Consider the following 144,179-nt stretch of genomic DNA (forward strand, 5'->3'; position numbering starts at 1 on the left):
AGAAAAACTTTTTAATCAAGAACTGGAAGTAAAAGAGAACATAATAATCATAGAAAATGGAGTTTGACATAAACCATGACTCCAGCTTGAGTTGGGATTTTGTAACAGAGAGATTCTAGTGCATGGTAACATATGATTATAGGTTCATTTAAGGTAAACCTTATTACTAATTGGGTGGCCATGGCATGCTATGCTAGGTGTTAACCATGGTCTATGAAGTTCATAAAATAATTTAGAGAAATCATTTATGGTAAGAAAGAATTCTGATGATATTAAGAGTTGATATCATGTCTCATTGCCAATTAGTGATGAGCCTAGTAAGTCACACACATACACAAGTTATCACCTATTTAAATATGATTTAATTAATTAATTAATTAAAGAGTTTAATTGATTAATTAAATAGGTTTGGTTTGCAATTAAATTGCAAAGTCCCTAGCATGACTTGAAACCAAATATAGATTATTGGATGTATAGTATAAGTTAAATTTATATTTAAAGTGTTTAAATATGAATTTAATTAATGAGAAATTAATTAATAGAGATTAATTAATTAATTTATATTTGATATAAATTAATTAGAAGAAGAAAAATAATTATTTTGGGTTAAGAACTCAAAATTAAGACAAAGGGGCATTTTGGTCATTTCACAGTGTGACACGTGGCACCATGAGATGGTGACACATAAGATTACACATAAGCTTGCCAAATGTTTTTTAATCATGTAAGATGATTAAAATCAAGATTAAATATAGGTTTGACACTTAGCACAATGTGATTGGGTCACTTAAACCTACAGCAAATCAAAGGGTGACATGTGGCAAGGGTTTAATGTGTTAACCTAGCTATATAAGTGTTGTTATGAAAAAGAAAAGAACCAGCAGCCACTCCTCTCCTTTGTCACGCCATTTTGAGGTTCTCCATCTATTCTTCTTCATCTCTCATCAATTCAAAGAGATTAGCCATCAATCTCTTGAATTAAGAACACTAGAAATTGTTTCCAGTATCCTGTTTACATCTCTAATCTCTTAAAAGGCAAAACTTGAATTTCTAATTAATAGAAAAAGCTTTAGAAGTTGTTCAAGGGCTGCCATAGGTGTTCTTGGTGTGGACAAGCTAGAGGGGCAACATCTAGTGTCCTAAAGACGAATCTCAAAGGCATAGACACGCTGCAGTGCATCAAGAGGTTAGTGTAATCGTTCTTGATTTAATATATGGTTCTAAAATTAATCTGATTAATTTTAAAATCTTAAATGGCAAATACAGATCCAAAAACATATTAAAAGAGTTTTAATATGTTATTTATCATTGAAATCAAATAGATAAAAATAAATCTTACATGATGCATGTGACCCTAGGTGAAAATTTTTGAATTCAATGGTATAAACTTGTATTTTTCACGCTTCCTTTCCTTCACATGCACATGTCCCTTAATGAGTTTAAATACCCCTTAGTGCTCCACTATAGTTTAATTAAACAATATTATGTGTTAAAGTTTTAATTATTCAAATTACAGCTCATTTCTTGTAGTATTATTATAATGTACCACAATTTTAATTTTTATGATATTTTCAAAGTGTGTTATCACTCATTTTTAATGGACATTGAGGTCAAAAGGCAACTCAGGATGTCAATTGACCATAATGTCCCTATTCGGGTTGCATTCTCGACTTTTCGGTAACACCGAGTTTTATCGTTTTCTCGATTTCTTGTATTTCTTTATACTAATTAATTAATTTTTCTTTGATATTTCTAATGAAATTTATACTTTAATAAGTCTTGAATTATGTCTCGAAACTAAATTCCGAGGGTTCCCTACAGTCCTGGGGTCAGCTATTGCCTGCGCCGTAACTTCCCCGCGTGGTTACCCATCGCTGCGGTGCTGGCTCGTTTAACTTAGTTACATTTCATTGCTATTATTTTTCTTTTGTTTTTCTTGTATTTTCTTTTTCTTTTATTTCATTATTTTATGTCTCCTCACTAACATTTAAATGTAGTTCTAGGCATCCTAGTTGTCTAGACTGACACTGGTCACCGGAACAGTAGAACGCACTACCGAACATAGGGGTGTTACACACCAAGTTTGAAAATCTATAACTCTAGCAGGTCGAAATCCAACAGATTGGTAAGCCCTGCCCTGCGCTATATGGATTGATTTACTGCCCACACCATCATGGGATGAGGTGATAGTTTAGGCGTGGTCAATGCCAATGAACTCTTTTTCCTCTACTGCATGGTGACTGGATAGCGTTGCAGCACTGGGTACTTCCTTCGTAACCACTTTCGTCGAATATCCCACCAAGCAACAGGCAATATTGCTGTAGGAGGCTGATCACTACCGTTGCCTTCCACTTCGGATTTGTGTCTGCCAATGTCCATCTGTGCACCAGGTGCCTCCAGGATTGACTGGACTATCTGCATCTCTATGGGGATATGTAGGATAGTAGGGGGCCAGTGCCTTTTGATTGACGTTGAGGGGATTCTGATTCCCCAAGCCATACCAGGTGGAAGGGAAAGAGGCGAATCTTCCAGCGCAGCACAGTAGCAATAGCAACAGAAGGACCCAGACCCCATTTTGTGTGGATCCCCAGCCCGAGTCCCTCCCTACACACCAGCCCCTACTGACCCCGTGCTAGCATTCTTGCAGAGGATGGAAACCAATATTGACGCTTGGATGTGGGCATTAGTGACCACTTTTGAGGACTGACTGCGCTTAGTGAAAAAAGTCTCTAAGAGGCCTACAACAAATTGGACACTATATTAGAGCGCCACAATACAGACGACCCTTCTTCGCCATTCGAGACTTTTTAGTCACTAGGACCATAGACTGCCTTTTTCTTTTTTATATACTATACTTAGTTTTGGCACCTAGGTCCATGACTATTAAATTTTTTGTTCTATTTTGCTCTCTTTACTGCTAAATGAATGATCTTTTCTGCATATTTTGCCTACTCCGTTTGCCATTGGGGACAATGTCAATTCTGAGTTTCGGGGTGCAGTCATGCATTAATACACTTACACATTACATATTATTGCTTAATTATATCCATATTATACTTGTGTATCAAAAAAATAAAGAAAGTTTTTGCAAATTTTCAAAATTTTAAAATTTTCAAAAAGTCTTTTAACTTAGAGTTATAATCAAAATTTTGATGAGCTAATGATTGAACTCCCTGGGATAGAGGAATGAATGTATCCGGATAGGTAAAAGGCTTTAATATGTTAATTGTGAAAGGCCAATTCACCTAAGTGGAGTGAGACTAGTTAAACCCCTTCATAGCCATTAATCTATCACATTGAACTTGCAAAAATTAGAAGAAAATTTTTAAAATACAAGGAAAACCCAAAAATGCCTCACCAACTCTAAAACATGTCTCTTGGACCTATCGAGGCGAAATCCTAGCATACGCTTGATGAAGAGATGATTAAGGCATTCTTTGATATAGCCTCACTAAGCCATAGCCACCCCTAATTAAAATATATATCTCTTATAGCCGACTTGAAGACTATAATTATCCCTTAAAATTTATTGCTTACCCTTATTATTTACCTAGCCTAAGCCTAAACACCTACCTTACCCCTTTTAAGGGAGCTAAATGCATAAGTAAAATATATATGAGGTATGAGAAGGGGGTGTAAAACTCAAGAAAGAGTGCAAGTGTGCAACTGAAATCAAATAAAAATTTGCCTTTCCAACCAAGCAAAAGCAATGAGTTTGGGGGAGAGGACAAAGGGGACTAAAAAAAAAAGGGGGTCCCAAGATAAGAATCATAAAAACATGCGTGGCACTATAAAAACTAAAGAACCCCTCTTCTCTGTCTAAAACTAGTGCAATAAACTCAGTATACTTAGTACTTTGTGCATAGATGCTACCCTCGTATTTGCACTCCTTAAAACTGTCACACGTTACCCCTCTGTAAGACATAACATGATCCTGTAGTATACCTAATGAATTACCGAACTTCGCCTTATTAAAAGCCTTTAGTTGTAAGGTTTTGTTGAATACTTATTAAAAGCCTTTAGTCAAGGTTAATGTCACAAGCCAAATTTTTAATTTATTTGTGATTTCAAAAATTTTATAAAAATTTCGGCAGAGTGCCGTCTATAATTTAAGCAAATAGTTCTTCAAAAACCTGTTAAAACACTCCCAATATATGTGTCTTAACCACAACTCCAATATTTTAAATACAATTCAATCTCAACAACACAGTTTCAAGCAATTCATTATTTGAAAAATTCAAAAAGAAACTTAAGTATTTCATTAACAAGAAAGAACAAGTTTATATTACAAATATTTAAACTGATCAAAAATAAAATTCCAAAATCTTTATACAACTGCTCAAGTAATGCACATACACACAGATACATATACATTAAAAGAAAATTGACAAGGGTATAATCTATATACTCAGTAATGACTCTAAAATGTTGATCACTCCACATCACAAGCAGTCTACTCTATTGCTTTATCTGCCTCTTTACCTGCGACAGCATAAACAAGCTATCGCTGAGCCAAAGACTCAGTGGTGAACAACTTAAAGAAAATAATAATTTACACGTTAACTGATGTGAACCATCAAGTAATTGGTAACTTGAAAACCCACATTCAAGAATTAAAGGAACAATATGGAAAGCAGCAAATCAAGATGTGTCAATTTGATTCTTTGAACTAGCACAATCAGATTGCTGTGTAATTTAAAGAAAATATCAGAAATGAGATTCTTGACCTAATTCATATGGAGAATGAATAAACCAAGAATATTATACACATTAAACCTTGCAAGATAAAAATCTCAGTAAGTTAATGAGCTTCACAAGAACAAAGGCAACAACCAATTTACTTACTAATGGAGCAGAAACAATCTTTCATTAATATTCAAAGTGTGTCCTCCACTCTCTAATTACACTTGTATTTATAGTCTCTTAGCTTCAAAGCTAAAGACAAAAATATCCCTACTTTAGTAACAGCTGTAAGGAGCTTTAAGTCCAAAGAAAAATTAATCTATCAAAATACTAAAAACTTCCAACAAAAAGCAAATTTAATACAGCAACAAATAAGGGCATTTAAGTCCAAAAGAGAGGTGGTTATAACAGCAAGGAATATTCCTTCAAAAAGGTGCCAGCAGATGCATGTACATGAGTTGGATCTAGTGCATGCATGTCCACAGGTTATTCCATGTAACTTAAAGCTCCACATGACACCTGGTCACTTCCAAGCTTCATTTTCATCAAATTTAATCCTTTATAATTTTATTCATGCCATTCTAGCTTATAATCCTTGCTCCTTAAGATTTCACAAATTAAATTCTGAAGTGATTTAGCTCTAACTCTAGTAATTGGACCTTGGATGAAATCCTTTGGCGTGGATGTAGCTTGATTCTCATCATTAACATAATCACAATTTTGTAAATTAAATCAATTGAAATATTAACACATATAAAATCATGCTTTATTTTTAAAGCTAGAAAATTTCTTAAATAAACCAAATTTTATTCCATAAATCATAGAACAAGAATTTCAAAAAGTCACACAATTTTGATTATGACACGATTATCTAATTCATCCCAATAACCAAAGGCTAATGGGAAATGCAAAGGCTAGCTAGCACGTATATATGAGTACTTATTCAATTCGTCCTCAATTGGCACACACCTCAACACTTCAACCAGAGAGGGAATACAAATCCAATTCGTCTCACTAGGCAAGTTAGTGAGGAATTCAAACAAACAGTCATGACAACTGTGATTTCAAAAATATTTCAATAATTTTCCAAGCATCAAAATGTTCATCAATTCACATTCTTATTTCATATAGTCATGACAACTGTGTAGTGATACACAGACCCGTGTAAAATGTTGTAGATTGCACACTTAAGAGGTGGGAAAGTGATTCGAATGCCACCTTTACCCTTTTAAATGCCCTTTAACGATTACCTACCCCTTCAACTCCTACAAATACCTCTCTTTCCAAAGGTTTCCTCACAAGTCTCCCTCTAATCTTGATTCCCCTCTCCAAACCCTAGAAATCTCTTCATCCCTTCATCTTGAAGGAGCAGAAGCATGAAAAACATAAGTTTAGATCATTGAAATCAAAAAATTTTCATCTAAGGTCACATGCATCATGCAAGATTCATTTTTTATTTATTTAATTACAATGATAAACAGCATATTCAAACTTTTTTAATATGTTTTTGGATCTATATTTTCCATTTAAGAGTTTGGAATTAATCAGATTAATTTTAGAACCCTAGATTAGATCAAGAACAAGTGTACTAACCTCTTGATGCACTGCAGTGTGTTTGGCACCTTTGGGATGCATCTTTAGGACACCAGATGTTGTCCCTCTAGCTTGTCCACACCAATATCACCTATGGCAGCCCTTGAATAGCTTCTAAAGCTTTTTCTATTAATTAGAAAATCAAGTTTTGCCTTTTAAGAGATTAAAGATGTAAACAAGACACTAGAAACAATTTTAAGTATTTTTAATTCAAGAGATTGTTTGCTAATCTCTTGGAATTGATGAGAGATGAAGAAGAGAGAATGGCAGCCTTAAGGGTGGCGGCATAAAGGGAGGCAGCAGCTGGTTGTGTTTTGTTCTTTCATCCTTACACTTATATAGCTAGGTCACCACTTAAAACCCTTGCCACATGTCACCTTTTGATTGGCTCTAGGTTTAATTGACCCAATCACATTGTGCCAAGTGTCAAACCTATATTTAATCTTAATTTTAATCATCTTACATGATTAAAAGACATTTGGCAAGCTTATGTGTAGTGCCATGTGTCACCATCTCATGGTGCCACATGTCATCCTGTGAAATGACCAAAATGCCCTTGTGTCTTAATTTTGAGTTCTCAACCCAAAATAATTAGTTCTCTTCTTCTAATCAATTTATATCAAGTATAAATCAATTAATTAGTCTTTATTAATTAATTTTTCATTAATTAAATTCATATTTAAACACTTTAAATATAAATTTAACTTATACTATACATCCAATAATCTAGATTTGGTTTCAAGTCATGCTAGGGACTTTGCAATCTAATTGCAAACCAAACCTATTTAATTAATCAATTAAACTCTTTAATTAATTAATTAAATCATATTTAATTTAGTAATTACTTGTGTATGTGTGTGACTTACTAGGCTCATCACTAATTGGCAATGAGATATGATATCAACTCTTAAATCATCAGAACTCTTTCTGACCATAAATGATTTCTCTAAACCATTTTATGCACCTCATAGACCATGGTTAACACCTAGCATAGCATGCCATGGCCACCCAATTAGTAATACGGTTTACCTTAAATGAACCTATAATCATATGTTACCATGCACTAGAGTCTCTCTGTTATAAAATCCCAATTCAAGCTGGAGTCATGGTTTATGTCAAACCCCATTTGCTGTGAATATTATATTCTCTTTTAATTCCAGTTCTTGATTAAAAGATTTTCTCATCAGAAACTCTTTTCTGATTAAATCTATCTGTCCTGGCCAGGAACTTAAAACATGAAGAATAATTAAATGAATATAGGATTTTATCCCTATTTACTTAGAGGAACAAATTCCATCTTAATCAACACCTACCTCCATATATAACTAGTAGGAGCCAACACATCCCCATATACCCATACACAGTATAAGTATGAAAGCAGTATCAAACTCAAACCACCTACATACAACATAATTGTGGTATCTCAGGTCTAAAGATTATATGCACTGATATGATTTATAACAATACATTGACAAGAGTAAACTCCATGTGCTTGTCATAAGTGTCACTGGTTCGACCTACTTATCATGTATAAGTGCCTATCATGTTTGTCATATGGCGTGAGACTCACCATTCCATCTTATTTATATCTCATATAAATAACTTGGGAACAAACATGAATACAATCTTTCTGGATAAGTCATGTTCTTACTGTGAAGTATCCTCGATTATAAACCTATTTATGATACTTTGTGCTAGAAATACTGTCACTCATATTCTTAACAACTTAAGAATAGAATTTCTAACAAAATATCAATGGACCTTTTCTATTACACATAAATATATTATGTAAACGGAAGAGTGGAAATGCCTTTTATTAATAAAAGATGCACAAGATACATACTAAATGATATGCTTTAGGGCATACTACTCACAATCTCCCACTAGCACTAGAGCCATTCATTACAATATCTTAGATCCATCTTCTCAAGATGTCAGTCTAGCTGAGTCTGTGACATAGGCTTAGTGAATGGATCAGCCGGATTTTCAGCTGATGCTATATTTTGCATGGTTACATCGCCTCGTCCAACTATTTCTCTGATAATGTGGTAGTGCCTTTCTATGTGTTTGGATTTCTGGTGAGACCAGGGTTCCTTAGCCTGTATGACTGCTACATTGTTGTCATAGTGAAGTGGAACTGCTGACTCAATGGAAGGAACGACTACAAGTTCTGTCATGAACTTATTTATCCAAATAGCTTCCTTTGTAGCATCTGATGCAGCAATATACTCAGCCTCGGTAGTGGAATCTACAGTCGTGCTCTATTTAGAACTCTTCCAACTGACTGCACCTCCATTATAAATGAACACATACCCAGAGGTAGACTTTCTATCATCGATATCTGATTGGAAATTAGAATCAGTATAACCATCCAATTGCAAGTCTCCACCTCCATAGATCAAGAATAAATCCTTAGTTCTTCTCAAGTACTTAAGGATATTCTTGACAGCTATCCAGTGTTCCAAACCTGGATTGGATTGATACTTGCTAGTCAAACTAATAGCATATGCGATATCCGACCTAATACACAACATTGCATACATTAAACTTCCAATAGCCGAAGCATATGGAATCCTGGCCATTTTATCTCTTTCTTCAAGTGTCTTTAGAGACATCTCTTTATAAAGGTGGATACCATGTCTCACTGGCAACAATCCTCTCTTGGAATCAAGCATGTTAAACCTCTTTAACACCTTTTTCAAGTATAGACTTTGGGATAAACCAATTATTCTTTTTGCTCTATCTCTATAGATGCGAATCCCAAGAATATAGGTTGCCTCTCCTAAGTCTTTCATGGAGAATGTATTTGACAACCATACCTTTACAGTTGTCAACATACCTGTTTCATTACCCATCAACAGTATGTCATCCACATATAAGACAAGGAAGGTGATAGCACTATCACTAACCTTCTTATATACACATGGCTCATCCTCATTTTTAATAAAATCAAATGATTTAATGGCTTAATCAAAATGGATGTTTCAACTCCTCGAAGCTTGTTTCAACCCATAAATGGATCGCTTTAGCTTGCATACCTTGAAACCATCTTGGGATTCAAAACTCCTAGGTTGTTCCATGAAAATGTTTTCTTCAATGTATCCATTGAGAAAGCTGTTTTGACATCCATCTGCCAAATCTCATAATCATAGTATGCAGCTATTGCTAATAGAACCCTAATTGATTTAAGCATGGCAACAAGCGAGAAAGTCTCCTCATAGTCGAAACCCTTTCGCTACTAGCCTTGCCTTATAGGTCTCTACCTTTCCATCAGAACCAATTTTCTTCTTGAAAACCCATTTGTTCCCTATAGGTACAATACCTTCAGGTGGGTCAACAAGATCCCAAACTTGATTCTTATACATGGAATCAATCTCGGATTTCATAGCATCAATCCATTTCGAAGAGTCTATATCTAATATAGCTTCTTCATAGGTAAGTGGATCATCTCCATGATCTACTTCTTCATGAGTAGACAACTCTTGTTCTTCTTCATGAAGGAAACCATATCTCACTGGTGGGTGAGATACTCGGGTTGTTCTATGAGGAACAGCTGTAGATGTTTCATCAATGGGTGTAGGTTGACTAGATGGATCTATATCTATCTGATCTATTGGTTGGTTAGAATTCTCCAATTCTAACTCTATTTGCCTTCCTTTGCCTCCTTCTTGAACAAACTGTTGTTCAAGAAATGTGGCATCTCTACTTACCACAACCTTTTGTGAAGTAGGCAAATAAAAATAATATCCAAAACTATCGTTTGGATATCCAACAAATCGACCCTTTTCTGATCTGGTTTCCAATTTATCAGTGTTCAGCTTTTTGATATAAGCTAGACAACCCCAAATCTTAACATGCTTAAGACTTAGTTTTCTTCCATGCCATATCTCAGAAGGTGTGGAAGAAACTGATTTTGATGGAATCCTATTTAGAATATACAAAGCTGATTCTAATGCAAATCCCCAAAAGGAGATTGGCATATCAATATAGCTCATCATACTACGTACCAAATCCAATAAGGTACGATTTCTCCTTTCAGATACACCATTCAGCTATGGTTTTCCTAAAGGAGTCAGCTGGGAAATAATGCGGTGCTCTCTCAAGTATTGATCAAATTCAGTACTCAAATATTCACCTCCACGATCTGATCGAAGAGCTTTAATACTCTTTCCTATTTGATTTTCTACTTCAGATTTAAATTCTTTGAACTTTTCAAAGGATTCATGTTTGTATTTCATCAAATACAAATACCCAAACCTTGATTTATCATCAGTGAAGGTAATAAAGTAATGAAAACTACCTCTAGCCATTTCCTTAAATGGACCACATATATCACTATGTATTAGCTCCAAAATATTTTCAGCCTTTAGCCCTTGTCCAACAAAGGGTGATCTAGTCATTTTGCCCTGAAGGCAAGATTCACAAGTTGGAGTAGGCTCAGAGCCTATTGAGGAAAGAATCCCCATTTTCTCCAGTTTTGCAATCCTATCTTCTGCAACATGACATAACCTTAAGTGCCAAATATATTTTGAACTTGAGTTGATTTTCACCATGGCATTGCATTCATTCAGATCACTTGCATTCATTTTGTGTTTATCATTATTATCCAAATAATAAAGACCATCATTCATATAACCCGAACCAACATATTTATTTCTAAAATAAATATTGCAAACATCATCTGTGAACTGAAATTCATAGCCATTTCAAGTCAAACTAGATATAGAAATGATGTTCTTAAAAGCATCAGGTACATATAAAATATTATTCAAACAAAAAACATGTCCTGACATGTAAAAAGATTTAGAACCTATGGCTAAAGCTTCAACAGTTGAGCCATTGCCAATCCGGACTCTAACATCTCGAGAATGCAAGCTGCTACTATTTGCTAGTTCCTGCATATCATAAGAATGTGAGAACTATTAGTAGTATGCCCTAGAGCATATCATTTAGTATGTATCTTGTACATATTTTTATTAATAAAAGGCATTTCCACTTTTCCGTTTACATAATATATTTATGTGTAATAGAAAAGGTCCATTGATATTTTGTTAGAAATATTATTCTTAAGTTGTTAAGAATATGAGTGACAATATTTCTAGCACGAAGTATCATAAATAGGTTCACAATCGAGGATACTTCATAATAAGGACATGACTTATCCAGAAAGATTATATTCATGTTTGTTCCCAAGTTATTTATATGAGATATAAATAAGATGGAATGGTGAGTCTCATGCTATATAACAAACATGATAGGCACTTATAAATGATAAGTAGGCCGAACCAGTGAAACTTATGACAAGCACATGGAGTTTACTCTTGTCCATGGGTATATGGGCATGTGTTGGCTCCTACTAGTTATATATGGAGGTAGGTGTTGATCAAGATGGAATCTGTTCCTCTAAGTAAATAGAGATAAAATCCTATGTTCATTTAATTGTTCTTGATGTTTCATGTTCCTGGCCAGGACAGATAGATTTATTCAGAAAAGAGTTTCTGATGAGAAAATCCTTTTAATCAAGAACTGGAATTAAAAGAGAACATAATATTCATAGCAAATGGAGTTTGACATAAACCATGACTCCAGCTTGAGTTGGGATTTTATAACAGAGAGATTCTAGTGCATGGTAACATATGATTATAGGTTCATTTAAGGTAAACCTTATTACTAATTGGGTGGCCATGGCATGCTATGCTAGGTGTTAACCATGGTCTATGAGGTTCATAAAATGATTTAGAGAAATCATTTATGGTAAGAAAGAGTTCTGATGATATTAAGAGTTGATATCATGTCTCATTGCCAATTAGTGATGAGCCTAGTAAGTCACACACATACACAAGTTATCACCTAATTAAATATGATTTAATTAATTAATTAAAGAGTTTAATTGATTAATTAAATAGGTTTGGTTTGCAATTAGATTGCAAAGTCCCTAGCATGACTTGAAACCAAATCTAGATTATTGGATGTATAATATAAGTTAAATTTATATTTAAAGTGTTTAAATATGAATTTAATTAATGAGAAATTAATTAATAGAGATTAATTAATTAATTTATATTTGATATAAATTAATTAGAAGAAGAAAATAATTATTTTGGGTTAAGAACTCAAAATAAAGACACAGGGACATTCTGGTCATTTTACAGTGTGACACGTGGCACCATGAGATGGTGACACATGGCATAACACATAAGCTAGCCAAATATTTTTTAATCATGTAAGATGATTAAAATCAAGATTAAATATAGGTTAGACACTTGGCACAATGTGATTGGGTCACTTAAAGCTAGAGCTAATCAAAGGGTGACATGTGGCAAGGGTTTAATGTGTTAACCTAGCTATTTAAGTGTTGTTATGAGAAAATAAAACACAACCAGCAGCCACACTCCTTTGTCACGCCACTTTGAGGGTTTTTATCTCTTCTTCTTCATCTCTTATCAATTCAAAGAGATTAGCCATCAATCTCTTGAATTAAGAACACTAGAAATTGTTTCTAGTGTCCTGTTTACATCTTTAATCTCTTAAAAGGCAGAACTTGATTTTCTAATTAATAGAAAAAGCTTTAGAAGCTATTCAAGGGCTGCCATAGGTGTTCTTGGTGTGGACAAGCTAGAGGGACAACATCTGGTGTCCTGAAGATGAATCTCAAAGGCGCAGACACGCTGCAGTGAATCAAGAGGTTAGTGTAATCGTTCTTGATTTAATCTAGGTTTATAAAATTAATCTGATTAATTTTAAAATCTTAAATGGCAAATACAGATCCAAAAACATATTAAAAGAGTTTTAATATGTTGTTTATCATTGAAATCAAATAGATAAAAATAAATCTTGCATGATGCATGTGACCCTAGATGAAAATTTTTGAATTCAATGGTATAAACTTGTGTTTTTCACGCCTGCCTTCAATTGGTATCAGAGCCACTATATTTGCCATTTAGATTGTTGATTATATGATTTAATTGGGTGTTTGATCATGAGATCAAAAGTTCATTGCTGGTTGCAAAGCAAGTTGGCGGCATACTTGAAAAAACACCATCAATGGTGCGCATGGTTTGGCTTCCATGGGTGGTTTAATGTTTGGCTTTTAATTCTGCAATTGTTGTATGATCTAAGGCCTATTCTTTGACTAATTAAAGTGTTTAATTAGTAGTTTTTATCACACAATTAAATTATGATTCAAATCAGAGTTTTAAAAATTGTTTGAATGTGATTCAAATCTGAATTTTAAAAGTTGTTTGAATGTGATTCAAATCTGAATTTTTAAAGTTGTTTGAATCATATTTAAATCTGATTTTTTTAAATTGATTGAATAAAATTCAGATCTGATTTTTTAAAAAATGTTTGAATGTGATTCAAATCTGATTTTTTAAAAAATGTTTGAATGTGATTCAAATCTGAATTTTTGAAGTTGTTTGAATGTGATTCAAATATGAATTTTTAAATTTGTTTGAATGAGATTCAAATCTGAATTTTTAAATTTATTTGAATCATATTCAAATCTGGATTTTTAAGTTGAATATGAGATATTCAATTTAATTTAAGTATGTATGTTTTATTTAATTGTTAAATAGTGATATGCATGATGGATGATCATGGACTATAAAAGACCAATGTGATTGGATTTATTTCTTTTATGTTTCTTTGGGATTGTAAACTAATTAATTTATTTTAATTTATTTTGGGCATGTATTATTAAGTTTGTAATAATTTTTGGGTTGTAATTTCATTTATTTAAGTTCTTGTAAATTCGCCTTGGTATGCCAAGGATTACTATGTAATATTGGATTGCAAGAAGTTCAAGGAGGTCAAGAGCATTGGTGGGACCAGTGGGAGGAATTCAAGATCAAGTGTTGATTATGTACTCCTTCAGCAACTCTTGTAAAATGAGTGAATGAAATGCACCTAGGAATGCCCTGATTCAATTCTTGGTGGCTTAGAATTGAATCCTTTAGAAAGTCCATGATCATACCATATTTACTGCTTATCCATGAATGCATGAGATGTATGGGAATGTATGCAATTATATGATATATGCATGCTAAATGGATAATGTGCAAAGTGAAACCTTAATAGTAAATAGAATGACCATAAAATCTTCCAAACAAATGATTAAGTTGGAAATGCTATAATTAAAGTAATTATAACATAGGCCCTCCATTGGGGCAATTATTTTAAGAAATTTTAAATAGTTGCATAAGATGCAATTTATTTAAGAGATTTTCTTAAGAATAATTATTAAGCATGAGATGTTGTAAATATGTAAAAGGTTTAGTGGCCAATATTGGATGTACCTGAGGACATTAAAATTATTTGCATAATTACTGGCTCAATGGGATCAACTTAACTAATGCAAGATAAGTCAATAATGGATGTACCTGAGATTTTGAGCATTAGGGGCTAGGTAAAGGATTGAACCTCACATGAGATGTGATAGGCAAAGAGTTGCTTACTTATAGTTTATTGTAATTCCAATAATTGATGCACCTGAGGATGATAAATAGAATTATAAGAATTCAATCACCCACTAGAAATCCATCCAACTAGGATTTCCGTTTTCTACTTTGGAAGTGTAGGATTCGCTAAGTTAGTGGGAGGACCAATTTGATTAAAAGACCATAATCATTTTGGTTAATTACATGATACATTTACTAATTAATCTGGTTATTTTCTGCAATTAATTTTCTGATAAAAATGAGCACAAAACAACCACCACCATCCAATATCCTTGCAAGCATACTTGATCACAATAGGTTGACAGGACCTAATCTGTCTGATTGGCTAAGAAATTTGAAACTTGTCCTGAACCTTGAACATATAGGATATGTTCTAGATTCAAATGTTCCTGGTCCCTTACCTCCAGAGGCCACACAAGAGGAACATGAAACTTTGGACAAGTGGAAGGAGCATGATATGAGAGCTAAGTGTTACATGCTTGCTTCCATGAGTAATGAGTTACAGAAGCAACATGAGAACATGCAGAGTGCGAGTGAGATCATCCTTCACCTACAAGAGTTGTATGGTGAGCACAAAGAGAATGCTAGGTATGAGATATCTAGACAGCTATTCCATATGAGGATGTCTGAGGGACAGAATGTTGGGGATCATGTCCACAAGATGATTCAGATGATTGAGCAGTTGGAACATCTTGACTTCAACATGGATTTCCAACTACAGACGGATTTGATCCTTCAGTCCCTTCCTGAGTCTTTTGGGAATTTTGTGACAAATTTCCATATGACTAAACAGGAATGCACCTTAGCTGGTTTACTCAACATGCTGGTTATTGCCCAAAAGAATATGCCAGGCAATAAAGGAAAAGAGGTAGCTTTGGTTGCATCTTCTTCTGCTGGAAAGTCCAACAAAAAGAAGGGCAATAAGAAAAAGAAACCTCAGATTCCTGGTCCTTCCAAGAAAATAGCTAAACAGAAAAGGAAGACTAAAGCTGACAAAGGCAAAGGAAAGTGTTTCCACTGCCAACAGGAAAGTGTTTCCATTACCAACAGGAAAGTGTTTCCATTGCCGAAGAAAGTGTTTCCATCGCCGAGTATAGCAATCTAAATGAATGCAATGCCATGGTGAAAACCAACTCAAGTTCAAAATATATTTGGCACTTAAGGTTATGTCATGTTGCAGAAGATAGGATTGCAAAACTGGAGAAAATGGGGATTTTATCCTCATTGGGCTCTGAGCCTACTCCAACTTTTGAATCTTGCCTTCAGGGCAAAATGACTAGATCACCCTTTGTTGGACAGGCTAAGAGTGAAAATATTTTAGAGCTAATACATAGTGATGTATGTGGTCCATTTAAAGAAATGGCTAGGGGGTTTTCATTATTTTATTACCTTTATGATGATAAATCAAGGTTTGGGTATTTGTATTTGATGAAATACAAACATGAATCTTTTGAAAAGTTCAAAGAATTTAAATCAAGTAGAAAATCAAACAGAAAGAATATTAAAGCTCTTCGATCGATCGTGGAGGTGAATATTTGAGTATCGAATTTGATGAATACTTGAGAGAGCATGGCATTGTTTCTCACCGACTCCTCCAGAACGCCACAATTTGAATGGTGTTTCGAAGGAGAAATCGTACCCTATTGGATATGGTACGTAGTATGATGAGCTATACTAATATGCCAATCTCCTTTGGGGATTTGCATTAGAATCACTTTGTATATTATGAATAGGATTCCATCAAAATCGCTTTCTTCCACACCTTATGAGATATGGCATGGAAGAAAACCAAGTCTTAAGCATGTTAAGATTTGGGGTTGTCCAGCTTATATCAAAAAGCTGAACACTGATAAATTGGAGACCAGATCAGAAAAAGGTCGATTTGTTGGAAGTCCAAAAGATAGTTTTGGATATTATTTTTATTTGCCTACTTCACAAAAGGTTGTGATAAGTAGAGATGCCACATTTCTTGAACAACAGTTTGTTCAAGAAGGAGGCAAAGGAAGGCAAATAGAGTTAGAATTGGAGAATTCTAACCAACAAATGCATCGATGGATATAGATCCATCTAGTCAACCAATACCCGTTGATGAAACATCTACACTGTTCCTCGTAGAACAACCGTGGTATCTCACCCACCAGTGAGATATGGTTTTCTTCATGAAGAAGAACAAGAGTTGTCTACTCATGAAGAATTAGATCATGGAGATGATCCACTTACCTATGAAGAAGCTATATCAGATATAGACTCTTCAAAATGGATTGATGCTATGAAATCCGAGATTGATTCCATGTATAAGAATCAAGTTTGGGATCTTGTTGACCCACCTGAAGGTATTATACCTATAGGGAACAAATGGGTTTTCAAGAAGAAAATTGGTTCTGATGGAAAGGTAAAGACCTATAAGGCAAGGCTAGTAGCGAAAGGGTTTCGCCAAAGGCAAGGAATCGACTCTGAGGAGACATTCTCTCCTGTTTCCATGCTTAAATCAATTAGGATTTTATTAGCAATAGCTGCGTACTCTGATTATGAGATTTGGCAGATGGATGTCAAAACAGCTTTTCTCAATGGATACATTGAAGAAAACATTTTCATGGAACAACCTAAGGGATTTGAATCCCAAGATGGTTCCAAGGTATGCAAGCTAAAGCGATCCATTTATGGGTTGAAACAAGCTTCGAGGAGTTGGAACATTCATTTTGATGAAGCCATTAAATCCTTTGGTTTTATCAAAAATGAGGATGAGCCATGTGTATATAAGAAGGTTAGTGACAGTGCTATCACTTTCCTTGTCTTATATGTGGATGACATACTGTTGATGGGTAATGACACAGGTATGTTGACGACTATAAAGGTATGGTTGTCAAATACATTCTCCATGAAAGACTTAGGGGAGGCAACCTATATTCTTGGGATTCGCATCTATAGAGATAGAGCGAAACGAATAATTGGTTTATCCCAAAGTCTATACTTGGAAAAGGTGTTAAAGAGGTTTAACATGCTTGATTCCAAGAGAGGATTGTTACCAGTGAGACATGGTATCCATCTTTTTAAACAGATGTCTCCAAAGACACCTGAAGAAAGATATAAGATGGCCAGGATTCCGTATGCTTCGGCTATTGGAAGTTTAATGTATGCAATGTTGTGTGCTAGGCCGGATATCGCATATGCTGTTAGTTTGACTAGCAGGTATCAATCCAATCCAGTTTGGAACATCGATAGTCACAAGAATATCCTTAAGTACTTGAGAAGAACTAAGGATTTATTCTTGATTTATGGAGGTGGAGACTTGCAATTGGATGGTTATATCGATTCTCGATTTCCAATCGATATCGATGATAGAAAGTCTACCTCTGGATATGTGTTCATTTGTAACGGAGGTGCGATCGGTTGGAAGAGTTCCAAACAGAGCACGATCAGTAGATTCCACTACGTAAGCCGAGTATATTGTTGCATCGATGTCGCAAAGGAAGTCGTTTGGATAAAGAAATTCGTGATAGAACTTACAAGAGTTCCTTCCATTGAGTCAATAGCCCACTACACCGTGACAATAATGGAGCATCATACAAAGCTAAGGAACTAAGGTCTCACCAAAATCCAAACACATAGAAAGGCACTACCACATTATCAGAGATATAGTTGGGCAAGGCGATATAGCCATGCAGAAAAATAACATCAGCTAAAAAAATTCAGCTGATCCATTCACTAAGCTTTTCTCACAAGTTCAGTTAGACCGACATCTTGAGAAGATGGGTCTAAGATATTGTAATGAATGGCTCTAGTGCTAGTGGGAGATTGTTAGTAGTATGCCCTGGAGCATATCATTTAGTATGTATCTTGTACATATTTTTATTAATAAAAGGCATTTCCATTTTTCCGTTTACATAATATATTTATGTGTAATAGAAAATGTCCATTGATATTTTGTTAGAAATATTATTCTTAAGTTGTTAAGAATATGAGTGAAAATATTTCTAGCACGAAGTATCATAAATAGGTTCACAATCGAGGATACTTCATAATAAGGACATGACTTATCCAGAAAGATTGTATTAATGTTTGTTCCCAAGTTATTTATATGAGATATAAATAAGATGGAATGGTGAGTCTCATGCTATATAACAAACATGATAGGCACTTATAAATGATAAGTAGGCCGAACCAGTGACACTTATGACAAGCACATGGAGTTTACTCTTGTCAATGTTTTGTCATAAATCATATCAGTGCATATAATCTTTAGACCTGAGGTAGCACAGATATCTTGTATATAGGTAGTTTGAGTTTGATACTGCTTTCATACTTGTACTGTGTATGGGTATATGGGCATGTGTTGGCTCCTACTAGTTATATATGGAGGTAGGTGTTGATCAAGATGGAATATGTTCCTCTAAGTAAATAGAGATAAAATCCTATGTTCATTTAATTGTTCTTGATGTTTCATGTTCCTGGCCAGGACAGATAGATTTATTCAGAAAAGAGTTTCTGATGAGAAAATCTTTTTAATCAAGAACTGGAATTAAAAGAGAACATAATATTCATAGCAAATGGAGTTTGACATAAACCATGACTCCAGCTTGAGTTGGGATTTTGTAACAGAGAGATTCTAGTGCATGGTAACATATGATTATAGGTTCATTTAAGGTAAACCTTATTACTAATTGGGTGGCCATGGCATGCTATGCTAGGTGTTAACCATGGTCTATGAGGTTCATAAAATGATTTAGAGAAATCATTTATGGTAAGAAAGAGTTCTGATGATATTAAGAGTTGATATCATGTCTCATTGCCAATTAGTGATGAGCCTAGTAAGTCACACACATACACAAGTTATCACCTAATTAAATATGATTTAATTAATTAATTAAAGAGTTTAATTGATTAATTAAATAGGTTTGGTTTGCAATTAGATTGCAAAGTCCATAGCATGACTTGAAACCAAATCTAGATTATTGGATGTATAATATAAGTTAAATTTATATTTAAAGTGTTTAAATATGAATTTAATTAATGAGAAATTAATTAATAGAGATTAATTAATTAATTTATATTTGATATAAATTAATTAGAAGAAGAAAATAATTATTTTGGGTTAAGAACTCAAAATAAAGACACAGGGGCATTCTGGTCATTTTACAGTGTGACACGTGGCACCATGAGATGGTGACACATGGCATAACACATAAGCTTGCCAAATATTTTTTAATCATGTAAGATGATTAAAATCAAGATTAAATATAGGTTTGACACTTGGCACAATGTGATTGGGTCACTTAAACCTAGAGCTAATCAAAGGGTGACATGTGGCAAGGGTTTAATGTGTTAACCTAGCTATTTAAGTGTTGTTATGAGAAAATAAAACACAACCAGCAGCCACACTCCTTTGTCACGCCACTTTGAGGGTTTTTATCTCTTCTTCTTCATCTCTTATCAATTCAAAGAGATTAGCCATCAATCTCTTGAATTAAGAACACTAGAAATTGTTTCTAGTGTCCTGTTTACATCTTTAATCTCTTAAAAGGCAGAACTTGATTTTCTAATTAATAGAAAAAGCTTTAGAAGCTATTCAAGGGCTGCCATAGGTGTTCTTGGTGTGGACAAGCTAGAGGGACAACATCCGTGTCCTCAAGATGAATCTCAAAGCGCAGACACGCGATTGCATCAAGAGGTTAGTGTAATCGTTCTTGATTTAATCTAGGGTTCTAAAATTAATCTGATTAATTTTAAAATCTTAAATGGCAAATACAGATCCAAAAACATATTAAAAGAGTTTTAATATGTTGTTTATCATTGAAATCAAATAGATAAAAATAAATCTTGCATGATGCATGTGACCCTAGATGAAAATTTTTGAATTCAATGGTATAAACTTGTGTTTTTCACGCTTCCGTTCCTTCAAGAACTGGCACCAGTATCTAAAACCCAAGCTGTAGATGAACTATGAGTATCATCAGAATCTAAATAATAAGATATGGACATACCTTCCGAAGGTCTATCCTTATTGTCCTTCAGAGAAGCAAGATACTTGTAACACCCCTCACCCATCTACAGAGTAGCAGAGCAAAGCATGTCACACGGAGTGCCGGAGCACCTGATCTTATCTGATTTCATTATAGTTCTAGATTTACTTGTTCAAAAACTTTATCTGAAGTTTAGGCTATTTTTACTGTTTATCAAAATCTGACTAATTTGGAAAATTCAAAAACTTTAATGACAATCCAGTAGAGTGCCGGCAGTAATTTGGACTAACAGTTCTTCTGAACCTGCTAAAAATAATTTTAATATATACTCAAATTCATAACTCAGATTGTCTCAAAGCATTCTCAACAGTTTCTCAAACTCAGATTCAGTCTCAAAATTTCTCAAACTCAATCTCATTCAGAATCATTATGATTATATAATCAACTCAGATATCAGAATTTTTATATTTCATTAACGTATATAATTTGCCAATTAAGTACATAAATTTGTCAAGTATAGGATATACAAATGAAATTACAGTTACTAATTCACATTCCAATGGAAGCAGTAATTATAATGTACAGATTAGAAAACATGCTTAAAATGAGCCCTATCTACATGCATTGCTGAGGAGGTGACAATCTTGAACTCTTTTGACACTTCTGCAGATCTGGACTCTAAAAATCTCAGTCGACAGTCTATTGTTTTTACCTTCAATACCTGCGCGAGGAAGCAATTCCATCGCGCTAAGCATTTCTACTTAGTGGTGCAATAGTATAACAAGAAATAATATATACAAATAAAAAAAGAAATAAATCATAATTCGGATACTCAGGAATCAATTTAATTTGGTATGGTATTTCTAATATCGACGATCTTATATACTAGTTTGTTCCTCTTTGGAAGTGCTTAGTTTATAACTTTTAGTAATACTACTCATATACAAATTATTCTAACTGTATTGTATTTCAAGTCTCTACAGTTCTGCAATTTATATTTTTGTTATGTTTATTTTGCTAATCTCTTTTACTCATTCATTTAATACATAATTTAATTGTACTGAAATTTCATTATACTTAACTTAACTTAGCTGCCTGAATTGAATAATGTTTTAATTGACTGCCCATGTAGCCTATACACTGACCAGACTGGATAAACAGATATACTAGCACTAGGTACCTAGTACCTCGGGCCGTCACACCATCGGTCAAAAAGTATCTCCTGGTGTGCAAACAATGTGGCTAAAAAGTCATATAATCAATCAGGCATTAAGCCGAGTATAATAACACAATCTGTATAGCCATAGGCTATTAAAATCATAGTATGGCATAATAAGCCATAAAACACAATATGACGTAAAGTCAATTACAGAATACCTATCAGAATCCTATTGGCATGCCAACCTAACCAAACTAGTCAACTAGGCAAATTAGGGCATAATACAAGATTAAATATTTATTTTTAGGGTTTACTGGTCATTATACAATTCACTGGTCAATGAAAATGTTGACCTTGTTATACATCATGCATAAGTTGATTCTAGTATCAACATGTCACAATTCGTAATTCAATATGCTACAAATATAGTGCAATTTACTATTTTTACAAATTGGCTTTCATTGCCAAATTACTTCAAGCATCATTGTATGTAAATGTCAAATTCTCAATTTTAGTGTGCTAGATTGGTCTAGGTTAAAGTCCTATTTCTCTTGGCTTTTAGCTTCTGGTCAAAGAAGCAAAATTGTAGTTCTATGTCTTATTGCACTCTAGGAAAAATTTCAAGTCATTCTGAGTTGTATAGACCAAGATATGGTCAATTTACTAAAGCTGGACAGATTACACCTTTAGTGCAAAATTTGGGCAATTTTAGGTCAATTTTAGTTTTGGCAGTTTTGGTACCCGAACTTATGCAAGATATTTGACTTGGTTCTGGTCATTTATGGGCTTTGGTGTCTTCATAAGAATTGTAGCTCTATGTCTTATTGCAATCTGGGAAAAATTTCAAGTCATTCTGAGTTGTATAGATCAAGATATGGTCAATTTACTAAAGCTAGACAGATTGCACCATTAGTGTAAAATTTGGTCAATTTTAGGTCACTTTTAGTTCTGGCAGTTTTGCTACCCGAACTTGTGCAAGCTATTTGACTTGGTTCTCGTCATTTGTAGGCTTTGGTGTCTTCATAAGAATTGTAGCTCTATGTCTTATTGCACTCTGGGCAAAATTTCACGTCATTCTGAGCTGTATAAACCAAGATATGGTCAAATTACTAAAGCTGGACAGATTGCACCTTTAGTGCAAAATTTGGTAAATTTTAGGTCACTTTAGTTCTGGCAGTTTTGGTACCCGAACTTGTGCAAGCTATTTGACTTGGTTCTGGTCATTTCTGGGCTTTGGTGTCTTCATAAGAATTGTAGCTCTATGTCTTATTGCACTGTGGGCAAAATTTCAGGTTATTCTTAGTTGTATAGACTAAGATATGGTCAATTTACTAAAGCTGGACATATTGCACCATTAGTGCAAAATTTGGTCAATTTTATGTCACTTTTAGTTCTGGCAGTTTTGGTACCCGAACTTATGCAAGCTATTTGACTTGGTTCAGGCCATTTCTGGGCTTTGGTGTCTTCATAAGAATTGTAGCTCTTTGTCTTATTGCACTCTGGGTGAAATTTCAGGTCATTCTGAGTTGTATAGACCAAGATATGGTCAATTTACTAAAGATGGACAGATTGCACCTTTAGTGCAAAATTTGGTCAATTTTAGGTCACTTTTAGTTCTGGCAGTTTTGATTCCCGAACTTGTGCAAGCTATTTGACTTGGTGCTGGCCATTTTTGGGCCTTGGTGTGCTCATAAGAATTGTAGCTCTATGTCTAACCTATCCATGGAAAAAATTTCAGGTCAATTGGACCTATTTTGAGTGAGTTATGGTCATCCTAATGATTACTGTTCATATGGTCAAAAATCTGGGTTGCAAGGTTGCCATTCCGGATTTGGTCATTTTTAAGGTCAGTTTCTAGGCAGAATTTTGGCAACATTTCTACATGAAAGTTGGCCTATTTGGTGTCTAGTTTCACCCCCCATTGGCCTTATACCAATTGGGTTCACAGATTTACACTTATGACCTACTTTAGGTGCTACCAACATACACAACCTGCATTTGAACATCACACTTCCAATTTTGACAATGCTCCTCCTCCCAATACTTCAACATTTAATCATGGCACTTCTATATATATTGTACACAATTATAGCAGGCATTTTGGGCAGAACACTCAAGTGCTCAATGCACACAATGCACCATTAATGTTAAACATTTACTTCAACCCAAATTCAATGTACAACAACACATATATCACACATACACTTCCATGGCAATTACACAAACTGCCCACCATTCAACACCATCATATTTCATTGATAAATTTCATAAACTCACACACAATTTCATGATATTTAAGGCTGCCTAACATGGCAGTTTACTAGTCCCACTATTAAACCCTTAATTCAAGCACTAACATATACATACTTGGATATTAACTTACCACAACTTCCATTTTAGTTAATCAACCTTAATTCCGATCCATTAAATGTAAGAATAAGTCACTAACCATCCATTTTCATAGCTGCCAAAACTAAGGTTCACCAATACTCAATCATTTCCTCAAATTTTCTTAGCAATTCAACTTGCCCAAAGCTCAATACAAGGATTAGTGAAGGAAATTGGAAAGATTAAGCACTAACCTTTATTTGGAGTTTGCTAAACCTCACCAAAACTTCTTCTTTTTGCTGCCTATGTGTTACCCATGATGTGTAGACTAACTTTAATGAAGAACTCTTGAAGAAACTAGGGCTTAATCATGGAGGATTGGAGCTTCATGCATGAATGGCCATGGGGTTTTATGGGAGAGCATTTTCGGCCATGGATGAAGAATTTAAGGAAATGAAATGAGTTAGTGGAGAAATCTGCCTACTTTAGCCCTTTTATACCCCATTATCTTTAGGTTAATTAATATATATTATGCTCCACTAACCTTAGGTTAATTAGTTTAATAATCCACTTTTAATTATTCCAAATTATACCACTCATTTTTCCTTAATTGCAAATATCATGTATAATTTCATTTTTCATGAAATTTTCAAAATTTAATACCACTTATTTTTAATAGACATTGAGGTTAAAAGTCCACTCTAGGTGTCAAATGACCAAAATGCCCTTCTTTAGGTTAATTTCGAATTTTTTCGGTAACACCGATTTACTCCTTGTACCACTGATTTCTTTAATTTTCATTTTTCGTTTATACTAACTTATTAATTTTTCTTTGACATTTCCAATGTCAATTATACCTTAGTAGACCTTTAATTATGTCTCAAAAATACTTCCCCGAGTTCCCCGTGATCCAGGGCTAGTCAACGGTCCTCGCCGTAACTTGCCGGTGCGGTCACCCATCGCTACGGGTTCGGCTCGTTTAACTTAGTCACACTTTATCTCTTTTATTTTTTTTTATTTTTCTTATCACATATTTCATTATTTTATACTTCCTCACTGTCATTACAGTGTAGTTCCAGACATTCCAACTTTCCGGGGCAGACATTAGCTGTCGGAACAGTAGGATGTACGAACTATGAAAATGAGGGTCTTACAATACTCTGGGTAGTTCCTCTTCCAATGCTCATCCTTTTGGCAGTGGAAACACTTTCCTTTGCCTCCATCAGCTTTAGTCTTCCCCTTCTGTTTAGCTATTTTCTTGGAAGGACTAGGAATCTGAGGTTTCTTTTTCTTATTGCCCTCTTTCTTGTTGGACTTTCCAGCATAAGAAGATGTAATCAAAGCTACCTCTTTTCCTTTATTGCCTAGTATATTCTTTTGGGCAATAACCAGCATGTTGAGTAAACCAGCTAAGGTGCATTCCTGTTTAGTCATATGGAAATTTGTCACAAAATTCCCAAACGACTCAGGAAGGAACTGAAGGTTCAAATCCGTCTGCAGTTGGAAATCCATGTTAAAGTCAAGATGTTCCAGCTGCTCAATTAGTCGAATAATCTTGTGGACATGATCCCCAACATTCTATTCCTCAGACATCCTCATGTGGAACAGTTGCCTAGATATCTCATACCTAGCATTCCTGCTGTGCTCACCATACAACTCTTGTAGGTGAAGGAGGATCTCACTTGCACTCTGCATGGCAAGCATGTAACACTTAGCTCTCATATCATGCTCCTTCCACTTGTCCAAAGTTTCATGTTCCTCTTGGGTGGCCTTTGGAGGTAAGGGACCAGGAAGATTTGAGTCTAGAACATATCCTATATGTTCAAGGTTTAGGACAAGTTTCAAATTTCTTAGCCAATCAGACAGATTAGGTCATGTCAACCTATTGCGATCAAGTATGCTTGCAAGGATATTGGATGGTGGTGGTTGTTCTGTACTCATTATTATTAGAAAATTAACTGCAGAAAATAACTAGATTAATTAGTAAATGTATCATGTAATTAACCAAAATGATTATGGTCTTTTAATCAAATTGGTCCTCCCACTAATTTAGCGAATCCTACACTTCCAAAGTAGAAAACGAAAATCCTAGTTGGATGGATTTCTAGTGGGTGATTGAATTCTTATAATTCTATTGATCATCCTCAAGTACATCCATTATTGGAATTACAATAAACTATAAGTGAGCAACTCCTTGCCCATCACATCTCATGTGAGGTTCAATCCTTTACCTAGCCCCTAATGCTCAAAATCTCAGGCACATCCATTATTGACTTATCTTGCATTAGTTAAGTTGATCCCATTGAGTCGGTAATTATGCAAATTGTAACACCCCTAAGTTCGGTAGTGCGTTCTGCTGTTCCGATGACCAGTGCTGTCCGGACAGCTAGGATGCCTAGAACCACACTTCAATATGAGTGAGGAGACATAAAATAATGAAATACAAGAAAAACAAAGGAAAAATCATAGCAAAGAAATGTAACCAAATTAAGCGAGCCGAGAACCCTAGCGATGGGTGACCGCACCGGGAAATCCCGGTGTGGATCGTTGACTAGCCCTGGACTGCGAAGAATCCTGGAAAATATTTTTTGGGCTTAAATAGACCCTTATTGAAGTATAAATATCATTATAAATATCAAAGAAAAATTAAATAGTTAGTACAAAGAAAAGTGAGAAATCGAGAAACGGACAAAACCCGGTGTTACCGAAAAATCGGGAATGCAACCCGAACAGGGGCATTATGGTCATTTGACATCCCGAATTGTCTTTTGACCTAAATGTCCATTAAAAATAAATAATATTACACTTAGAAAATAAAATGAAAAATTAATTTGGTGGTACCTAAAGTAAATAGCAAAAATTATGGGTTAATATGGAATAAATGGAAGTTAAACTTATTATATGATTTAATTTAAGTTAGTGGACCACTAAAGAATTAATTAAAGGCTAAATGGGGCAGGTGTACACCCATTATACCATCAGCTATTTAATCTTCCTCACTTGGAATCACCATGCCGTACCAAATTCTCCAAAGAAAACTCCCATGGCTGCCCACCTTCAAAGCTTAATAATCCCATGATCAAGCCTCCTTTTCCCACACCTTTCTTCATTAAAGATTGTCTACACATCATAAGGAAGAGCTTGATACCAAAATCAAGAAGTTTAATCAAGGTTTGGCAAGTCCCAACCATAGGTAAGTTAACATTTTTGAAGATTGCTTTGTTAAACTTTGTGTACAAGTTATGGGTGTTGGATTTGTGAAGAAAATTTTCAAGTTTGAGAAGTTATTGATATGTTCATTTTGGAAATCCATGGAGTTATGTATTTAATGAAATATTTGTACATATATTTGATGAGAAATGATGTTGATTAAGGGATTTAATATCCTAGTAAATTATTCCATATGTATATGGTGATTTGGCACTTGGAATGGAAATTGATGAATTGTAGGACACTTGGGTATTGAGGAACATTTTCGGCAGCCTTGGGACTCTTGGATAAATGTATGTGTTTATGAAGGTATTGGCAGAATATTGACATTGAGGATTGATGGATATGTATATAGAGTGATTGTGTAAAGTGTATGTAAGAATTAGTAATGTTTAGGTGTATATGTGATTGTACTTAGACTTTGTAAATTTGAGTTTTAATTGGTGTATTGAGGATAATTGTAATCTGCCCAAAGTGACTTTAAAGTGAAGTGGTATATGGTTTTGGTAAGTACCAAAACAGAATTGGTAAGGGAAGTGAACATATAGTAAGGTAAATGTGTCATTGATGTATGTTTAGGCAAGGTAATTAAGGGCAGTATGCATTTTAGCCTATAAATTTAAATGTGTAACCTCAATTGGTATGAGACCAAATGGAGGTGAAACTAGGCACAAAATGTGCCAACTTTCATTGAGAAAGCATACCAAAATTCTGCTTGCAAGGTGACATGAAAAATGACCAATTCGGATTGAGTACACTTGAGGCCTGAAAATTTACCAATTGGGCAGCAGTTAGTATTTAGGCCATAACTCACTCAAAACAGGTCCAATTGACCTGAAATTTTAACCATGAATAGTTAAGACCCATACCTACAAGTCTTATGAAGACACCAAAGCCCAGAAATGACCAGAAGCAAGTCAAAAAGCTTGCACAAGTTCGGGTCCAAAAAATGGCCGAACCAAAGTTGACCAAATTGACCTAAAATTGACCTAATTTGATGCCATTTGACCAGCAATAGTATAATGACCATAACTTGGTCTACTTAACTCGGAATGACCTAAAATTTTGCCCTGCATTCCATAAGACATAGATCTACAAGTTTGTAGTTTTGACCGAAACCCGAAAATCGAAGAAACTAGGTCGTCCGGCTAGGTTAAACTAGTATCCCAGAATCCAGCAAGTTGCATTAAAATGCACTAAACAAGGAAATGAGTTTGGTAAAACGTACCAACCCTAAGATACTATCGAATATGACATATTAATAACGTTAAGACCTAATTTACCTAGAAAACATCGAGGGTTGATATATGGGTTGATTAAGCAAATAAAGGTATTCAGTGAATTGTTTATCGAACATTATCGATAGAGACAGTTTAATTTAGCACTGAAACACTTCAAATTGTGTTTCTCAGTTACTAAAGACTCAGGAAAAGGGAAAGAAACACTGAGTCCGGACCAGGAGACAGTCATCAGAGGTTTGTGTACAACAACTATTTCTTTTGAATTATTTTCAATTGAAATAAATTATGACTATTTGCATATTATTGTTTTAAGTTGTGAAATTGTGAAAAATGGTTTGAATGGTATTTGATGGATACTTATTGATTGAAAAGCACTGTAATTGGTTTGAAACCACAGCTATCATGTACATTGATTGTATTCCTCGCTAGCTTGTCTAGTGGGATGAATTGAATTCCCTCTCTGGCTGAAGTGTTGAGGTGTGTGCCTGTTGAGGACGAATAGAATGAGTACTCATATTTTTGCTAGCTAGCTATGTTATTCCTCATTAGTCATTGACTTTTGGGATGAATTGAATACCTCATTAGCCATCGGCTTTTGGGATGAATTGAACTTGAGAACATGATTAAAGCTGTGTGTGATTTATTGATGCATACTGTAAGATTGTGAAATGAGTTTAAATTCTTATTGACATTCACTGTCTTTTGAATTTAACTATGTTTTGATTATTGAGATTTATTGTAATATTGTGTTAAATTCCTTATGACATTATTGTCTTGAATTTAACTATGGTTTTAAGTATCCACTATTTACATGATTTATGAATTGTGATTTAAATTTGTATTTGGTTAATGTTGTGCACCACTGAGACATTGTCTCAGAGATAGCTTTTTATTGCTGTCGCAGGTAGACAGATGCATGTAAAGCAGACTAGGCTGCTAGTACCGCCAGCAAGAGATTTTTGGGTATAGTGAGTATACCACATTTGGCATTTTGTACTGTAATGTATGACCACTGTATGTACATATTGTTTTGGTTTTGAGCAGTTGTAAATTCAAATTGTACCTTAAAGTTGTAAAATAATTATGAGTTGTTTTGGCTTGTAAAAGTTGTATTATATTTCCTTTATCTCAGTCTTTGCAAAATTACTATGGATTTGAGTTGAGAAACCTGTTGTGTTGAAAAAATGTTGGAGTTGAGATTTGGAAATATATTGAAGTTTTTTTTACAGGTTTTCTGAAGAACTGTTTTAATCAAAATACAGATGGCACTCTGCCAAAATTTTTACAGAAATTCCAAATAATACAAATGAGTTAGTTCTATCACTTCAGTTCACAGAAGTTTTTAACACCTGTAAATAGTGCTCACCACTGTAAAAGATGTAAGAAAAGTTTTTAAAATCCCTTATAGTGTATTTAATGGGTTATCAGTAGATGGAGTTGGTAATTCATTAGATATACTACGGGATCATATTATGCCTTACAGAGGGGTAGGGTGTGACATGTTTTGGTGGTATCAGAGCAAAGTTTTTAAATTCTGTTTTTACCTGTTATTTGAATGTTCTTTCTTCATAGTACAACTGCTCAATATCATTATTTGATACATATAGTACATTACATTATGAATATGCACTAACGGGAGGAAATCTCCTTGTGTTATTTGTTCAGGAGATCTAAAATCCTCGCATTGAATATGGAAGAGGGTGATCGTTCAGTCGATCAATCTATTGAGGCTGAGGTGCAAGGGGATGCCCCAGGCCTACATAATGTTAGTGGTTTAGCAGCACCAGCCCCTATAGTACCGCAGTTTCCTGCTCAGTTTGCTCAGCAGATGGCTGCAATGTTCCAACAAATGGCTGGTAATGTGCCTACTCAAGTCCCAATACAGACACCAATGGTACAACCACAGTCTCCTACTAGGCAGTATGATAAATTGATGAAGTATGGGGCTACAGAGTTCAAGGGGATAGTAGATCCTCTAGAGGCTGAACAATGGTTAGAAAGGATGGATAGGGTATTCAAGAAACTGCATTGCACAGAGGAGCTCAGATTTGAATACTCAGTGTCTTTGTTATAGGGGTTTGCTTATGATTGGTGGAAAACCATTCCCCATAGTCTAGTAGAACCTGCAGTGCTAACATGGAATGACTTTCTCAGGGAATTCAGACAGAAATATGTCCCTGATGCTTATGTAGACCAGAAGCTACAAGAATTCCTAAGTCTGAAACAGGGGGGCAGATCAGTGGCTAAGTATGAAAGAGAATTTTCCCGCCTGAGCCATTATGCAGTGAGTCTACTCTCTACTAGCAGGGAGAGATGCAAGAGGTTTGAAACTGGTTTGAAGCCCAGTATCAGAGTACAAGTGATCGGCTTCAAACACACTAACTTCTCTGAACTTGTTTCTCAAGCTCTAGAGTTAGAAAGAATTGAGTTTGAGACTGCTCCTGAGAAAAAGAAATCAGAGAAGACAGAGAAAGAGGGAAAATCAGTAGAACAAAGTTCCAGTGGTCCTACTGGAAAGAGGAAGAACTATGGGGGACATGGCAGAGGTGGCAAGAAGTCGGGTAGGGGAAGATATTCTGGACAGAGACCTCCCCTATCTGGTCAGCAGAGTTCCAGAAGTTCCTACCCTCCCCGCCAATGTGAAACTTGTGGAAGAAATCATGGTGGGATATGCTACAAAGCCATTGGAGCCTGTTATAACTGTGGAGGCACAGGACACTTTGCCAAGGACTGCACCAGTAGTCGCAGAGTTGGACCACCTCCTACTACTGCAGAAGGGTCAGTTCAGAGCCCTGTCACCAGAAGTTCACAACCACCTAGCAGAGGTAGAGGCAGGGGTAGAGGTAACCCAGCAGGCAGCCAAGGCACAGTGAAGCATTCAGAGCAAGATAGTGCTCCAGTCAGAGTCTATGCAATGAGGCAGAGGGAAGAGGCCGAGACATCTGATGTTGTGGCTGGTACCTTCTCAACTTTTAACCAAAATGTGTTTGTGTTATTTGATCCGTGCTCTACCCATTCTTATGTGAGTGCTAGCATCATTGATTGCATTGCTGTTCCATGTACAAAAATGGACTTTGAGGTGCTAGTAACAAGTCCGTTAGGACAGGAGGTCAGGGTTAATAGAATGTATAGAGATTGTCCTTTGGTGATCCAAGGACACACTTTCCTGTCTGATTTCATTGAAATGCCCTTCAGAGATTATGATATCATCTTGGGCATGGATTGGTTAGCTAGGCATCATGCCATGATTGACTGTAGATTGAAGACAATCACTTTTGGCCTTCCTCAGTACAGTGATGTGGTAATACATGGGGAGAGGCAGTTATTGCCATCAAACCTCATTTCGGCTGCACTAGCCAGAAAAATGATCAGAAAGGGGTGTGAAGCATACTTGGCACATGTGGTAGACACCCAAGTGGGGAGTCCAGCATTGAAGGACATTCCTACAGTACATGACTTTCCAGATGTGTTTCCTGATGAATTGCCAGGATTACCTCCGGAAAGAGAAGTGCAGTTTGAAATTAATGTTATGCCTGGTGTGGATCCAATCTCCATAACGCCATACAGAATGGCACTAGCAGAGTTGAAGGAGTTGAAGATACAGTTGCAAGAACTACTTGAAAAGGGCTTCATCCGCCCTAGTGTGTCACCTTGGGGAGCACCAGTGTTGTTTGTTAAGAAGAAGGATGGTACTCTCCGCTTATGCATTGACTACCGGCAGTTGAATAAGGTGACAATAAAGAACATATATCCATTGCCTCGCATTGATGATCTGTTTGATCAATTGAAGGGTGCAGCTGTATTCTCCAAAATTGATTTGCGATCCGGTTACTATCAGTTGAAGGTGCAAGAGCAGAGTATTCCAAAAACTGTTTTCAGAACTCGGTATGGCCACTATGAGTTTCTAGTAATGCCATTCGGGTTGACAAATGCTCCAGCTGCTTTTATGGATCTCATGAACACTATCTTCAGACCATATCTTGATCAATTTGTGGTAGTGTTTATTGATGACATTTTGATATACTCGAGGAATGCAGAGGAGCATGACAGACATCTGCGGATTGTACTGCAAACCTTAAGGGAGAAACAGCTATACGCCAAATTGTCGAAGTGTGAATTTTGGCTGAAAGAAATCTCCTTTTTGGGACATGTTGTGTCAGCTAAAGGGATCAAGGTAGATTCCAGCAAGATAGAAGCTATCCTTAATTGGAAGCCGCCCAGGAACATCACAGAATTTCGCAGTTTTCTGGGTTTAGCTGGATATTACCGTCGGTTTGTGAAGGGGTTTTCTATGTTATCTTCTCCGCTGACTAAACTGCTTCGGAAAGATGTGAAATTTCAGTGGATAGATAAATGCCAGCAAAGTTTTGATGAGTTGAAGAGGTGTTTAACTGAAGCTACAGTTCTCACTTTACCTACTCCGGGTAAAGAATACACAGTTTATAGTGATGCTTCTCACAATGGGTTAGGCTGTGTACTGATGCAAGATCGGAATGTCATTGCTTATGCATCACGCAAGCTGAAACCGCATGAGAAGAACTACCCAACACATGATCTGGAGCTAGCAGCTATTGTATTTGCTCTGAAGATCTGGAGACACTATTTGTATGGGGAGAAATGCTATATTTACATAGATCATAAGAGCTTGAAGTACTTAGGCACCCAGAAGGAATTAAATTTGAGGCAGAGGAGATGGTTAGAACTCATTAAAGACTATGATTGCTTAATAGACTATCAGCCAGGGAAAGCAAATGTAGTGGCTGACGCCTTAAGTCACAAGACTATGGCAAGTATCAGAGTTTCTCCTTTGTCCATGGTATATGAATTGAAAGCATAACATGCCAGTTTAGAGATTGATGATGAGGGACAGACAGTAGTTGCATGGCATGCACAGCCAGTGTTGATTGATCAGAGCAGAATGGCTGCTCAGAGTGATGAAAAGAATCAGAAGTTACTGAAAAAGTCCAGCAGGGCAAAAAACCTGAATTCTCTGTGAGAGATGATGGTTTATTACTACATCAGGGTAGAATGTGCGTTCCTAGTGATGTGGAATTAAGACAAGTCATTATGAAGGAAGCACATAAGTCTCCATTTGCTATGCACCCTGGTGGAACTAAAATGTACAAAGGGCTGAAGGAACATTACTGGTGGATAGGTATGAAGAGAGACATAGCTGAATTTGTTTCCAAATGCCTAACTTGTCAGCAAGTAAAGGCAGAACATCAAGTTCCAGCTGGTTTGTTACATCCTTTGTCGATGCAGTGGAAATGGGAACGAATAACTATGGATTTTGTTACAGGACTTCTAAGGACACAGAGTAGTCATGATGCAGTATGGGTTATAGTTGACAGATTGACCAAGTCTGCTCACTTTTTGCCAGTTCGGATGGACTATAGCCTGGAAAGATTGGCCAGATTGTACATATATGAGATTGTAAAATTGCATGGAGTGCCAGTATCAATTGTGTCTGACAGAGATCCTAGGTTCACTTCTAGATTCTGGGGTAGTCTTCAGAGAGCCCTAGGAACTAGATTGAACTTCAAAGACAAGATTCCACCCACGCATGCATGGCCACCCGAGAGGGTTATTCAGAATCGGAGGATATGCTACGGGCTTGTGTGATTGAATTTGAAGGTAGTTGGGATACACACTTGCCTTTGATTGAGTTTGCTTATAACAACAGCTACCAATCAAGCATTGGGATGCCTCCATATGAAGCTTTGTATGGCAGAAAGTGCAGAACTCCCTTATGTTGGGATGAAGTAGGTAAAAGGAAGATGATTGGGCCAGAAATTGTCCAGCAGACAGAGGAAAAGATTAGATTGATTAGAGATAGACTCAAGGCTGCATCAGACCGTCAGAAGTCCTATGTTGATCTGAAGAGAAGAGATATTGAGTATGCAGTGGGTGATAAAGTATTCCTCAAAGTTTCCCCTTGGAAGAGGATTATGAGATTTGGCAGAAAGGGGAAACTGAGTCCTCGTTTCATCGGACCTTATGAGGTTCTGGAAAGAGTGGGTCCTTTGGCATACCGGTTGGCATTACCTCCAGAGCTAGCAAGGATACACAGTGTCTTCCATGTGTCCATGTTAAGGAGGTACAGATCTAACCCATCTCATGTACTATCAGTTGAAGAGATTGAGGTAAACCCAGACCTCTCATATGAGGAAGAACCCATAGAAATTTTGGCTTATGATGTCAAGCAGCTGAGGAACAAACAGATACACCTGGTTAAAGTGCTGTGGAACCATCATTCAAGCCAGGAAGCTACTTGGGAACGTGAAGAGGATATGAGGAGACAGCACCCACAGCTGTTCAGAGACTAATGCCAGGTAAAATTTCGAGACGATATTTAGTTAAGGGGGGGAGAATTGTAACACCCCTAAGTTCGGTAGTGCATTCTACTGTTCCGGTGACCAGTGCTGTCCGGACAGTTAGGATGCCTAGAACCACACTTCAATGTGAGTGAGGAGACATAAAATAATGAAATACAAGAAAAGAAAAAAACAAGAAAAACAAAGGAAAAATCATAGCAAAGAAATGTAACCAAGTTAAGCGAGCCGAGAACCCTAGCGATGGGTGACCGCACCGGGAAATCCCGGCGTGGACCGTTGACTAGCCCTGGACTGCGGGGACCTGGAAAATATTTTTTGGACTTAAATAGACCCTTATTGAAGTATAAATATCATTAGAAATATCAAAGAAAAATTAAATAGTTAGTACAAAGAAAAGTGAGAAATCGAGAAACGGACAAAACCCGGTGTTACCGAAAAATCGGGAATGCAACCCGAATAGGGGCATTATGGTCATTTGACATCCCGAATTGTCTTTTGACCTAAATTTCCATTAAAACTAAATAATATTACACTTAGAAAATAAAATGAAAAATTAATTTGGTGGTACCTAAAGTAAATAGCAAAAATTATGGGTTAATGTGGAATAAATGGAAGTTAAACTTATTATATGATTTAATCTAAGTAAGTGGACCACTAAAGAATTAATTAAAGGCTAAATGGGGCAGGTGTACACCCATTATACCATCAGCAATTTCATCTTCCTCACTTGGAATCACCATGCCGTACCAAATTCTCCAAAGAAAACTCCCATGGCCACCCACCTTCAAAACTTAATAATCCCATGATCAAGCCTCCTTTTCCCACACCTTTCTTCATTAAAGATTGTCTACACATCATAAGAAAGAGCTTGATACCAAAATCAAGAAGTTTAATCAAGGTTTGGCAAGTCCCAACCATAGGTAAGTTAACATTTTTGAAGATTGCTTTGTTAAACTTTGTGTACATGTTATGGGTGTTGGATTTGTGAAGAAAATTTTCAAGTTTGAGAAGTTATTGATATGTTCATTTTGGACAGCCATGGAGTTATGTATTTAATGAAATATTTGTACATATATTTGATGAGAAATGATGTTGATTAAGGGATTTAAATCCTAGTAAATTATTCCATATGTATATGGTGATTTTGCACTTGGAATGGAAATTGATGAATTGTAGGACACTTGGGTATTGAGGAACATTTTCGGCAGCCTTGGGACTCTTGGATAAATGTATGTGTTTATGAAGGTATTGGCAGAATATTGACATTGAGGATTGATGGATATGTATATAGAGTGATTGTGTAAAGTGTATGTAAGAATTAGTAATGTTTAGGTGTATATGTGATTGTACTTAGACTTTGTAAATTTGAGTTTTAATTGGTGTATTGAGGATAATTGTAATCTGCCCAAAGTGACTTTAAAGTGAAGTGGTATATGGTTTTGGTAATGTACCAAAACAGAATTGGTAAGGGAAGTGAACATATAGTAAGGTAAATGTGTCATTGATGTATGTTTAGGCAAGGTAATTAAGAGCAGTATGCATTCTAGCCTATAAATTTAAATGTGTAACCTCAATTGTTATGAGACCAAATGGAGGTGAAACTAGGCACAAAATGTGCCAACTTTCATTGAGAAAGCATACCAAAATTCTGCTTGCAAGGTGACATGAAAAATGACCAATTCGGATTGAGTACACTTGAGGCCTGAAAATTTACCAATTGGGCAGCAGTTAGTATTTAGGCCATAACTCACTCAAAACAGGTCCAATTGACCTGAAATTTTAACCATGAATAGTTAAGACCCATATCTACAAGTCTTATGAAGACACCAAAGCCCAGAAATGACCAAAAGCAAGTCAAAAAGCTTGCACAAGTTCGGGTCCAAAAACTGGCCGAACCAAAGTTGACCAAATTGACCTAAAATTGACCTAATTTGATGCCATTTGACCAGCAATAGTATAATGACCATAACTTGGTCTACTTAACTCGGAATGACCTAAAATTTTGCCCCGCATTCCATAAGACATAGATCTACAAGTTTGTAGTTTTGACCGAAACCCGAAAATCGAAGAAACTAGGTCGTCTGGCTAGGTCAAACTAGTATCCCGGAATCCAGCAAGTTGCATTAAAATGCACTAAACAAGGAAATGAGTTTGGTAAAACGTACCAACCCTAAAATACTATCGAATATGACATATTAATAACGTTAAGACCTAATTTACCTAGAAAACATCGAGGGTCGATATATGGGTTGATTAAGCAAATAAAGGTATTCAGTGAATTGTTTATCGAACATTATCGATAGAGACAGTTTAATTTAGCACTGAAACACTTCAAATTGTGTTTCTCAGTTACTAAAGACTCAGGAAAAAGGAAAGAAACACTGAGTCCAGACCAAGAGACAGTCATCAGAGGTTTGTGCACAACAACTATTTCTTTTGAATTATTTTCAATTGAAATAAATTATGACTATTTGCATATTATTGTTTTAAGTTGTGAAATTGTGAAAAATGGTTTGAATGGTATTTGATGGATACTTATTGATTGAAAAGCACTGTAATTGGTTTGAAACCACAGCTATCATGTACATTGATTGTATTCCTCACTAGCTTGTATAGTGGGATGAATTGAATTCCTTCTCTGGCTGAAGTGTTGAGGTGTGTGCCTGTTGAAGACGAATAGAATGAGTACTCATATTTTTGCTAGCTAGCTATGTTATTCCTCATTAGTCATTGACTTTTGGGATGAATTGAATACCTCATTAGCCATCGGCTTTTGGGATGAATTGAACTTGAGAACATGATTAAAGTTGTGTGTTATTTATTGATGCATACTGTAAGATTGTGAAATGAGTTTAAATTCTTATTGACATTCACTGTCTTTTGAATTTAACTATGTTTTGATTATTGAGATTTATTGTAATATTGTGTTAAATTCCTTATGACATTATTGTCTTGAATTTAACTATGGTTTTAAGTATCCACTATTTACATGATTTATGAATTGTGATTTAAATTTGTATTTGGTTAATGTTGTGCACCACTGAGACATTGTCTCAGCGATAGCTTTTTATTGCTGTCGCAGGTAGACAGACAGACAGGGCAGCAGACTAGGCTGCTAGTACCGCCAGCGAGAGATTTTTGGGTATAGTGAGTATACCACATTTGGCATTTTGTACTGTAATGTATGACCACTGTATGTACATATTGTTTTGGTTTGAGCAGTTGTAAATTCAAATTGTACCTTGAAGTTGTAAAATAATTATGAGTTGTTTTGGCTTGTAAAAATTGTATTATATTTCCTTTATCTCAGTCTTTGCAAAATTACTACGGATTTGAGTTGAGAAACCTGTTGTGTTGAGAAAATGTTGGAGTTGAGATTTGGAAATATATTGAAGTGCTTTTTACAAGTTTTCTGAAGAACTGTTTTATCCAAAATACAGATGGCACTCTGCCAAAATTTTTACAGAAATTCCAAAAAATACAAATGAGTTAGTTCTATCACTTCAGTTCACAGAAGTTTTTAACACCTGTAAATAGTGCTTACCACTGTAAAAGATGTAAGAAAAGTTTTTAAAATCCCTTGTAGTGTATTTAATGGGTTATCAGTAGACGGAGTTGGTAATTCATTAGATATACTACGGGATCATGTTATGCCTTACAGAGGGGTAGGGTGTGACACAAATAATTTTAATGTCCTCAATTGGCCACAAAACCATTTACATATTTACAACATCTCATGCTTAACAATTATTCTTAAGAAAATCTCTTAAATTAATTACATCTTATGCAAGTATTTAAAATTTCTTAAAATAATTGCCTCAATGGAGGGCCCATGTTATAATTACTTTAATTATAGAATTTCCAACTTAATCATTTGTTTGAAAGATTTTATGGTCATCCTAATTACTATTAAGGTCTCACTTTGCACATTATCCATTTAGCATGCATATACCATATACTTGCATACATTCACATGCATCTCATGTATTCATGGATAAATAGTAAATATGGTATGATCATGGACTTTCTAAGGGTTTCAATTCTGAGCCACCAAGAATTGAATCAGGGCATTCCTAGGTGCATTTCATTCATTCATTTTACAAGAGTAGCTGAAGAAGTACATAATCAACACTTGATCTTGAATTCCTCCCACTGGTCCCACCAATGCTCTTGACCTCCTTGATCTTTTTGCAATTCAATTACATAGTAATCCTTGGCATACCAAGGCCAATTTACAAGAACTTAAATAAATGAAATTACAACCCAAAATTATTACAACCTTAATAATACATGCCCAAAATAAATTAAAATAAATTAATTAATTTATAATCCCAAAGAAACATAAAAGAAATAAATCCAATCACATTGGTCTTTTATAGTCTATGATTATCCATCATGCATATCACTATTTAACAATTAAATAAAACATACATACTTAAATTAAATTGAATATCTCATATTCAACTTAAAAATCCAGATTTGAATATGATTCAATCAAATTTAAAAATTCAGATTTGAATCACATTCAAACAAATTTAAAAATTCAAATTTGAATCACATTCAAACAACCTTAAAAATTCAGATTTGAACCACATTCAAACAATTTTTAAAAATCATATTTGAATCACATTCAAACAATTTTTAAAAATTCAGATTTGAATATTATTCAAACAACTTTAAAAATTCATATTTGAATATGATTCAACCAACTTTAACAATTCAGATTTGAATCACATTCAAACAACTTTTAAAATTCAAATTTAAATCACATTCAAATAATTTTTAAAATTCTGATTTGAATTAAAATTTAATTGTGTGATTAAAACTCTAATTAAACAATTTAATTAGACATAGGATGAGCTTTTAGATCATACAACAATTGCAAATTAAAAAGCCAAACCTTGCGCACACCATGGGAGGAGCCAAACCATGCGCACCCATGGTGCACTCCACCATGCCGCCACCTTGTTCATTCCAACCAGCAATGAATTGATCAACTTTTGATCAAATCACACAATCAAATCTCATATTGAATAATCTAAATGGCACTTACTCTACCATGCCGCCACCTTGTTCATTCCAACCAGCAATGAATTGATCAACTTTTGATCAAATCACACAATCAAATCTCATATTGAATAATCTAAATGGCAAATATAGTGGCTCTGATACCAAATGAAGGAGCGAAAGCATGAAAAACATAAGTTTAGATCATTGAAATTAAAAAATTTTCATCTAGGGTCACACGCATCATGCAAGATTCATTTTTTATTTATTTGATTACAATGATAAATGGAATATTAAAACTCTTTTAATATGTTTTTGGATCTATATTTGCCATTTAAGATTTTAGAATTAATCAGATTAATTTTAGAACCCTAGATTAGATCAAGAACAAGTGCACTAACCTCTTGATGCACTACAGTGTGTTTGGCACCTTTAGGATGCGTCTTTAGGACACCAGATGTTGTCTCTCTAGCTTGTCCACACCAAGATCACCTATGACAGCCCTTGAACAGCTTCTAAAGCTTTTTCTATTAATTAGAAAATCAAGTTTTGCCTTTTAAGAGATTAAAGATGCAAACAGGACACTAGAAACAATTTCTAGTATTTTTAATTCAAGAGATTGTTTGCTAATCTCTTGGAATTGATGAGAGATGAAGAAGAAGAGAGAATGACAGCCACAAGGGTGGCGGCACAAAGGGAGGCAGCAGCTGTTTGTGTTTTGTTCTTTCATCCTTACACTTATATAGCTAGGTCACCACTTAAAACTCTTGCCACATGTCACCTTCTGATTGGCTCTAGGTTTAATTGACCCAATCACATTGTGCCAAGTGTCAAACCTACATTTAATCTTAATTTTAATCATATGACATGATTAAAAGACATTTGGCAAGTTTATGAGTAGTGCCATGTGTCACCATCTCATGTTGCCACATGTCATCCTGTGAAATGACCAAAATACCCCTGTGTCTTAATTTTGAGTTCTCAACCCAAAATAATTATTTCTCTTCTTCTAATCAATTTATATCAATATAAATCAATTAATTAATGATTATTAATTAATTTCTCATTAATTAAATTCATATTTAAACACTTTAAATATAAATTTAACTTATACTATAGATCCAATAATCTAGATTTGGTTTCAAGTCATGCTAGGGACTTTGCAATCTAATTGTAAACCAAACCTATTTAATTAATCAATTAAACTATTTAATTAATTAATTAAATCATATTTAATTTGGTGATTACTTGTATATGTGTGTGACTTACTAGGCTCATCACTAATCGGCAATGAGATGTGATATCAACTCTTAATATCATCCGAACTCTTTTTTACCATAAATGATTTCTCTAAACCATTTTTGCACCTCATAGACCATGGCTAACACCTAGCATAGCATGCCATGGCCACCCAATTAGTAATAAGGTTTACCTTAAATGAACCTATAATCATATGTTACCATGCACTAAAATCTCTCTGTTACAAAATCCCAATTCAAATTGGAGTCATGGTTTATGTCAAACCCCATTTGCTATGAATATTATGTTCTCTTTTAATTCCAGTTCTTGATTAAAAGATTTTCTCATCAGAAACTCTTTTCTGATTAAATCTATCTGTCCTGGCCAGGAACTTGAAACATCAAGAACAATTAAATGAACATAGGATTTTATCTCTATTTACTTAGAGGAACAGATTCCATATTGATCAACACCTACCTCCTTATATAACTAGTAGGAGCCAACACATGCCCATATACCCCATACACAGTACAAGTATGAAAGCAGTATCAAACTCAAACCACCTATATGCAAGATAACTGTGCTATCTCAGGTCTAAAGATTATATGCACTGATATGATTTATGACAATACATTAACAAGAGTAAACTCCATGTGCTTGTCATAAGTGTCAGTGGCTCGACCTACTTATTAGGTATATGTAACACCCCTATGTTTGGTAGTGCGTTCTACTGTTCCGGTGATCAGTGTTGTCCGGACAACTAGGATGCCTAGAACTACACTTCATTATGATTGAGGAGACATAAAATAATGAAATACAAGAAAAGAAAACACAAGAAAAACAAAAGAAAAATAATAGCAAAGAAATGTAACCAAGTTAAGTGAGCCGAGAACCCTAGCGATGGGTGACCGCACCGGGAAGTCACGGCGTAGACCGTTGACTAGCCCTGGACTGCGGGGAACCCTGAAAAATATTTTTAGGACTTAAATAGACCTCTATTGAAGTATAAATACCATTAGAAATATCAAAGGAAAATTAATTAATTAGTACAAAGAAAAGTGAGAAATCGAAAAATGAACAAAATCCGGTGTTGCCAAAAAATCAGAAATGCAACCCGAACAGGGGCATTGTGGTCATTTGACACCCTGAGTTGTCTTTTGACTTAAATGTCCATTAAAAATACATGATATTACACTTAGAAAATGTCATGAAAAATTAAATTGGTGGTGCATAAATTAAATAGCAAAAATTAGGAGTTAAATGTGGAAATTGAAAACTTAGGATTATTTTAATGTTAATTTAGATTGGTGGAGCACTAAGTGGAGTATAAAATGGTGCTAATGGACAAGAAAGTGCCACTTTCACTTCTTCTTCCTCATTTCCATCTTCAAACCGAATTCATTCTCAAGCAAAAACCTCCATTGTCGTCCATAAGGGAACCTCCATGCATCCATGATCTAAGCTCCCAATGGTTAAGGTTTCTTTATTAAACTTGACCACCACACCATGGGCAGTAGATAGGCAGCAAGAAGACCAAGTTTTGGAGAGGTTTTGAAGAGTTTCCAAAGTGGTAAGTTTGTATTTTTGGGTTATTGCTTCATTAAAGTTGGTAGGAATGTTATGGGTACTTGAATTGTGGAAAGAATTTTGAGGTTTGATGTATAAAGGGAGAGCTGTATTTTTGGCAGCCATGGAAACTCCTTGAGGACAGTTTATTCTTGCTTGTAAATGGTAAATTAAAGGGTTGATTAAATGTTTATGTGTGTAGGAATTAATTTGGGTGATGTATGTGAATGTGTACTTGAATTTGGAAGCTTGGAAATTAATGGACTGTAATGTATGAATAGGTAGCTTGGTTTGGTGCACCATAAAGATGTTATTTCATGTTTGGTTTATGGAATATTAATGTTGAATTGTCATAGTTGTTATGGCAGCTTGCGTATATGTATTATGGTGTGAAGTTGGACATGTAAATGAGCATGAATAGGTGATTAAATTGTTGTAAATGAGTTTGACAAATTTTGCACTTTACAGTGTATGTTGAATGTGATTGTAAGCTGCCAAAATGATCAACAATATGTGGTAAAATATGTTTAGGTTATGGTACAAATCAGATTGGGTAAGAATGTGTGAATTGGTAAATGCTAAAAGTGATCTTTGACGAGTAATAAAGGAAGTGCAATAGGGCAGTATGCATTTTAGCCTAGAACTTTAAGTGTGTGGCTCCAATTGGTATGAGACCAATTGGAGGTGAAACTAGGCACAAAATGTGCCAACTTTCATGAAGGAAGCTTGCCAAAATTCTGCCTGTAAGGTAACTTGAAAAGTGACCAAATCCGGATTAGTGCAATTAACGCCTAAAAATTGACCATTTGGGCAGCAGTTAGTGTTTAGGCCATAACTCACTCAAAACAGGTCCAATTGACCTGAAATTTTGACCATGAATAGTTAAGACCTATATCTACAAGTCTTATGAAGACACCAAAGCCCATAAATGAATATAAGCAAGTCAAACAGCTTGCACAAGTTCGGGTCCAAAAACTGGCCGAACCAAAATTGACCTAAAATGACCTAAAGTGACCAATTTTGATGCAATTTGACCAGCAATAGTAAAATGACCATAACTTGGTCTACATAACTCAGAATGACCTGAAATTTTGCCCCGCGTGCAATAAGACATAGATCTACAAGTTTGTAGCTTTGACCGAAACCCGAAAAATGAGGGAACTAGGTCGTCCGGCTAGGTCAAACTAGTATCCCGGAATCCAGCAAATTGCAAGAAAATGTAAGATACATGGAAATGAATTGGGTAACATGTACCAACCCTAAAAGACTATTGAATGTGACATATTGGTAACATTAAAACCTAATTCACCTAGAATGCATCGAGGGTCGACATCTTAGGTTGACTAAGGAAATAATAGAATTCAGTGAATTAATTATCAAGCATTATCGTTATAGACAGTTTAAATGAGTACTGAAACATTTCAAATTGTGTTTCTCAGTTAGCAAAGACTCAGGGAAAGGAAAGGAAACACTGAGTTAAGGCCAGGAGACAGTTATCAAAGGTTTGTGCACAATGGCTATTTCTTTTGAATTTTTCAATTGAAATGAATTATGACAATTGTACATTATTGTTTTAAATTGTGTTTGTGCACAACAGTTATTTCTTTTGAGTTTTTCAATTGAAATAAATTATGACTATTTGTATATTATTGTTTTCAATAATGGAAATGTGTTTGAATGGATATTTATTGCTTGAAAAGCATTGTAAATGGTTTGAAACTGTGGAAAAAATTATTTAGTGTGATTTGTGAAAATTGAAGTTACTTATGAATTGTGTTGCCATTTTGTGAATGAAATTATGACTTTGGAAATTTATTGGATTCTCACAAATCATTTGAATAAAATGTTTGGAATTGATTTTGTGTTCACACTTAGCATGATAGTATCATATCTTTCCTTCTCTATTTATGGGGTTGTGATCGTTTATTTTCCTTCTCCATTTATGGAGTCGTGATCGTTTATTTTTCTCCTTCTCTGGTTTACCAGTTGGGGTGATCGGATGAGTACTCATTATATAGCTTGCTCCGTTCCTCTTTGATTTTGATTAGTGGGGTTGTGATTGCTTTGTCGTGGTGTACAACGCGGCATTGATCGGAAATTTTGTGACATGGCTTAAGTTGTGAATTAATTGGCAACACTGTTTTTTTAAATTATTCGACTAAATTGTGTTATTATGAGATTTGATAATTTGTGAAATGGAGTTTAAATTCTTATTGACATTCACTGTCTTTTGAATTTAACCATGTTTTGATTATTGAGATTTATTGTGATATTGTGAAATGGAGTTTAAATTCTTATTGACATTCACTGTCTTTTGAATTTAACTACGTTTTGATTACTGAGATTTATTGTGATATTGTGTTAAATTCCTTATGACATTCATTGTCTTGAATTTAACTATGGTTTTACGTATCCATCATTTATATGATTTATGAATTGTGATTTAAAGTTGTATTTGGTTAATGTTGTGCACCACTGAGACATTGTCTCAACGATAGCTTTTCATTGCTGTCGCAGGTAGACAGATTGACAGGGCAGCAGACTAGGCTGCTAGGGCAACACTGAGAGATCATCGGGTATATTGAGTGTACCACATTTTGCATTTTTTACTGTAATGTATGTTCACTGTATATATATATTGTTCTTGGTTTTGAGCAGTTGTAAATTAAAATTGTACATTGAAGTTGTAAAATAAATTATGAGTTATTTTGGCTTGTAAAATTTGTACTGTATTTCTTTTATCTCAGTATTTTGAAAAATTATTGTGGATTTGAGTGGAAAAACATATCGTGTTGAATTATGTTGGAGTTTGAGATTGAGAAATATATTTGAAGTGCTTTTTACAGGTTTTCTGAAGAACTGTTTTATTAAAAATACAGAGGGCACTCTGAGAAAATTTTTATAAAAATTACTAATAGTCCAAATGTGTTAGCTGTTTCACTTAAGTTCAAAAAAAAAAAAATTAACATCTATAAATAGTGCTCACCACTGTAAAAAGAAGTAAGAAAAGTTTTAAAATCCCTTGTAGTGTATTTAATGGGTTATCAATAGACGAAGTTGGTAATTCAATAGGTATACTACGGGATCATGTTATGCCTTACAGAGGGGTAGGGTGTGACAGTATAAGTGCCTATCATGTTTGTCATATGGCATGAGACTCACCATTTCATCTTATTTATATCTCATATAAATAACTTAGGAACAAACATGAATACAATCTTTCTAGATAAGTCATGTCCTTATTGTGAAGTATCGTCGATTGTAAACCTATTTGTGATACTTTGTATTAGAAATACTGTCACTCATATTCTTAACAACTTAAGAATAGAATTTTTAACAAAATATCAATGGACCTTTTCTATTACACATAAATATATTATGTAAACGGAAAAGTGGTAATGCCTTTTATTAATAAAAGATGTACAAGATACATACTAAAAGATATGCTCTAAGGCATACTACCAACACATTTCCCATGGCACCAACTAAGAGAGCAGCAGGACGAGTTAGCTCCTGTCACACCCTCCTCCTCCGTAAGATGTAACATGATCCCATAGTACACCTAATAAATTACCATACTTCCCCTACTGGTAACCCATTAAATAAACTACAAGGGATTTTAAATCAATTTTCGTGAAATTTAAATCATCGATTAAAATCTGGTGTTATAAAAAATTTTCAAAATTTCGGCAGAGTGCCGGCTGTATTTTGAGAAAATAGTTCTTCAAATCTGAAAAAGAAAACACTCTCAATATGTTTTCTCAAATACAACTCCAATAAACTTCATTTCATCTCACAATTCAATCTCAATAATCAAATCATTTCATTTTTAAACCAACCTCATCATAAAAGAAACATTTCATTGATTACAAGACTCAAAAATTAATATTACAAAACTATTTAGGTAAATAAAATCTCAAATTTATATTTACAATAATTTACATTTAATTACATACCAAAATATTTTACTAGAGTTTTTATACAACTACTCAAATAATTTACATACATATTATTGCATGCATACATCAAAACCTATGTACATGGGTATACCTATGATATACCTGGAGCTGATCTGAATGTGCCTTCAAAGAAGCTTACTTAACTACTCTATGCTCTTTACACCTGCGACAGCATACAAAGCTATCGCTGAGTGGTGAATTCAGTGGTGCATAACTATAATTTAAAACATAGTACAATATACATTGATAAAATTATTACAATTAATTTTAAAGTCTCGAAATTCAACAAAATTCCAAAAGTCAAAATCTTCGTTGCCAATAATATAAATCATTAGTTAAAATGACTTTGAGCAAGAAATTCAATTTATCAAATCAGAACTGGACATTTAAAGTACTTCCAGCAATCATGGAAATAAAGATTAATTCCAACAAAATCAATTATGCATAAATCCCATTTGAAATCGAAATTCTGTACTATTCAAAAACCATTATTTATCTCACTAACTATGCAAGACTAATCCGCAAGGGCCATCTTTGGGGTGATTCTAACTCCCTATGGTCGGGTAGGTCGAATCATCGTACACAGTATACATCACAATAATGAAACTTCCGAAAGGGCCATAACATAAAAAATTAGATCTAACCTCTAATAAGAGGAGAATCTAAGCCTGGGCACGTACCATGGTAATCAAAACAAAGCTAACTCCATTGTCTCCTCAACAAATGAGAGAGACAGGTAATAACCTAGTCAAGCATCTATAGTGAGATACAAAACAATATCATCAATCTCTTTGTCCTTTTTGTTAGCATAAATTACAACACAATTCGATTCAAAGTCAATTCCAATATCCAATAATTTTGTTATGCTCATCACAATTCAAAACATAAATTTGTATTTTTCCATGCAAAGTGCCCATCACAATTCAAAACATATTCTATCACAATTTTCCAAAACATAATTTATTCAATCCATAATAATGCTTAATACTTGTTAAACACCATTTCACAAAGCTAAATTCATACATACTATAACAATTTCAATAATCATTGAATTAAATTCAATACTTGATAAACATAATACATAAGGAAAATAACGTCATTTAATCATATGAAATATTTAGAACAAAATCAATAAAAAACTAGTTGTGTACAAACCTCTGATGAGTCACCTCTTGGCCTTGACTCAATGTTCCTTATGCTTTTCAATATCCTTTGCAACTGAAACACACAATTTAAAGTGTTTCAGTACTCAGTTAAATCGTTTCTAACAATAAAATCCAATATCTAAATTTTCTTGGTACTATTCCCTTTAATTCATTTCATTAGTCAACCTATAACGTTGACCTTTGATGCACTCTAAGTGAGTCAATTTTAATGTTCCCAATTGTCACATTTTATAGTCTCTAAGTGTTGGTATATGTTACCAATTTCATTTTAAAGCTTATTGCATTTTATTGTAATTATTCAGGTTTCATGGCCAATGTTTACTGTCTATTGGACCAAGCTACAGTGTAAATTTAACAGATTTCTCTTCATTAAATTGTTTCTCATTGTGTCTTCTTTAATTTCCTTTTTGAATCATGTCATTTGGATTTGTATAACTCAAGTTATGGTCAATTGACCATAACTAGGTCAATTCTGAATTTTGGTTCCCTTACTAGGCAGTTTTAGTATTACACTTTGCCAATTTTATTTGAGTAGGTTGCTGCCATATTTAGGTCCATTACTCTTCATAGGATATGTTACCCTATGTCTTATGGTCACCAAGAATTTTTTATTGTAATTTTTCAAGTCTTGTAGAGTTACTTATGGTCAAGTAATTGGACTAGACTCAATGGTCTTGTAGTGACAGGATGTTCAACTAGGGCAGTAGTTTTGACACAATATTTTAGCTTCTTACATTCACAAGGTGAGGGAGAGGTCTAAAACAAAGTTAAAGGTCTATTTCTTAGCTTTCTAGAATAATATGGCTCATTTTGTTTGAAGACTTCCAGTGGGAGTTATACTTAAAACACTTTGCTGGAGTTAATGGTCATTTGAACCATTTTCAGATTTGGTATGCCAAATTAATCAAGTTAATTGACCTAGTTCCCTAAGTTTCATGGTTTTGGTCAAATACCATTATTGTAGGCCTATGTCTTACAGAAACTTTGGCACTGGTTTCAAGGCATTTGGAGTTATATGGACCAAGTTATGATCATTTTACTATTGCTGGTCAAGTTGCACTTATATTGCAAAGTTTAGGTCATTTTTAGGTCAAAGTCAATTCGGCCAGTTTTTGTAACCCAAATTTTGCAAGCATTTTGGCTTGGTTCTGGTCATTTCTGGGCTTTGGTGTCTTCATAAGAGTTGTATCTCTATGTCTAAGCTTTCCATGGTATAAATTTCAGGTCATTTGGACCTATTTTGTGTGAGTTATGGCCAAAATACTGACTACTGTTCATATAGTCAAAAATCTGGGTTTTCATGTCATGCAATTCCAGATTTAGTCATTCTTTTATGTCACTTCTAGGTAGAATTTGGACAACACTTCTACATGAAAGTTGGCCTATTTTATGTCTAGTTTCACCTCCAATTAGCCTCAAACCAATTGGAGTCACAACTTTACACTTATAACCTAATTTATGCACTACCAACAATCACAACCTGCATAAGAGAATTTACACTCCCAATTTGGCAATCCTCCTCCTCCCAATACTTCAATATTCATTCTTGGTACTGTTAGTAGTATGCCCTAGAGCATATCATTTAGTATGTATCTTGTACATATTTTTAATAATAAAAGGCATTTCCACTTTTCCGTTTACATAATATATTTATGTGTAATAGAAAAGGTCCATTGATATTTTGTTAGAAATATTATTCTTAAGTTGTTAAGAATATGAGTGACAATATTTCTAGCACAAAGTATCATAAATAGGTTCACAATCGAGGATACTTCATAATAAGGACATGACTTATCCAGAAAGATTGTATTCATGTTTGTTCCCAAGTTATTTATATGAGATATAAATAAGATGGAATGGTGAGTCTCATGCCATATAACAAACATGATAGGCACTTATACATGATAAGTAGGTCGAACCAGTGACACTTATGACAAGCACATGGAGTTTACTCTTGTCAATGTTTTGTCATAAATCATATCAGTGCATATAATCTTTAGACCTGAGATAGCACAGTTATCTTGTATATAGGTAGTTTGAGTTTGATACTGCTTTCATACTTGTACTGTGTATGGGTATATGGGCATCTGTTGGCTCCTACTAGTTATATATGGAGGTAGGTGTTGATCAAGATGGAATCTGTTCCTCTAAGTAAATAGAGATAAAATCCTATGTTCATTTAATTGTTCTTGATGTTTCAAGTTCTGGCAGACAGATAGATTTATTGAGAAAGAGTTTACGATGAGAAAAATCTTTTAATCAAGAACTGGAATTAAAAGAGAACATAATATTCATAGCAAATGGAGTTTGACATAAACCATGACTCCAGCTTGAGTTGGGATTTTGTAACAGAGAGATTCTAGTGCATGGTAACATATGATTATAGGTTCATTTAAGGTAAATCTTATTACTAATTGGGTGGCCATGGCATGCTATGCTAGGTGTTAACCATGGTCTATGAGGTTCATAAAATGATTTAGAGAAATCATTTATGGTAAGAAAGAGTTCGATGATATTAAGAGTTGATATCATGTCTCATTGCCAATTAGTGATGAGCCTAGTAAGTCACACACATACACAAGTTATCACCTATTTAAATATGATTTAATTAATTAATTAAAGAGTTTAATTGATTAATTAAATAGATTTGGTTTGCAATAAAATTGCAAAGTCCCTAGCATGACTTGAAACCAAATCTAGATTATTGGATGTGTAGTATAAATTAAATTTATATTTAAAGTGTTTAAATAAGAATTTAATTGATGAGAAATTAATTAATAGAGATTAATTAATTAATTTATATTTGATATAAATTAATTAGAAGAAGAAAATAATTATTTTGGGTTAAGAACTCAAAATTAAGACACAGTGGCATTTTGGTCATTTCACAGTGTGACACGTGGCACCATGAGATGGTGACACATGGCTTAACACATAAGCTTGCCAAATATTTTTTTAATCATGTAAGATGATTAAAATCAAGATTAAATATAGGTTTGACACTTGGCACAATGTGATTGGGTCACTTAAACCTAGAGCTAATCAAAAGGTGACATGTGGCTAGGGTTTAATGTGTTAACCTAGCTATTTAAGTGTGGTTATGAATGGAAAACATAACCAGCAGCCTCTCCTCTCATATGTCACGCCACTTTGAGCCTCTCCAGCTATTTCTCTTCATCTCTCATCAATTCAAAGAGATTAGCCATCAATCTCTTGAATTAAGAACACTAGAAATTGTTTCTAGTGTCCTGTTTACATCTCTAATCTCTTAAAAGGCAGAACTTGAATTTCTAATTAATAGAAAAGGCTTTAGAAGCTGTTCAAGGGCTGCCATAGGTGTTCTTGGTGTGGACAAGCTAGAGGGACAACATCCGTGTCTCAAGACGAATCTCAAAGCGCGAACATTTGCAGCACATCAAGAGGTTAGTGTAATCGTTCTTGATTTAATCTAGGGTTCTAAAATTAATCTGATTAATTTTAAAATCTTAAATAGCAAATACAGATCCAAAAACATATTAAAAGAGTTTTAATATGTTGTTTATCATTGAAATCAAATAGATAAAAATAAATCTTGCATGGTGCTTGTGACCCTAGGTGAAAATTTTTGAATTCAATGGTATAATCTTGTGTTTTTCACGCTTCCGTTCCTTCAGGTACTTCTATATTTATTCAACACAATTTCAACAAAGTAAATTGGGCAGAATACTCAAATAATATAGGCTCCCATGGCTGCCTAAAATTGAGCAGTCCAATAACTCAACAATTCCATCAATTTTCATCACCAATCAACTCATCTCAAGCTAAACATAAACTTTACTTAAGAAAGGAAGTGAATTGGACCCTTACCTCTTTTTAGAGCTTGGTCAAACCTTAACAAAACTCCTTCTTTTTGCTCCCAATATGCTGCCCAAGGTATGAGGATAAAGTTTAATGAAAGAACCTTGAAGATTTCATGGCTTGATCTTGGTGGATGAGAGCTTGAAGCTTTGGCCATCCATGGAGTTTTTGGGAGGATTGGATTATGCTTGAAGGTGAAATGAAGAAGAAGAAGTGGCTGAAGTGGGATATGTTGTCCACTTAATCAATATACAAATCCATAGTGCTCCACTAAGGTGGATTAAATGTTTAATAATCCAAATTTTCTCTTAATTGTAATTATGCCCTAAACTTTCATCATTTATTTTATGTACCACATTTTTAATTTTCATGAAATTTTTAAAGTGTGCTATCACTCATTTTTAATGGACATTGAGGTCAAAAGGCAAATCTAGGTGTTAATTGACCAAAATGCCCCTATTCGGTTTGTATTCCCGATTTTTCGGTAACACCGATTTTTGTTTGTTTCTTGATTTTTCATTTTTCTTTGTACTAATATATTAATTTTAATTTGACATTTCTAATGTCATTTATACCTCAATAGATGTTTAATTAGGTCCCAAAAATATTTTATAGGGTTCTCCACAGTCCAGGCTAGTCAACGGTCCTCGCCGCAACTTCTCGGTGCGGTCACCCATCGCTACGATTTTTTGCTCGTTTAACTTAATCACATTTCATTGTTCTTATTTTTTCTTTGTTTTTCTTGTATTTTCCTCTATTGTATTTTCATTATTTTATGTCTCATCACTAACATTTAAGTATAATTCTAAGCATCCTAACTGTCCAGACAGACACTGGTCACCGGAATAGTAAAACGCACTACCGAATATAGGGGTATTACAGCTCCTCATCATGAAGAGGGTAAGATTCACCATCCCCACCCTATCAACCTTAGCCCTAGTGCCCAACAACTCGCCAAGCACCGCTATAAGAGCCACAACCATGACCTCCATAACCCCAATGACCTCCAGCACTAGTACTCTCTATTGCCTGGCCCTTTTGAAACAGCGAGCACTGAGATTTATGCGCCATGCTTGATAATCGTAAGATTTGATCCACAAAGTACATGGATACTGCCCTATTAGAGAAATTGGGGCTAAAAGTGGAGGTTGACATCCTCCTTGACAATACTGTGCGGGTGCGCTTTGCCCAAATTCATTACCCCCCCTATAGGCACACCACCTTGGAGTTCTTGGGCAGTTTCCAAGCCAACCTTTAAGCAACTGATAGAGGTGACAGGGGAAGGATCACCTTTCGCCACCTAGGAGTCGACTGTGTCTTGAACATGGATGAATTCAATGCCATATTTGGTTTTGACAGTTCGAAACACCAGGAAATCCCACAAAACTGAATGATATACAACAGTGTGGTTCTAGAGAACCATCGCACCAAGTTTGAAAATCTACAACTCTAGTAGGTCGAAATCCAATGGATTGGCAAGCCCTGCCCTGCGCTATATGGATCGATTTACCGCCCACACCATTATGGGATAAGGTGACAGTTTAGGCGTGGTCAACGCTAATGTTGCATGGTGACTGGACAGTGTTACAGCACTGGGTACTTCCTTCGTAACCTCTTTCGTTGAATATCCCACCAAGCAACAGGCAATATTATTGTAGGAGGCCTGATCACTGCCGTTGCCTTCCACTTCGGATTTATGCCTGCCAATGTCCATCTGTGCCCCATTACTGGTGCCTCCAGGATTGATTGGACTATCTATGTCTCTATGGGGATATGTAGGATAGTAGGGGGCCAGTGCCTTTTGATTGACGTTGAGCGGATTCTGATTCCCCAAGCCATACCAGGTGGAAGAGAAAGAGGCGAATCTTCCAGCGCAGCACAGTAGCAATAGCAACAGGAGGACCCAGACCCCATTTTGCATGGATCCCCAGCCCAAGTTACATGTCAACCCCTATTGACCCTGTACTAGCATTCTTGCAGAGGATGGAAACCAATATTGACGTTTGGATGTGGGCATTAGAGACCACTTTTGAGGACTGAATGCGCTTAATGAAAAAAGTCTCTAAGAGGCCTACAACAAATTGGACATGATATTGGAGCGCCACAACACAGACGACCCTTCTTCGCCATTCAAGACTTTTTAGTCACTAAGACCATAGACTGCCTTTTCCTTTTTGATATATTATACTTAGTTTTGGCACTTAGGTCCATGACTATTAAATTTTTTGTTCTATTTTGCTCTCTTTACTGCTAAATGAATGATCTTTTCTGCATATTTTGCTTACTCCGTTTGCCATTGGAGACAATGTCAATTCTGAGTTTCGGGGTGCAGTCATGCGTTAATACACTTACACATTACATATTATTACTTAATTATATCCATATTATACTTGTGTATCAAAAAAATACAGAAAGTTTTTGCAAATTTTCAAAATTTTAAAATTTTCAAACAGACTTTTAACTTAGAGTTATAATTAAAATTTTGATGAGTTAATGATTGAACTCCCTGGGATAGAGGAATGAATGTATCCGAATAGGTAAAAGGCTTTAATATGTTATTTGTGAAAGGCCAATTCACCTAAGTGGAGTGAGACTAGTTAAACCACATCATAGCCATTAATCTATCACATTGAACTTGCAAAAATTAGAAGAAAATTTTTAAAATACAAGGAAAACCCAAAAATGCCTCACCAACTCTAAAACATGTCTCTTGGACCTATCGAGGCGAAATCCTAGCATACACTTGATGAAGAGATGATTAAGGTATTCTTTGATATAGCCTCACTAAGCCATAGCCACCCCTAATTAGAATATATATCTCTTGTAGTCGACTTGAAGACTATAATTATCTCTTAAAATTTATTGCTTACCCTCATTATTTACCTAGCCCTAGCCTAAACACCTACCTTACCCCTTTTGAGGGAGCTAAATGCATAAGTAAAATATATATGAGGTATGAGAAGGGGGTATAAAACTCAAGAAAGAGTGCAAGTATGCAACTGAAATCAAATAAAAATTTGCCTTTCCAACCTAGCAAAAGCAATGAGTTTGGGGGAGAGGACAAAGGGGACCAAAAAAAAAAAGGGGGTCCCAAGATAAGATCATAAAAACATGCTTGGCACTATAAAAACTGAAGAACCCCTCTTCTCTATATAAAACTAGTACAACAAACTCAGTATACTTAGTACTTTGTGCATAGATGCTACCCTCGTATTTGCACTCCTTAAAACTATCACACGTTGCCCCTCTATAAGACATAACATGATCCCGTAGTATACCTAATGAATTACCGAACTTCACCTTATTAAAAGCCTTTAGTTGTAAGATAATGTTGAATACTTATTAAAAGCCTTTAGTTAAGGTTTATGTCACAAGCCAAATTTTTTATTTATTTGGGATTTCGAAAATTTTATAAAAATTTCGGCAGAGTGCTGTTTATAATTTGAGAAAATAGTTCTTCAAAAACCTGTTAAAACACTCCCAATATATGTGTCTTAACAATAACTCCAATATTTTCAATACAATTCAATCTCAACAACACAATTTTAAGCAATTCATTATTTGAAAAATTCAAAAAGAAACTTAAGTATTTCATTAACAAGAAAGAACAAGTTTATATTACAAATATTTACACTGATCAAAAATAAAATTCCAAAATCTTATACAACTGCTCAAGTCTATTATGCACATACACACAGATACATATACATTAAAAGAAAATTTTCAAGGGTATAATCTATATACTCAGTAATGACTCCAAAATATTGATCACTCCACGTCACAAGCAGTCTACTCTATTACTTTATCTACCTCTTTACCTGCGACAGCATAAACAAGCTATCGCTTAGCCAAAGACACAGTGGTGCACAACTTAAAGAAAATAATAATTTACACATTAACATAATCACAATTTTCTAAATTAAATCAATTGAAATATTAACACATATAAAATCATGCTTTATTTTTAAAGCTAGAAAATTTCTTAATTAAACAAAATTTTATTCCATAAATCATAGAATAGGAATTTTGAAACGTCACTCAATTTTGATCATGACACGATTATCCAATTCATTCCAATAACCAAAGGCTAATGGGGAATGCAAGGGCTAGCTAGCACATATATATGAGTACTCATTCAATTTGTCCTTAACTGGCACACACCTCAACACTTCAGTTGGAGAGGGAATACAAATCTAATTCGTCTCACTAGGTAACTTAGTAAGGAATTCAAACATATTGTCATGACAACTGTGGTTTCAAAGCATTTCAATAATTTTCTAAGTATCAAAATATTCATCAATTCACATTCTTATTTCTTTCAAATAATTTCCCGAAATTGGGCTAGTAACACATAATTTTTGTCAATCAAAGTATTCAATAATATAATAAAGACCATAAACTATTTTCACAACTCAATAAATACCAAATTCAATTTGAAAAACAAAAGAGAGTTAGTTGTTGTGCACAAAACTCTTTAATTAGTCTTGACTTTATCCAACCTTTCCTTATTCCTTGGATAGCTCCTTACTAACTGAAACACATAGTTAAAGTGTTTCAATATCCACCCAAGTTATTTCTACTAATTAATCCAATAAATTGAATTTTACATACTTAATTTTACTTACGAATTCTTCTAAGGGTTGAGTTCTTTGTATTTGATAATATTATGGTCACTATTCATATTGCTACTCACTCAAAATGTTGACTTTTTCATAATTAATAGGTATACCATTTCTAAACACATGCTCATACCACATTTTGGGTCACAATTTTGTTGGCATTGGTTGCCAATTACAATTCAAGGCCTATTAGATGAAATTCTAAAATTTCAGATTTGGTCACATAGGTTTACTGTTCCATTGGACTAATTTACAATGGAAATTTGGCTAAACTTTCTACATAAAAGTTGTTTCTTAATGTGTCTAGTTTAATTTTCTTTTTGAATAACTCCATTTAGAGTTTTGTAGCTCAAGTTATGGCATTTTTACCATAACTGGCCGGATTGGTCATTTCCAGATTTTTTGGGCAAGTTTTTAGTTCTGGCAGTTTTGATGACCTAATTTTGGTTAGCAATTTGATTAGGTTATGGTCAGAATTTAGATTTCTGGTCTTCATGAAAGTTGTTCTACTATGTCTAAACTTTCTAATGGTTTAAAACTCAGGTCATTTAGACCTCTCTACACAAAGTTATGACCATTTGAACATGTACTGTTTGCCGCAAGGGTTTTTGCAATCGCCTGGACGAGTTCTCACCGAAGTGGGAAAAGTGAGGAGTCGCCACTTTAATTTTGAGGGAAATTAAAGAAAACCATTTATAAAGGTAAATTAAAAAGAAACCACTTCGAAAAGACAGAGATTCTAGGTTCGGGGTCCATATACGGGTGGGGAAGGTGTTAGGCACCTCACCTCGTCCCTCAACGAGGGTAAGTAGATTTAACATTGTGCTCTTCATTAATTAAAATTGGTAATTAGGGGGGTTGGAGTGACGATCTTAATCCTTCATATGGATAGAAGGAATATTTGATATTTCACTATTCAGGGCTGCCCAAGAACATGAGTACATGAGATGACCCTTAGTGAGTAGGTGTCGTGTAGCGGATTTTTGTTTAGGGGTTACTTTGTATATTGAAGTTGTGATATTTTAATTTGGATTTTAGTTAAGAGAATTCGGGTAAGAAATTTCTCTCGATCTCCACTTATTTTATTAAGATTTTGGCTGAGAATCGGGTAAGAACTCTCCCCTGATCTCTTAAAGTATTCTATTTAAAGTTTGAGTGAAGGATCTCGGATAAGAACTCTCCTCTGATCTCCACATATTTTTTAAGATTTTTTGCTTAGAATTTGGGTAAGAACTCTCCCCCGATCTCGTAGTGTATTCTGCTTAAAATTTAAGCGGGAGATTTTGGATAAGAACTCTCCTCTGATCTTCGCATATTTTATTAAGATTTTTTATCGAGAATTCGGGTAAGAACTCTCCCTCGATCTCGTAGTGTATTCTGCTTAAAATTTAAGCGGGAGACTTCGGATAAGAACTCTCCTCCGATCTCTGCATATTTTATTAGGATTTTAGAACCAGGATTCGGGTAAGAACTCTCCCCCGATCTCTTAGTCTTGAGAATCTTAATTGAGAACTCGGGTAAGAACTCTCCCCCGATCTCTTTAATTTATCACGTTTAAACTGAGCTCGAGTAAGAACTCTCCCCCGAACTCTTAATATGTTTATTAGAATGGAGCTTTGTAAGAACTTAAAACAAAGGATTTTGGTGAAGGGTCCTTCTTGACCCCTTTTGTGGGAATAAGGTACCGGGGACACAAGAGACCCGTGTATAATTTTTCCTAGCCTACAAGACCTTATAACTAGATAGTGGTCGAAAGACCAAACCCTTTGCCGATCTTCCGCCTTATCGCTTTATTTGAACTTTTCAATTAACGATATCTGATCCCCTTTTATTTGCTAGTCCGAGATTCGACCTCATCTTGATTCCCAATCTATTATATCATCACCTGGGCTCGTTCCATGGCCCGACCTCATGACTTATTTGTTTGACCTATTCTCGTTTCCAACCTATCCAACCTATGCTACTTCTATCTTCCTTTGTCATTTTTATCTTTTAAAACAAAACCTCTCATGTTCGAAATATCCCTGCCTATATTCTTTTGAGTATTTACAAGTTACCTGTGATTTGAACATCTACTCTCGAAGGAAATGAAAACTAAATGACGATAAATAGAATTTGCTAATGAAATAAGAGAAGACACTAGAAATAACTATTGGCCTAAATAATCTATCTTGAGATGTAGTGCGACTGGATATAAAAGAAATTTTAAAAGAAAGCTACAGAAAACTAAACGAGGCTATTTGACAAAATAACAGTTTAGATGCTTACCTATAGGAAGTTGAGGAGACAAATGAGTTAACTCCGGTATCCACAAGTCTTGCAGAAGTGAAAGTTGATGGCAGAAGGGCTCAAACTTGCCTGACGTAATGGGAATAGGTCGGAATGAATTTAAGCTTGGAGAGTAATATACTGATGCTAGGGCGATGAGAATGAAACTGAGCGAAAATGGCTTTACAGAGTAATGAACAGGCACTGAAAATGAAAATTTCAGGGTTCTGAGCTCCTTTGATGAAGATACTTAAGAAAACTAGTTTCTAAAGTTTCTTAAAGCTACGAAAGCTCAGAATGGCAAGTAGCAAGACTAAATCAAATTTCAGAGTCTTTCCACCATAATCACCACCACCCTTTTTTTTTTCGTCCCTTCTACAGTATTGCATGTGGGTATTTATAAGGAACGGGTGCCCATAATGAAGGGTCAATATCTCACCAGGGGAAACAGAGGGTTTAGATTCAAAAGGACATAATCTAATGTCTCAGAATTAAAGAAAATCAAAATGGAGGGTCGGGATTCCGTTTAGAATATCCGTCCTTTCTTCTCTTAATCCAACGGCTCAGGGTCTTGCCTTACAAGATGGATCCAAAGGTTGGGAATAAAAAGCACCAAACCTGTCATCTATTTTTTGATCCAAGGGCTCCGGATCCATCCTTACGATTGTGATCAATGGTGGAGATCAAGATGTACAGGACTGCCTTAACTGTTTTGGCATCTGGCGACTAGGCTGGCGTTTCTGCAGATGAGGCGTGTGATGAGGATCTGATCACGCCTGCAATGCATTAACTAGCTCGGATCTGACGATGAAAAAAAGTTAATTGAAAGTTATTTAATTCCTCTGTGCTTTTCGATCTCTATTTTCTTCAGATCTCCCTATTATGACCTTCTCCTTTTCCAATCTCTCTCTCGTATTGGGTCCCTTCTCATTTCCCGATCTCTCCCATTCTAGATCTTTCCTCTTTATCTGACTTGCCTTAGTCAAAGCAATAAATTCTTCAGTTACTGATGCGTCCGCTTCGAGTTTTGTATGCAATAAATGCCAAGGCCTTATATATAGGCAGCGATAGAAAATTATCTTCACACCTCACTTTTCCTTTCTTAGTTTATTTTCAATGCACCCCTTCTCCAATTCTAGCTTTTCCGGTGAGAATTCTAATTATGAAGGCCCTTTTGATCTTATTTTGGCTGTTTCCTTTGTTCCTTGCCTAAAAATTTATGATCCCGGTGATCGGAGAGCTATGAGGACATTATCTAATGACAGTGAGGGAACCGGACTAATTTTCCGATCAAGATCGAAAGTGATGATCGTGCCGATCTCGAATCGGTCTACCGGTACAATCGGTAGACCGATTTCAGGCAAGAGGATTCCTAATTTCAATCTTAATGTCAGTGACCGCCTCTTGAAGTTCATTTGGCTTCTGACCACATCGGGCATTCCGACTGTAGCTCGGTTCTGGTCGATGACATTGGCGATGACTCCGCTCAATATCATGAGAGTCATAATCACCCCATCTGAGCTGTACATTTATCCAATACTTGTGGCTGGCTTTCTGATCAAACACATCATTTGATTCAGCCACAAGACTAGGCTTTGACATAGGCCAGCATCTAGAGTAGGCCTAAACTAGGTAGAATGTAGTGCTGATCTTTAGAGATCGCCTAAATGATGTAATCAGATCTTTAGAGATCGCTCCAATGATGTAATCCGACCTTTTGAGATTGCCCAAATGATGTAATCCGATCTTTTGGAAATGAAATGAAACTTTTCATTTAAATGTTTTTGTTTTATTATTACATTAGTTATTTTCCAATCTCTAATATGTGTATCCAATCTAATCCCTAAACGAATCGTCATTAGCCGATCCATGGTTTTGGAAGTTTGTTAAATCCGAAAATCTTGGCTAACTGATCTCATTTATTCAATTTTTTATTATGTTTCTAGAACCTTCTTACGACGTGTCGAGGAAGCTGCCAGTTCTGCCAACCGATGCGTCATTTGGGACTTCACGAGCATTTAATGCTCAGATGGGTATAAATAGGGGAGAGGTGAGTCAGTTGTTTCCTTATGTCATTTCAGAACTTCCCTAACAATCTCAGCATTTTCTCTCATTTTCTCAAGTTTTCAGGCACCGATCACACCATGGTAAGGGTTTTGATTCTTTTCTTAGTTAATTTCTTTTTGTTTTTCTAAAAATGAGCAGTGCCGAAGGTCAGAGAGTTGCAAGCCCGCCTTCCGTCCATATTTCATGGACCTCGGACGTCCCAATACAGCCATCATTCCAGTTACGAATCCGGCCACCAGACTGAGGCAAGGAGCGTCTTTGAGAAGAGAAAACCTGCCAGTTGATGAGTTGCCTTCAGTCCTAAGAGAAACTGATCTCCAATCTATAAGCCAAGAGTACAATTTGTGGATCAACTCTTTTGAGCTAATCAAATGCCATGGCGATCTTCAGGCCGATCACTTCTTTAATGAAGGCGATCTCATCATGGTATACGAAGAGCAGCTGAAGGTCGGACTCCGTTTTCCTTTGGATAAATTTTACAAGGTCGTCCTAAAGTTCCACCATGTTTCGGTAGCTCAAGTGTGACACCCCTTACCCGACTACAGTGTAGCCGAGCAAGTTATGCCACTCAGTGTGCCGAGCATTCTATTTTATCTTAATTCATTTTTATTCTTCCTTTTGAATATAACTTGTGAAATATAATTTATTTAAGCCATTTATCGAAATTATAATTTATTTGAGGTTCCGAGAATTTTAAAGAAAATCCGGCGGAGTACCGGCTAAAAATGGAGAAAACAGTTCTTCGGAACCTGTGAGTTAGTGCTCCGAAGTTGCACTGTTTCATTGGTCGACTTACTATTGGAATTTGACAAAACTTCCTTCATAGAAAATGTTCCTTATTTTGTCTAGTTGAATTTCTTTCTTTGAATCACTCCATTTGGAGTTTTGTAGCTCAAGTTATGGCCAAAATAAGTTTACTGTTCACGTGTACTGTTCCTGCTGAAATTTTGGGTTTTGGCAGATTTTGGTCCAACTTTGGTCAGTAATTTGACCAAGTTAAGTTCATAATTTGGTCTAACTTTCTTCATAAGAAATGTTCTACCATGCCTTAGGTTTCCATCGGTTCAAGAATTGCCTAAATCCGAGTTTTCTAGAGAGAGTTACAGCCATCCAAACATTACTGCTCAAATGAAAATTCTGGAAATCTCAGTACAGTAAACTTCACTTTGCTCAATGATTTGATTAGGTTCTGGTCATAATTTGGGGTAGGTTTCTTCATGAAAGTTGTTTGTCTATGTCTTAACTTGTTGCTGTAAAACTTTCAGATCAACTGACCATTTCTACAGTGAGTTACTGTTCATTTGGTCATTCTGCAGGGGCTGTTTGCAGGGTATCCAGATTGGGGCCAACTTTTGGTCCTCTTGCTTTGGTCTTTTGGGCATGGTTTCTTCAGAAAAAATGTGCCATTATAAGCCTAGTTTCATGTCCAATTGGCCAAACACCAATTGGACCAACACAGCCCAAGCTATTGCAGTCCAAGTGGACTGAAATTTCAGTCACCCTGCTGCACTCACAAGGCAGCATGCTCCTTCACTTTGCCATGCTACATTTCAGTCCAATTTATGGCCAACTTACCTAAAATGGTCACTAATTGACCATTAAAATGTTCTCTAAAAATTTCCTAAGCCAAGTCAAATTTTCACTTCTCAAACCCTAATTTCAAATTTCAAAACTTAATAAATTAAATTTCTATCACTTCTCATGCATATAACCTCATCAATCATCATCACTAATCATGTATATATGCAGGAATTCATCAAACCCCATAAGGTTCCCAAGGTTGCTGAATTAGAGATGTTTAATTCCTTAACTAATTCTTTGAATTTCTTGAATTTCTCACTTAATTTGGCATGTATACTACACCTAAAATTGAAAGAAAAGGTTTTAGTGCACTAACCTTGAATGGAGCCACTTCTAAGACTTCAAAACTTCACTTTCTTCCTTTCTTTTTGCTGTCCAAAGCTTGCTCTAGGTGTGAGGACCAAGTTTTATGAAGGCATATAGGGGTTTTATGGTGTAATTGGCTAGGTTTTGGAGCTTGGGTGAGTGCATCAATGGAGGGAGATGGGGAGAGGTCACCTTTGAGGAAGAAGAAGAAGAAGATGACCAGAATTTTTGGTCTTCTTTGACTCTTTTAAGTGTTTTAAAAATGCTTATTTGAATGCAATTGGTGGAGACATGTAAGTGACATCATAAAGATGTCATAAATTGCTTTTTATGGATTTTTCTTTCCTTTTCTTTTCTAATCATTTTCAATTCAATTTTCAATAATATTTATTCACATTTTATGTCATATTAATTATTTACTCGACTGGACAAGTCGGCCAAAAATCACCTCTGAAGGCGAAATGACCAAAATGCCCTCCGTTTGACTTAACGGGTCAAAATTGTCTGTACCGATTGAAAAATTTTTCTAGGTATTTTCTTGGCATTCTAATGCCATAGGAACCTCAGTAATCCTTCTCTGGAGTCCCAAAAATTATTTTATAATTTTTCCCCTGGGTCTAGGGCTCCTCGTTGCGAGAACCGCAACTTCCCTCTAGTTACCCATCGCTTGGGAACCGGCTCATTTGATTTAGTTATATTTTATTTCTAACATTTTTACTAAAATTTTCTTATTAATATTTGAGTTAATTATGGTTCCTCGCTTTAGTTTAAACATTTTTCCGGACGTTCTAGCTGTCCGGACCGACACCGGTCACCTAAGAGATCGTATGCGGAATTGCTACCGGGAGGATGTTACAACTCTTCCCCTCTTATTTAAATTTCGTCCTCGAAATTTACTCAATGTAAATAGCCAAGGAGCTAATACCTCTTTATTTCTTCACCTTTTCGTGTTATCCTACTTCACTTTCTCCTTAGTCTCAATCCTATCCTCAAACAGTTATGTACTCATCCTTTTTCATCTTAAATATAGTCTCCTTCTCATCTCCATTCGCTATCTCATTGTCTCTTCACTCTCTTATTCCATACCTTAACCTAAAATAAACAGGAAATACAGATCTGCAATAGTGTCACCTCGACTCTTATGAATGCAATGCATGATATGCAATCTATCTAGGTCCAGAAACGCCTAAACCGCGCTCTGATACCACTAAATGTGACACCCCTTACCCGACTACAGTGTAGCCGAGCAAGTTATGCCACTCAGTGTGCCAAGCACTCTATTTTATCTTAATTCATTTTTATTCTTCCTTTTGAATATAACCTGTGAAATATAATTTATTTAAGCCATTTATCAAAATTAAAATTTATTTCAGGTTCCGAGAATTTTAAAGAAAATCCGGCGGAGTACCGGCTAAAAATGGAGAAACCAGTTCTTCAGAACCTGTGAAAATACTTCCAATATTCATATATTCGTATTCAATAACTCTCAAACTCTAATAATCATCATCTCAACATTTGTCAACCATTCATTTCTCAATTTCAATTCTCAATCATTCATCTCATTTGATAGTCATGTAACAATCACAGATCAATATTCACTTTTCCATTTACAAACACAAATTTGCATTATTTACATGAAAATCAAAATACATTACATAAGTTTCATTACATATGAGAAAATCAAAATTTATTACAGAATGCCAAAATGGCACCTAGTGTCCTACCAATGCACTGTAGAAGTTGTGATGACACGGACACTATGCAGAACTGTGAACGGCCTTACTCAATCTGTAGTCTACTGAGCCCTCTGTCCAAATCTTCAGTACCTACGCATTGCAAAAGCGACGCGCTAAGCATAAAGCTTAGTGGTGCCAATAATACAAGAAAATATAATATGCAAATAAAAATCATAATTTCTTAGCCATTGTGTTCATAAGAACTGAATAATTACTAACTTAATGTTTAGTCGAGGGCTAATTACGTTTTTTGATATTAACTTCTTCATGCCTTTTGTTAATTATTTTCTTCATGATCTTGAGTTTCTTTGTATTCTATCATAATCATTCCTAATATTTAATTTTCGCATTTTCTTTAACAATCAGTTCAATTACAGTTATACTTTTCCATGCCCAAGTAACCTATACTGAACGACTGGACTGGATAACGGGTCGTTTGCGCTAGACACCGCGGTGCCTCGGGCCGTCATACCATGGGACGCAGAACGTCAACCACGTATGCAGTCAGTATGGCTAAAAAGCCATGATATCACATGATCGGGCATGAAAGCCATGAAAACTGGCATAAAAGCCATGAATACGGGCATAAAGCCATGAATACAGGCATAAAGCCTTTCGCAGTACTGCTAAAACAATACCCTATTGGCATGCCAAACTATCCAAACCAATCTTGTTAGGAATACTAGGGCATTTAATACTTTAAAATGTTAATATATTGTGCTTTATGACTTCATTATTTCATGATAAATTTCAATCATAATTCATACATTCATTTGATTATTTATATGACCACAATTCACATCAACTATTCTTTTATACCATTGTACTCAAAATACTTCTCCTCTTTACAATAATGAGAACTAATGTCTCATTCATACATTAATATAGTTTATTTATCCATTCATTATGTTATTCATATTGATCACAATTCTAAACAATGGTTCACATGTACCATTGTATTCAAAACATTTTTCCTTTCTCATTTATACATTCAAGAATCTACTTATGTAATTACAAATTTTATATTTCAAGTTGAGTTACTAATATTTTATGAATTCCATTTGTGATGGGCATATATGCCCTAACTATCTATTCACATCAATTAGGTGACTTATTTTTCATGTTTCAAGTAATCCATGAATATTTCATGGATTTCAAATTTATGGCCTAAATTTCTTTTTAACAATTTTGACTAGGATGCATAGTCCATATTTGTCATACAATTCTAAGCATTTAAGCTTAGAATTGGTTCTAGGTTTTCATCTTAATTCACTAATCATTTTGATTACTATTCACCATACTAGTCAACCAAAATGTTGACCTTTTTATACTTAATGGATATATTAATTCTAATTACACCAAGATCCCACATTTTGAGTTTTACATTTACTAGTATTAATTGCCAATTGCAATTTAAAGTCCCCTAGATGCATTTCTAATTTCAAATTTTGAATTTCAAGTTTTGGTGTCACTATTTACCTCATTGGTCAACAAAAATGTTGACTTTTGCATAGACAATAGGTACATTGGTTTTAACACTCCCGATGTACCACATTTTGCATTTAAAACTTGTTGGAATCAATAACCAAATCCATTTCCAAGCTTATTTCAAGTTTTCATGTCACTATTCACTTCATTAATCAACTAAAATGTTGACTTTTGCATAGAAAATATGTACATTGACTTTGGCACTTCCAACATACTACATTTTTCATTTAAAACTTGTTGGTTTTGGTCACTTTCTCAAAGCTTAGGTCATTTTGGCAAAATTGCCAATTTTTAGTTTTAGTGCTCCGAAGTTGCACTGTTTCATTGGTCGATTTACTGTTGGAATTTGACAAAACTTCCTTCATAGAAAATGTTCCTTATTTTGTCTAGTTGAATTTCTTTTTTTGAATCACTCCATTTGGAGTTTTTTAGCTCAAGTTATGGCCAAAATAAGTTTCTTCGTTCACGTGTCTTCGTTCTGCTGAAATTTTGGGTTTTGGCAGATTTTGGTCCAACTTTGGTCAGTAATTTGACCAAGTTAAGTTCATAATTTGCTCTAACTTTCTTCATATGAAATGTTCTACCATGCCTTAGGTTTCCATCGGTTCAAGAATCGCCTAAATCCGAGTTTTCTAGAGAGAGTTACAGCCATCCAAACATTACTGCTCAAATGAAAATTCTGGAAATCTCGATCTGATAAACTTTACTTTGCTCAATGATTTGATTAGGTTCTGGTCATAATTTGGGGTAGGTTTCTTCATGAAGTTGTTTGTCCATGTCTTAAATCAATTGACCATTTCTCTGATGAGTTATGGCATGGCTTCACTGTTCATTTGGTCATTCTGCAGTTTGCGGGAGTATCCGGATTGGGGCCAACTTTTGGTCCTCTTGCTTTGTTCTTTTGGGCATGGTATCTTCAGCAAAAATGTGCCATTATAAGCCTAATTTCATGTCCAATTGGCCAAACACCAATTGGACCAACACAGCCCAAGCTATGGCAGTCCAAGTGGACTGAAATTTCAATCACCCTGTTGCACTCACAAGGCAGCATGCTTCTTCACTTTGCCATGCTACATTTCAGTCCAATTTATGGCCAACTTACCTAAAATGGTCACTAATTGACCATTAAAATGTTCTCTAACAATTTCCTAAGCCAAGTCAAATTTTCACTTCTCAAACCCTAATTTCAAATTTCAAAACTTAATCAATTAAATTTCTATCACTTCTCATGCATATAACCTCATCAATCATCATCACTAATCATGTATATATGCAGGAATTCATCAAACCCCATAAGGTTCCCAAGGTTGCTGAATTAGAGATGTTTAATTCCTTAACTAATTCTTTGAATTTCTTGAATTTCTCACTTAATTTGGCATGTATACTACACCTAAAATTGAAAGAAAAGGTTTTAGTACACTAACCTTGAATGGAGCCACTTCTAAGACTTCAAAACTTCACTTTCTTCCTTTCTTTTTGCTGTCCAAAGCTTGCTCTAGGTGTGAGGACCAAGTTTTATGAAGGCATATAGGGGTTTTATGGTGTAATTGGCTAGGTTTTGGAGCTTGGGTGAGTGCATCAATGGAGGGAGATGGGGAGAGGTCACGTTTGAGGAAGAAGAAGAAGAAGATGACCAGAATTTTTGGTCCTCTTTGACTCTTTTAAGTGTTTTAAAAATGCTTATTTGAATGCAATTGGTGGAGACATGTAAGTGACATCATAAAGATGTCATAAATTGCTTTTTATGGATTTTTCTTTCCTTTTCTTTTCTAATCATTTTCAATTCAATTTTCAACAATATTTATTCACATTTTATGTCATATTAATTATTTACTTGACTGGACAAGTCGGCCAAAAATCACCTCTGAAGGCGAAATGACCAAAATGCCCTCCGTTTGACTTAACGGGTCAAAATTGTCTGTACCGATTGAAAAATTTTTCTAGGTATTTTCTTGGCATTCTAATGCCATAGGAACCTCAGTAATCCTTCTCTGGAGTCCCAAAAATTATTTTATAATTTTTCCCCCGGGTCTAGGGCTCCTCGTTGCGAGAACCGCAACTTCCCTCTGGTTACCCATCGCTTGGGAACCGGCTCATTTGATTTAGTTATATTTTATTTCTAACATTTTTACTAAATTTTTCTTATTAATATTTGAGTTAATTATGGTTCCTGACTTTAGTTTAAATATTTTTTCGGACGTTCTAGCTGTCCGGACCGACACCGGTGAGGGTGTTACAACTCTTCCCCTCTTATTTAAATTTCGTCCTCGAAATTTACTCAATGTAAATAGCCAAGGAGCTAATACCTCTTTATTTCTTCACCTTTTCGTGTTATCCTACTTCACTTTCTCCTTAGTCTCAATCCTATCCTCAAACAGTTATGTACTCATCCTTTTTCATCTTAAATATAGTCTCCTTCTCATCTCCATTCGCTATCTCATTGTCTCTTCACTCTCTTATTCCATACCTTAACCTAAAATAAACAGGAAATACAGATCTGCAATAGTGTCACCTCGACTCTTATGAATGCAATGCATGATATGCAATCTATCTAGGTCCAGAAACGCCTAAACCGCGCTCTGATACCACTAAATGTGACACCCCTTACCCGACTACAGTGTAGCCGAGCAAGTTATGCCACTCAGTGTGCCAAGCACTCTATTTTATCTTAATTCATTTTTATTCTTCCTTTTGAATATAACCTGTGAAATATAATTTATTTAAGCCATTTATCGAAATTAAAATTTATTTCAGGTTCCGAGAATTTTAAAGAAAATCCGGCGGAGTACCGACTAAAAATGGAGAAACCAGTTCTTCGGAACCTGTGAAAATACTTCCAATATTCATATATTCGTATTCAATAACTCTCAAACTCCAATAATCATCATCTCAACATTTGTCAACCATTCATTTCTCAATTTCAATTCTCAATCATTCATCTCATTTGATAGTCATGTAACAATCACAGATCAATATTCACTTTTCCATTTACAAACACAAATTTGCATTATTTACATGAAAATCAAAATACATTACATAAGTTTCATTACATATGAGAAAATCAAAATTTATTACAGAATGCCAAAATGACACCTAGTGTCCTACCAATGCACTGTAGAAGTTGAGGTGACACGGACACTATGCAGAACTGTGAACGGCCTTACTCAATCTGTAGTCTACTGAGCCCTCTGTCCAAATCTTCAGTACCTACGCATTGCAAAAGCGACGCGCTAAGCATAAAGCTTAGTGGTGCCAATAATACAAGAAAATATAATATGCAAATAAAAATCATAATTTCTTAGCCATTGTGTTCATAAGAACTGAATAATTACTAACTTAATGTTTAGTCGAGGGCTAATTACGTTTTTTGATATTAACTTCTTCATGCCTTTTGTTAATTATTTTCTTCATGATCTTGAGTTTCTTTGTATTCTATCATAATCATTCCTAATATTTAATTTTCGCATTTTCTTTAACAATCAGTTCAATTACAGTTATACTTTTCCATGCCCAAGTAACCTATCTTGAGCAGTGGATGGATAACGGTCGTTCTGCTGGACACGCGGTGCCTCGGGCCGTCATACCATGGGACCTTGAGCGTCAACCACGTATGCAGTCAGTATGGCTAAAAAGCCATGATATCACATGATCGGGCATGAAAGCCATGAAAACTGGCATAAAAGCCATGAATACGGGCATAAAGCCATGAATACAGGCATAAAGCCTTTCGCAGTACTGCTAAAACAATACCCTATTGGCATGCCAAACTATCCAAACCAATCTTGTTAGGAATACTAGGGCATTTAATACTTTAAAATGTTAATATATTGTGCTTTATGACTTCATTATTTCATGATAAATTTCAATCATAATTCATACATTCATTTGATCATTTATATGACCACAATTCACATCAACTATTCTTTTATACCATTGTACTCAAAATACTTCTCCTCTTTACAATAATGAGAACTAATGTCTCATTCATACATTAATATAGTTTATTTATCCATTCATTATGTTATTCATATTGATCACAATTCTAAACAATGGTTCACATGTACCATTGTATTCAAAACATTTTTCCTTTCTCATTTATACATTCAAGAATCTACTTATGTAATTACAAATTTTATATTTCAAGTTGAGTTACTAATATTTTATGAATTCCATTTGTGATGGGCATATATGCCCTAACTATCTATTCACATCAATTAGGTGACTTATTTTTCATGTTTCAAGTAATCCATGAATATTTCATGGATTTCAAATTTATGGCCTAAATTTCTTTTTAACAATTTTGACTAGGATGCATAGTCCATATTTGTCATACAATTCTAAGCATTTAAGCTTAGAATTGGTTCTAGGTTTTCATCTTAATTCACTAATCATTTTGATTACTATTCACCATACTAGTCAACCAAAATGGTGACCTATTTATACTTAAAGGATATATTAATACTAAATACACCAAGATACCACATTTTGAGTTTTAAATCTACTAGTATTAATTGCCAATTGCAATTTAAAGTCCCTAGATGCATTTCTAATTTCAAATTTTGAATTTCAAGTTTTGGTGTCACTATTTACCTCATTGGTCAACAAAAATGTTGACTTTTGCATAGACAATAGGTACATTGGTTTTAACACTCCCGATGTACCACATTTTGCATTTAAAACTTGTTGGAATCAATAACCAAATCCATTTCCAAGCTTATTTCAAGTTTTCATGTCACTATTCACTTCATTAATCAACTAAAATGTTGACTTTTGCATAGAAAATATGTACATTGACTTTCGCACTTCCAACATACTACATTTTTCATTTAAAACTTGTTGGTTTTGGTCACTTTCTCAAAGCTTAGGTCATTTTGGCAAAATTGCCAATTTTTAGTTTTAGTGCTCAAGTTGCCTTTGTTTCATTGGTTGATTTATGTTGGAATTTGACAAAACTTCCTTCATAGAAAATGTTCCTTATTTTGTCTAGTTGAATTTCTTTTTTGAATCACTCCATTTGGAGTTTTTAGCTCAAGTTATGGCTAAAATAAGTTTCTTTATTCACGTGTACTGTTCCTGCTGAAATTTTGGGTTTTGGCAGATTTTGGTCCAACTTTGGTCAGTAATTTGACCAAGTTAAGTTCATAATTTGCTCTAACTTTCTTCATATGAAATGTTCTACCATGCCTTAGGTTTCCATCGGTTCAAGAATCGCCTAAATCCGAGTTTTCTAGAGAGAGTTACAGCCATCCAAACATTACTGCTCAAATGAAAATTCTGGAAATCTCAGTACAGTAAACTTCACTTTGCTCAATGATTTGATTAGGTTCTGGTCATAATTTGGGGTAGGTTTCTTCATGAAGTTGTTTGTCCATGTCTTAAATCAATTGACCATTTCTACAGTGAGTTATGGCCGAATGAACAGTTACTGTTCATTTGGTCATTCTGCAGGGGCTGTTTGCAGGGTATCCGGATTGGGGCCAACTTTTGGTCCTCTTGCTTTGTTCTTTTGGGCATGGTATCTTCAGCAAAAATGTGCCATTATAAGCCTAATTTCATGTCCAATTGGCCAAACACCAATTGGACCAACACAGCCCAAGCTATGGTAGTCCAAGTGGACTGAAATTTCAATCACCCTGTTGCACTCACAAGGCAGCATGCTTCTTCACTTTGCCATGCTACATTTCAGTCCAATTTATGGCCAACTTACCTAAATTGGTCACTAATTGACCATTAAAATGTTCTCTAACAATTTCCTAAGCCAAGTCAAATTTTCACTTCTCAAACCCTAATTTCAAATTTCAAAACTTAATCAATTAAATTTCTATCACTTCTCATGCATATAACCTCATCAATCATCATCACTAATCATGTATATATGCAGGAATTCATCAAACCCCATAAGGTTCCCAAGGTTGCTGAATTAGAGATGTTTAATTCCTTAACTAATTCTTTGAATTTCTTGAATTTCTCACTTAATTTGGCATGTATACTACACCTAAAATTGAAAGAAAAGGTTTTAGTGCACTAACCTTGAATGGAGCCACTTCTAAGACTTCAAAACTTCACTTTCTTCCTTTCTTTTTGCTGTCCAAAGCTTGCTCTAGGTGTGAGGACCAAGTTTTATGAAGGCATATAGGGGTTTTATGGTCTAATTGGCTAGGTTTTGGAGCTTGGGTGAGTGCATCAATGGAGGGAGATGGGAAGAGGTCATGTTTGAGGAAGAAGAAGAAGAAGATGACCAGAATTTTTGGTCCTCTTTGACTCTTTTAAGTGTTTTAAAAATGCTTATTTGAATGCAATTGGTGGAGACATGTAAGTGACATCATAAAGATGTCATAAATTGCTTTTTATGGATTTTTCTTTCCTTTTCTTTTCTAATCATTTTCAATTCAATTTTCAACAATATTTATTCACATTTTATGTCATATTAATTATTTACTCGACTGGACAAGTCGGCCAAAAATCACCTCTGAAGGCGAAATGACCAAAATGCCCTCCGTTTGACTTAACGGGTCAAAATTGTCTGTACCGATTGAAAAATTTTTCTAGGTATTTTCTTGGAATTATAATGCCATAGGAACCTCAGTAATCCTTCTCTGGAGTCCCAAAAATTATTTTATAATTTTTCCCCCGGGTCTAGGGCTCCTCGTTGCGAGAACCGCAACTTCCCTCTGGTTACCCATCGCTTGGGCACCGGCTCATTTGATTTAGTTGCATTTTATTTCTAACATTTTTACTAAATTTTTCATATTAATATTTGAGTTAATTATGGTTCCTCGCTTTAGTTTAAATATTTTTCCGGACGTTCTAGTCGTGGGACCGACCTGATCACCGAGCAGTGAAGCGTGCGGAATTGCTACTGGGAGGATGTTACAACTCTTCCCCTCTTATTTAAATTTCGTCCTCGAAATTTACTCAATGTAAATAGCCAAGGAGCTAATACCTCTTTATTTCTTCACCTTTTCGTGTTATCCTACTTCACTTTCTCCTTAGTCTCAATCCTATCCTCAAACAGTTATATACTCATCCTTTTTCATCTTAAATATAGTCTCCTTCTCATCTCCATTCGCTATCTCATTGTCTCTTCACTCTCTTATTCCATACCTTAACCTAAAATAAACAGGAAATACAAATCTGCAATAGTGTCACCTCGACTCTTATGAATGCAATGCATGATATGCAATCTATCTAGGTCCAGAAACGCCTAAACCGCGCTCTGATACCACTAAATGTTACACCCCTTACCCGACTACAGTGCAGCCGAGCAAGTTATGCCACTCAGTGTGCCGAGCACTCTATTTTATCTTAATTCATTTTTATTCTTCCTTTTGAATATAACTTGTGAAATATAATTTATTTAAGCCATTTATCGAAATTAAAATTTATTTCAGGTTCCGAGAATTTTAAAGAAAATCCGGCGGAGTACCGACTAAAAATGGAGAAACCAGTTCTTCGGAACCTGTGAAAATACTTCCAATATTCATATATTCGTATTCAATTACTCTCAAACTCCAATAATCATCATCTCAACATTTGTCAACCATTCATTTCTCAATTTCAATTCTCAATCATTCATCTCATTTGATAGTCATGTAACAATCACAGATCAATATTCACTTTTCCATTTACAAACACAAATTTGCATTATTTACATGAAAATCAAAATACATTACATAAGTTTCATTACATATGAGAAAATCAAAATTTATTACAGAATGCCAAAATGACACCTAGTGTCCTACCAATGCACTGTAGAAGTTGAGGTGACACGGACACTATGCAGAACTGTGAACGGCCTTACTCAATCTGTAGTCTACTGAGCCCTCTGTCCAAATCTTCAGTACCTACACGTTGCAAAAACGACGCGCTAAGCATAAAGCTTAGTGGTGCCAATAATACAAGAAAATATAATATGCAAATAAAAATCATAATTTCTTAACCATTGTGTTCATAAGAACTGAATAATTACTAACTTAATGTTTAGTCGAGGGCTAATTACGTTTTATGATATTAACTTCTTCATGCCTTTTGTTAATTATTTTCTTCATGATCTTGAGTTTCTTTGTATTCTATCATAATCATTCCTGATATTTAATTTTCGCATTTTCTTTAACAATCAGTTCAATTACAGTTATACTTTTCCATGCCCAAGTAACATATCTTTGAGCATTGATGGATAACGGGTCGTTGGCACTGGACACCGCGGTGCCTCGGGCCGTCATACCATGGGACGCAGAACGTCAACCACGTATGCAGTCAGTATGGCTAAAAAGCCATGATATCACATGATCGGGCATGAAAGCCATGAAAACTGGCATAAAAGCCATGAATACGGGCATAAAGCCATGAATACAGGCATAAAGCCTTTCGCAGTACTGCTAAAACAATACCCTATTGGCATGCCAAACTATCCAAACCAATCTTGTTAGGAATACTAGGGCATTTAATACTTTAAAATGTTAATATATTGTGCTTTACGACTTCATTATTTCATGATAAATTTCAATCATAATTCATACATTCATTTGATCATTTATATGACCACAATTCACATCAATTATTCTTTTATACCATTGTACTCAAAATACTTCTCCTCTTTACAATAATGAGAACTAATGTCTCATTCATACATTAATATGGTTTATTTATCCATTCATTATGTTATTCATATTGATCACAATTCTAAACAATGGTTCACATGTACCATTGTATTCAAAACATTTTTCCTTTCTCATTTATACATTCAAGAATCTACTTATGTAATTACAAATTTTATATTTCAAGTTAAGTTACTAATATTTTATGAATTCCATTTGTGATGGGCATATATGCCCTAACTATCTATTCACATCGATTAGGTGACTTATTTTTCATGTTTCAAGTAATCCATGAATATTTCATGGATTTCAAATTTATGGCCTAAATTTCTTTTTAACAATTTTGACTAGGATGCATAGTCCATATTTGTCATACAATTCTAAGCATTTAAGCTTAGAATTGGTTCTAGGTTTTCATCTTAATTCACTAATCATTATTATTACTATTCACCATACTAGTCAACCAAAATGTTGACCTTTTTATACTTAATGGATATATTAATTCTAATTACACCAAGATCCCACAATTTGAGTTTTACATTTACTAGTATTAATTGCCAATTGCAATTTAAAGTCCCCTAGATGCATTTCTAATTTCAAATTTTGAATTTCAAGTTTTGGTGTCACTATTTACCTCATTGGTCAACAAAAATGTTGACTTTTGTATAGACAATAGGTAGATTGGTTTTAACACTCCCGATGTACCACATTTTGCATTTAAAACTTGTTGGAATCAATTACCAAATCCATTTCCAAGCTTATTTGAAGTTTTCATGTCACTATTCACTTCATTAATCAACTAAAATGTTGACTTTTGCATAGAAAATATGTACATTGACTTTGGCACTTCCAACATACTACATTTTTCATTTAAAACTTGTTGGTTTTGGTCACTTTCTCAAAGCTTAGGTCATTTTGGCAAAATTGCCAATTTTCGGTTTTAGTGCTCCGAAGTTGCACTGTTTCATTGGTCGATTTACTGTTGGAATTTGACAAAACTTCCTTCATAGAAAATGTTCCTTATTTTGTCTAGTTGAATTTCTTTTTTTGAATCACTCCATTTGGAGTTTTTTAGCTCAAGTTATGGCCAAAATAAGTTTACTGTTCACGTGTCTTTATTCTGCTGAAATTTTGGGTTTTGGCAGATTTTGGTCCAACTTTGGTCAGTAATTTGACCAAGTTAAGTTCATAATTTGGTCTAACGTTCTTCATATGAAATGTTCTACCATGCCTTAGGTTTCCATCGGTTCAAGAATCGCCTAAATCCGAGTTTTCTAGAGAGAGTTACAGCCATCCAAACATTACTGCTCAAATGAAAATTCTGGAAATCTCGATCTGATAAACTTCACTTTGCTCAATGATTTGATTAGGTTCTGGTCATAATTTGGGGTAGGTTTCTTCATGAAGTTGTTTGTCCATGTCTTAAATCAATTGACCATTTCTACAGTGAGTTATGGCCAAATGAACAGTTACTGTTCATTTGGTCATTCTCACATTTGTTGCGGAGTATCCGGATTAGGGCCAACTTTTGGTCCTCTTGCTTTGTTCTTTTGGGCATGGTTTCTTCAGCAAAATGTGCCATTATAAGCCTAGTTTCATGTCCAATTGGCCAAACACCAATTGGACCAACACAGCCCAAGCTATGGCAGTCCAAGTGGATGAAATTTGATCACCTCTTTGCACTCACAAGGCAGCATGCTTCTTCACTTTGCCATGCTACATTTCAGTCCAATTTATGGCCAACTTACCTAAAATGGTCACTAATTGACCATTAAAATGTTCTCTAACAATTTCCTAAGCCAAGTCAAATTTTCACTTCTCAAACCCTAATTTCAAATTTCAAAACTTAATCAATTAAATTTCTATCACTTCTCATGCATATAACCTCATCAATCATCATCACTAATCATGTATATATGCAGGAATTCATCAAACCCCATAAGGTTCCCAAGGTTGCTGAATTAGAGATGTTTAATTCCTTAACTAATTCTTTGAATTTCTTGAATTTCTCACTTAATTTGGCATGTATACTACACCTAAAATTGAAAGAAAAGGTTTTAGTGCACTAACCTTGAATGGAGCCACTTCTAAGACTTCAAAACTTCACTTTCTTCCTTTCTTTTTGCTGTCCAAAGCTTGCTCTAGGTGTGAGGACCAAGTTTTATGAAGGCATATAGGGGTTTTATGGTCTAATTGGCTAGGTTTTGGAGCTTGGGTGAGTGCATCAATGGAGGGAGATGGGGAGAGGTCACGTTTGAGGAAGAAGAAGAAGAAGATGACCAGAATTTTTGGTCCTCTTTGATTCATTTAAGTGTTTTAAAAATGCTTATTTGAATGCAATTGGTGGAGACTTGTAAGTGACATCATAAAGATGTCATAAATTGCTTTTTATGGATTTTTCTTTCCTTTTTTTTTCTAATCATTTTCAATTCAATTTTCAACAATATTTATTCACATTTTATGTCATATTAATTATTTACTCGACTGGACAAGTCGGCCAAAAATCACCTCTGAAGGCGAAATGACCAAAATGCCCTCCGTTTGACTTAACGGGTCAAAATTGTCTGTACCGATTGAAAAATTTTTCTAGGTATTTTCTTGGCATTCTAATGCCATAGGAACCTCAGTAATCCTTCTCTGGAGTCCCAAAAATTATTTTATAATTTTTCCCCCGGGTCTAGGGCTCCTCGTTGCGAGAACCGCAACTTCCCTTTGGTTACCCATCGTTTGGGCACCGGCTCATTTGATTTAGTTGCATTTTATTTCTAACATTTTTACTAAATTTTTCTTATTAATAATTGAGTTAATTATGGTTCCTCGCTTTAGTTTAAATATTTTTCCGGACGTTCTAGCTGTCTGGACCGACACCGGTCACCGGAACAGTAGACTGTGCGGAATTGCTACCGGGAGGATGTTACATCAAGTACATCCGAACTCCTAGCGGACTTTAGTAGCCTTCAGGGGCCTCTATCGAGCTAAGAAGTTGGAGCCCATGGCTAAAGTGTTTGCTGAGCTTCATAAGCTTGCTCGAAGGAAGGATGACAAATTTTGGTTCTTTCAGGCAAAGCCGAACTGCGGGTTATTCACCGATCTCCCTTCTTTGCTGAAGAACTGGAAGAATTAGTTCTTTATATTGAGGAGCAAGATTCCGAATGGCATTGAGGGTATCCCATGGAATTGGCAACAACTGGTCGCTTCGATTCCGAAGAAGATCACCTTAAATAAGGACGAAGACACCATGGTTAAAGAGTTAAAATCTCAGGCGTCCACCCACAAATTCTCTTGCTTAGATGTGGTTATGGCCGAACTGAAGTAGTGGATGATGCGCCTGATCACTGACGAAGACTACAAGCTTCAGCTCTCTGACCTCGGCCCTGGTACTGTCCATATCTCTAGCCTATGAATCTTAGAGAACTCACTAACTTCTTCTCTGCAAAGGTATGGCAGGTGGCGACGCTTCTAAGGAGAACAATAAGCGAAAGAGGGAGGTCTCCCAAAAGGTGCAAGCAATGAAGGAGGCCACTGTTACTGTAACACCCTCATTGTATCCATTCCATACATTCTACTGTTCCTGTGACTGGTGTCGGTCCGGACAGCTAGAACATCTAGAAAAATATTTAGACTAAAGTGAGGAGCCAAAATTAACTCAAATATTAATAAGAAAAATTTAGAAAAAATTTTAGAAATAAAATACAACCAAGTTAAATGAGTCAGTGCCCTAGCGATGGGTAACCCAGTGGGAAGTTGCAGTCCTCGCAACTAGGAGCTCTAGACCTGAGAGAAAATTTATAAAATAATTTTTGAGACTCCAGAGAAGAGTCATTGAGGGTTCTATGGCATTAGAATGCCAAGAAAATGCTTAGAAAAATTTTTCAATCGGTACAGACGATTTTGGCTAAATAAGCCAAACAGAGGGCATTTTGGTTATTTCACCTTCAGAGATTATTTTTTTTCAACTTGTCCAATTAAGTAAATAATTATCATGACACAAAATATGAATAAATATTGCTAAAAATTAAATTAAAAATGAGTAGAGAAGAAAATAAGAGAAAATGACGGAAAATGCCAATTATGACATCATTATGATGTCATTTAAAAAAATTTCCACCAATCAAATTAAAGCACCACTTAAGTAAGTAATAAAAGAAGATAAATAACACAAAAAAAAAAGAAAAACCAATATGCTCTTCCTCACCAAACTAGGCGTCACCCTTCTCCCTAACTCATTTCCTCCGTGAAAGCTTAAGATAAGCTTGGAACCACCCACCAAATCACCTTGAAACCACTACCTTGCTTCACAAAAAAGTGATCTTGCATCTTGAACAACCTCTAGCCAGCAAAAGGAAGAAGAAAGAAGGAAGTTTTGGAGACTTGGAATAGTTAGCAAAAGAGATTAGTGTCCAAATCTTTGATTCTTTCCTTTAAATTTTTGTTAGAATGCAAATTTGAGCTAGGATATGTGTAAGTTTATTGAAGATAAACATGTTAAGGTGTTACCCTATTTTTGGTAGCCATGGATTTTTTGTAGTCTTGATGGTTTCTTTGGATTAAATGAGTGAATGGGCTGCCCTTGATATGATTGTATCACTCAAAACATTAGTTTATGAGTTTAGTGCAAGAAAATGTAACTTTGGAATGTTAGGGTTAGGGTTTGAAACTCAAATATGTGAGTTGATGTAATTGGACATAAAATGATGTTGTAATGGTCAATTAGTGACCATTTGAATGTGTGTGAAGAGGAATTAAAGTGAGTAAGGATAACCAAGTTGACCTTAGGCATGCTGCCCTTGGTGACCTGCAGGACTGGGTGTGAGTCCAGCAGGTTTGGGTAGCTATAAATGGAGTTGTATAGGTTCAATTGGTGCAAGGTCAATTGGACATAAAACTAGACACATAATGCCACAACTTTGGTGAAGAAACCCTGCCCAGAAAACCAAACCAAGTTGACCTAAAAACTACCCTAATCCCGGTGACCAACATGCTGTCCCTGGAAAATGACCAAATAAACAGTGTTTGTTCAAATGGTCATAACTCAGTGTAGAAAAGTTCAATTGATCTGAAATTTTACCATCAGAAATCTGAGACATAGCCCTATAACTTTTATGAAGAACACAAATCCAAATTCTAACCATAACCTAGTCAAATTGCCAACCAAACTTAGGTCACCAAATCTGGCAGAACCAAATTGCCCAGAAATTCTGAGTACAGGTCAATCCGGCCAATTATGGTAAAATGGCCATAACTTGAGCTAAAAAACTCCAAATGGAGTAATTCAAAAAAGGAAATGTAACTAGACACAATAAGAAACAACTTTCATGAAGACAATTTTGTCAAATTCCTATCGTACAAATGACCAATGGAACAGTAAACTTAGTGCTTAAAATCTAAATATTGTGAATAACTAATACTAAGCTTTGAAATTGAATTGGAAACCAATGCCAACAACTTTAGAATACAAAATGTGGTATGTTGGTGATATTTGAACCAATATACCTATTATCTATGAAAAAGTCAACATTTTAGTTGACTAAATGAATAGTAACCTTACACATAAAGTACAAATATTCAAGAAATGACTTTGTAATATGCCCTAGTAGGCCTAATATGATTGGTTTGGATAGGTTGGCATGCTAATAGGGTTTTGATAGCAGTACTGCATATGATGTATGGCTTCATTACCATTCTATGATGATAGCCTATGGCTATACTTATTATGATGTTATACTTGGCTTTATGCCTTATTGCTTTTATGGCTTATTAGCCATTCTGTTTGCACACCAGGAGACACATTGTGACCGATGGTGTGACGGCCCGAGGTACCTGGTACTCAGTGCTAGTTTACCTGTTTATCCACTCTGGTCAATTTGTATAGGTTACTTGGGCATGGAAAAGTATAATTGCAATTGAATTGATTATTAAAGAAATTAAGGAATTTAAAATCAAGATAAAGATCAAGAATGATTACAATAATAAAGCAGCTCAAAATCATCAAGAAATAATTGACAAAATGCATGAAGAAGTTAATATCATAGAATGTAATTAAACTTCGACAAAACAATAAGTTAGTAATTATTCATTTCTTATGAGCACAATAACTAGGAAATTATTATTTTTATTTGCATACTATATTTTCTTGTATTATTGGCACCACTAAGCTTTATGCTTAGCGCGTTGCTTTTGCAACGTGTAGGTACTGAAGATTTGGACAGAGAGCCCAGTAGACCACAGACTGGGTAAGGCCGCTCACAGTTCTGCATATTGTCTGTATCACCTCCCAGACTACAGTGCATTGGTAGGACACTAGGTCCCATTTTGTATTTTGTGATTTTTGTAAGTTTTGTAATTAAACTCTTATTTTATCATGTATATTTGAAACATATGTAATATAATATTGTATTAATGTAAGTATTTGTAACTTGTGATTATAAATAACATATGAGAATTTATTTATGGCTTGAGCCTGATGATGATGTAAAATGAATGAATGACAAGTTTGAGCCTGATGATGATGTGAAATGAATGAATGAAAAATGGAGGAATTGTTAAGAAATTATTGTAAATTGATGTGATACAAATGGAGTTTGAGAATGATTGGAAATTATTGGAAGTGTTTTTCACAGGTTCCGAAGAACTGTTTTATCCATTTTTAGTCGGTACTCCGCCGGATTTTCTATAAAATTTTCGGAACCCCAAATGAATTTATAATTTCAATAAATGACTTAAATGAATTATACTTCACAAAATGTTACTTTATAACTATGAAAGAAATAAATAAGGAAGGATAAAAATAATTAAAATAAAATATAGTGTTCCGGTACACTGTGTGGCATATCTTACTCGGTTGCACTGTAGACGGGTAAGGGGTATCAAAGTTACTGCTGCTTAGACTCCTCAGCGAGATTTGTCACACCTTATCCCTGGTAAGGCATAACATGTTCCCGTAGCATACTTAAGGAATTACCGAACTCCACCTATCGATAACCCATTAGTTATGCTACAAAGGATTTTAAAACAAATCATAACTTTTTATCTTGTCAATTATTTTGCGGAACACTGCATGAGAATAGTTAAAATTTCATTTAAACATTCATTAAAAAATAATGATAGACTAAATATTGCAAAAGTTACATTTTCATAAGTCTCAAAGTAAAATACAAAATAGTTACAAACTCAAAATGTGATAGCAAAGTAATGCTTTTAAATACAAACTGCTCAATGTCCGTACATCCATACATATGGGTACAAAATACATCCAAAGGAATCACAAGGGTATACCTAACGTAAATACCCACAAACAATACCAAAATGCTGCTTTCAAGTCTTTCACTCGGCAGCCTTCTCCTTTCCCTTACCTGCGACAACATAAAGAAGCTATCGCTGAGTATATTACTCAGTGGTGCACAACTAATAACTTTAAAACTTAAGGTAAAACACAATTTGTCAAAGCATAATAAATCACATTTTTCTTAAGCATGAAAACTTCCTAATAGTTCTAAGTCCATAAGAGCCATTTATTGGAATAACATTTCAAATGAGAAATCACACTTCATAAATCACAATTCACAAAGCATTAGTGTTGCCAACATCAACACACAGTTTAGGCCATGACACAAAATTTCACGATCAGTGCTGTGTTGTACACCACGACAAAGCAATCTCAACCTTACTAACCGTTATTAATGAGGGAATGGCTAGCTAGCTAATGAGTACTCATGTATTTTTACCCCACTAACCATTATTAATGGGAGACATAATCAATATCAATTATCAACCCCAAGTAGCCGTTACTACTGGGGAGTTCTGAAAGGGACTGTCATGCTAACTGTGGTTTCAAAACAACTTTTAAGAGTTTCTAAATCAATAATCACGTTTGCAAAACAATAACATATCTAAATCATCATAAAACCCATAAAAGGGGTGGTAACACACAAATTCCTCAAATACAAGAGAAAAACATACCTCATTCAAAATAAACTCATTTCAAATCAAACTCAATCAAATAAACTCATTCAAATCAATTTACGAAGCTAAAACAAAGAAAAAGGTTAGTTGTGCACAAACCTTCAATGCTCTCCTTTCTCTTTACTCACTATTCCTTATCTGTTCCAACTTCTTTTTCTATTGAAAATACACAAATAAAATACCTCAATTCCAATCTCAATTGCTACCAAAAGCTCATTACATGCATGTTTAATGCATCCCAAGTTAGCTTTGCAAATTTTTGAAAATTTTGGTTTTGGACAACTTTGTGCCCTAATTTTTGAACCCAATTTTTACCTAGTTTCAATCATAATTTGGTGAGGTGTTCTTCATGAAAATTGTTCATCTAGGTCTTAACTTTTTTTTCCTTTTTGAATCGCCTAATTTGGAGCTGTGTAGCTCAAGTTATGCCCAAAACACGATTACTGTTCACGTCACTATTAATGCTGCAGATTTAGTTCTAGCAGATTTATTGATCCAATTTCGTTTAGCAATTTGGTAAAGTTAAGTCCATAATTTGGTCTAATGTTCTTTATATGAAATGTTCTACTATGTCTTAGGTTTCGATCGGTTCAAGAATCTCCTAAATCGGAGTTTTCTAGAGAGAGTTATGGCTATGTAAAGTTTACTGTTCATATGGTAAATCTGTAATTCTGCAAATTCGGTGATTCAAATTTGCTCAGCAATTTAATTGCATTATGTCCATAATTTGGCCTCAAGTTCTGCATGTGAAATGTTCTACTATGTCTTAGGTTTCCATTGGTTCAAGAATCGCATAAATCAGAGTTTTCTAGAGAGAGTTATGGTCATGCAAATTTTACTATTCATATGATCAAATTCTGCAGGTTCCAGATTTCTGTCTCCAAGTTCAAAGCTCATTTCGGATAGCTTAAGGTCATTTTCGGGGTAGGGTATATTCACGAAAATTCTAGCCCTATGTCTTAAGTTTCGTTTCCAATTGGTTTCACACCAATTGGAGTTGTGTAGCTCAAGTTATGGGCTTCGAAAAACACTGAATTCAGTGTGCAAAATTCTACCCTAAGTTAAAATTTTCATTTCTTCAATTACTTCCACTAACCAACCTCAATTCACATTTAATTCAACCAAAATGACAATAATTTAGCATTGACACATTAATAGCACTTCCTAACACAAACTCCACAATTTTCAAACACTAAAGTTTCCAATTTTCCCTAATCCTACCATTACATTACCTCCATTCATCAACCCAATGTCAATTCAAACTAAATAAACCTCAAATGACCATAATTTAACACTACACATACCAATTTCACTCTCTAGCACCAAAACTCCAATTTTCCCATGAACCTTAATCTCTCTTAATTAAATTTATACACATTTCATGCAATTTCTTTGCCCCATTCATGTATACTACTTCAACTAAGCTTAATCTCATCATAAATTTCATTCAAAGACATCAAACCCTAACTTTTCTCCAATTTTGGCCAAAACCCTAGTTTAGATTCCATACATATTTTCTTTCATTTTCTTTATGAAATTTCATGCTTTCTCTTGTAAATTCATCACACCCAAACTTGATTCAAAGCATATTTGGTTAATCAAGCATGAAAGAGAGAGCTTACCTCACTTGAATATTTTTTCCCACTTCCAATCTCTTCCAAATCTTGCTCTTCTTGTTTTTAATCTCTCAATCAAAGATCTCTTTGATGTTTTCTTTTAGTGGGCTATGGAATTTATGAAGGGAATTGAAGTGAATCAAAACTTGGAAGGGAAAACAATGGTGGAAGAAGATTGGAGAATAAGATAAAAGAAAAGAGAGGGAGAGGGAAGATGGGTGGTGGCACATAGAGAATAAAAGGGAGGGGTTTGTCTTCTTTCATACTCATTTTATTTCTTTTAATTACTTAATTAAGTTTAATTGTCAAAAGCCCATTGGTCCCTTAACTTTATAATTAGGTCAAAAATGTAATTTAAAATTCTAGATTTTGGCCTCTTTTATTTTCTTTTCACTTTTACTCTAATTTTTCCCTCAATATTTCTTCACAATTTAATATTTTATTTTTATTTAATTAAATTGACATTTTGGTCAAAAATCAACTCTTAAAGTGAATTGACCAAAATGCCCCTTATCGGGTCATAATCCCTTTTTTATAATATACCTGGTGAGTCCATATATTTTTGGGTCACTTCAATTTTTATTGTGTCTATCTCAATTAATTTTCTATTTATTTTTGATCCTCAAGGTGTCTTTGAATAGTATTAGTCATAGACCAAAAATGGTACTATTCATAACTCGGAGGTTCGGGGTGTTATAATTCTCCCCTCTTTAAAAATAAATTTTGTCCTCAAAATTTACCTGGTCTCAGTCTCTAAATAGCTGTGGGTGTTGTCTCCTCATGTCCTCCTCATGCTCCCATGTAGCCTCCTAGCCTAAATAATGGTTCCACAACACTTTGACTAGAGGTATCTGTTTGTTCCTCAACTGTTTTACCTCATATGCCAAGATCTTTATGGGCTCTTCATCATATGTCAGGTCTGGATTCACCTCAATCTCCTCTACTGGCAAAATGTGAGAGGGGTCTGATCTATACCTCCTTAACATGGAGACATGGAAGACATTGTGAATCTTTTCCAACTTCGAAGGCAATGCAAGTCTATATGCTAATGGACCCACTCTTTCCAGAACCTCACACGGCCCAATGAAGCGAGGACTTAGTTTCCCCTTTCTACTAAACCTCATGATCCTCTTCCATGGGGAAACTTTCAAGAACACCTTGTCACCCACACTGTACCGAATATCTCTTCTCTTTAGGTCAATGTAAGACTTCTGTCTATCCGTTGCAACTTTGAGTCTGTCTCTGATGAGCTTAACCTTTTCTTCCGTCTGCTGCACTAATTCTGGGCCAATCAACTTCCTCTCGCCCACTTCATCCTAACACAAGGGAGTTCTACACTTTCTACCATAAAGTGCTTCATATGGAGGCATCCCGATGCTTGACTGATAACTTTTATTGTAGGCAAATTCAATTAAAGGCAAGTGTGTGTCCCAACTCCCTTTAAAATCAATCACACAAGCCCGAAGCATATCCTCTAAAATCTGAATGATCCTTTCAGACTGGCCGTCTGTTTGTGGATGGAATGCTGTACTTAAGTTCAATTTAGTTCCTTGGGCTTTTTGGAGACTACCCCAGAATCTAGAAGTGAACCTAGGATCTCTATCAGACACAATAGACACTGGCACTCCATGCAACCTCACTACTTCATCAATGTACAGTTTGGCCAATTTTTCCAGGCTGTAATACATTCTCAATGGCAAAAAGTGTGCAGACTTAGTCAGTCTATCAACAATAAACCAAATTTCATCATGATTCTTTTGTGTACGTGGAAGTCCTGTCACGAAATCCATAGTGATTCTTTCCCATTTCCACTCAGGAATTGGCAATGGCTGTAGCAACCTTGCAGGCACTTGGTGTTCTGCCTTTACTTGCTGACAAGTTAGGCATTTGGCAACATATTCTGCAATGTCTTTCTTCATTCCTCTCCACCAATAGTGCTCTTTCACACTTCTGTACATTTTGGTTCCACCAGGGTGCATTGCAAAAGGTGAATCATGTGCTTCCTTTAAAATGGTCTGCCTCAATTCAACATTCTCAGGAATGCACATTCTGCCCTTATATAACAACAAGCCCTCATCATATACTAATAATTCTGGTTTCTTGCCATCCCGAGCCTCTTCCATTAACTTGACATACTTATCATCCTTTTGTGCAACTGCTTTAATTTGTTCTGCCAGCATTGGCTTCACTTGCCAAGTAGCTACCATCTGCCCATCTTCATTAATCTCCAAATTAGCATGCAATACCCTTAATTCATGCACCATGGACAAAGGAGAAACCAGCCATAGTCTTGCGACTTAAGGTATCAGCTACAACATTTGCCTTTCTAGGCTGATAGTCTATCAAGCAATCATAATCTTTTATCAGCTCTAACCATCTCCTCTACCTCAAATTTAACTCCTTCTGTGTACCCATGTATTTCAAACTTTTATGATTTGTGTATACATAACATCTCTCTCCATACAAGTAATGTCTCCATATCTTCAAGGCAAAGACAATGGCTGCTAGCTCTAAGTCATGTGTAGGATAATTCCTCTCATGCGATTTAAGCTAGCGTGAAGTATAGGCAATGACGTTTCTATCTTGCATCAACACACAGCCTAATCCGTTATGAGAAGCATCACTGTATATGGTATACTCCTTACCCAAAGTGGGCAAGGTTAAGACTAGAGCTTCAATTAATCGCCTCTTTAACTCATCAAAACTTTCCTGGCATCGATCAGTCCACTGAAATTTTACATCCTTCCTAAGTAGGTTGGTCAGTGGAGATGCTAGCATGGAGAATCCCTTCACAAACCTTCGGTAATACCTGACCAAACCAAGGAAACTCCGAACTTCAGTGACATTTTTAGGTGGTTTCCAATTAAGAATGGCTTTAACTTTGCTAGGATCCACCTGGATACCTTCTGCAGATACAATATGCCCCAAAAATGAAATCTCCTTTAGCCAAAACTCACATTTCGACAGTTTGGCATACAACTGCTTCTCCCTCAAAGTCTGCAATACTATCCTCAAGTGCTTGTCGTGTTCCTCTGCATTATTTGAGTACACCAAAATATCATCAATGAACACCACAACAAACTGGTCCAAATATGGCCTGAAGATAGTGTTCATCAGACCCATAAAAGCAGCTGGAGCATTAGTCAACTCGAATGGCATTACCAAGAACTCATAGTGGCCATACTGAGTCCTAAAGGCAGTTTTAGGAATACTTTGCTCCTACACCCTCAACTGGTAGTAGCTCGATCTCAAGTTAATTTTGTAGAATACAGTTGCATCCTTCAACTGATCAAACAAATCATCTATCCGTGGCAGAGGATATCTATTCTTTATGGTCACCTTATTCAACTGTCTGTAGTCTATGCATAGGCAGAGAGTACCATCCTTTTTCTTCACAAATAATACTGGTGCTCCCCAAGGTGACACGCTAGGGCGATGAAACCCTTATCTAACAATTCCTGCAGTTACACCTTCAACTCTTTCAACTCAACAGGTGCCATCCTATAAGGAGTGATGGAGATTGGCTCCACACTAGGCATAGTCTCAATTTCAAACTGTACCTCTATTTTCGAAGGCAATCCCGGCAATTCTTCTGGAAAGACATCCGAAAAATCCCATATTGTAGGAATATCTTTAAGATCTGGACTCCCCACCTGGGTGTCTATCACATGAGCTAGATAAGCTTCACATCCATTTCTAATCATCTTTCTAGCAAGTGCAGCTGAAATGATGTTGGATGGCAATAACTGCCTCTCCCCGTATATCAGTACGTCTGCATACTCGAGAAGACCAAAAGTGACTGTCTTCAATCTATAGTTGATCATGGTGTGATGCCTGGCTAACCAATCCATGCCCAAGATGATATCATAATCTCGAAAGGGCATTTCAATTCAGTCTGACACGAATGTATGTCCTTGGATCACCAGAGGACACTCCTTATACAATTTGTTCACCCTAACCTCTTACCCTAAGGGACTAGTCACTAGCACATCATAATCCATTTTCAAGCAAGGAATGGCAACAGAACATGTAATGCTGACATTAGCATAAGAATGTGTAAAACCAGGGTCAAACAGCACATAGACATCTCTATCAAAGATGGAAAAAGTACTAGCCACAACATCTGATGTCTCAGCTTCCTCCCTCTGAAGCATGATGTACACCCTGGCTGATGCACCACTCTGCTCTGGTTGGCTCGCTGTGCCCTGGCTGCCATGTCACACCCTATTCCTCGTAAGATGTAACATGCTCCCGTAGTACACCTAATGAATTACCGTACTTCGCCTACCGGTAACCCATTAAATATACTACAAGGGATTTTAAAACAATTTTCGTTCATTTTTCAATTGGTGGGTAAAATTTTCTCAGATATTAAAAACCTTTTATTTAAAGTCCAAACATAAATCAAATTTTTAGATATTTAAAATCTCCGCAATTTTTACAAAAACTTCGGTAGAGTGCAGTCTGTATTTTGAGAAAACAGTTCTTCAAAACCTGAAAATAAAAACACTCCCAATATTTTTCTCAATCACAACTCCATTATTCAATCTCATTTCACAAATCAACACAAGCAACTCAATATGCAATTTAAATTAAATCAAACATTGAAATATCTCATTAAGATAACAAAATGAATATTTACATTCATGGGAGTATTAAAAATGTTGTAGTGCAAACTTTATAAATACATAAAATCTCAAGATAACCTTATAATCATTTTTATTTTATTACAATCCAAAAATATATCACAAAAGAGTTGGTACAACTGCTCAAAGGAAATTTCATACATACAATGACAGAATTACATCAAAATCTAAAGTACAAGGGTATACCTATGATATACCCAACAATAGTCTTACAATGTCTTTTCAGAAATCTTGCTCAGCTGCTTTATTATTCCTTTCACCTGCGACAGCATACAAAGCTATCGCTGAATGGTGAACTCAGTGGTGCACAAACTAATAATTGAAAACGTAATACAAGTTATGCTTGACAATTCGTAATAAATAAAAATTTAAAATTTCTAAATTCTTCGAAATTCATAATGTTCAGAACTCAATATTTTCATTCATGCAAATTATTCATTTGAATAACATTTTGATCAAATAGTAGCTATTTATCTATATTTCTTTTAAATCCCGAAACAATACAAAAATAATTTGAATCACTGACAAATTATTATTTCAACCACAATTTATCAAACTATGCAAAATTTAAAGGGCGTTGCCAACAATTCACACAGTTGAACCCATGACCCAAAATTCAAATAGATGCCGTGTTGTACACCACGACATTTCACATTCTCCCAATAACCGAGGCTAAAAGGGAGAAACAAAGACTAGCTAGTATATATGAGTACTAATTCAAATTCTTCCCCAACTGGCAAGCCAGAGAGGAAGGAACTCACCCCATCTAGTGGAGGAGATATCTCACTAGACATGCTAATGAGAATTCATAACAAATTTTGCCATGTCAACTGTGGTTTCAAATTATATTCAAAACAGTTTCTAATCACAAAGTGTTTACAAATCATCAACATATTTAATCATCATAAATTCATGCTCAAGGTTGGCAACACATCAAACTTAAAATTTACGCTTCTCAAAACCATGCGATAAATCCTTAAATGCATAAGAAAATTTACATTTAATTATTACAATTTCATTCAACAAATTAAAATCCTCAACACAACAAAATTATAAATCATAAAATAAACTTTTTCAAATGAATTTAGAAGTGAAAAGTAACAAAAAAGTTAGTTGTGCACAAACCTTAAGCGAGTCGCCTCTTGGCCTTGACTCGATGTCTTGGGTTCTTTCCCGGTATTCTTTTCCACTGAAACACAGAGTTTTAGAGTGTTTCAGTAACATAACTTAGCATAAATCCAAAAATAAATTTAAATTCACTTTTACCTAACTCTAATGTGCTAAACTTGACGTTTTTTAAATTTTCTGTTTTGGGGTTACTATTCACTACACTATTCAAGTCAATTTGTTGACTTTCTAAGACTTAATAGGTATGGGAATTCCAACTTCACCCACATACCACATTTTGGTTACTAAATTTGTTGGTTTTGGTTGTTTACTCAAATTCTAAGTCTTTTAGGCAAATTTGCAAATTTTCAGTTTTGGTGTCCTAAGTTGCACTGTTCCTTTGGTCATTTTTCTGTTAGAATTTGGCAAAACTTCCTTCATAGAAAATGTTCCCTATTGTCTTAACTTTATTCTCCTTTTTGAATCACTCCAATTGGAGTTTTGTAGCTCAAGTTATAGCCATTTGAACCATGGCTGCCGGATTGGACTTAACCCAGATTTCTGGACAAATTTTGGTTCTGGCAGTTTTAGGTCACCAAATTTGGGTGGCCAAATGACTTGGTTAATGGAATAATTTGGATTTGTGTTCGTCATGAAAGTTTTAGGTCTATATCTCAACTGTCCACTGGTAAAATTTTAGGTCATTTAGACCTGCCTAGCTCAAGTTATGGCCAAATGAACAAACATTGTTCATTTGGTCAGTTTGTACAGGGCAGACTAAGAATTTCGGGATTTGGTCAATTTGTTCACTAGGTTTTGGTCACTTTTTAGGCATACTTCCTAAATGAAAATTGTGTCATTTAGTGTCTATTTTCATTCCCAATTGGTCTCATATCAATTGGACTTGTAAATTTTCAGTTTTGGTCCGTCAAAGGGACCTTGGTCATGCTGCCAGCAACATGACTACATTGAATCCGAATTTAGTCCTAACTGCAATACTTCCAACACACTTCATTTGGTCAAAAATGACCATTTCTCACTTCAAATTAGATCAAAGACATCATTTACCAAATTCTCACATTTTTGTCTCTAAACCCTAAGTGTCCAAAACCCTAACTCACTAAATTCTTGTATTTAACCACATTTCAGCATACCAATCTCACTACCACATTCCTATAAGCTTGCCTAACATATTTGTCACACCTTACCTGTAACACCCCTATGTTCGGTAATGCGTTCTACTGTTCCGGTGACCAGTGTTGTTCAGACAGCTAGAATGCCTAGAACTACACTTCAATATAAGTGAGGAGACATAAAAAAATGAAATACAAGAAAAGAAAATACAAGAAAAACAAAGGAAAAATAATAGCAAAGAAATGTAACCAAGTTAAGCGAGCCGAGAACCCTAGTGATGGGTGACCGCACCGGGAAGTTGCGGCTTGGACCGTTGATTAGTCCTGGACTGCGGGGAACCCTAGAAAATATTTTTAAGACTTAAAGAGACATCAATTGAAGTATAAATACCATTAGAAATATTAAATAAAAATTAATTAATTAGAACAAAGAAGAGTGAGAAATCAAAAAACGGACAAAATCCGGTGTTATCGAAAAATCGGGAATGCAACCCGAACAGGGGCATTGTGGTCATTTGACACTCCGAGTTGTCTTTTGACCTAAATTTCCATTAAAAAAACATGATATTACACTTGGAAAATATAATGAAAAATTGAATTAGTGGTACTTAATGTAAATAGCCAAAAATGGGGTATAAATGGAGTAATTAACACTTAAAACATATTAAATCATTAAACTATGGTGAGTGGAGCACTATGGGATTAAACAATCCTTAAGTTGGCAGGTGCAAACCCACTCACACTTCATCTTCTTCATTCATCCCTTCCATGCCGAAATGAAACCCTTAAAAATCCTCCATAGCTGAATTGGGTGAAGCTTCCTAAACCTCCACCATTTCCATCCTAAACACCGAAGTTACTTCATTAAAGTTTATCCTCACCTTGCAAGGAAGAGTTTGATAGCAATTTTAAGAAGTTTTGGTGAGGTTTTGAAGAATTTCCAAAGTGGTAAGTTTGTGTTTTTTATTATTATTTTATTAAAGTTTGTAAGGATGTTATGGGTACTTGACTTATGGAGAGATTTTTGAGGTTTGATGTTTAAATGGGGATGTGTACTTTTGGCAACCCTGGAAACAGTTTGAGGACAGCTTATTCTTGCTTGTAAATGGTAGATTAAAGGGTTAATTAAATGTTTATGTGTGTAGAAATTTATTTGGGAGATGTATACTTAGTATATGTGAATGTGTATTTGAAATTGGAAGCTTGGAAATTAATAGAATGTAAATGCATGAATCGGCAGCTTGGTTTGGCGAACCATAAGGATGTTATTTCATGTTTGGTTTATGGAATATTAATGTTAAATTGTAGTAGTTGTTATGGCAGCTTGGGTATATGTATGATGGTGTGAGGTTGGACATGTAAATGAGCATGATTAGGTGATTAAATTGTTGTAATTGAGTTTGACAAATTCTGCACTATATGGTGTATGTTGAGTGTGAATATAAACTGCCAAAATGATCAACAATATGTTGTAAATTGTGTTTAGGTTATGGTACAAACTAGATTGGGCATGAATGCATAAATTGGTAAATGCTAAAAGTGATCTTTGATGAGTAATAAAGGAAATGCAATAGGGCAGTTAGGTTTTGGGCTTAGAACATTTGTGGCTCCAATTGGTATGAGACCAATTGGAGGTGAAACTAGGCACAAAATGTGCCAACTTTCATACAGGAAGCTTACCAAAATTTTTCTTGTAAGGTAACTTGAAAAATGACCAAATTCGGATTAGTGCAATTAAGGCATAAAAATTGACCATTTGGGCAGCAGTTAGTGTTTTGGCCATAACTCACTCAAAACAGGTCCAATTGACCTAAAATTTTGACCATGAATAGTTAAGACCTATATCTACAAGTCTTATGAAGGCACCAAAGCCCAGAAATGACCATAAACAAGTCAAACAACTTGCACAAATTCGGGTCCAAAAACTGGCCGAACCAAAATTGACCTAAAATGACCTAAAGTGACCAATTTTGATGCATTTTGACCAGCAATAGTAAAATGACCACAACTTGGTCTACATAACTCAGAATGACCTGAAATTTTGTCCCGCGTGCAATAAGACATAGATCTACAAGCTTGTAGTTTTGACCGAAACCTGAAAACCGAGGGAACTAGGTCGTCCGGCTAGGTCAAACTAGTATCCCGGAGTCCAGCAAATTGCAAGAAAACGCAATATACATAGAAATGAATTTGGTAACATGTACCAACCCTAAAAGACTATCAAATGTGACATATTAGTAACAGTAAAACCTAAATTACCTAGAATGCATCGAGGGTCAACATATTAGGTTGACTAAGTAAATAATAGAATTCAGGGAATTAATTATCAAGCATTATCGTTAGAGACAGTTTAAATGAGTACTGAAACACTTCAAATTGTGTTTCTCAGTTAGCAAAGACTCAGGGAAAGGGAAGGAAACACTGAGTCAAGGCTAGGAGACAATTATCAGAGGTTCGTGCACAACAGCTATTTCTTTTGAATTTTTTTCAATTGAAATGAATTATGACTATTTGTACATTATTGTTTTAAATTGTGGAAATGTGTTTGAATGGATACTTACTGCTTGGAAAATATTGTAAATGGTTTGAAACTGTGAAAAATTGTTTGAATGATATTGATGGATACTTATTGACTGAAAAGCATTGAAAATGGTTTGAAACCACAGCTATCATGCATATTGATTGTATTCCTCGCTAGCTTGTCTAGTGGGACGAATTGAATTCCCTCTCTGGCTAAAGTGTTGAGGTGTGTGCCTGTTGAGGATGAATAAAATGAGTACTCATATTTTTGCTAGCTAGCTATGTTATACCTCATTAGCCATCGGCTTTTGGGACGAATTGAATACCTCATTAGCCATCGGCTTTTGGGACGAATTGAACTTTGGAACATGATTAAGCTGTGTGTGATTTATTGATATGTATTATGAGATTGTGAAACGGAGTTTAAATTCTTATTGACATTCACTGTCTTTTGAATTTAACCATGATTTGATTTATTGAGATTTATTGTGATATTATGAAATGGAGTTTAAATTCTTGTTGACATTTACTGTCTTGAATTTAACTATGGTTTTAAATATTCACTATTTATATAACTTATGATTTGTGATTTAAAGTTGTATTTGGTTAATGTTGTGCACCACTGAGACATTGTCTCAGCGATAGCTTTTCATTGCTATCGCAGGTAGACAGACGGACAGGGCAGCAGACTAGGCTGTTACTGCATTCAGCGAGAAATCACCGGGTATGTTGAGTATACCACATATTGCATTTTGTAATGTAATGTATGTTCACTGTATGTATATATTGTTCTTGGTCTTGAGTAGTTGTAAATCAAAATTGTACATTGAAGTTGTAAAATAAATTGTGAGTTATTTTGACTTGTAAAATTTGTACTATATTTCTTTTATCTCATCCTTTGGAAATATTAAAAAGTTATTGTGGATTTGATTTGAGAAATATATTGTGTTGATTAAATTTTCGAGTTGAGATTGAGAAATACATTTGAAGTGCTTTTTATAGGTTTTCTGAAGAACTGTTTTTTCCAAAATACAGATGGCACTCTGCCAAAATTTTTACAGAAATTACTAATAATTCAAATGTGTTAGCTATTTCACTTCAATTCAAAAAGGTTTTGAACACCTGTAAATAGTGCTCACCACTGTAAAAAGAAGAAAGAAAAGTTTTAAAATCCCTTATAGTGTATTTGATGGGTTATCAGTAGACGAAGTTGGTAATTCATTAGGTATACTACGGGATCATGTTATACCTTATAGAGGGGTAGGGTGTGACATATTTTTGTGGTATCAAAGCTAGTTTTTAAATTCTGTTTTCACATGTTATTTGAATATTCTTTCTTCATAGTACAACTACTCAATATCATTGTTTGATACATACAGTACATTACATTATAAATATGCACTAACGGGAGGAAATCTCCTTGTGTTATTTGTTCAGGAGATCTAAGATCCTCGCATTGACCATGGAAGAGGGTGATCATTCAGTCGATCAATCTATAGAGGCTGAGGTGCAAGGGGATGCCCCAGCCCTACACAATGTCAGTGGTTCAAAGAAGACCACCTCGCAGCATCGCAGTTTCTGCTCGCTCGCCGCAGCGGATGGTCGCAATGTTCCAACAAATGGCTTGTAATGTGCCTACTCAAGTCCCAATACAGACACCAGTGGTACAACCACAGTCTTCTGCGAGGCAGTATGACAAATTGATGAAATATGGGGCTACAGAGTTCAAGGGGACAATAGATCCTCTAGAGGCTGAACAGTGGTTAGAGAGGATGGATAGGGTATTCAAGAAACTGCACTGCACAGAGGAGCTCAGATTTGAATAATCAGTATATCTACTACAGGGGGATGCTTATGATTGGTGGAAAACCATTCCCCACAGTCTGGTAGAACCTGCAGTGCTAACATGGAATGACTTTCTCAGGGAATTCAGACAAAAATATGTTCCCGATGCTTATGTAGACCAGAAGTTACAAGAATCCTAAGTCTGAAACAGGGGAGCAGATCAGTGGCTGAGTATGAAAGGGAATTTTCCCGCCTAAGCCATTATGCAGTAAGTCTACTTTCTACCAGTAGGGAGAGATGCAAGAGGTTTGAAACCGGCTTGAAGCCCAGTATCAGATTACATGCAGTCGGATTCAAACACACTAACTTCTCTGAACTTGTTTCTCAAGCTCTAGAATTAGAGAGAATTGAGTCTGAAGTTGCTCTTGAGAAAAAGAAATCAGAGAAGACAGAGAAAGAGGGAAAATCTGTAGAACAGAGTTCCAGTGGTCCTACTGGAAAGAGGAAGAATCATGGGGACACAACAGAGGTGGCAAGAAGTCTGGTAGGGAAAGATATTTAGGACAGAAACCTCCTCTATCTGGTCAGCAGAGTACCAGAGGTTCCTACCCTCCCCGCCAATGTGAAACTTGTGAAAGAAATCATGGTGGGATATGCTACAAGGCTATTGGAGCCTGTTATAACTGTGGAGGCACAAGACACTTTGCTAAGGACTGCACCAGTGCTCGCAGAGTTGGACCACCTCCTACTACTACAGAAGGGTCAGTTCAGAGCCCTGTCACCAGAAGTTCACAACCACCCAGCAGAGGAAGAGGCAGGGGTAGAGGCAGCCCAGTAGGCAGCCAAGGCACAGTGAAACATTCAGAGCAAGACAGTGCCCCAGTCAGAGTCTATGCAATGAGACAGAGAGAAGAAGCCGAGACATCTGATATTGTGGCTGGTACCTTCTCAACTTTTAATCAGGATGTGTTTGTGTTATTTGATCCGGGTTCTACCCATTCTTATGTGAGTGCTAGCATCATTGATTGCATTGCTGTTCCATGTACAAAAATGGACTTTGAGGTGCTAGTAACAAGTCCGCTAGGATAGGAGGTCAGGGTTAATAAAATGTATAGGGATTGTCCTTTGGTGATCCAAGGACACTTTTCTATCTGATTTCATTAAAATGCCCTTCAGAGATTATGATATCATCTTGGGCATGGATTGGTTAGCCAGGCATCATGCCATGATTGGATCAGAGGTCAAGATCACTTTTGGTCTCCTCGATGAGTGGTGTGGTAATACATGGGGAGAGGCAGCTATTACCATCAAACATCATTTCGGCTGAACTAGCCAGGAAAATGATCAGAAAGGGGTGTGAAGCATACTTGGCACATGTGATAGACACCCAAGTTGTGATACCCCTTACCCGTGTACAGTATACCCGAGTAAGTAATGCCACACGGTGTACCGGCACACTCTAATATTCCTCAATTAATTTATATCATGCTTTTGCATATAATTTATGAAATACAATTTATTTAAGCCATTTATCAAAAGTATTATTCATTAAAGGTTCCGAAAATTTTAAAGAAAATCCGGCGGAGTACCGGCTAAAAATGGAGAAAACCGTTCTTCGCAACCTGTGAAAACACTTCCAAATAATTTTCAAACAAACCCAACTTCAATTCATCAACAGAGTCTCAATATCAAAAACTCAACAATATTTCTCAATTTCAGTTCTCAATAGCCTTTTCATTTCCCAAACATCCATTTCTCAGGGTTCTCATATATATAAATAACAATTAAAAGCTCAAATTACTTCCATACATAACCATAAATCTTTATTATTTACATGAACCTCAAAATACAATACATAATCCCAAATACATATGAGAAAATAAAAATTTAATTACAAAATGACAAAATGACACCTAGGGCCCTACCAATGCACTGCAGGTGACGAGGTGACGAGGACACAGTGCAGAACTGTAGAACAGACTCACCCAGTCTGTGGTCTACTGGGCTCACGATCAGGATCTCCAGTACCTACGCGTGGCAAAAGCAACGCTCTAAGCAATAATGCTTAGTGGTGCAATAATATAATAAAAGAAAATAGCAAGAAAATAAATGTGTATAGAATGTGTGTGCTTTCTTTGTTTGGTATTGGTACATTCATTATTTCATTAACTTTGTTCACTTTTATTCATTTGGTTGCCCCAAGTAACCTACACTAGACGCATCGGATCGATAATGGGTAACCGCACCGGGTACCTAGTACCTCGGCCGTCACACCATCGGTCACATATGCATCTCCGGTGTGCAATGAGCGACTAACAAGCTATAAATAAAATCAGTCACAACGCCAAGTCTAAATAAAAAGACAGAATGGCTAAAAGCCATGAAATCACAGAATGGCATATTGCCATGTGCGATCGCTAATCGAACCCTATTGGCATGCCAAACTATCCAAACCAATCTTGTTAGGTATACTAGGGCATTTGAAACTTTTAAATTCTTCAATTTGTAAATTTCATGTTTTGGTGTTACTATTCACCTCATTGGTCAACAAAAATGTTGACTTTTGGATAGAAAATATGTTCATTGACTTTGGCACTCCCAACATACCACATTTGGTGTTTAAAACTTGTTGGCATTAAGTGTTAATACCATTTCAAAGTGTAACCCAACACAAACAGAATTTTCAGTTTTGGTGAGTCAACTTCACTGTTCCATTGGACACTATTACTGTGGGAATTTGAAAAAATGTAAAACATGAAAGTTGTTCCTTATTTTGTCTAGTTCAATTTCCTTTTTTCAATCACTCCATTTGGAGTTTTGTAGCTCCAAATATGGTCCAAAAACCACAGATGGCCGGATTCCCATTCTGCAGAAAATACCATATCTACGAATGAATGAAGAACTTCCACTACCATTTGGGTTAGGTTCTGGCCATAATTTGGGGTAGGTTCCTTCATTAAAGTTTTTTTGTCTATGTCTTAGCTTGTTTCTGTAAACATTTCAGGTCAATTGACTATATCTACAGTGAGTTATGGCCAAATGAACAGTTACTGTTCATTTAGCCAATTCTGCAGAACCAGTTGCAGGGTATCCGGATTGGGGCCAAGTTTTGGTCCTCTTGCTTTGGTCTTTTGGGCATGGTTTCTTCAGCAAAAATGTGCCATTATAAGCCTAGTTTCATGTCCAATTGGCCAAACACCAATTGGACTAACACAGCCCAAGTTATGGCAGTGCAAATGGACTGAATTTTTAGTCCCTATGTCTTGCCCTAGGCACTGCAACCTCATTTTGGAATCCTATTTTTCAGTCCATTTGTTGGTCAAATTACCTAAAATGGTCACTAATTGACCATTAAAATGTTCTCTAACAATTTCCTAAGCCAAGTCACATTTTCACCTTTCCAAACCCTAATGTCCAACTAAATTTACTCATAACCTTAATTAACATACTTAGTTTAATGTCCATGTATATTAATACCTTAACCATCATTTCTAGCCACTCAAATTTTATTATAACAATCAACCTCATACTTCCATAGGGCTACCGAAAATTTAAGGTACCATAACACATGTAATTTACTTCAATTCCTTAAAATTTCTTAGCTCAAAATGATGTTCTAACTAGGATTAAAAGAAGGAGAATGAAATTGTAGCACTAACCTTGAGTGGCAGAATTTTCCAAGTTAAATCTTCACTTTCCTTCACTTTCTAGGCAGCCAAACACTTTCCCAAGAGATGTGGTTAGGTTTTAATGAAAGGGTTTAGAGTTTAATGGAGTAAAATCAATGAGAATTGAAGAAAGAGATGAAAAAAAAAATTTCATGGGAGAGGGAGACTTGATTTCGGCCATGGAGAAGTGAAATGAAGAAGATGGCTGTTTTTATTTTGTTTTTATCTCATTTTAGTTCATTTTATCTCTTTTATTAATTTGTCAAATTGTGATTGGTGGAGCTTTTTAAATTGCATCACCATATGTCATAAATGGGCATTTTTATGGATTTTTCTTTTCTTTTCATCACTACTCAATTTCAATTTAATTTCTAGTAATATTTATTCATATTTTATGTTATATTAATTATTTACTCAACTGGACAAGTCGTCCAAAAATCACCTTGGAAGGTGAAATGACCAAAATGCCCTCCGTTTGGCTTAACGGGTCAAAATTGTCTGTACCGATTGAAAAATTTTTCTAGGTATTTTCTTGGCATTCTAATGCCATAGGAACCTCAATGACCCTTCTCTGGAGTCCCAAAAATTATTTTATAATTTTTCCCCCGGGTCTAGGGCTCCTCGTTACGAGAACCGCAACTTTCCTCTGGTTACCCATCACTAGGGCACCGGCTCGTTTAACTTGGTTGTATTTTATTTTTAAAATTTTTACTAAATTTTTCTTATTAATATTTGAGTTAATTATGGTTCCTGACTTAAGTTTAATTAATTTTCCGGACGTTCTAGCTGTCCGGACCGACACCGGTCACCGAAACAGTAGAATGTACGGAATGATTACCGGGAGGGTGTTACAACTCTTCTCCTCTAATTTAAATTTCGTCCTCGAAATTTACCTGATGCAAACAATTGAGGGAACTGTTGCCTCATCGTCTCTTCACTTTCCCAAGTTGCCTCCTCGGTGTTGTGGTGCCTCCAAAGCACTTTCACCAGTGGAATCTGTTTGTTCCTCATCTCTTTCACTTCCCGAGCCAAGATCCGTAGAGGTTCTTCTTCATATGTCAAATCCGGTTGTATTTCAATTTCTTCTCTGGAGATGACATGTGAAGGATCTGAGCGGTATCTTCTGAGCATAGACACGTGGAACACATTGTGGATCTTATCCAGCTCTGGTGGTAAAGCTAGCCTATAGGCCACTGGACCCACACGTTCAATGACTTCATATGGGCCAATGAACCTAGGGCTCAACTTACCTTTCCTTCCAAACCTCAATACTTTTTTCCATGGTGACACCTTGAGGAACACTTTGTCGCCAACCACATATTCTATTTCTTTCCTCTTCAGGTCGGAATAAGATTTACATGCATGAGGCAACCTTTAAGTTGGCTTTGATTGATTTCACCTTCTCCTCAGCCTGTTTCACCAGGTCTGGCCCTACCAGTTTGTCTTCGCCCAATTCAGTCCAACACACTGGAGTTCTACATTTTCTCCCATACAGGGCTTCATATGGGGCCATTTGGATGCTATCTTGGTAGCTATTGTTGTATGCAAACTCTGCCAGTGGGAGGTATCTATCCCAACTTCCCTCAAACTCAATGACACAACTCCTCAGCATATCCTCAAGGACCTGACATATATTTCATGTTATTGTTATCATTTCTATTCAATATTTGTATCAATTTCATTGGTTTCAATTGTTTACCTGGATTACTCTTTCTGATTGCCCATCCATCTGAGGATGGAAAGCTGTGCTGAAATGGAGTTGTGTACCCAAGGACTCATGCAACTTCTTCCAAAATCTCGATGTAAACCTTGGGTCTCGATCAGATATGATGGAAAGTGGGATTCCATGCAGTCTAACTATCTCACTGATATACAATTCTGCTAACTTCTCCAGTGAGTAGTCAGTCCTAACTGGCAGAAAGTGTGCTGACTTGGTCAATCTGTCCACTATCACCCATGCTGCATCATGTTTCTTCTGGGTAAGAGGTAGACCACTTACAAAATCCATGGTGACCCGATCCCATTTCCATTCAGGTATGCGTATAGGCTGTAGCAAACCTGATGGAACTTGATGTTCTGCCTTGACTTGCTGACATGTCAAGCATTTAGTCACATAGTCAGCTATGTCCTTCTTCATACCAGGCCACCAATACTGAAGCTTCAGATCATGATACATCTTTGTACTTCCTGGGTGCATAGCATACACACTGGTGTGTGCCTCTTTTAGAATACTGGTCTTCAATTCCCCATCATCTGGTACACACGGTCTTCCTTTGTAGTACAGACACCCATCTGCTTTCACCTCATAGTCAGTTGCTTTTCCCTCTGAGATCTTGCTCATAATAGCCATTAACTTCTCATCTGCCTTTTGCCCATCTAGTATCTGCTGTAGCAGGTTTGGCCTCACTTGCAACTCAGCCAAAATAGCTCCATCTCGAACCAAAGATAGACGGGCATTCAATGATCTCAAAGCTGTCATGGATTTTCTGCTCAAAGCATCAGCAACTACATTTGCCTTCCCAGGATGGTAGTCAATTACACAATCATAGTCCTTCAGGAACTCAATCCATCGTCTCTGTCTAAGGTTGAGCTCCCTCTGAGTTGGCAAATATTTGAGACTCTTGTGGTCTGTGTAAATGTAGCACTTTTCACCATACAAGTAATGCCTCCATATCTTCAGTGCGAAGATAATTGCTGCAAGTTCTAGATCATGGGTAGGGTAGTTCTGTTCATGTGGTCTTAACTGTCTGGAAGCATAAGCGACCACCTTCCCCTCTTGCATCAATACACACCCTAACCCATTATGAGAGGCATCACTGTAGACCACGAAGTCCTTTTCTGACACTGGCTGTGTTAACACTGGTGCCTCTGTCAACATAGCCTTCAACTTCTCAAAACTGGTCTGACACTTGTCATTCCAGTCAAATCTAATATTCTTGTGTAATAACTTGGTCATTGGAGCAGCTATTAGGGAAAATCCCTTCACAAATCTTCTGTAATACCCAGCTAGCCCCAAAAAGCTTCTGACCTCAGTTGTATTCCTGGGAGGCTTCCATTCCAAAGATCGCTTCTATTTTCTTGGGATCCACCCTAATCCCATCAGCTGACACTACGTGTCCAAGGAATGCAATCTCATTCAGCCAAAAGTCACACTTGGACAACTTAGCATACAGTTTCTTTTCTCTCAGGGTTTGCAGAACAATCCTCAAATGCTCATCATGTTCTTCCTTGGTCTTGGAATACACCAGAATATCATCAATAAAGACCACTACGAACCGATCTAAGTGTGGATGAAAGATACGGTTCATAAGGTCCATGAATGCCGCTGGTACATTTGTTAGGCCAAAGGGCATCACTAGGAACTCATAATGCCCATACCGGGTCCTGAATGCAGTCTTGGGCACATCTACATCCTTTACCCTCAACTGATGATACCCTGATCTGAGATCAATCTTAGAAAATACTCCTGCTCCCTTCAACTGATCAAACAGATCATCAATTCTAGGCAACGGATATTTGTTCTTCACTGTCACTTTATTCAACTGCCGGTAATCAATGCATAGCCTCAAAGTCCCATCCTTCTTCTTCACAAACAGCACTGGAGCTCCCCATGGTGACACACTGGGGCGTATGAACCCCTTATCCAGCAACTCTTGCAACTGAGTTTTCAACTCCCTCAATTCAGTGGGTGCCATCCTATAAGGAGCAATGGAAATGGGTCTTTGTGCACTGGCAGTGTCTCAATAGCAAATTCAACTTCCCTTTCTGGTGGCAAACCAGGCAACTCTTCAGGAAATACCTCTGGGAAGTCTCTCACTGTGGGTATGTCACTCAGGTTTGGCTTAGCCTGCCTAGTATCCACCACATGTGCTAGGTAGGCTTCACAGCCTTTTCTCATCATTCTTCTTGCAACTGTGGCTGAGATGACATTGGACAAGAAATCTGTCCTTTCCCCCACAACTGTGATCTCATTACCCTCTGAAGTTTTAAGAGAAATTCTCTTCAATTTGTAATTAACTATTGCCTGATGACGTGACAACCAGTCAATTCCCAATATCACGTCAAACTCATGGAAGGGTAACTCAATTAGGTCTGCCGAGAATTCATACCCTTGAATCCTTAACGGGCAACCCTTGTATATTTTATTCACCACTACACTGTGGCCCAATGGATTAGTGACCAGAATGTCTTGGTCACTCTCCCCTACTAGTATCCCCCTTTCTACGGGTAGGTTGATGCAAATATAGGAATGAGTGGATCCTGGATCCACCAATGCATGCATAGGAGTATTGTAGAGGGAGAACGTACCCCTGATGACATCCAGGGCATCTTGCTCCTCCTGAGCTCTCAGGGCATAATTTCTGGCAGGTGGTCTGTTATCTGGCCTCTCTGCTGGCTCAGATGCAGGCCTCTGAGATGGTCCCAAAGCTTTGGATTTACCAGAACTTCTACCCCTTGGTGGTGCAGGAGCAGGTCTGTCTGCTTGTGTTGGAGCAGCTGTAGTAGTTCTGCGTGGACAGTTCTTCAACTGATGCTCTGTTGACCCACACCTCAAGCAGGCACAAGTTACTCTCCAACATTCCCCCTTGTGCCATTTAAGGCAGTGCGGACATGCAGAAGATGTTGGGGCTGGTCCCCTGAACCCCATCCCTGGAGAGCTGCCCACTGATGGTGTGGACTGACCTCTCTTAGGGGTGAACTGTGGCACAGGGCCTGGGTGACCGACTCGACTCGTGGTTGACCCGAACTCTGTTCAGGAGGACCCTTGAACTTCTTCCCAAATGCAGGGGCTGAACTAGACTGACCTGGGCCCCTCTTCTGCTGTCTATCCCTTCTGGTCTGCTCACTAATTCTCACTTTTTCAACCCTTATTGCCGCTTCCACTAGCTTGCTAAATTTTGTGATTCCCAAGGCAGTGAGTTGTATCTTGATATTGTCATTCAGTCCCTCTTCAAATCTCTTGCACCTTTCAGCTTCATTAGGGACTATCTCCCTTCCGTAGCGGCTTAATCGGACAAATTCCTTCTCGTATTCGGCCACTGACCACTGCCTCTGCCTCAGATTAATGAACTCTCTCCTTCTCTCTTCCAGGTATACAGTACCCACATACTTCTTCTTGAATTCGGAGAGGAAAAAGTCCCAAGTTACAGCTTCTGGCTGCACTTCACTGGACACAGTGTCCCACCATTCGTAGGCATCGTCTTGTAACAAGGATACAACAGCTTCTAAGTTCTGCTCTGGGGTGCAGTGAAGTTGTTTTAAGACTCTGCCTGTTCTGTTCAACCAATTCTCGGCTGCCACCGAGTCATCTTCTCTCTTGCCATAGAAATCCACCGCCCCAAACTTTCTTAGCCTTTCCAGGTGTGATTTTGGTTGTGGAGCTGGTGGTGGTGGTGGTGCTGGCATTACTCCGGCCATTTGTCTAAAGAAGTCGGCCATTTGTTGAAACATGGCCTGTGGAGGCTGAGCAGGCTCTGCTTGAGCTGGCGGAGTAGGTTCTCCCCTACCCCCAGTCTCAGCTGCTGCAGGTGGAGCATGACTCTCCACTTCCTCCTCAACGGCCCTCTGAGATGAAGGGTCCATATCCTATTCAAAATAAGAAAAACAAACAGATCTGCATTAGTGTCACCTCGACTCTTACAAATGCAATGCATGGCATGGACTCGATCTAGGACCAGAAACGCCTAAACCGTGCTCTGATACCACTAAATGTGACACCCCTTACCCGTGTACAGTATACCCGAGTAAGTAATGCCACACGGTGTACCGGCACACTCTAATATTCCTCAATTAATTTATATCATGCTTTTGCATATAATTTATGAAATACAATTTATTTAAGCCATTTATCAAAAGTATTATTCATTTAAGGTTCCGAAAATTTTAAAGAAAATCCGGCGGAGTACCGGCTAAAAATGGAGAAAACCGTTCTTCGCAACCTGTGAAAACACTTCCAAATAATTTTCAAACAAACCCAACTTCAATTCATCAACAGAGTCTCAATATCAAAAACTCAACAATATTTCTCAATTTCAGTTCTCAATAGCCTTTTCATTTCTCAAACATCCATTTCTCAGGGTTCTCATATATATAAATAACAATTAAAAGCTCAAATTACTTCCATACATAACCATAAATCTTTATTATTTACATGAACCTCAAAATACATTACATAATCCCAAATACATATGAGAAAATAAAAATTTAATTACAAAATGACAAAATGACACCTAGGGCCCTACCAATGCACTGCAGGTGACGAGGTGACGAGGACACAGTGCAGAACTGCAGAACAGACTCACCCAGTCTGTGGTCTACTGGGCTCACTGTCACACCCTACCCCTCTGTAAGGCATAACATGATCCCGTAGTATTCTTAATGAATTACCAACTCCGTCTACTGATAACCCATTAAATACACTACAAGGGAATTTAAAAACTTCTCTTACTTCTTTTACAGTGGTGAGCACTATTTACAGGTGTTAAAAACTTTGGTGAACTGAAGTGAAACAATTAACTCATTTGATTTATTTGGAATTTCTGTAAAAATTTTGGCAGAATGCCATCTGTATTTTGGATAAAACAGTTCTTCAGAAAACCTGTAAAAAGCACTTCAATAAATTTCCAAATCTCAGCTTCAACATTTTTCTCAACCCAACACAGTTCTCAAGTCAAATTCACAGTAATTTTTCAAGGACTGAGATAGAGAAAATATAATACAATTTTTTTACAAGTCAAAATATCTCATAATTTGCTTTACAACTCCAATGTACAATATTAATTTACAACTGCTCAAAACCAAAAACAATATGTACATACAGTGAACATACATTACATTACAAAATACAAAATATTGGTATACTCATTATACCCGGTAGTCTCTCGCTGGAGATACTAGCAGCCTAGTCTGCTGCACTGTCTATCTGTCTACCTGCGACAGCAATAAAAAGCTATCGCTGAGACAATGTCTCAGTGGTGCACAACATTAACCAAATACAATTTAAATCACAATTGATAAATCAGATAAATAGTGGATACTTAAAAAACCATAGTTAAATTCAAGACAATAATTGTCAACCAGAATTTAAACTCCATTTCTCAATATCACAATAAATTTCAGTAAGTCAGATCATGGTTGAATTCAAAAGACAGTATATGTCAATAAGAGTTTAAATTCATTTCACAATCTCACAATAAATCTCAATAATCAAAACATAGTTAAATTCGAAAGACAGTAAATGTCAATAAGAATTTAAACTTCATTTCACAAATTATCAAATTGCATAACAACACAATTTAGTCGAATAAGTTAAGAATACAGTGTTGCCAATTCATTCACAACTTAAGCCATGACACAAATTTCCGATCAATGCCGCATTGTACACCACGACAAAGCAATCACAACCCCACTAATCGAAATCAATGAGGAAGGGAGCTAGCTATATAATGAGTACTCATCCGATCACCTCAACTGGTAAACCAGAGAGGGAGAAAAATAAACGATCACGACTCCATAAATGGAGAAGGAAATAAACGATCACAACTCCATAAATGGAGAAGGAATGATATGATACTGTCATGCTAAGTGTGAACACAAATCAATTCCAAACATTTTATTCAAATGATTCGTGAGAATCCAATAAATTTCCCAAGTCATAATTTTATTCACAAAATGGCAACACAATTCATAATTAACTTCAATTTTCACAAATCACACTAAATCAAATTTTCCACAGTTTCAAACCATTTACAATGCTTTTCAAGCAATAAGTATCCATCAATATCATTCAAATACATTTCCACAATTTAAAACAATAATATACAAATAGTCAATATTTATTTCAATTGAAAAAAATTCAAGAGAAATAGTTGTTGTGCACAAACACAATTTAAATCAATAACATACAATTAATCATATGAAATCTTCTTCAGAGTAAAATCAGTTGAAAACTAGTTGTGCACAAACCTCTGATAACTGTCTCCTGGTCTGGACTCAGTGTTTCCTTCCCTTTTCCTGAGTCTTTGGTAACTGAGAAACACAATTTGAAGTGTTTCAGTACTACATTAATTTGCCTCTAACGATAATGTTCGATAAGTAATTCACTGAACTCAATTATTCACTGAATACCTTTATTTGCTTAATCACCTAATATACCGACCCTCGATGCGTTTTAGGTAAATTAGGTTTTGGTGTCCTTAATATGTCACATTCAATAATGTTTTAGGATTGGTACGTGTTACCAAACTCAATTCTATGTATATTGCGTTTTCTTGCATTTCATTGCAAATTGCTGGATTTCGGGATACTAGTTTGACCTAACCGGATGACCTAGTTCCCTCGGTTTTCGGGTTTTGGTCAAAACTACAAACTTGTAGATCCATGTCTTATTGCACGCGGGGCAAAATTTCAGGTCAATCCGAGTTAAGTAGACCAAGTTATGGTCATTATACTATTGCTGGTCAATTGGCATCAAATTAGGTCAATTTTAGGTCAATTTGGTCAACTTTGGTTCGGCCAGTTTTTGGACCCGAACTTGTGCAAGCTTTTTGACTTACTTCTGGTCATTTATGGGCTTTGGTGTCTTCATAAGACTTGTAGGTATGGGTCTTAACTATTCGTGGTTCAAATTTCAGGTCAATTGGACCTGTTTTGAGTGAGTTATGGCCTAAACACTCACTGCTGCCCAATTGGTCATTTTTCAGGTCCTAATTGCACCTAATCCGAATTGGTCATTTTCTTAGGTCACCTTGCAAGCAGAATTTTGGTATGCTTTCTCAATGAAAGTTGGCACATTTTGTGCCTAGTTCCACCTCCAATTGGTCTCATACCAATTGAGGTTACACATTTAAACTTATTGGCTAAAATGTACACTGCCCTTAGTTACCTTACTTAAACACACATCAATCACACACTTACCTTGCAAATATGTTTACTTCCCTACCAAATCTGTTTTGGTACATTACCAAAAACATATTCTACTTTACATTAACATTACTTTGGGCAGATTACAATTATCCTCAACACACCAAATATAATTCACATTTACAAGTTCTAAGTACAATCACATACACACCTAACCATTACAATCTTACATACACTTTACAATATCAATCTATATACATATCCATCAAACTTCTATGTCAATATTCTGCCACCACCTTCATGAACACACACATTTATTCAAGAATCCCCAAGCTGCCGAAATTCTTCCTCAATACCAAAGTGTCCTACAATCATCAATTTTCATCCAAGTGCAAAAATCACCTTATACATATGAAATATTTTACTAGGATATTAAATCACCATAACCAACATAATTGTCATCAATTATATGTACAAATACTTCATCAATACATGAATACATGGCTGCCCAAAAATGGATATCTCAATAACTCTTCAAACTTAAAAATTTCCTTCACAAAACCAACACCCATAACATGTACACAAAGTTTAACAAAGAAATCTTCAAAAATGCTAACTTACCTTATGGTTGGGACTTGTTAAACCTTCACCAAACTTCTTGATTTTAGTATCAAACCCTTCCTTGTGATGTGTAGACAATTTTTCATGAAGGAACCTAAGAGATTGGAGTTGAAAACGACGGTATGATGGTGCTTGCATGAAAATGGAAATGGAGGTTTTCTCTCCTCCTTCAATTCGGCTTGGATGATAAATGAAGAAGATGAAGTTGCTGCTGGATATAGTGGACTTACATCAGCCTCATTTTGTGTTTAATTTATTCCTTTAGTGGCCCACTCACTCCATTTAATCATATAATAAGCCTAAATGTGTTATTTACACATTTTTCACTCCATTTTTGGTTATTTGTATTAGGTACCCCCAATTTAATTTTTCATTTTATTTTCTAAGTGTAATATTATTTATTTTTAATGGACATTTAGGTCAAAAGACAATTCGGGATGTCAAATGACCATAATGCCCTGCTCGGGTTGCATTCTGATTTTTAATAATCTGGGTTTTGTCTGTTTTTCGATTTCTCACTTTTCTTTGTACTAATTATTTAATTTTTCTTTGATCTTCCTAATGATATTTATTCTTCAATAAGGGTCTATTTAGGTCCAAAAATTGTTTTCCAGGGTTCCCCGCAGTCCAAGGCTAGTCAACGGTCCACGCCGTGACTTCTCGGTGCGGTCACCCATCGCTAGGATTCCCGGCTCGCTTAACTTGATCACATTTCTTTGCTATTATTTTTCCTTTGTTTTTCTTGTATTTTCTTTTCTTGTATTTCATTATTTTATGTCTTCTCACTCATATCGAAGTGTAGTTCTAGGCATCCTAGCTGTCCGGACAACATTGGTCACCGGAACAGTAGAACGCACTACCGAACTTAGGGGTGTTACAATTCTCCCCCCCTTAAATAAATTTCGTCCACGAAATTTTACCCAATAGCCATCTTACAATAGTCATACGTTTATTTTCTCCTTTCTATACGATCGTATAATCTTCTTTTCCTCAAATTTGTATAAGACTCTTAACAATCTAATACAACGTTTAATTTGTTTGGATAACACCAATCTCCTCTTACTATTATGCTGTCTAATATTTCGGTTCACGTTGCTTCATGAATGACCCTTGAGGTCATATTAGAATCATTCATCAACCATTGGTCCTCTGACCATTCTGGTCCATAGTCTTCCTCACATTAGTAATATTTCTTTGTTATATATGAATCAACTGTTCAAATCTCTACTTCCATAACTCTTTTTATCTGTCAATATTTTATAACTTAATTTCTTTTGTACCAAACTATAACCTTTCGATATTCTAACTTTTGAGTTTTAGATCCCTAAGTAGGATTTTCAAACTTATTTCTAATAATTAAATTATGTCCTGGCATAACTATACAAAAATAAATGCCATTGGCAACTATCCTCATCTAGGTGTACTATCAGATAGTACGTAGCTCTACACAATAATCTCAAGTTAGTACTGTAATCCGCAATTTACAGTATAAACAATCAAGAACATTGCATAGTTACTACAATACATCCCAATAGATCAAACTTTCCTATCCTTTGTCCTTTTCGAATTCACTGATATCCGAACTTATTCTGATTACAATATCCATTAACAATTACTAACAGTAACATCTCTGCCTTCATCTAGAGCAATTCTATTGCTGTAACTTACTTTTACGTCCTCTTGCTTTACATTAAATAGGCTCGCCAATTAGCTTTATAATTTATGGTGTGTCAGGAAATACTTTTCGTCGATAAACTCTTCCAAAACTAATTTAACTTATTATCACAATCCCTATCCTAAAGGACTAATCACTAATGTATCAAAATTTATTTCCCTGACCTCCTGTCCTAGCGGACTTGTTACTAGCACCTCAAAGTCCATTTTTGTACATGTAACAGCAATGCAATCAATGATGCTAGCACTCACATAAAAATGGGTAGAATCCGGATCAAATAATACAAACACATCTTGGTTAAAAGTTGAGAAGGTACCAGCCACAACGTCAGATGTCTCAGCCTCTTCCCTCTGTCTCATTGCATAGACTCTGACCGGAGCACTGTCTTGCTCTGAATGTTTTACCGTGCCTTGGCTGTCTGCTGGGCTACCTCTACCCCTACCTCTACCTCTGCTAGGTGGTTGTGAACTTCTAGTGACAGGGCTCTGAATTGACCCTTCTGCAGTAGTAGGAGGTGGTCCAACTCTGCGACTACTGGTGCAGTCCTTAGCAAAGTGTCCTGTGCCTCCACAGTTATAACAGGCTCCAATAGCCTATTAGCATATCCCACCATGATATCTTCCACAATTTTCACATTGGCGGGAATGGTAGGAACCTCCGGTACTCTGCTGACCAGATAGAGGAGGTTTCTGTCCTGAATGTCTTCCCCTATCAGACTTCTTGCCACCTCTGTTGTGTCCCTCATAGTTCTTCCTCTTTCCAGTGGGACCACTGGAACTCTGTTCTACAGATTTTCCCTCATTCTCTGTCTTCTCTGATTTTTTTCTCTCAGGAGCAGTTTCAGACTCGATTCTTTCTAACTCTAGAGCTTGAGAAATAAGTTCAGAGAAGTTAGTGTGTTTGAAGCCGACTACTTGTAGTCTGATACTGGGCTTCAAGCCGGTTTCAAACCTCTTGCATCTCTCCCTGCTGGTAGAGAGTAGACTCACTGCATAATGGCTAAGGCGGGAAAATTCTCTTTCATACTCAGCCACTGATCTGTTCCCCTGTTTCAGACTTAGGAACTCTTGCAGCTTCTGGTCTACATAAGCATCAGGGACATATTTTTGTCTGAATTCCTTGAGAAAATCATTCCATGTTAGCACTGCAGGTTCTACCAGACTGTGGGGAATGGTTTTCCACCAGTCATAAGCATCCCCCTGTAATAAGGACACTGAGTATTCAAGTCTGAGCTCCTCTGTACAATGAAGTTTCTTGAATATCCTATCCATCCTCTCTAACCACTGTTCAGCCTCTAGAGGATCTACTGTCCCCTTGAACTCTGTAGCCCCATACTTCATCAATTTATCATACTGCCTAGTAGGAGACTGTGGTTGTACCATTAGTGTCTGTATTGGGACTTGAGTAGGTACATTACCAGCCATTTGTTGGAACATTGCAGCCATCTGTGGCGAACTGCGGGGAAGGCTGCGATGCTGCAGGGCAGTCTTCTTTGAACCACTAACATTATGTAGGCCTGGGGCATCCCCTTGCACCTCATCCTCAATAGATTGATCGACTGAACGATCACCCTCTTCCATATTCAATGCGAGGATTTAAAATCTCCTGAACCAATAACACAAGGAGATTTCCTCCCGTTAGTGCATATTTATAATGTAATGTACTGTATGTATCAAAAAATGATATTGAGCAGTTGTATTATGAAGAAAGAATATTCAAGTAACAGGTGAAAACAAAATTTAAAAACTTTGCTCTGATACAACCAAAACATGTCACACCCTACCCCTCTGTAAGGCATAACATGATCCCGTAGTATACTTAATGAATTACCAACTCCGTCTACTGATAACCCATTAAATACACTACAAGGGATTTTAAAAACTTCTCTTACTTCTTTTACAGTGGTGAGCACTATTTACAGGTGTTAAAAACTTTGGTGAACTGAAGTGAAACAATTAACTCATTTGATTTATTTGGAATTTCTGTAAAAATTTTGGCAGAATGCCATCTGTATTTTGGATAAAACAGTTCTTCAGAAAACATGTAAAAAGCACTTCAATAAATTTCCAAATCTCAGCTTCAACATTTTTTTCAACCCAACACAGTTCTTAAGTCAAATTCACAGTAATTTTTCAAGGACTGAGATAGAGAAAATATAATACAATTTTTTTACAAGTCAAAATATCTCATAATTTGCTTTACAACTCCAATGTACAATTTTAATTTACAACTGCTCAAAACAAAAAACAATATGTACATACAGTGAACATACATTACATTACAAAATACAAAATATTGGTATACTCATTATACCCGGTAGTCTCTCGCTTGAGATACTAGCAGCCTAGTCTGCTGCACTGTCTATCTGTCTACCTGCGACAGCAATAAAAAGCTATCGCTGAGACAATGTCTCAGTGGTGCACAACATTAACCAAATACAATTTAAATCACAATTGATAAATCAGATAAATAGTGGATACTTAAAAAACCATAGTTAAATTCAAGACAATAATTGTCAACCAGAATTTAAACTCCATTTCTCAATATCACAATAAATTTCAGTAAGTCAGATCATGGTTGAATTCAAAAGACAGTATATGTCAATAAGAGTTTAAATTCATTTCACAATCTCACAATAAATCTCAATAATCAAAATATAGTTAAATTCGAAAGACAGTAAATGTCAATAAGAATTTAAACTTCATTTCACAAATTATCAAATTGCATAACAACACAATTTAGTCGAATAAGTTAAGAATACAGTGTTGCCAATTCATTCACAACTTAAGCTATGACACAAATTTTCGATCAATGCCGCGTTGTACACCACGACAAAGCAATCACAACCCCACTAATCGAAATCAATGAGGAAGGGAGCTAGCTATATAATGAGTACTCATCCGATCACCTCAACTGGTAAACCAGAGAGGGAGAAAAATAAACGATCACGACTCCATAAATGGAGAAGGAAATAAACGATCACAACTCCATAAATGGAGAAGGAATGATATGATACTGTCATGCTAAGTGTGAACACAAAATCAATTCCAAACATTTTATTCAAATGATTCGTGAGAATCCAATAAATTTCCCAAGTCATAATTTTATTCACAAAATGGCAACACAATTCATAATTAACTTCAATTTTCACAAATCACACTAAATCAAATTTTCCACAATTTCAAACCATTTACAATGCTTTTCAAGCAATAAGTATCCATCAATATCATTCAAATACATTTCCACAATTTAAAACAATAATATACAAATAGTCAATATTTATTTCAATTGAAAATAATTTAAGAGAAATAGTTGTTGTGCACAAACACAATTTAAATCAATAACATATAATTAATCATATGAAATCTTATTCAGAGTAAAATCAGTTGAAAACTAGTTGTGCACAAACCTCTGATAACTGTCTCCTGGTCTGGACTCAGTGTTTCCTTCCCTTTTCCTGAGTCTTTGGTAACTGAGAAACACAATTTGAAGTGTTTCAGTATTACATTAATTTGCCTCTAACGATAATGTTCGATAAGTAATTCACTGAACTCAATTATTCACTGAATACCTTTATTTGCTTAATCACCTAATATACCGACCCTCAATGCGTTTTAGGTAAATTAGGTTTTGGTGTCCTTAATATGTCACATTTGATAATGTTTTAGGATTGGTACGTGTTACCAAACTCAATTATATGTATATTGCGTTTTCTTGCATTTCATTGCAAATTGCTGGATTTCGGGATACTAGTTTGACCTAACCGGACGACCTAGTTCCCTTGGTTTTCGGGTTTCGATCAAAACTACAAACTTGTAGATCTATGTCTTATTGCACGCGGGGAAAAATTTCAGGTCAATCCGAGTTAAGTAGACCAACTTATGGTCATTATACTATTGCTGGTCAATTTTAGGTCAATTTGGTCAACTTTGGTTCGGCCAGTTTTTGGACCTGAACTTGTGCAAGCTTTTTGACTTACTTCTGGTCATTTCTGGGCTTTGGTGTCTTCATAAGACTTGTAGGTATGGGTCTTAACTATTCGTGGTTCAAATTTCAGGTCAATTGGACCTGTTTTGAGTGAGTTATGGCCTAAACACTCACTGCTGCCCAATTGGTCATTTTTCAGGTCCTAATTGCACCTAATCCGAATTGGTCATTTTCTTAGGTCACCTTGCAAACAGAATTTTGGTATGCTTTCTCAATGAGAGTTGGCACATTTTGTGCCTAGTTCCACCTCCAATTGGTCTCATACCAATTGAGGTTACACATTTAAACTTATTGGCTAAAATGTACACTGCCCTTAGTTACCTTGCTTAAACACACATCAATCACACACTTACCTTGCAAATATGTTTACTTCCCTACCAAATCTGTTTTGGTACATTACCAAAAACATATTCTACTTTACATTAACATTACTTTGGGCAGATTACAATTATTCTCAACACACCAAATATAATTCACATTTACAAGTTCTAAGTACAATCACATACACACCTAACCATTACAATCTTACATACACTTTACAATATCAATCTATATACATATCCATCAAACTTCTATGTCAATATTCTGCTACCACCTTCATGAACACACACATTTATTCAAGAATCCCCAAGCTGCTGAAATTCTTCCTCAATACCAAAGTGTCCTACAATCATCAATTTTCATCCAAGTGCAAAAATCACCTTATACATATGAAATATTTTACTAGGATATTAAATCACCATAACCAACATAATTGTCATCAATTATATGTACAAATACTTCATCAATACATGAATACATGGCTGCCCAAAAATGGATATCTCAATAACTCTTCAAACTTAAAAATTTCCTTCACAAAACCAACACCCATAACATGTACACAAAGTTTAACAAAGAAATCTTCAAAAATGCTAACTTACCTTATGGTTGGGACTTGTTAAACCTTCACCAAACTTCTTGATTTTAGTATCAAACCCTTCCTTGTGATGTGTAGACAATTTTTCATGAAGGAACCTAAGAGATTGGAGTTGAAATGGAGGGGTTGATGGAGCTTGCATGAAAATGGAAATGGAGGTTTTCTCTCCTCCTTCAATTCGGCTTGGATGATAAATGAAGAAGATGAAGTTGCTGCTGGATATAGTGGACTTACATCAGCCTCATTTTGTGTTTAATTTATTCCTTTAGTGGCCCACTCACTCCATTTAATCATATAATAAGCCTAAATGTGTTATTTACACATTTTTCACTCCATTTTTGGTTATTTGTATTAGGTACCCCCAATTTAATTTTTCATTTTATTTTCTAAGTGTAATATTATTTATTTTTAATGGACATTTAGGTCAAAAGACAATTCGGGATGTCAAATGACCATAATGCCCCTGTTCGGGTTGCATTCCCGATTTTTCGGTAATACCGGGTTTTGTCTGTTTTTCGATTTCTCACTTTTCTTTGTACTAATTATTTAATTTTTCTTTGATCTTCCTAATGATATTTATTCTTCAATAAGGGTCTATTTAGGTCCAAAAATTGTTTTCCAGGGTTCCCGCAGTCTGTATTAGTCAACGGTCCACGCCGTGACTTCCCGGTGCGGTCACCCATCGCTAGGATTCCCGGCTCGCTTAACTTGATCACATTTCTTTGCTATTATTTTTCCTTTGTTTTTCTTGTATTTTCTTTTCTTGTATTTCATTATTTTATGTCTTCTCACTCATATCGAAGTGTAGTTCTAGGCATCCTAGCTGTCCGGACAACACTGGTCACCGGAACAGTAGAACGCACTACCGAACTTAGGGGTGTTACACTCACGATCAGGATCTCCAGTACCTACGCGTGGCAAAAGCAACAACTTTTGTATAACGGTATATTCATTATTTCATTAACTTTGTTTGGTGTTGGTATATTCATTATTTCATTAACTTTGTTCACTTTTATTCATTTGGTTGCCCCAAGTAACCTACACTAGACATCGGATGGATAACGGGTAAACTGGCACTGGGTACCTAGTACCTCGGGCCGTCACACCATCAGTCACATATGCATCTCCCGGTGTGCAACAAAACAGCTAACAAGCTGTAAATAATATCAGGCACAAGGCCAAGTCTCAATACAAAGTCAGAATGGCTAAAAGCCATGAAATCACAGAATGGCATATTGCCATGTGCAGTACTGCTAACTGAACCCTATTGGCATGCCAAACTATCCAAACCAATCTTGTTAGGTATACTAGGGCATTTGAAACTTTTAAATTCTTCAATTTGTAAATTTCATGTTTTGGTGTTACTATTCACCTCATTGGTCAACAAAAATGTTGACTTTTGGATAGAAAATATGTTCATTGACTTTGGCACTCCCAACATACCACATTTGGTGTTTAAAACTTGTTGGCATTAAGTGTTAATACCATTTCAAAGTGTAACCCAACACAAACAGAATTTTCAGTTTTGGTGAGTCAAATTCACTGTTCCATTGGACACTATTACTGTGGGAATTTGAAGAAATGTAAAACATGAAAGTTGTTCCTTATTTTTTCTAGTTGAATTTCCTTTTTTGAATCACTCCATTTGGAGTTTTGTATCTCCAGATATGGTCCAAAAACCACAGCTGGCCGGATTCCCATTCTGCAGAAAATACCATATCTACAGTAACAGGAACAGTAACTTCCACTACCATTTGGGTTAGGTTCTGGCCATAATTTGAGGTAGGTTCCTTCATGAAAGTTGTTTTTCTATGTCTTAACTTGTTGCTGTAAAAATTTCAGGTCAATTGACCATATCTACAGTGAGTTATGGCCAAATGAACAGTTACTGTTCATTTGGTCAATTCTGCAGAACCAGTTGCAGGGTATCCGGATTGGGGCCAAGTTTTGGTCCTCTTGCTTTGGTCTTTTGGGCATGGTTTCTTCAGCAAAAATGTGCCATTATAAGCCTAGTTTCATGTCCAATTGGCCAAACACCAATTGGACTAACACATCCCAAGTTATGGCAGTGCAAATGGACTGAATTTTCAGTCCCTATGCTGCTGTCCTAGGGCAGCCTGCAACCTCATTTTGGAATCCTATTTTTCAGTCCATTTGTTGGTCAAATTACCTAAAATGGTCACTAATTGACCATTAAAATGTTCTCTAATTGACCATTAAAATGTTCTCTAACAATTTCCTAAGCCAAGTCACATTTTCACCTTTCCAAACCCTAATGTCCAACTAAATTTACTCATAACCTTAATTAACATACTTAGTTTAATGTCCATGTATATTAATACCTTAACCATCATTTCTAGCCACTCAAATTTTATTATAACAATCAACCTCATACTTCCATAGGGCTACTGAAAATTTAAGATACCATAACACATGTAATTTACTTCAATTCCTTTAAATTTCTTAGCTCAAAAAGATGTTCGAACTAGGATTAAAAGAAGGAGAATGAAATTGTAGCACTAACCTTGAGTGGCAGAATTTTCCAAGTTAAATCTTCACTTTCCTTCACTTTCTAGGCAGCCAAACACTTTCCCAAGAGATGTGGTTAGGTTTTAATGAAAGGGTTTAGAGTTTAGTGGAGTAAAATCAATGAGAATTGAAGAAAGAGATGAAAAAAAAAAATTTCATGGGAGAGGGAGACTTGATTTCGGCCATGGAGAAGTGAAATGAAGAAGATGGCTGTTTTTATTTTGTTTTTATCTCATTTTAGTTCATTTTTATCTCTTTTATTAATTTGTCAAATTGTGATTGGTGGAGCTTTTTAAATTGCATCACCATATGTCATAAATGGGCATTTTTATGGATTTTTCTTTTCTTTTCATCACTACTCAATTTCAATTTAATTTCTAGTAATGTTTATTCATATTTTATGTTATATTAATTATTTACTCAACTGGACAAGTCGGCCAAAAATCACCTTGGAAGGAGAAATGACCAAAATGCCCTCCGTTTGGCTTAACGGGTCAAAATTGTCTGTACCGATTGAAAAATTTTTCTAGGTATTTTCTTGGCATTCTAATGCCATAGGAACCTCAATGACCCTTCTCTGGAGTCCCAAAAATTATTTTACAATTTTTCCCCCGGGTCTAGGGCTCCTCGTTGCGAGAACCGCAACTTTCCTCTGGTTACCCATCGCTAGGGCACCGGCTCGTTTAACTTGGTTGTATTTTATTTCTAAAATTTTTACTAAATTTTTCTTATTAATATTTGAGTTAATTATGGTTCCTGACTTAAGTTTAATTAATTTTCCGGACGTTCTAGCTGTCCGGACCGACACCGGTCACCGGAACAGTAGAATGTACGGAATGATTACCGGGAGGGTATTACACAAGTGGGGAGTCTAGCATTGAGGGACATCCCTACAGTATATGACTTTCCAGATGTGTTTCCTGATGAATTGCCAGGATTACGTCTAGAAAGAGAAGTGCAGTTTGAAATTAATGTTATGCCTGGTATGGATCCAATCTCCATAACACCATACAGAATGGCACCAGCAGAGTTGAAGGAGTTGAAGATACAGTTGCAAGAACTACTTGAAAAGGGCTTCATCTGCCCTAGTGTGTCACCTTGGGGAGCACCAATGTTATTTGTTAAGAAGAAAGATGGTACTCTCCGCTTATGTATAGACTATCGGCAGTTGAATAAGGTGAAAATAAAGAACAGATATGCATTGCCTCGCATTGATGATCTGTTCAATCAGTTGAAGGGTGCAGCTATATTCTCCAAAATTGATTTGCGATCTGGTTATTATCAGTTGAAGGTGCAAGAGCAGAGTATTCCAAAAACTGCTTTCAGAACTCGGTATGGCCACTATGAGTTTCTAGCAATGCCATTCGGGTTAACAAATGCTCCAGCTACTTTTATGGATTTGATGAACACTATCTTCAGACCATATCTCGATCAATTTGTGGTGGTGTTTATTAATGACATTTTGATATATTCGAGGAATGTAGAGGAGCATGACAGACATCTGCGAATTGTACTGCAGACTTTAAGGGAGAAACAACTGTATGCCAAATTGTTGAAATGTGAATTTTGGCTGAAAGAAATCTCATTTTTGGGACATGTTGTGTTAGCTGAAGGGATCAAGGTAGATTCCAGCAAGGTAGAAGCTATCCTTAATTGGAAGCCGCCCAAGAATATCACAGAAATTCGCAATTTTTTGGGTTTAGCTGGATATTACCGCCGGTTTGTGAAAGGGTTTTCTATGTTATCTTCTCCACTGACCAAGCTGCTTCGGAAAGATGTGAAATTTCAGTGGACAGATAAATGCCAGCAAAGTTTTGATGAGTTGAAAAGGTGTTTGACTGAAGCTCCAGTCCTTACTTTACCTACTCCGGGTAAAGAATACACAGTTTATAGTGATGCTTCTCACAATGGGTTAGGCTGTGTACTGATGCAAGATCGAAATGTCATTGCTTATGCATCACGTCAGTTGAAACCGCATGAGAGAAACTACCCAACACATGATCTGGAGCTAGCAGCTATTGTTTTTGCTCTTAAGATTTGGATACACTATTTGTATGGAGAGAAATGCTATATTTACACAGATCACAAGAGCTTGAAGTACTTAGGCACCCAGAAGGAATTAAATTTGAGGCAGAGGAGATGGTTAGAAATCATTAAAGACTATGATTGCTTAATAGACTATCAGCCAGGGAAACCAAATGTGGTGGCTGACGCCTTAAGTCGCAAGACTATGGCAAGTCTCAGAGTTTCTCCTTTGTCCATGGTATATGAATTGAAAGCACAGCATGCCAGTTTAGAAATTGATGATGAGGGACAGACAGTAATTGCATGGCATGTACAGCCAGTGTTGATTGATCAGATCAGAATGGATGTTCAGAATGATGATAAATATCAGAAACTACTAAAAGAAGTCCAGCATGGCAAGAAACCTGAATTCTCTATGAGAGATGATGGTTTATTGCTACATCAGGGCAGAATGTGCGTCCTTAATGATGTGGAATTGAGATAGATCATTATGAAGGAAGCACATGAGTCTCCTTTTGCTATGCACCCTAGTAGAACTAAAATGTACAGAGGCCTGAAAGAGCATTACTGGTGGATGGGTATGAAGAGAGATATAGCTGAATTTGTTTCCAAATGCCTAACTTATCAGTAAGTAAAGGCAGAACATCAAGTTCCAGCTGGTTTGTTACATCCTTTGCCAGTACCAGAGTGGAAATGGGAACGAATAACAATGGATTTTGTTACAGGACTTCCAAGAACTCATAATAGTCATGATGCAGTATGGGTTATAGTTGACAGATTGACCAAGTTTGCTCACTTTTTGCCAGTTCGGATGGACTATAGCCTGGAAAGATTGGCCAAATTGTACAAATATGAGATTGTAAAATTGCATGGAGTGCTAGTATCAATTTTGTCTGACAGAGATCCTAGGTTCACTTCTAGATTCTAGGGTAGTCTTCAGAGAGTCCTAGGAACTAGATTGAACTTCAGCACAGCATTCCACCCATAGACAGATGGCCAGTCTGAAAGGGTAATTCAGATATTGGAGGATATGCTACGGGGTTGTGTGATTGAGTTTGAAGGTAGTTGGGATACACACTTGCCTTTGATTGAGTTTGCTTATAACAACAGCTACCAATCAAGCATTGGAATGCCTCCATATGAAGCTTTGTATGGCAGAAAGTGCAGAACTTCCTTATGTTGGGATGAAGTAGGTGAAAGGAAGATGATTGGTCCATAAATTATTCAGTAGACAGAGGAAAAGATCAGATTGATCAGAGATAGACTCAAGGCTGCATCAGACAGTCAAAAGTCCTATGTTTATCTGAAGAGAAGAGATATTGAATATGCAGTGGGTGATAAAGTATTCCTCAAAGTTTCTCCTTGGAAGAGGATTGTGAGATTTGGCAGAAAGGGGAAACTGAGTCCTCGTTTCATTGGACCATATGAGGTTCTAGAAAGAGTGGGTCCTTTGGCATATCGGTTGGCATCACCTCCGGAGTTAGCAAGGATACACAATGTCTTCCATGTGTCCATGTTAAGGAGGTACAGATCAGACCCATCTCATGTACTATCAGTTGAAGAGATTGAGGTAAATCAAGACCTCTCATATGATGAAGAACCCATAGAAATTCTAGCTTATGAGGTGAAGCAGCTGAGGAATAAACAGATACACTTGGTTAAAGTGCTGTGGAACCATCATTCATGCCAGGAAGCTACTTGGGAATGTGAAGAGGATATGAGGAGACAGCACCCACAGCTGTTCAAAGACTAATTGTAACACCCTCCCTGTAGCAACTCTGTACATTCTAATGTTCCGGTGACCAATGTCGGTCCGGATAGCTAGAACGTCCAGAAAAATATTTAAACTAAAGTGAAGAACTATAATTAACTCAAATATTAATAAGAAAAATTTAGAAAAAAATTTTAGAAATAAAATACAACCAAGTTAAATGAGCCGATGCCCTAGCGATGGGTAACCTAGTGGGAAGTTGCGGTTCTCGCAACTAGGAGCCCTAGACCCGAGAAAAAATTCATAAAATAATTTTTTGGACTCCAGAGAAGAGTCATTGAGGTTTTTATGGCATTAGAATGCCAAGAAAAGGTTTAGAATAATTTTTCAATCGGTACAGACAATTTTGGCCCGTTAAGCCAAACGGAGGGCATTTTGGTCATTTCGTCTTCAGAGATGATTTTTGACCTACATGTCCAGTTAAGCAAATAATTATTATGATCTAAAATATGAATAAATATTGCTAAAAAATAAATTGAAAATGAGTAGAGAAGAGAAGAAAAGAAAATGAAAGAAAATGCTAATTATGACATCATATGATGTCATTTAAATTTCCTCCACCAATCATAATTTGTTAAACTCATTAAAAGAGATAAAAGAGACAAAAAATTTGAAAAACCAATTTGCATCTTCAACCTTTGGGCAGCCAAAAACGTTGAGAGAGAGAGAGAGAGAGAGAAAAGGTTCCACCATTAAAGCTCCCTTAAGCTTCATTTCCTACTTCAATTAACCTTAAAACCTTATCCTCCCTTCACTAAAAATTATACACACACCAAGAAGAAGTATTTGGCAGCTGAGAAAGAGTAAGAAAGTAAAGAAAAATTAAAGTCTTGGTTGGCTTGGATTTCAGCTACAAGAGGTTAGTGCCCTAAACAATTTCTTTTCTTTCTTTAATCTTGTAAGCATGCTAAATCAAGTAGAAATTGTGCGAAATTAAAAGAAAAACTTGAGTAAATGAAATCTCTAAATTTGGCAGCCATGAGAAAGTTTAAGGATTGTTGGTTTTTGATGAAATTAAGTGGCTTAATTATGTTATTGATGAGTATAGATGATGGATAAAGTGATTTGGTATGAGTTTGGTGTGTGTATGCCATGAATTGGAAATTTGAGTTAGGGTTTGAGCATGAAATTGAGACTTTGATCATATAATGATGAAAGTGAGTTTTAATGGTCAATTAGTGACCATTTGGTTATTGGTAAATAAGAAATGAAGTGTGTTTAGTGATGGCATTTAAGTTTAGTGTGGCTGCCCTAGGTGACCTGCAGAATTGGACATGAGTCCAGCAGGTTTGGGCAGCCATAAATTGAATTGTAGAGGTTCAATTGGTGTTTGGCCAATTGGACATAAAACTAGACACATAATGGCACAACTTCGGTGAAGAAACCATACCCATAAGACCAAACCAAGTGGATCAAAAGCTTGCCCCAATCCGGGTGACCTGCAGTCTGTTTCTGCAGAATGACCAAATGAACAGTATTTGATCATTTGGCCATAACTCAGTGTAGAATGGTCCAATTGACCTTAAATTTACCCACAACAAGCTGAGATATAGACCAACAACTTTCATGAAGAAACCTAACCCAATTTATGACCAGAACCTATCCAACAAGTGAGTTGAACTCACTGTTCACTGCATTGTAGATATGGTCAGTCCAGAAAAATTTCAATCCGGCCAGTTATGGTAAAATGACCATAACATGAGCTACAAAACTCCAAATGGAGTGATTCGAAAAAAGAAATTGAACTAGATAAAATAAGGAACAACTTTCATGTTGATCATTTTGCCAAATTCCTACTGCAAAATTGACCAATGGAACAGTAAACACAAAGCATAAAAACTGAAAATTCTGCCCAATTAATATTTAGCTTGGAAATGGTATTGGCATCCAATACCAACAAATTTTGAATGCAAAATGTGGTATCTTTGAGAAGTTAGGTTCAATAAATTTATTATGTGTTAAAAAGTCAACAATTTGAGTGAATAGTAATGTGAATAGTAATACATAGACACGAAGTATAATAACTAAATTGGTAGAGGAAATTAAGGTATGAAATTTGGAATCCATGAAACATTCATGGATTACTTGAAATAAAAATAGTAATTCACCTAAATGACTTAATGAACATTTAAGTTATGTGAGTATATAGTTAAGATTTATTCCCATTACTAGTAGGTCTAATAAAACATAAGTAATACCACTTGAATATGAAATGACATTAACCTAGGTGAATTGTTGAGTATAAATGGGATGAGGTTCACATTAGGATTTATGTTTCCATTACAAATAAGATAATAACACCTTGTATGAGTTATGAATTCATATAAATATTGTAATGAATAAATGAATCACATGAAAATATGAATGGAACATTAGTATTCTTTATAAGAGAAAGGAAAAATGTTTTGAGTACAATGGTATATGAATACCATTGTTGTGAATTGTGATCAATATGAATGATGTAAGGAATGCATGAATATTATGATGCATGTATAAATTATGAAATTTAGCATCAAATAATAAAGTCATAAAACACAATAAATTAATATTTAATGATATTATGTGCCCTTGTATTGCCTAGACATGTGTGTCAGACCAATAGGGTATTGTTTTAGCAGTACTGCGAAAGGCTTTATGCCTGTATTCATGGCTTTATGCCCGTATTCATGGCTTTTATGCCTGTATTCATGGCTTTTATGCCCGATTATGTGATATCATGGCTTTTTAGCCATACTGACTGCATACATGGTTGACGTTCTGCGTCCCATGGTATGACGGCCCGAGGCACCACGATGTCCTGTGCCAATTACTCGTTATCCAGTTTAGTCAGCCTGTCATAGGTTACTTGGGCAGTGAAATTTATTGAAATAATTTAAGAATATTAGTAATAAAAAATTATTAGAAATTAAATACATGAGTAAGATGACCTAAAATAAATTAGAATAATTATTTATTAGAAAGAATCGAAATGAACTAGACCGATATCAAAATTTACTTATTATGAAATAATCTGAGACAACCTAGAAAGTATTGAGAAAATGCTAAAAGATTAGCAAAGAAAATTATAACACACATAAATATTGCAAATGTGACTTACATGATAATATAAGCATATATTTATTATTTTTAGATCATTTTTCTTTGTACATTATTACTGTACATTGGCGAAATAAACACTTCCAAAGAAGACTAAATTACGATAAAACATATTAAATTTTAGAATCGCATGTGAAGTATAAATAAATCTTAATTATTTAATTTATGTTTTATTTCTATATTTATTTGTATATTATTTCCTTGTTATATTATTGCACCACTAAGCAGCAATGCTTAGCGCGATGGAATTGTTTCCTCGCGCAGGTACTGAAGTTAAAGCCCAAAGAATACTAAATAGAGATTTTGGAGTTCTGATCCGTAGAGCGTTCAAGGTTGTTACCTCCTCAGCAATGCATGTAGATAGGGCTCACATTAAGCATATCATGTATTTTGTATATGTTATTTATTTCTTATATTGTAATATAAATTAGCAAATTGTAATTAATTTGTATATCATGTAAATTAAGGATTTATTTAATTATTGCAAATGATGTAAATTAATGCAAATTTGAGAATTTTGCTATAAGAATGGAGCATGAATGAATTTGTACAAATGAGTATAGATTTGAATTACACAATGATTTTTCAAATGATGATATGAGTATGGAAATGATTATGAAATTAAAATGTATGGATGAGATTTGAAATATGAGAAAATTATGAGAATGATTGATGAGATAATTATGATTAGCATGGATGAGATTTTTTTTATTTTAAAATATTGTTGAATTTCAAACAGGTGAATATTGAAATACGCCAAACGATAATAAAATAGGGGTAACTCCACTGGTTTCTCTGTCGAAAAATAATTAATATTAAATTAAACGAGTTCAAAATTATTAAAAAATTAAAGTAAAATAAGTTAGGGTGCTTCGGCACTGATTGTAGCACGCCTTGCTCGGCTACACTGTAGTCGGGTGAGGGGTGTTACATTTATTGGTATCAAAGCACGGTTTAGGCGTTCCTAGGCATAGATAAATAGAATGAGATAGTGTGCATAACATGCATTGCATTCATATGAGTTGAGGTGACACTAATGCAGATCTATTTTCTTGGTTATTTTAGGTTAAGGTATGGACTCAGAATCGCAGAGGGTAGTAGAAGAAGAAGTAGTAAGCCGTATTTCGACTGGGAGTGATATTGGAAATCGGGGAGATCCTGCTCCACTAGTGCAAGAGGTGCCTATACAACCCCAATAGACCTTGTTTCAGCAGATGACTGGATTCTTTCGACAGATGACTGGGGTTATTCCACCACTGTCTCAGCAGAAATCACCTCTAGGAAAAATTAGGAAGTATGGAGCTGTAGATTTCAATGGTAGAAAGGAAGACGATTCTTCAGCGACTGAGTATTGGTTAGAAAGGACTGAAAGAGTCCTGCAGCAGCTCCATTGCACACCAGAACAAAGTTTGGAGTGTGCAGTTTCATTCTTACAAGAAGCTGCATATCGGTGGTGGGATGTTGTAACCAAGGTAGTGCCACCAGATAACGTAACTTTGGAATTCTTTCTGATAGAGTTCAGAAAGAAATATATTAGCTGTGTTCATGAAGAGGAACAGAAGAGGAGTGGTGATCAGCAAAAGAAGAAATTTGGACAGTCTAGCAATAAGAGGCTGAGAGAATAGTTAAGTAAGACATCTGATCAAAGTAGGAGATCCAGACCCAGGCCTATACCCAGAAGAGATCAACCAGAAACACTAGTAGTGAGTGCGCTAGGATTACCAAGAAAATGTGGCCATTGTAACAAGTGGCATAAAGGTGAATGTAGGGGATTGACTGGAGCCTGTTATAGATATGGGGCCATAGACCATCGTCTGAGAGATTGTCCTAAGAGGAATTTACCACAAACCCATATAGAGGTCGTGGAAGGACCAAGTACAATAGTAACACCACTTCCAAATGTCACCCAAGCCGAAGAGGAGCAAGAAGCCCCATATGTGAATTTGAGGTAAAATATTTCCTTTATGATATGCCTAAGTGTATAATGATATATTCGAAAAGAATAAATAGTACCATATATATAAAAGAACTAGACAGAGGGAGCAATAGAAAGGTAAAAGAATTATCTTAGATACCTACACCCAGTAAATTTCGAGGACGAAATTTAAATTAGAGGAGAAGAGTTGTAACACCCTTCCTGTAGCAACTCTGTACATTCTACTGTTCCGGTGACCAGTGTCGGTCCGGATAGCTAGAACACCCGGAAAAATATTTAAACTAAAGTGAGAAACTATAATTAACTCAAATATTAATAAGAAAAATTTAGAAAAAAATTTTAGAAATAAAATACAACCAAGTTAAATGAGCCGATGCCCTAGCGATGGGTAACCTAGTAGGAAGTTGCGGTTCTTGCAACTAGGAGCCCTAGACCCGGGGAAAAATTCATAAAATAATTTTTTGGACTCCAGAGAAGAGTCATTGAGGTTTCTATGGCATTAGAATGCCAAGAAAAGGTTTAGAATAATTTTTCAATCGGTACAGACAATTTTGGCCCGTTAAGCCAAACGGAGGGCATTTTGGTCATTTCGTCTTCAGAGATGATTTTTAGCCGACTTGTCCAGTTAAGCAAATAATTATTATAATCTAAAATATGAATAAATATTGCTAAAAAATTAAATTGAAAATGAGTAGAGAAGAGAAGAAAAGAAAATGAAAGAAAATGCTAATTATGACATCATATGATGTCATTTAAATTTCCTCCACCAATCACAATTTGTTAAACTCATTAAAAGAGATAAAAGAGACAAAAAAATTGAAAAACCAATATGCATCTTCAACCTTTGGGCAGCTAAAAACGTTGAGAGAGAGAGAGAGAAAAGGTTCCACCATTAAAGCTCCCTTAAGCTTCATTTCCCACTTTAATTCACCTTAAAACCTTATCCTCCCTTCACTAAAAATTATACCCACACCAAGGAGAAGTATTTGGCAGCTGAGAAAGAGTAAGAAAGTAAAAAAAAATTATAGTCTTGGTTGGCTTGGATTTGAGCTACAAGAGGTTAGTGCCCTAAACAATTTCTTTTCTTCCTTTAATCTTGTAAGCATGCTAAATCAAGTAGAAATTGTGTGAAATTAAAAGAAAAACTTAAGTAAATGAAATCTCTAAATTTGGCAGCCATGAGAAAGTTTAAGGATTTTTGGGTTTTGATGAAATTAAGTGGCTTAATTATGTTATTGATGAGTATAGATGATGGATAAAGTGATTTGGTATGAGTTTGGTGTGTGTATGCCATGAATTGGAAATTTGAGTTAGGGTTTAAGCATGAAATTGAGACTTTGATCATGTAAGGATGAAAGTGAGTTTTAATGGTCAAATAGTGACCATTTGGTTATTGGTAAACAAGAAATGAAGTGTGTTTAGTGATGGGATTTAAGTTTAGTGTGGCTGCCCTAGGTGACCTATAGAATTGGACATGAGTCCATCAGGTTTGGGCAGCCATAAATTGAATTGTAGAGGTTCAATTGGTGTTTGGCCAATTGGACATAAAACTAGACACATAATGGCACAACTTCATTGACGAAACCATACCCATAAGACCAAACCAAGTGGACCAAAAGCTTGCCCCAATCTGGGTGACCTGCAGTCTGTTTCTGCAGAATGACCAAATGAATAGTATTTGATCATTTGGCCATAACTCAGTGTAGAATGTTCCAATTGACCTGATATTTTACCCACAACAAGCTGAGATATAGACCAACAACTTTCATGAAGAAACCTAACCCAATTTATGACCAGAACCTATCCAACAAGTGAGTTGAAGTCACTATTCACTACACTGTAGATATGGTCAGTCCAGAAAAATTTCAATCCGGCCAGTTATGGTAAAATGACCATAACTTGAGCTACAAAACTCCAAATGAAGTGATTCGAAAATAGAAATTGAACTAGACAAAATAAGGAACAACTTTCATGTTGATCATTTTGCCAAATTCCTACTGAAAAATTGACCAATAGAACAGTAAACACAAGGCATGAAAACTGAAAATTCTGCCCAATTAACATTAAGCTTGGAAATGGTATTGGCAACCAATACCAACAAATTTTGAATGCAAAATGTGGTATCTTTGAGAAGTTAGGTTCAATAAATTTATTATGTGTTAAAAAGTCAACAATTTGAGTGAATAGTAATGTGAATAGTAATACATAGACACAAAGTATAATAACTAAATTGGTAGAGGAAATTAAGGTATGAAATTTGGAATGCATGAAACATTCATGGATTACTTGAAATAGAAATAGTAATTCACCTAAATGACTTAATGAACATTTAAGTTATGTGAGTATATAGTTAAGATTTATTCCCATTACTAGTAGGTCTAATAAAACATAAGTAATACCACTTGAATATGAACTGACATTAACCTAGATGAATTGTTGAGTATAAATGGGATGAGATTTACATTAAGATTTATGTTTACATTACAAATAAGATAATAACACCTTGTATGAGTTATGAATTCATATAAATATTGTAATGAATAAATGAATCACATGAAAATATGAATGGAACATTAGTTTTCTTTATAAGAGAAAGGAAAAATGTTTTGAGTACAATGGTATATGAACACCATTGTTGTGAATTGTGATCAATATGAATGATGTAAGGAATGTATGAATATTATGATGAATGTATAAATTATGAAATTTATCATCAAATAATAAAGTCATAAAACACAATATATTAATATTTAATGATATTATGTGCCCTTGTATTGCCTAGACATGTGTGTCAGATTGGATAGTTTGGCATGCCAATAGGGTATTGTTTTAGCAGTACTGCGAAAGGCTTTATGCCTGTATTCATGGCTTTATGCCTGTATTCATGGCTTTTATGCCTGTATTCATGGCTTTTATGCCCGATTATGTGATATCATGGCTTTTTAGCCATACTGGCTGCATACATGGTTGACGTTCTGCATCCCATGGTATGACGGCCCGAGGCACCTCGATGTCCAGTGCCAATGACCCGTTATCCAGTTTAGTCAGCCTGTCATAGGTTACTTGGGCAGTGAAATTTATTAAAATAATTTAAGAATTTTAGTAATAAAAAATTATTAGAAATTAAATAAATGAGTAAGATGACCTAAAATAAATTAGAATAGTTATTTATTAGAAAGAATCGAAATGAACTAGACCGATATCAAAATTTACTTATTATGAAATAATCTGAGACAACCTAGAAAGTATTGAGAAAATGCTAAAAGATTAGCAAAGAAAATTATAACACACATAAATATTGAAAATGTAACTTACATGATAATATAAGCATATATTTATTATTTTTAAATCATTTTTCTTTGTACATTATTACTGTACATTGGCGAAATAAACACTTGCAAAGAAGACTAAATTACGATAAAACATATTAAATTTTAGAATCGCATGTGAAGTATAAATAAATCTTAATTATTTAAATGATGTTTTATTTCTATCTTTATTTGTATATTATTTCCTTGTTATATTATTGCACCACTAAGCAGCAATGCTTAGCGCGATGGAATTGTTTCCTCGAGCAGGTACTGAAGTTAAAGCCCAAAGAATACTAAATAGAGATTTTGGAGTTCTGATTTGCAGAGCGTTCAAGGTTGTCACCTCCTCAGCAATGCATGTAGATAGGGCTCACATTAAGCATATCATGTATTTTGTGTATGTTATTTATTTCTTATATTGTAATATAAATTAGCAAATTATAATTAATTTGTATATCATGTAAATTAAGGATTTATTTAATTATTGCAAATGATGTAAATTAATGCAAATTTGAGAATTTTGCTATAAGAATGGAGCATGAATGAATTTGTACAAATGAGTATAGATTTGAATTACATAATGATTTTTCAAATGATGATATGAGTATGGAAATGATTATGAAATTAAAATGTATGGATGAGATTTGAAATATGAGAAAATTATGAGAATGATTGATGAGATAATTATGATTAGCATGGATGAGATTTTTTTTATTTTAAAATATTGTTGAATTTCAAACAGGTAAATATTGAAATACGCAAAACGATAATAAAATAGGGGTAACTCCACTGGTTTCTCCGTCGAAAAATAATTAATATTAAATTAAACGAGTTCAAAATTATTAAGAAAACAAAGTAAGATAAGTTAGGGCGCTTCGGCACCGATTGTAGCACGCCTTGCTCGGCTACACTGTAGTCGAGTGAGGGGTGTTACACGAATGCCAGGTAAAATTTCAAGACGAACTTTATTTTAAGGGGGGGAGAATTGTAACACCCCTATGTTCGGTAGTGCATTCTACTGTTCTGGTGACCAGTGTTGTCCGGACAGCTAGAATGCCTAGAACTATACTTCAATATGAGTGAGGAGACATAAAATAATGAAATACAAGAAAAGAAAATACAAGAAAAACAAAGGATAAATAATAGCAAAGAAATGTAACCAAGTTAAGCGAGCCGAGAACCCTAGTGATGGGTGACCACACCGGAAAGTTGCGGCGTGGACCGTTGACTAGACCTAGACCGCGGGGAACCCTAGAAAATATTTTTAAGACTTAAAGAGACATCAATTGAAGTATAAATACCATTAGAAATATTAAAGAAAAATTAATTAATTAGTACAAAGAAAAGTGAGAAATCGAAAAACGGACAAAACCCGGTGTTACCAAAAAATCGGGAATGCAACCCGAACAGGGGCATTGTGGTCATTTGACACCCCGTGTTGTCTTTTGACCTAAATGTCCATTAAAAACACATGATGTTACACTTGGAAAATATAATGAAAAATTGAATTAGTGGTACTTAATGTAAATAGCCAAAAATGGGGTATACATGGAGTAATTAACACTTAAAACATATTAAATCATTAAACTATGGTGAGTGGAGCACTATGGGATTAAACAATCCTTAAGTGGGCAGGTGTAAACCCACTCACACTTCATCTTCTTCATTCATCCCTTCCATGCCGAAATGAAACCCTTAAAAATCCTCCATAGCCGAATTGGGTGAAGCTTCCTAAACCTCCACCATTTCCATCCTAAACACCAAAGTTACTTCATTAAAGTTTATCCTCACCTTGCAAGGAAGAGTTTGATAGCAATTTTAAAAAGTTTTGGTGAGGTTTTGAAGAATTTCCAAAGTGGTAAGTTTGTGTTTTTGATTATTGTTTTATTAAAGTTTGTAAGGATGTTATGGGTACTTGATTTATGGAGAGATTTTTGAGGTTTGATGTTTAAATGGGGATGTGTACTTTTGGCAGCCATGGAAACTCTTTGAGGACAGCTTATTCTTGCTTGTAAATGGTAGATTAAAGGGTTGATTAAATGTTTATGTATACTTAGTGTATGTGAATGTGTATTTGAAATTGGAAGCTTGGAAATTAATGGAATGTAAATGCATGAATCGGCAGCTTGGTTTGGTAAACCATAAGGATGTTATTTCATGTTTGGTTTATGGAATATTAATGTTGAATTATAGTAGTTTTTATGGCAGCTTTGGTATATGTATGATGGTGTGAGGTTGGACATGTAAATGAGCATGATTAGGTGATTAAATTGTTGTAATTGAGTTTGACAAATTCTGCACTATATGGTGTATGTTGAGTGTGATTATAAGCTGCCAAAATGATCAACAATATGTTGTAAATTGTGTTTAGGTTATGGTACAAACTAGATTGGGCATGAATGTGTAAATTGGTAAATGCTAAAAGTGATCTTTGATGAGTAATAAAGGAAATGCAATAAGGCAGTTAGGTTTTGGGCTTAGAACTTTAAGTGTGTGGCTCCAATTGGTATGAGACCAATTGGAGGTGAAACTAGGCACAAAATGTTTCAACTTTCATGAAGGAAGCTTACTAAAATTCTGCTTGTAAGGTAACTTGAAAAATGACCAAATCCGGATTAGTGCAATTAAGGCCTAAAAATTGACCATTTGGGCAGCAGTTAGCATTTTGGCCATAACTCACTCAAAACAGGTCCAATTGACCTGAACTTTTGACCATGAATAGTTAAGATCTATATCTACAAGTCTTATGAAGGAACCAAAGCCCAGAAATAACCATAAGCAAGTCAAATAGCTTGCACAAGTTCGGGTCCAAAAACTGGCGGAACCAAAATTGACCTAAAATGACCTAAAGTGACCAATTTTGATGCATTTTGACCAGCAATAGTAAAATGACCATAACTTGGTCTACATAACTCAGAATGACCTGAAATTTTGCCCCGCGTGCAATAAGACATAGATCTAAAAGTTTGTAGTTTTGACTAAAACCTGAAAACCTAGGGAACTAGGTCATCCGGCTAGGTCAAACTAGTATCCCGGAGTCCAGCAAATTGCAAGAAAGCGCAATATACATGGAAATGAATTTGTTAACATGTACCAACCCTAAAAGACCATCGAATGTGACATATTAGTAACATTAAAACCTAAATTACCTAGAATGTACCGAGGGTCGACATATTAGGTTGACTAAGTAAATAATAGAATTCAGTGAATTAATTATCAATCATTATCGGTAGAGACAGTTTAAATGAGTACTGAAACACTTCAAATTGTGTTTCTCAGTTAGCAAAGACTCAGGGAAAGGGAAGGAAACACTGAGTCAAGGCCAGGAGATAGTTATCAGAGGTTTGTGCACAACAGTTATTTCTTTTGAATTTTTTTCAATTGAAATGAATTATGACTATTTGTACATTATTGTTTTAAATTGTGGAAATGTGTTTGAATGGATACTTACTGCTTGAAAAATATTGTAAATGGTTTGAAACTGTGAAAAATTGTTAAGTTTCTAGCATAACATGATCCCATAGAATACCTAATGAACTACCGAACTTCACCTACCGATAACTCATTAAGTACCCTACAAGGAATTTTAAAACAATTTTCTTATTTTTGATAAGTGGTGAGCATTTCTAATAGGTATTTAAAACATTTAATTAAATTTAAAACAAGTTAATATTTTTGGTCCATTTTGTTTTTCCGCAAATTTTATAAAAATTTTGACAAAGTTCTGTCTGTATTTTGAGAAAACAGTTCTTCAAATACCTGAAAAAAGGGCACTTCCAATAAATTTTTAACCACTTCTTTGATTTCACAATTAATCTCAACCATTTTCTCAAATTACAAAATTCAACCATTCTCAAAATACTGTCAATCAATATCATTCATTCATATTTCTTTGAAGATAAATAATATATATATACATCATACTAAAATGTACATTAAGAAAATCTAAACTAAAATTTATTACAAATTTTATATAAATTTTGTATAAGCTGCTCAAGACCCATTTTTACATGTCCATACATTTATGTGTAATACATACATCAAAAGAAATATTTACAGTCAGGATATAAATTATACCCGATAACTTCAAGCTGATAGATCCTCAATCCTCAGCAGCTCAGTTTGCTGCTCCTCTAGTCTCTAAATCTGCGATAGTAATAACAGCTATCGCTGAGTACTAGGACTCAGTGGTGCACAACATACTAAAATAATCTTTATGTAGAATTTAAATCACATTTTTTCAAAAATTGAACTGAACATGAGAGTTAAACACAAAACATGAATTATAAGATTTTAATGCAAACAAGTTCATTTTGAAGTATCAAAACACATTTCATAAAACCCACAGTTATATCATGCCATTCGAAACAAATATAATCTCAATAGCTAGAGGCTAAAGAGAAGTCACATCACAAGGCTAGCTAGCTTAAATATATGGATATCCATTCAAATCCTCTTCCACTGGCACACCTCAACACTTCTCCAGAGAAGGAATCAAAATTCGAAACTAATTACCCCCACTAGTCATGCTAGTGAGGTGTTCAAATATATGGTCATGACACTGTGGTTTCAAAACTTATCTTAACAATTTGCTAAATATTGCTATTTCAAATATACATAATAACTTTCACCATTTAAATCAAAACATCATAAATAATGTTACAAATAAACTTTCAACAATTCAAAGCAAAAGTAAAATACATATTTCATTCACTTTATCATTGAATTTTAAAGCATAGTGATGCTGTGCACAAACCTCAAGCGAGTCGCCTCTTGGCCTTGACTCGGTTCCTTGGGTTCTTTCCCGGTATTCTTTTTAACTGAAACACACAATTTTATAGTGTTTCAGTACCATAACTTAGCATAAATCCAAAAATAAATTTAACTTCACTTTTACTTAGCTCTAACGTGCTAAACTCGACGTTCTAGAAATTTTGTGCTTCGGGTTTACTATTCACTACACTATTTAAGTCAAATTATTGACTTTCTAAGGCTTAATAGGTATGGGAATTCCAACTTCACCCACATACCACATTTGGTCACTAAATTTGTTAGTTTTGGTTGTTTACTCAAATTGTAAGTCTTTTAAGCAATTTGGCAAATTTTTCAGTTTTGGTGTCTAAGGTTGCACTGTTCCATTGGTCATTTTACTGTTGAAATTTGGCAAAATTTTCTGCACAGAAAATGTTTCCTATTGTCTTAAGTTTATTCTCATTTTTGAATCACTCCAATTGGAGTTTTTTAGCTCAAGTTTTAGCCATTTGAACCATTACTGCTGGATTAGACTCAACCTAGATTTTCTGGGCAATTTATGGTGCTGGCAGTTTTAGGTCACCAACTTGGGGTGGCCAAATGACTTGGTTAATGGCATAATTTGGGTTGGTGTTCTTCATGAAAGTTTTAGGTATATACCTCAACTGTCCACTGGTCAAATTTCAGGTCATTTAGACCTGCCTAGCTCAAGTTATGGCCAAATGAACAAACATTGTTCATTTGGTCATTTTGCACAGGGCAGACTATGATTTTCAATTTGTTCACTAGGTTTTGGTCACTTTTTGGGCATGCTTCCTAAATGAAAATTGTGTCATTTAGTGTTTATTTTCATTCCCAATTGGTCTCATACCAATTGGACTTGTAAAATTTCATTTTTGGTCCCTCAAAGGTAACTTGGTCATGCTGCAGTAGCATGACCATACTCAATCCGAATTTGGTTTTGATTCAAACACTTCTAACACTCTTCATTAGGTCACAAATGACCATTTCTCACTTCACATTAGGTCAAAGACATCATTTACCACTTCCTCACATTTTTGTCACTAAACCCTAAGTCCAAAACCCTAGTTCACAAATTCTTGCATTTAGCTACTTTCAAAGCCTTAAACCATAATAACTCAACTACTTAAGGTTCATATTCCCATCCAAATTAATCAAACCATGCAATAACACACTCATACACATGCTGCTCGAAACTCACTCATAGTCCCTCAACAATTTATTTCATTTCATTTAAAGTTTATTTACAAGCTCAATAAGTTAGAAATATAAGAATCAGACTAAAATTATCAAATTTGCTTGCTAACCTTTCTTAGAACTCCAATTCCTTCAAATCTCTATCTTTTGTATTTCTTTCCTCTTTCAATCTTCTTCTCAAGTGACTAAAACAAGCTCTAATGAGGTTTTTATGGAAGTTATTAAGGTTTAGTGAAGAATTTCAAGCTTAAGTGCAAGCTTTAATGGAGGACTAACAATGGAGAAGTGAGGGAGAGTGAGGGCGGCAAGGGATAAGGAAGAAGACAATGAAATCTTTTTTTTTTTTATCTTTTCTTTTCTTTCATTTATTTTGTCTTATGGAAGACCCAAAAATCCTTTTAATCAAATTTATTAATTATATGATTTATAGCATCATGCACGATGTCATGCATGATGTCACCTCCCTTCACTTTTTCATTTTCTCTTTTTTTTTTTCTATTAGTTCTTTAATTTAATTGTCGATTCCGAAATTTCTTTTCTCTAATTTTATTTGACAGTTAGGTCAGGAGCCAGCTCTCGGGGTCAATTGACCATATTGCCCCTCGCCGGTTCAACCCGGTTTGCAAATAATTCAATATTTCTTTTGGCTCCCTGACCTAATTATTTGACTGGCTTAACAATTCTTTTTTGTGATTTTCTCTTTTCCACTGTGTTCGTAATGGTCCTAAGGACTGCAGCGTCACATTTTACGGTTCGAAATTTGAGTTTAAAACAACTTTGCAGTCCTTCCCGAGAAGGTCACCCATCGCTGTGACTCTCGGCTCGTCTAACTTCTTGTGTTCTGTTTTTCTTATTTATACTTAACTAATTGGCAATTACTAATTATTTGTGTTTATGGCTTCTCTAGTTGTCTTAAGTGTGGTTCTAATTGAAGGAACGGAAGCGTGAAAAACACAAGTTTATACCATTGAATTCAAAAATTTTCACCTAGGGTCACATGCATCATGCAAGATTTATTTTTATCTATTTGATTTCAATGATAAACAATATATTAAAACTCTTTTAATATATTTTTGGATCTGTATTTGCCACTTAAGATTTTAAAATTAATCATATTAATTTTAGAACCCCAGATTAAATCAAGAACGATTACACTAACCTCTTGATGCACTGCAGCGTGTCTGCACCTTTGAGATTCGTCTTCAGGACACCAGATGTTGTCCCTCTAGCTTGTCCACACCAAGAACACCTATGGCAGCCCTTGAACAGCTTCTGAAGCCTTTTCTATTAATTAGAAATTCAAGTTCTGCCTTTTAAGAGATTAGAGATGTAAACAGGACACTAGAAACAATTCCTAGTGTTCTTAATTCAAGAGATTGATGGCTAATCTCTTTGAATTGATAAGAGATGAAGAAGAAGAGATAAAAACCCTCAAAGTGGCGTGACAAAGGAGTGTGGCTGCTGGTTGTGTTTTATTTTCTCATAACAACACTTAAATAGCTAGGTTAACACACTAAACCCTTGCCACATGTCACCCTTTGATTAGCTCTAGGTTTAAGTGACCCAATCACATTGTGCCAAGTGTCAAACCTATATTTAATCTTGATTTTAATCATCCTACATGATTAAAAAACATTTGGCAAGCTTATGTGTTATGCCATGTGTCACCATCTCATGGTGCCACGCGTCACATTGCAAAATGACCAAAATGCCCCTGTGTCTTAATTTTGAGTTCTTAACCCAAAATAATTATTTTCTTCTTCTAATTAATTTATATCAAATATAAATTAATTAATTAATCTCTATTAATTAATTTCTCATTAATTAAATTCATATTTAAACACTTTAAATATAAATTTAACTTATATTGTACATCCAATAATCTAGATTTGGTTTCAAGTCATGCTAGGGACTTTGCAATCTAATTGCAAACCAAACCTATTTAATTAATCAATTTAAACTCTTTAATTAATTAATTAAATCATATTTAATTAGGTGATAACTTGTGTATGTGTGTGACTTACTAGGCTCATCACTAATTGGCAATGAGACATGATATCAACTCTTAATATCATCAGAACTCTTTTTTACCATAAATGATTTCTCTAAATAATTTTATGAACCTCATAGACCATGGATAATACCTAGCATAGCATGCCATAGCCACCCAATTAGTAATAAGGTTTACCTCAAATGAACCTATAATCATATGTTACCATGCACTAGAATCTCTCTGTTACAAAATCCCAACTCAAGCTGGAGTCATGGTTTATGTCAAACTCCATTTGCTATGAATATTATGTTCTCTTTTAATTCCAGTTCTTGATTAAAAAGATTTTCTCATCAGAAACTCTTTTCCGAATAAATTTATCTGTCCTGGCCAGGAACTTGAAACATCAAGAACAATTAAATGAACATAGGATTTTATCTCTATTTACTTAGAGGAACAGATTCCATCTTGATCAACACCTACCTCCATATATAACTAGTAAGAGCCAACACATGCCCATATACCCATACACAGTACAAGTATGAAAGCAGTATCAAACTCAAACTACCTATATACAAGATAACTGTGCTATCTCAGGTCTAAAGATTATATGCACTGATATGATTTATGACAAAACATTGACAAGAATAAACTCCATGTGCTTGTCATAAGTGTCACTGGTTCGGCCTACTTATCATTTATAAGTGCCTATCATGTTTGTTATATGACATGAGACTCACCATTCCATCTTATTTATATCTCATATAAATAACTTGGGAACAAACATGAATACAATCTTTCTGGATAAGTCATGTCCTTATTATGAAGTATCCTAGATTGTGAACCTATTTATGATACTTCGTGCTAGAAATATTGTCACTCTTATTCTTAACAACTTAAGAATAATATTTCTAACAAAATATCAATGGACCTTTTATATTACACATAAATATATTATGTAAACGGAAAAGTGGAAATGCCTTTTGTTAATAAAAATATGTACAAGATACATACTAAATGATATGCTCTAGGGCATACTACTAACAATCTCCCACTAGCACTAGAGCCATTCATTACAATATCTTAGACCTATCTTCTCAAGATGTCGGTCTAACTGAGTCTGTGACATAGGCTTAGTGAATGGATCAGCTAGATTTTCAGCTGATGCTATTTTCTGCATGGCTACATCGCCTCGCCCAACTATTTCTCTGATAATGTGGTAGCGCCTTTCTATGTGTTTGGATTTCGGGTGAGACCTTGGTTCCTTAGCCTGTATGACTGCTCCATTATTGTCACAGTGTAGTGGGCTGGCGACTCAATGGAAGGAACTACTGTAAGTTACATCACGAACTTCTTTTTCCAAAGCGACTTCCTTTGCGACATCGATGCGAGAATATACTCAGCTTCTGTAGTGGAATCTGCAGTCGTGCTCTCTTTGGAACTCTTCCAACTGACTACACCTCCATTACAAATGAACACATATCCAGAGGTAGACTTTCTATCATGGATATCTGATTGGAAATCAGAATCAGTATAACCATCCAATTGCAAGTCTCCACCTCCATAAATCAAGAATAAATCCTTAGTTCTTCTCAAGTACTTAAGGATATTCTTGACAGCTATCCAGTGTTCCAAACCTTGATTGGATTGATACCTGCTAGTCAAACTAACAGCATATGCGATATCCGGCCTAGTACACAACATTGCATACATTAAACTTCCAATAGCCGAAGCATATGGAATCCTGACCATCTTATCTCTTTCTTCAGGTGTCTTTGGAGACATCTCTTTAGAAAGATGGATACCATGTCTCACTGGTAACAATCCTCTATTGGAATCAAGCATGTTAAACCTCTTTAACACCTTTTCCAAGTATAGACTTTGGGATAAACCAATTATTCTTTTCGCTCTATCTCTATAGATGCGAATCCCAAGAATATAGGTTGCCTCCCCTAAGTCTTTCATGGAGAATGTATTTGACAACCATACCTTTATAGTCGTCAACATACCTGTGTCATTACCCATCAACAGTATGTCATCCACATATAAGACAAGGAAAGTGATAGCACTGTCACTAACCTTCTTATATACATATGGCTCATCCTCATTTTTGATAAAACCAAAGGATTTAATGGCGTCATCAAAACGAATGTTCCAACTCCTCGAAGCTTGTTTCAACCCATAAATGGATCGCTTTAGCTTGCATACCTTGGAACCATCTTGGGATTCAAATCCCTTAGGTTGTTCCATGAAAATGTTTTCTTCAATGTATCCATTGAGTAAAGCTGTTTTGACATCCATCTGCCAAATCTCATAATCATAGTACGCAGCTATTGCTAATAAAATCCTAATTGATTTAAGCATGGCAACAGGCGAGAAAGTCTCCTCATAGTCGATTCCTTGCCTTTGGCGAAACCCTTTCGCTACTAGCCTTGCCTTATAGGTCTCTACCTTTCCATCAGAACCAATTTTCTTCTTGAAAACCCATTTGTTCCCTATAGGTATAATACCTTCAGGTGGGTCAACAAGATCCCAAACTTGATTCTTATACATGGAATCAATATCGGATTTCATAGCATCAATCCATTTTGAAGAGTCTATATCTGATATAGCTTCTTCATAGGTAAGTGGATCATCTCCATGATCTACTTCTTCATGAGTAGACAACTCTTGTTCTTCTTCATGAAGAAAACCATATCTCATTGGTGGGTGAGATACCCTGGTTGTTCTAAGAGGAACAGTTGTAGATGTTTCATCAACGGGTATTGGTTGACTAGATGGATATATATCCATCTGATCTGTTGGTTGGTCAGAATTCTCCAATTCTAACTCTATTTGCCTTCCTTTGCCTCCTTTTTGAACAAACTGTTGTTCAAGAAATGTGGCATCTCTACTTATCACAGCCTTTTGTGAAGTGAAGGAACGGAAGCGTGAAAAACACAAGTTTATACCATTGAATTCAAAATTTTTCACCTAGGGTCACATGCATCATGCAAGATTTATTTTTTATCTATTTGATTTCAATGATAAACAACATATTAAAACTCTTTTAATATGTTTTTGGATCTGTATTTACCAGTTAAGATTTTAAAATTAATCAGAATAATTTTAGAACCCTAGATTAAATCAAGAACGATTACATTAACCTCTTGATGCACTGCAGCGTGTCTGCGCCTTTGAGATTCGTCTTCAGGACACCAGATGTTGTCCCTTTAGCTTGTCCACACCAAGAACACCTATGGTAGCCCTTGAAGAGCTTCTAAAGCTTTTTCTATTAATTAAAAAATCAAGTTCTGCCTTTTAAGAGATTAAAGATGTAAACAAGACACTAGAAACAATTTCTAGTGTTCTTAATTCAAGAGATTGATGGCTAATCTCTTTGAATTGATGAGAGATGAAGAAGAATAGAGGGAGGGCTGCAAAATGGCGTGACAAAGGAGTGTGGCTGCTGGTTGTATTTTATTTTCTCATAACAACACTTAAATAGCTAGGTTAACACATTAAACCCTTGCCACATGTCACCGTTTGATTAGCTCTATGTTTAAGTGACCCAATCACATTGTGCCAAGTGTCAAACCTATATTTAATCTTGATTTTAATCATCTTACATAATAAAAAAACATTTGGCAAGCTTATGTGTTATGTCATGTGTCACCATCTCATGGTGCCACGTGTCACACTGCAAAATCACCAAAATGCCCCTGTCTTAATTTTGAGTTCTTAACCCAAAATAATTATTTTCTTCTTCTAATTAATTTATATCTAATATAAATTAATTAATTAATCTCTATTAATTAATTTCTCATTAATTAAATTCATATTTAAACACTTTAAATATAAATTTAACTTATATTATACATCCAATAATCTAGATTTGGTTTCAAGTCATGCTAGGGACTTTGCAATCTAATTGCAAACCAAACCTATTTAATTAATCAATATAAACTCTTTAATTAATTAATTAAATCATATTTAATTAGGTGATAACTTGTGTATGTGTGTGACTTACTAGGCTCATCATTAATTGGCAATGAGACATGATATCAACTCTTAATATCATCAGAACTCTTTCTTACCATAAATGATTTCTCTAAATCATTTTATGAACCTCATAAACCATGGTTAACACCTAGCATAGCATGCCATAGCCACGCAATTAGTAATAAGGTTTACCTTAAATGAACCTATAATCATATGTTACCATGCACTAGAATCTCTCTGTTACAAAATCCCAACTCAAGCTGGAGTCATGGTTTATGTCAAACTCAATTTGCTATGAATATTATGTTCTCTTTTAATTCCAGTTCTTGATTAAAAAGATTTTCTCATCAGAAACTCTTTTCTGAATAAATCTATCTGTCCTGGCCAGGAACTTGAAACATCAAGAACAATTAAATGAACATAAGATTTTATCTATATTTACTTAGAGGAATAGATTCCATCTTGATCAACACCTACCTCCATATATAACTAGTAGGAGCCAACACATGCCCATATATCCATACACAGTACAAGTATGAAAGCAGTATCAAACTCAAACTACCTATATACAAGATAACTGTGCTATCTCAGGTCTAAAGATTATATGCACTGATATGATTTATGACAAAATATTGACAAGAATAAACTCCATGTGCTTGTCATAAGTGTCACTAGTTCGGCCTACTTATCATTTATAAGTGCCTATCATGTTTGTTATATGACATGAGACTCACCATTCCATCTTATTTATATCTCATATAAATAACTTGGGAACAAACATGAATACAATCTTTCTAGATAAGTCATGTCCTTATTATGAAGTATCCTCGATTGTGAACCTATTTATGATACTTCGTGCTAGAAATATTGTCACTCATATTCTTAACAACTTAAGAATAATATTTCTAACAAAATATGAATGGACCTTTTCTATTACACATAAATATATTATGTAAACGGAAAAGTGGAAATGCCTTTTATTAATAAAAATATGTACAAGATACATACTAAATGATATGCTCTAGGGCATACTACTAACAATCTCCCACTAGCACTAGAGCCATTCATTACAATATCTTAGACCTATCTTCTCAAGATGTCGGTCTAACTGAGTCTGTGACATAGGCTTAGTGAATGGATCAGCTGGATTTTCAGCTGATGCTATTTTCTGCATGGCTATATCGCCTCGCCCAACTATTTCTCTGATAATGTGGTAGCGCCTTTCTATGTTTTTGGATTTCTAGTGAGACCTTGGTTCCTTAGCCTGTATGACTGCTCCATTATTGTCACAGTGTAGTGGAACTGCTGACTCAATGGAAGGAACTACTGTAAGTTACATCACGAACTTCTTTATCCAAAGCGACTTCCTTTGCGACATCGATGCGAGAATATACTCGCTTACGTAGTGGAATATGCGATCGTGCTCTGTTTGGAACTCTTCCAACCGATCGCACCTCCATTACAAATGAACACATATCCAGAGGTAGACTTTCTATCATGGATATCGATTGGAAATCGAATCGTATAACCATCCAATTGCAAGTCTCCACCTCCATAAATCAAGAATAAATCCTTAGTTCTTCTCAAGTACTTAAGGATATTCTTGATGACTATCCAGATGTTCCAAACCTTGATTGGATTGATACCGCTAGTCAAACTAACGACATATGCGATATCAGGCCTAGTACACAACAATGCATACATTAAACTTCCAATAGCCAAGCATATGGAATCTGACCATCTTATCTCTTTCTTCGGTGTCTTTGGAGACATCTCTTTAGAAAGATGGATACCATGTCTCACTGGTAACAATCCTCTCTTGGAATCAAGCATGTTAAACCTCTTTAACACCTTTTCCAAGTATAGACTTTGGGATAAACCAATTATTCTTTTCGCTCTATCTCTATAGATGCGAATCCCAAGAATATAGGTTGCCTCCCCTAAGTCTTTCATGGAGAATGTATTTGACAACCATACCTTCTGATCGTCAACATACCCGTGTCATTACCCATCAACGAGATGTCATCCACATATAAGACAAGGAAAGTGATAGCACTGTCACTAACCTTCTTATATACACATGGCTCATCCTCATTTTTTATAAAACCAAAGGATTTAATGGCTTCATCAAAACGAATGTTCCAACTCCTCGAAGCTTGTTTCAACCCATAAATGGATCGCTTTAGCTTGTATACCTTGGAACAATCTTGGGATTCAAATCCCTTAGGTTGTTCCATGAAAATGTTTTCTTCAATGTATCCATTGAGAAAAGTTGTTTTGACATCCATCTGCCAAATCTCATAATCATAGTACGCAGCTATTGCTAATAAAATCCTAATTGATTTAAGCATGGCAACAGGCGAGAAAGTCTCCTCATAGTCGATTCCTTGCCTTTGGCGAAACCCTTTCGCTACTAGCCTTGCCTTATAGGTCTCTACCTTTCCATCAGAACCAATTTTCTTCTTGAAAACCCATTTGTTCCCTATAGGTATAATACCTTCAGGTGGGTCAACAAGATCCCAAACTTGATTCTTATACATGGAATCAATCTCGGATTTCATAGCATCAATCCATTTTGAAGAGTCTATATCTGATATAGCTTCTTCATAGGTAAGTGGATCATCTCCATGATCTACTTCTTCATGAGTAGACAACTCTTGTTCTTCTT

This window comes from Hevea brasiliensis, chromosome 18 (genome assembly GCF_030052815.1).
Source record: "Hevea brasiliensis isolate MT/VB/25A 57/8 chromosome 18, ASM3005281v1, whole genome shotgun sequence".
Lineage (NCBI taxonomy): Eukaryota > Viridiplantae > Streptophyta > Magnoliopsida > Malpighiales > Euphorbiaceae > Hevea > Hevea brasiliensis.